General features: G+C 46.7%; 1 protein-coding gene and 1 pseudogene across 1 annotated transcript; one reads left to right on the forward strand and one right to left on the reverse strand.

Annotated features, from left to right (window-relative positions):
* Window positions 1-17,710: 17,710 nt before the first annotated feature.
* Window positions 17,711-86,633, forward strand: LOC142588614 (putative oxidoreductase SERP2049). The gene is made up of 7 exons (XM_075700449.1): window positions 17,711-17,758; window positions 18,029-18,080; window positions 18,844-18,983; window positions 49,163-49,255; window positions 54,430-54,568; window positions 84,547-84,716; window positions 86,535-86,633. The coding sequence occupies exons 1-7, from the start codon at window positions 17,711-17,713 to the stop codon at window positions 86,631-86,633; spliced, it is 741 nt and encodes a 246-aa protein (XP_075556564.1).
* Window positions 34,610-41,282, reverse strand: LOC142588114 (uncharacterized; annotated as a pseudogene).
* Window positions 86,634-144,179: the final 57,546 nt, after the last annotated feature.

A 144,179-nucleotide genomic window follows, 5' to 3' on the forward strand; every position in this document is an offset into this window, starting at 1 on the left:
ACCTAAGCACCCAGTCAGTCAGTCAAGAACTTCAGTGAGGTCCTGAGGAGTTTTAAGCCGTTAGAGATCCCATGCAGGGAGCTCCTCGGGCCGAAACCGTAGGCGACGCCCAAGTCGGGACGGGAACGTGGTGACGCTCCGCCAGTTCTTGGGCCCTCTGGACGGCCTTGAGCTGGAGTTTGAGGTCCGGGCTTTTGAGGGCTTCTTCCCATTCGGGCTCACTAGAGAGAGGGCCCTTTGGTAACGCGGTACATTGCCATAGCATGTGCGAGAGTGAGCAATAGAGTTCTTGGCAGTCTGGGCAATTTGCCGGGATCAGGCACTTTTTTCGCGGTTCATTAGTCTTAGACTACAATCTTATAAAAAATTACTGCTTCGGTCCCCATCATCGCAAGAGGACCAGGCGATGTTACCCGCAATTGCGTCGTCAAAGATGCACACATGCCAACCCAAATCTGTCCTCAGCAATCTGGTGATTTTTTTGTTCTAGGCATGTCTTTTTTGTCCACAGGCATACGAGATTATTAGCAAAGGTGCGACCGGGCAATTGCATGGCCTTCAAATGCTTCTGCACCTTCACAGTGCAAATGAACTCCCACAAAAATGGTCCGCACAGTGAATTGTGTACTCTCAGACCAATCTAGTTCATGTGCTTTTGGTGTTCGTTGATGGCTTTTCCCGAGCGATTAAGCGTTGCACAAAAGTAGCTGTGTTGCCTTGACTATAGAAGGTGGCACAGCTGGGTCGAACCATGTTACTTTGAGAGCCGGTGAATTGCAGCACCGAGCCCTTGCTGACAATAAAGTACAGGCCCAGGTGAGAGAGGTAAATAGCAGCTAAACTGTTCAATGGCTGTACGGGCTCTACACTCTCGGCGAAAGCACCATGCCGTCCTCAACAAGCAAGCCAGGCAGTGTTCGAGACTTCAGCTGACCGCCCACTTCGAATACGAATTGCAAGCCAAGTCAACTCTGGAGCACCCTGCCTTCCATTCATGGCGCATATATTTTGTAAAGGGAGAGAGGTCACCCTTGCTTCATGCCTCTGTGTACAGCACCCCGCTTTAGGATGAAACCATTGAGACAAGCAACAACCACATTGCCTGCTTAACTTGGACGAAGGGTGTTGGTTCATCTATTCGGCACGCCTAATTCGACCACTTGGTGCATGGTATGGCCGTGTGGGATGCTGTCGCAGGTTTTCGAAACGGTGTCATTCCATGCCAACTGTCCCAACTCCGGCTCTCGTCCTATAGTCATTTCTCTAAAAAATTACAAATACACGCCATGTAATAGTAATTAGTAGAGCAGTATCTTCCCATGTATTTCGGAGCGGGCACAAAGAAATTTTTGCGCGTGAGGTGCATTTGTATGCCACCAAACTGTATAAAACCAGGCGCAACTGATAACCTGACAAAAATACCGATTCATGAACTCTTTCATATTTTGTGTTCCTGCGTTGTGTGAACATTCATCGCTTTGATTAGAAAACGGTTTAAGAGAATATTTTTATGTTCCTTAACCTTTCAAACAGAGGTAAAAGAGTACAAATTTTAAAATACTCAGGAAAATGTTCACAAAAAGTGGTAACGGAAGAAAAGTGATGAAATTTTCATAGAAATTTCCATAAAACAAACCCCTAATAAAGTTTTACCTTCGTCCCTGTGCTGCGCGTAGGCGGTGAAATAAATGCCTGAATTCGCCACAAATTAAAAGTTGCCATAACTATAGACATCGTTAACACACTAAGGCGATCCATAAAAAATATATAGAAAAGCATATATCATTGAGAAGCATAGCTACTTTGGACAAAATAAAATTTAATTTAAGTAATATGCGTTTGACCCAGAAAAATAAAATGAGTTGTTGTTCTGCCAGCTCAATATCTTGGTTGACGTTTCGACTTCACCTCATAGCATAATGGTGGCAAGCAAAAACCAGGGTTTGCAGATGGTTATGTGTGCGACGAGGAACAGAAGCTGTCACCACCAAAAGTTTATAAGAATTTGAATACGGAAGGTTGGCGTACTTAAGGTAGATCGACATTGCGCGCTTCCGTGCTTCTGAATGTATACATATGCGTCCGGCTATGCGTGAAGTTGTAGAGTGAGCAGCAAAGCGCTTTCATGAGTGCAGACTTGAGACCACACTTGCACAACACGCGATCAGTCACCGCGAAATCAGCGAGAAAAGAGCAATACACATGTTGAATATTGTTGATCGGCAGCCTTATTGAACATTTTTACCAGTTCCGTGGCATGTCTCTAGTATTCTTCCTGCTACTTGATGCCAGATAGACAGTTGTCGGCATAGTTTTGGCATATCGCAGGTCCTTTGAGATGTGAAGCCCGAAGAAACCAATAAGTGCAGCGTTTTGTTATTGAGAGCATTGTGGTACTTAAACCATTGATATTGCCATATTTTACCTGTGCTTGTTATCGAGTTTATGACTAATAGAGAGTGCAGTGCGAAAAAATAATATCGAAAACCATAAGCAGCGGATACACCACCTTTTTTTCCGCGTAAAATTCAGCTGGTTTGTGTTTCCTGGCAACATGCTACGAGGTAGAGCCGAAGCGCGAACCAAAATATTGCTCTTAAAACTCGAATTCCGTTTCATTTTCCTTGGTAACAATGTAGATTGCTATAAAGAAGGTTTCCATGGCGAAAGCTTTTAAGCTTCTGAATTAAATTCTGTTTTTTTTATTTTGTCGTGGAGAAGCTTAGTGTTTTACCAACGTCTATAGTTAGGCCAAAATAGCGTCTTTGTCAAAATTATAGCTCTTGATGTAGATGCTGGAGTGACTAGCGCAAGAGTGGACACGGGACACAAAAAGGCAACAACGACAAGGCACTTGTCCTTGTCGCCTTTTTGTGTTCGGCGTCCACTCTTACGCTAGTCACTTCAGCATAGAATACCAACTAGCCCGGTCTCGCATCCTACTTACTTTCGAGCCTGTGCGCAGCACATTTACCAAAGTAAAATTTTAGAAGGGACAGTTCTATCAAAGTAATTCTAATGCGCCTGCCGTGACCGTTATTTGCGACAAATATCCCAAAGGCGCTATAATTTCAGGATTTGCACCTTGGTGATAAGGAATCACAACATAAAAGTATTTTGTGAAACTGTTTTATAACGAACGCATAAGTTTTAGACAATGCTAAAAAGGAATGTTTGAAGGAATGAGCAATACGGTAACTTCTGACAGACTTTTGTCACACCTGGTTTCCACCATATCGGGAAATTCAAATGGCCCTCATGAACACAAAGAAAAGGATAAATTTCACGCACAATATACTTTGGGAAATAGTGAGCAAATAATGCATATATATCTGTATTCTTTGTCATTTTTTGAAGAAAGATATTGTCGCGGATACGTACCCTGCTGGAGTATGCACGATGAGTGAAGATCGAGGCGGTTGCACTTTACGAAAACGTAAGCGGCGACGCTTGATGCCGAGACCAACGTCGTTACCTTCTTCCATCCCCTTGCTGTGCCACACCATGTGACATTACCCCCCCCCTTCAAAAACAAGGAAAACATACACAGGCTTGACGTGAGAGCTCCGAGATGGTCTAGGACGAACACATAGGCTATATTCACAATCACTGTGGTGGGCGATCTAGTCACAAGGTACTGAGGGACGAGCAAGAACAAAAACTAACCGAAGCGGCTGAAAACGTCAAATCTTAGGGGTTTCAACTTACGGTTTCAACTGCACAGCGTGCACAATCCCAGATAGCGGTTGTCGACGTCGGGGAGGCGGTCTTCCGTCAGGAAGGACTTCGTAATTCACGTCACTAATTCTTTGCAACACTCTGTGAGGTCCGAAGTATCGACTCAAAAGCTTCTCGGATATTTCTTTTTAGCGTACGGGAGTCCAGACCAAAACTTGATCACCAGGTTGGAACTCCACCTATCGATGGCTCAGATTCTAACGGTGCGCATCAATGCTCTGTTGATTCTCTATGTGCACTCGGGCAAGCTGACGCGCTTCTGCGCGTTGCGCGAAAAGTTCGGCCTCTTGGGTGAGGTCGAAATGATCGATGTTGCCACACGACAGCATCACTTCTAACACAGTCTGCACTACACGGCCGTAAAGAAGCTAAAACGGTGTCAAGCGTGTTGCTTCTTGCGTAGCAGTATTATAGGCAAACGTTACGTAAGGGAGTATCTCGTCCCACGTCTTGTGCTGTACGTCTACGTACATTGACAGCATGTCTGTCATCGTTTTGTTCAGTCGTTTGGTCAAGCTGTTTGTCTGCGGGTGATAAGCAGTTTTCCTTCAATGGGTCATGCAGCTGAGTCAAAGTACGCCTTCAATGAGCTGTGCTGTAAAGGCTTTGCGTCGGTCTGTGATGGCGCGCGATCGGGAGCCATGCCGTAGGACGATGCTCTGTATGAAAAACCGAGCAACCTCGGAAGCTGTACCTTGAGGCAGCGCCTTTGTCTCAGCATATCACGGTAAATATTCCATCGCGACGATTATCCACCTGTTCCCAGAATATGACAGTTGAACCGGGCCCGGAAGATCCATGCCGACCTGGTCGAAAGGTTTGCCAGGTGGGTCAATCGCATTCAGCAATCCCGCAGGCTTCACAGCTGCCTACTTTTGGCGCTGGCATTCATGGCAGGCTCGGAGGTAGCGTTTAACACACTCGGCAAGTTTCGGCCAGTAGAAGGATTTGCGCACTCTATCACACGTTCGCGTAAACCCCAAATGGCCAGACGGACGCACGTCATTCCAGGAGATCAAAACTTCGGCACGGAGGTCTGCTGGAACGACCAAATGGTAGGTCTTGTTGGTTGCAACGGAGTTCTTCTTATACAAGACGCCATGTCTTAAACAAAAAGACGGCAATCCTCGAGCGGTATGACGCGGTATTGATGGATTTGATCCCTCCAGATGTTCGAATATAGGGCGCAGTGTGTCGTCTGCGCGCTGCCGTGTGGACAAATCAGTAAAGCTTACGGTCCCAAGGAAAGCGCCGTCGTCCTCAATGTCGTGGTCGGTGGTGCCGATAGGGGCGCGCGAGAGAGCATTAGCGTCTTCGTGTATGTGGCCCAACTTGTACACGTTGGTCACGTCGTACTCCTGCAAACGTAGACTCCACCATGCCAGTCGTCCAGAAGGGTCCCGGAGATTTGCAAGTTAGCATAACGAGTGATGATTGCTTACAACATTGAATGGGCGGCCGTAGAGGTGGGGTCGAAATTTGGCCAGCACCCATAATACGGCAAGACACTCTTTCTCCGTGGTGGTGTAGTTGGTCTCTGCACGCGATAGCGTGCGACTTTCGTAGGCGATCACTTTTTCAACACCCTCCTGCCGTTGTACAAACACCGCACCAAGACCAACGTTACTGGCGTCTGTATGAACTTCCGTGTCCTCCTCCACGTCAAAGTGGACCAGAAGTGGTGCAGACACCAGACGCTGTCGAAGCTCGGTGAAAGCAGTCTCTTGCTCTGAGGACCAGACGAACGATACATCGTCCCTCGTGAGGTGAGCCAGCGGCACTGCCATCTTCGAAAAATTTTCGATGAAACGCCGGTAGTATGCGCGAAGGACCAGGAAGCTTCGGACACCTTTCTTGTCGGTCGGTGTCGGAAACGAGGCTACAGCGGCAGTTTTCGCGGAATCGGGGCGCACGCCTTCCGCGCTGACCACCTGTCCCAGAAACAACCGCTCCTTGTAGTCGAAATGACACTTCTGGGGCTTAAGGGTGAGGTTAGACAATCGGATTGCTTCGAGAACTTGCCGCAGTCGTTTCAGGTGGTCGTCAATTGTCGCCGAAAACAATCACGTAGTCGAGGTAGACCAGGCAGCTCTGTCACTTTAGACCTGCGAGAACGGTGCCCATCATTCGCTGGAAAGTTGCTGTTGCCGAACAGAAACCGAAAGGAAGTACTTTGAATTTGTAAAGGCCATCTGTAGTGACGAAAGCATTTTTTTCGCGATCTAGTTCATCTACCTCAATTTGCCAGTAACCGCTCTTTAGATCGAGAGACGGAAAAATACTTAGCTCGCCGCAACCTGTCTAAAGAGTTATCGATACGTGGTAGTAGGTACACGTCCTCCTTAGTAACATTGTTGAGACGTCGATAATCAACACAGAAACGAAGCGTTCCGTCTTTTTTCTTGACTCGAACGTCCAGAGAGCACCACGGTCTCTGCGAAGGCTGAATGACACCATAATCTAGCATCTCCTTGACTTGGGCTTGAATTGCCTTACGTCCTTTCGGCGAGACACGATAAGGTTGTTGTTTGATGGGGTGCGCTAGCGGATGTCGTTATTCGGTGCTTCGTGATTAGCGTTTGTACCAGCTTAGTAGCCCGAGCGAAGCATTCACGGAATTTGTTCAAGAGTTCCTGCATTGCGCTCTTTTGGTCGCCCGTAAGCTCGGAGTTTACATCAATGTCTCTGGGCACACCGTCGTCTGTGTCCATTTCAGAAGCAAATCACTCGACGATGTTCGTTGACGGCTAGGCGTAGGCGATGGCAGTGCCACAAAAAACGTGCCGATGCTCAAAGGTAAAGTTGGTAACGAGGACCGCTGTCTGGCTGTCCCAAAGTTCCACAAGGCTTCGCGCTACAGAAATACCTTGGGTCAGTAACATAGAAATGTCGCCTTCTACAATGGCTTTACCATCTTGTAGCTCGTCGGACTTGACCGCAATCACAACACTCGCACGCAGCAGTATCGTGATGCTGTCGCCCGAAACGCAAAGTGCGGATCTGTGTCCAATGGCGTCGGTATGTGTTGTTGCCCTTTGTTTCGAGAAAGTGATGCAGCGCTCGACGGAGGTCAATAATGGCGTCATATTCCTGGAGAAAGTCCATACAAAGAATTAGATCGCGGGAACACTCTCGTAGAACCAGTCAAGTGGCAAGAAAAGCGGCACCGCGGATTTCTACTATGGCCGTGCATAACCCAAGCGGTGTGACAACGTGGCAACCTGCCGAACGAACTGGTGCCCCCATTCCAGGGCAACTTAACTTCTTTAATAACGGTCGCCAGTTTGCCACTCAGAATAGAGTAATCGGCGCCATTATCTACAAGTGCACTCATTTTTCTGCCGTCGATCAACACAGGTATGTCCAGTGAAATCTTGTTCGCGGAAACTGGTTCTGGCGTCATCGTGTTTTCGTTGTTCTGCAGTCGGCACGATACGAGGTCTTGACCGCGTCGAGTTTCAGCGGCCCCGCCTCAGAAGGTCGCTGGCGTCAGTTTTCCCGGCGCGGACTTGGTGATCGCCCTTGTGTCGTCCTCGAGGTCGTATCACGAGCCGTGAAATATCGCCACGGTGAAGGTGAGGGTGACTGCCGCTGCGATGTGCCCGGCCGGCGCTGCTCTTCCAGGAATTCTGCGATGTCGGGTTGCCTTTGGTCGAACCTAGGTCGGGGCGAATCGATAGAATAACCCCGCATTCCGAGTCATTGGTAGGGTCACTCCCGATACACATGACCAGCTTCGCCGCAGTGGTCCCACCACTGCGGCGAAGCTGGTCGCACAGTGCATAGCACAGCGGTCGCATAGCACAGCGATCGTCGATCGGGTGCTCGCCAAACCTCTGATTTCCTCGCGGGTGTTCGGCGGTCGTCGAAGCACGGTAGCGAAGTTGTCGGAGCGGCTTGCGCCGATTGAAATGCAACTGGCTGTGCTACATATGTAGGTGCGAAAGCTTCGGCGGGGCTCAGTAACTTTTCTGCGTAAGTCTTGCACCAGGACTAGCTTGGCAGATGTAGTGCTTCAATGCTGTAAAGAGATGCTTGCAGTGCCTGCTGTGCTTCGTTGCCTACGATGCTGGCGAGGGAGATGGCTGGAGGTGGCGACGTACCGTGGTGCTTCTGCAGCTCGACGCGAACCACTGTGCGAATCAACGCGTAAAGCAAGGCGACGTCGCACCCCAAGCCTACCGGAGTATCCGGAGTGCAGGCGGCATTTACTTGTCAGTTGTACATGTTCGAACGTTGCTGAAGGGTCTTCTCCACCGCAGTGGCTTCGGCGAGGAACTCCGCAACTGACTTGGGCGTATTCCGAACAAGACCGCAAAAGGGCTGTTCCTTTACGCCTCTCATCAGATGACGCACCTTGTTTTCTTCCGACATGCTCGGATCGGCAGGCTGAAAGAGACGCGTCATGTCCTCCACGTGCATGGTGACGCTCTCGTTGGGGCCAGCTTCGATTTTTACCAGTGATCAGGGCTCGAGTAAGTCTCCACTAGCTTGCGCTGGAACTCAGGCCAGGATGACAGGGCACTTTGGCGGTTCATAAACCCCGTGCGGGCACCATCCTAGAGGTTGAAATAGACATTCCTGTGTTTGGCGTTGTTGTCCCACTCGTTAAACACAGCCACATGCTCTAACTCCGCCAGCCAGTCTTCCAGGTCTTCAAATGTGTCGCCAGGAAAAGCTGTGTGCACTTGGTGGATAAGCAGCGTTATGTAAGTCGGTGTCCCCCTTTCCATAGAAGTCGCAGTGGTCGCTGTCATCACTTTTTCCTAGACGTTTCCAAAATCTGGGCGAGACATCGGATTCGCCGGCTTGAGCGATGAACTGGAGTCCATTCCAATTGCGCGTCGAGGTTCTTGCTTCCCAGTGGGGTCTCCTGGAAAAGTTGATCGTACCAAGGAAGCTCTAGCAAATTGTAGCGTATACCCTGCTGGAGTATACACGCTGAAAGAAGATCCAGGTGGTTGCACTTTACGAAAACGTAAGCGGCAACGTGGGATGCCGAGTCGAACCTCGTTCTCCTCTTCTTCAATCCCCTTGCTGCACCATGTGACAATATATTGTCACAAGGTGTGGTAATATATTGCTTCACTGCTATGCTTGAGACAGTTGGCGTGGAATGACCTAAGGTCGAGAAAGCTGCCTTGAAGTTCCCCAAATATTCTTGCACCACCTCCACCACCTGGCTGTAAATAAGCACAATATCCTTCAGGCAGTGGTTGTGACGGAAGCTTTTTTTATTTCAGTCAGAATTCCGTTTTTCCCAGCCCTCGCCCTAATCCCGCGGAACGAGGTGATACAACACGCTGGTGATGGTGAGCGGCCTCTAGTCCTGTGGTAATCCCATGCTTGCAGGCCTCTCGCGACGAAAACAAAAGCGTACGCATTGCCAATCTGCACGCATTTGACCACCACATATTGCACCATTAAACAAGTGGACGAAATACTCTCGCCCTACTTTTCCATGATATTTCATCAGTGTTGCATGAATATTGCCCAATCCTGGACTTTGCGGGACCCTAAGCGCGCAAGAGTATGTTGAAACGCTAGCGGTGTTACGCACACCTCGGTGGTTCATACACAATCTTCTGCGCCCGGACATGGGCATGCGGGATGAGCTTATGGCCCCTGTAGGGAATCTGCAAAGGAATCTCTTTTACAGGGCTCGCACACATGTAAATGAATGATGAAAATGCGAGGTGATTCTGTTAGACTGCAAAGGTTCTCGAAGACTGCAAATTCTGAAGAATGCAAGGTTTATCCGCTCTCTTGGGTACTCCAAGCAGACGGTGCTGGGTTCCCGCGATGACCAGGCGCTCTAGCCATAGTATTTTCAAGCGAAAGTCAGGCACTAATCCATCATTACGCCTCAAGAAGCGGCGGATCACTAACGACTGAAGCTGTGGGGCAGTTATGACAGAGCACAAAATGCCCGAGGAGGTAAATGTCGCCACGTTTAAGCACGTTCGCCTGCTGGCGGCTATTCAATGTTGGACACATAAACTGGCTGAGACATTCTTGGTAGCAAAAGAAAACTGCATTAAAACGAACAAGCATGACGCTGCTCAGAGTCAATGATCATCCCTTTAGGGAATAATAGCGCCCTTAAATTTTACTCAATATACGTTCTGTACTGCAATCGATACCATGAGCTGCGGCTCATCGCATGTCAGTGAGGTCTCAAAATTTATATTCAATAATAAAGGACAGACCTTGATAGTATCAGTCATATAGAAAAGATGAACTAATTATTTTGTAAAAATGACAAGTTAACTGCGAATCTCCGTTATTATTTGTACATATATAGGTGAAATATTTAGCCAGATTGAGCACCCATAGAAGAAAAAAATACGGATTGATGTTGTTCTGTCTTTAAGTACGCATCAGCCGACTAGCCAGAACACATGTTTATTGCAGCTTGCAATACAACAGAAAACAACCACAATTCACTTACGTGCCCGTCTTATATAGCTATATAGAACTACTAATATATATAGAACTAGAACTACACGGACACACACACACAGGCACGTTCGCTCTATCTAAGATACACAATTCAAGACTTCAGTGACATCAGGGTGCCACTACAGATTCTAGCTAAGAGGTGATGACACAACAGAAGTGTGCGACCAAATTACATTAGCTACATTTACGCGTTACATGCTGCAACGCGTCACGATTCAATTTTCGCCCTCCGTGGTGCAATCGCTGCTACAATCACTTGCATGGCGGTACAACGGAGCCGACAGTCCACTGGCACGAAACGTTTGAGTATTGCAATTCATATAGTGAGCGATCACCGGGGAAGGACGGTGGCGTCGCAGGTGATGCACCTATAAACTCTCTTGATGATTTCAAAGTACCGCCACTCTTTGAACTCTTCCACCAGCGAGCGACCTCCTCGCCTCCTCCTCGCCCCTTGCGCGTCCTCCCCACGGCAGCCAGTTTTGCTACCGTTTTTTTGCACGACGATTGGTCTCACTGCCGTTGCCCCTGGAAAAGCGTGTATCTTGCATTGGGCTTGTGTTTTTCTTTTTCGTTCGCGCCTTCTTTCTCCTCAACTTGGCTGGCGCGGCGCTTTAGCTGGACGTAGCGAACGTTGTACGCTGTGTTTACTGTTCTATGTGCTAGCGCTATACCGTGCTGCTGCGCATATAACAGCAGTAAGAAGCCTGAACGTAGTTATGCCGTTTTTACGGTACCACAAGGAAACGTGACGGCTTGCGCAGGAAGCAGTGGCTGCATAACACTGCCCCGAAGAACTTTGTTCCAGCAAAGAACAGCGTAGTTTGCGAGATGAGACGTCTTGTTGCTCCCAGCAAAGCACCCCGTAATGCTGCATTTTTCATTCTTCCGGTCTGCTGGATTGAATTAAAGTGAATTAGGGAGAATTAAGGTGGACTAGGGCGTATTAACGAAGGTTAGAGTGTATTAAGGGGGATTAGGGTGGATTAAGGTGCATAATTAAGGATTAAGGTGTATAAAAAGGGATTAAGGTGATAAAGGAGTATTAAAGCGGATTAGGGTGGATTAAGGGGAATTAAGGTTGATGAAGGAGTATTAAGACAGATCAGTGTGGATTAAGGTGGATTAGGGCGTATTAGGGTTATGAGCAAAGATTAGGGTGGATCAGGGAGGATTAAGGTTGTAAAGCTTACTGTAAGAAACATTATTCATGCTAATCCTTCATCCACCCTAATCTTACTGTAAGAAACATTATTCATGCTAATCCTTCATCCACCTTAATCGGCCTTAATCATCCTTAACGTACCTTTATCCATCCTAGTTCAACATTATCAACCTTCATCGACCTTAATCCACCCTACTTCTTTAATGCCCCTTAATCCTCGTTAATCCGCACTCATCCTATTTTATTCACTTTATTGTGCCCTAATCCACAATAATCCTCCTGAATGCACCTAATCACCTTCATCGACCATTATCTTCCTTAATCTACCCTAATCCTTCTTCATTCACTTTAGCCCTCCCTAGTCCGCCATAACATCCCTAATGCACCTTAGTTCACCTTCATTCGCCCTAATCCACCTTCATCGACTTTAATCCACCTTAATTCTACTTCATACATCTTAATCCTCCTTAATACACCTTAATTCATCTTAATCCAGTCACTAATCAATCGTTACTTTGCTAATCAGTAATCATCTCTTATACGTGGCTGCATATGCTTTGGTTCGCTTCAATCCTTCCTTCCGTCACGTGATATTTTCTGTAGCTTACAACGCGACCTTGAAACCGCGATCTAAGGCTTTCGCTTAATAGGTCACATGAAATACAGCATCAGACGTACAAAGCAAAGCATCTTATCATGTGGCTGAAAAATTGGCTGGAGTATAGAACTCACTTCAACACTCCTCTTACATCAGCATACCCGTTTCATACGGCTTTAAGAAAATGCCGCCCTCCTCATAAACGTTGCCTTCAAGCATCATCGATGCTATTATCAGCATTTCCCAAAATTTTGAACACCACTGGGGCGCGCAACTGACCCAATATGGCACGCCTCCATAGGATGTTGTGGCCAGTCCGTGGGAATCTAGCAGAAAAAAGGCGTCGTGCACAGCCAGCGGGCGAGGAGAATCGAGGAAGAATGCGCCGCGAGGAGAAGAGTGTCGCTACTTTCAAATAAAGGGCTTTATGCACCTAGGAAGTGGGTTCGAAGCCCACAGCCGCACTTTGTTTCAGCGCTGGCCTCATGCGTAGTCGTGCTGACATCCCGCTTTCAGTCCTCACCGTTTTCACCGTACCCTCCTGCGCTTTCCACCTCCTGGTTGCGCTGCTATCTCTTTTGTGCTTTCCACTTCTCGTATTTCATCCTCCCACGGCGCTGCACGTTTGCTTTTATCTTTCGCTGAGCTCGTTCGCTCGATTACGCCGCCGATGACGCTCGCTGCATGAACAGGTGCTCAAGAGCTGCGCTCTAAAAGCACGCCCCTTTTTACGCCTACAGAGAGGAGACGATAGTTTAACAGCGAAAGCTTTACTGGCTGGGAATTTGCGATTTCGCCGTGGCGGTGCTCCGAGAAGGCACATGACGTCACACCGCGTTCCTCGTCGTCGCGCTCGCCTGCGCTTGCTTCGCCAGCTGCGTCGCATGCCTGACAACATGTCGGAAGATTGAAAACGAGAGCTCGCGTGCGCCGCAACCAAAGTTTAGGAGGAAGTGTGGACGACGACAATTCTGATGAGCAGGCGGAGGTCTAGAATCGACATCGGAACGATATGAAGAGGAAACGAATCACCCCGGAAAGAGACCAACAGCGCGCTGAACGACTGGCTAAACGCAGCAACATAGACAACCAGACTAACCTGGACTTTCGATCAAGATTAAGCATGCAAGCCTTAGCTTTCGCTACACATATCCTGTCATAGCCGAGCTAAGCTTCTACCAATTTTTACAATGCTTCACGCCGTCCCGTGAAAGCCGCTGCGGTTCGCCGGTAGCTGGTGTGGCCGCTCTACCGCACCAGCGTTCTGGCGCCGGTGCATGCCGCGCGCATTTTACTGCTAGTGTGTATGGGCCTTTCTGCGGCGGCAATCACTCCGAGACAGTGCCAGAGAGATAGCGCCAGAGCACTAGTGGTTACTGATGACTCCATCGATAAGGCATGTGGCGAGCACCTCAAAAGAAAGCGCAGAATTAGCGGAGGTATGCCTGCGGCGGCTGCTGAGGATCGCGCCTGCGCGTCCCCTGGGCGCTCCTTCTTGCAATCTACCGATTAGCCACGCTTCGTTGGTTTGCAACGTGCCGCCTAAGGCAAATTGTCCGTGACCGCCAATAAATCGCGAAATGAATACACGTATAGAGCTGCACTCAGATTTTGCATGAGGGAGTATCGTAATCAAGAATGAATTTCTTCCTTCGTGTGTTCCACAGGTCGGCGGTGTGCTTAGCCTCGCTTACTTAACGCGAGTCATGTCATAAAGGTGACGAGGTCGTTGGTACTGATCATAATCACATTGGTGTGCTCTCTTCTGCTGCGGCGTCACCGTGTTCCAAAGTCAAGGACAATTAGGTACTTGGTGTCATCTTCGCATCCTTTTATTCAGGGTCCGTGTTGTCCTAGAGAATTGGATATGGCACACTGTGTCTCAAAACATTGCGATGATGACCTGTCGGTTCCGATTCATCATTGTTAAAAAAAAAACATCAAACCATGACTATCGAAACAAGCGCCAACGGGAGAAACCAAGCAAAAGTAAAGAAGTTCGAGCGAGAGCTGACTCTAGGAGACAAGAGTACGAAAGAAACGGCCCCGCTGAGACCATATGCGAGTACGCATCGAGCCCTCGGGCGGGTGTACAAGGCCCCAGTTTGAGCGCGCGTCACGGAGGGGCGGCTCTCGTTGGTCTCCACCGTATGCGGCTCGCGTCTTTTACCTCCCGCTCCGCTTTCGTTCTTTCATCCTTTGCTTTTATGCTCATTCGCTTTGCTACGCCGAGGCCGACGATCGCCGCTGGAACAGTTGCCTAAGAGCTGCCCTCTATAATTATCATTCATAGGGGAAGAAAGCAGATGTGTGCAATGGGATGGAGCAATCGTGTGAGTGCATTGAGCTTTGCCGAGCTCTCACGATTGCAAAGGCGTCTCGACTCCGATGGGCCATTGGTGCTTCACGCATCTGTTTTTGTTTCTTTTCGCTGAGCACCAGTGATAGGCAGTGGCAAATTGGGCTCGTTATCTCACCCTGCCCCGGAATTTCTGTGGTAATTTGCGGCCAGCCCTACGACCCCGACCACCCGTTCAGCCTGATTGTCACTGGAGCGGGTTAAGTGCGTGACTGCTCCCCCCCTCCCTCCTCTAACAAATAATTTTGGCTATCCACTGGCGCCAGATATCAATATGTTTCGTATTATTGAATGTTAATTGCCCACCATTTTATGCGCACTAGCAAAGGCCAACAAGACCAGACCGCTGCCCTAATGAGATACGTTTCATATGGATAGCGTTTTCAGTTCAGTTTTCAGTGAACCAGACAGGCGAACAGCACGGAGCTCTCTGTATGGATTTGAGCTAAATGTGGCGAAAGGAGTTGATTTACAAGACTGACGACAATCTTGTGCCGATCGAACGACGTCGCACTGTTCAGGTAGCCCAGAATCATATTACGGTAACCGAATGTGCGAGTGTGTTCCTGTGATGAGCACACAGTTGGTGAACCAACTTTAATCCACGCAAAATTGTGTTAAGGAATCGGTAAAAGGTGGCTCGTTCAAAAGCTCTAACGACACAACGTTAAACTCGAACAAACTGTCCGGTGTCACAAACGCCATCTTCTCTCTGTGGGCGGTGTGTATAGCCTGGCCTTATATCGAGCGACGAAAAGAAGGAGGCAGAATGCAGGCCGTTCATTACGTCTTCGATTTGTGGGAGCGGGTACAAATGTTTTCTGTGACCTCGTTTAGCGCCTGTAATTAATGCAAAACCTCCAAGAGCCATTTTTTTCTTCGATAAGATAACTCTTGCATGACCTTTTTCTTTACCATTGCATGCACTTGCTAAGCAATAATCTTCCGTTTCGATGAAGCCACTCCATTAGGCTTCCTCTGGATAGGGTAAGCTGAGCATGTGTCAATGCTATAGCGCGTTCTCGAAGACAGAAGAATGGTACGGTTTCACCTTGTAAGAAGACAAACGCGGAAGCCTGTCGGGATAGCACTTGTAACGAGGCATCACGTTCACGTAAAAACAGACATTTGCTGTCCATGCTGCGAATTTTCGTTTCGAGAGGCCAGATGGCTTGTTTGGGCAATTGGCCTCATCACTCACGACCGTAACGGAACTGCGCATGTCGCCGTCGAGTACAGCGAGCTTCATGTTTTTAGTAAGTAGTACGGACGCGGTAGAAGAGTTTAGTGCCTAGGACGGCGTGGTTCCATTGGTCACGAATATAACGCTACTAGGCACCAATATGTCTTTCTTAGCATAAAAATCAGTGAGTGGTTGAACCATGGCATCAAATGAACTACCGGCATCAATACAAGCTATGGCAGGAACAGGCCCTAGCGACCACGTAGGCAATGCACCTCATCACCAACAACAAACTGCCTTGAATTCACAACAGTTGCGCTTGAAAAAACTGCGTTTAACCTCGAAGAATCGTTCACTGAAGTGACGGTTTTATGTATGTATCTACAAGACCTAACACCAGGAGGCATTTCAATTTCATAGCCTGAGTCCCGTCCCATCACCGAGATACTCGCTTCTGTGTGTGATCTTCCTTCGGGTATTTATCTTGTACTAAGTTATCATTAATACTGATCGGCCTTCCCGGCGAAACTGCAGCGTTCGTTGGTCTGTTTTACTGTGAGTAAAAGCTCTGTGAGTTACTGTGAGTAAAAGCTCTCATGCGCTGTTCGCACATGAGAGCTTTTGATTCTGATTTCGAGTGAATACGACTTCGCCTCATTTCAGTAACTGAGTGAATTTTGCATATTTATGACCTCTACATGAAATTGGCGATGTTTCTCTCCCTAATTAATGTTGTAAACTATTAGAAAAGGTCATTTTTTCTTGAGCCCTTGGTGCTTCCTGCTGGAAACAGAAGCACTACCGAGGCACACATCATTCACGTGCATTTCACACGCCCTTTATAAAAGGCTCTACCGAAGCGGCCACTGCATTCCGCAGGCTTTCTTCAGGTTCATCAAAGTGCACAGCACAATTTCAAGTAAGATGAAGATCGACACACAGATTCATTCCCTAGGCATAGACAATTCATACCATTAGAAATAGTTATTTGGCTACCTCCTTCTCTTTAAAATTATAATAAACGTTGGGCCGTGTATATATTTACATCTATTCTCTCTGTGCATGTTGTTCACAGTAGAAATTTATAAAAGAGACATTGAAGTGAAAAATATACGGATGAGGTAGCCCGCTGCGAGTACTTTATTGTGCTTGTCCTCCTGTTGTCACGATTTGCGGAAATAAATTGAAAATATGAATTAAAAGCCGTGCTTAAGTAAAAACATTTAAGCAACTGAAACAGTCCTCAAACAATGTGTGTAGCAGAACTCTGGTAGTGACATTTTAGGCAGCACGGGGCTTTGACACCGCCAAGGGGGGGGGGGGGGGAGGGCTCTACCCTATCCTGAAAAGTCCGGAGGGTGGTCGGGCCCCGGAGCACCCCCGTAGTCGGCGGCTATGATGTCCCGTATTCTTTAGGTGCAAGAGAAAGCAAGTGAGCATGAGCCGAGAACGATGGTGCTTGAGATGGCGGCGTCTTCTCGCATGTCCTTCGTGGGCGCCGACCTTTAGCACTGGCAAGTACGAAGCGAGGAGATGTGTGCGTGCTAAAAGGGCAGGGGGGATAGGAGATTGGCAGGATCACGCACCTCTTTGCTTTTGCTTCATCCGTGAGTCAGCGTGGCAGGTCTGAGCGCGGCCACCTGCGTCCTTTCATAGAAATAATCGGTGGTGAGTTCCAAGGCCAACCGCGACGACGTACTGATGGCTTCTTGCGCACTGTATTATCGCGCGCTATGTTCGCGTGGAAGTGACAGGCTGGACGAAGGGGAATTAGCTCACCTCCGCTGCCGATATTTTAAGTGTTAGTGAACTGAAGCGCCTAGAGTGCTACCGTGAAACGTACTCGCTATCACACATTAATAATCCATGTGATGCAGGGTGTTCACCAGGGACTAAATTTATTCGTTTTTCCTCACATTGCAGTACCACTTCTCTGTGCGTCAGATTCTATAAAAGCAGAGTCAATGAAACTGCCACATTTTAGAAAAGACATATAATCACTAAATTTAATTTGAACTCTCAATATACCTGTAGTGTATTACTGTAGCTTATTAAAATTGTGTACTTCTTATTCTTGCTTGTTATTAATGAAAACATTTCTTTTACTCCATTTTAGTTTTTAGGGTAAACTTGGTAAGCTCTGTAAAAAATGTGGCATGAAGGGCTTGTATGCGTTTAAACTTTTTTAAATATTGAAATCCGAGAATGATGATGTCCATGGACATCGCCTTTGAAACGGAAGTTCAACAGCCTGTAGGCCGGATAAGACATCATTCAGTGGTTGTATGATCTAGCGTTTGAGCAGTTGCCCCTATACAGAACCTGAAAATATTAAATCACCTTGATGTCGACATTTCTCATAAAACAAGCAACAAGGATGTAAGTTAGGGTTGCCGGCAGATGTGAGCTCTCCCTCACCAGCACCCTGCCCACCGGCTCACAACTGTTCAAATCTGATGTAGTTGTCGTTCATGCGAAAACTATCTAAATCGTTGCTTTTCCGTGCCTTTTCTGTCCTCTCAGGTACACTTTATCGGCAAGCTGAATATGAAGAGTAAAGTGGTGCTGATAACAGGTAAGAATGCTTTGTGTTCGACCTTGCAAAGCTAGCACTTTCATTTGTTACAGAAGGCAAATGCAAATTATTGCGTTTTATATATTAAAATGATCTTGAGAGACGCGACAATGCAGCAAGGGAAAAGAATTTTAGCTGTTGGTGTTGCATACTGCCACGACGAATCACGGTAGATGAGCTGTTCTGGATTTGATCGTCATCGACAGCAGGTAACAACGGGACATATGTAGGACAGGACCGTAATACAAGGAGTATTAAAGAGTCTAAATGGCAAAAAAGAACTTGGTTTAAAAGGTGGGAAGGACCAGCACTAACCGGTCTGAATAGGTTGCATAAAAACAAATTCTTGTGAGCCAAGCATGTTTTTTAGATATTTTTATAGAAAGTGTAAAATATTTGTAAATTAGGTATTTTGTTCATCTAACGTCCTACGCAGTGTTGTTTTCCGCCGAATTTGTCTCTCATACTGAACGTCCTTGTGCTGATCAAAAAGCTTTGTTCTGAAATACGATTTTCAAGTGACTCAGGTAAAAAACAACTGCATTGAAAAGCTGACCTATTTTACGAGCCATCGTACGCATACTTTTTTAGGTTGGAAAAGTAGAAGATATCCCTGTGCTGCGCACAGCAAGAAACTCAAAATAGACTCATTGTGAATCATTCATCTGCAGAGTTTAGTTCAATACGAGACAATTCTTTCACAATACGATTCTATTGCATAAAGAGTGTTATCTAACACTAGACACGAATTTTTCACATACAGGTGCATCATCGGGAATTGGCGAAGGAACGGCTCTTAGATTTGCGTCATTAGGTTGCTGGCTTTCCCTTACAGCGAGAAATATACTGGCTTTAAACGAGGTGGCTGAGAAATGCCGGGCAAAAGGTGTGCCCAAGGACAAGGTAAGAGTTTTCATCTATTAGATAATGTAGGACACGCGCAAGACGGTTAAGTCGATCAATAAATAAATGCAGCAGCACCATTCTCCCAATGGCTGGCTACGGTAATGCATTAGCATTGAATCACTACTGTCAAACAACTTAGTGCCATCGTCAAAACGAGTTAGGCATAGGGCGTGTACTGCAGCGGCAGTGCTCTTTTGCGCTTCCCTAAGAACACTGGGTGCCACCTAGCACTGCCACCACGAAGCCTGAGCTGACATCCGAAATGGACGACGCACCGGTGCGAGCGAACGATGAAAAAGGCGCCATGCACCAACGGAACTTCTACCTCGCGCTTCTTTCTGGACACACTGCGCTATATAGCTCCGCTGTCCTGAAGTGCGCGCGTTGCCTTTGAGGCCAGAAGTGTTGCGTACCTGTTCATCTAAACGCAGATAATTCTTCCCTCGCTTAGCGGACACTTAGTAGCGAATACTCGGTGGTCCAAGTTGGCGAGACGCTCACTGAAGAGCTGCACGTACACAGTGCATTCATGACGCTGCTCTGTAAAGCATTGGCTTCAAGGGCGTTCATTAAAAAGTGGTACCTACCCAGTGGATTTCTGGCACAGCCTGTTAATGCGTCGAATTGCTCTCCAAGAAGATCATTTGTGACATGGGTTCCATTATGCTCAGCATCCGAGAAATGTAAGGGAGCTTCTTCATCCTTCTCAGTGGCGCATACCCAATTAGCCAAGGAGGAGGAGGAATGAACGTTTATTGTAAGAAACAGCGAGAAAGTGTCCTTTCTTCGCCCTTTGGTGGGTGGCTCGTTTAGTCCAGAAAGCCGTTGGCTAATGCTGAAGCCCCGGCCCGGTCCACCAGACATCGCTGATCTTCCAGGCTCTGTGCCTTTAACATTGCCTCCCACGTTTCTTCGATCGCTTGTAGCGGTTCTGAGACATCATCTTCACTGCTTTTCTCGCGGTGCCGGCACACCAACCCCATGTGTGGGAGCGTGTCTGGTACGTCACAATACCGGCATAGGTATGAGAATTGAGTGGGGTGCATTCGGTGCATGATAATTCCATGTACATACGTATTTGTTTGTAGTCTGCGGAGGGCGGTGGCTTCTTCCTTGCTTAATTTCGGATGAGGTGGAGGATATTGTCTTCTTTCCAGTCGGTAATGTTGCAATATTATGGCATAGTTGATGGGAATGCCCTCCACCCTCGTCGCTTTCCGGAGACCCTGCGGCAGGAAATCCGGGCTGGTATGCTCTCGGGCGACAGCATGGGCTGCTTCGTTTCCTGCCAGGTGTTCGTGGCCTGGGGTCCATGCGACGTAGGTGTCGGGTAGTTCTTGGCGTCTTGTTATTCCTTTTAGCATGTTCACTGCTGCGGCAGAAATTCGGCCTTTTCGTAGGCTCCTACATGCCGTTTGCGAATCGCTCAAGATGATTGCTGTGTCTTTGCATGTGGCGATGCTGAGTAAGATGGCCACTTCCTCCGCCGTTTCTGGATTTCTGGCCGGTATGGTGGCAGCGATTAGCTCCTTCCCTTGGTTGTTGGTCACGGTAATTGCGTATGCTCTTCCACCTGGCTATTTTGCCGCATCTGTATATCTCCTGTTGGGGTTCTTTGAGTATTTCTTGCTCAGTGCTCTAACTCTTGCTTGCCTTCTGCCTTTGTGGTATGTTGCATGCATGTTGCGAGGTATTGGAGCGACTGAGATAGAGTCACGAAGAAGTGGCGGCAATCGGGCTTTCGCGTCTGAGTCTCCTAGGAAGTTTTCGCTGTATGCGAGCTTGCGGAGTACTGCTCTGCCTGTTTGAGTCAGCTTAAGGCGTTCCAGCTGGCTGGCTCTGTGCGCTTCGCTCATTTTTTCCCAGGTGTTATGGAGGCCAAGTTTGAGGAGTGTCGTGGTTGAGGTCGTACTGGGGAGCCCTAGTGCGCTCTTGATTGCTTTTCTGATGATGATGTTGAGTTTTTCAATTTCAGCTTTCTTGAGGACTAGATACGGGGTGCCACATGTGATCCGGCTTATAATAAGGAGTGCTTGGATTAATTGGACGGTTTTTTGCTCTTTAAGTCCTCTTCTTCGGGTGGTTATACGCCGAATGAAATGGGTTACTTGTGTTAGGGTCTTCTGAAGCTTCGGAAGTGTAGCTGCCCCAGAACCGTCTTTATGTATTGTGAGGCCAATGACGCGGAGTTGGCGTCAAAAACCTTCAATGAAGAGCGGCACACACCTACTGGTCGTGGCCCTAATTGACATCAAAAACGTTCATTGAAGACTAGAGCAGACGGAGTAACACTGACTACGGCTCGCAGTCGGCGCAAAAGCTTTTCGTTGAGCAGCTGTGCCTGCCCCTTCCCGCTTCTATAGTGGTCCGTGTCGGCGGGAAGGAGTTTATTCAAAAGAGGCACGCATGTGTGCATTGGTATATACTCAGTAGCCGAAGTTTATCTGATTGTTGGGGCCTTATAACTTATAATTATTCCAATATGCTTTTATTCCAAGCTACCGACGTAAAATTTCAGTAACCGCCGACGCAAGCATCGAGCGGTCACCCGTAGGGTTCTCTGAACAGACCAATCAAGCGCTCTCCTCGTTTATAGGCGGTTGCCAGGAGAGTTTGAGAGTTTGCTTTAAAAACGAACAACATTACCTACAGTGAGCGGATTGTCGTATCTAATTGGTTGACATGAGGCGAGGAGCACGCACATGAGGAGAGGGATTCGATGGGGCCAAGCCAAGGCACTGAATATCGATAACCGGATGAAGAAGGTGGTGCGGCGTCGGCGATTGGTCCGCTTTCCCTTACTTAGCTTGAGGTGGCTGTTCGAAAACCGCGGCGGCATGCAACAGAGGGTCAAGAATGCCGCTAAAATGGATCCTCAGCAAAGAATAGTTCCCAAAGCGAGGTCGTAAATGTGCCGAAAGTACTCGAAAACGTTACACGGCCACGCAAAATGTTTTATTGTACGCAAATAAACCCATGCTCTCCGGAATGTGCGAGTAGCCAATGCCTGAGCGATCGGTGGCAGGCATGTTTTATTCCTTTCGGAGCAGGGCAGCCTGCGGCTATACAGAAAAAGATTAAGTTTTGTTCGGCATATTAATGCATCTTTAATGCTTACACGTCACTTTGACACGCTGAGTTTTCGGGGTTTTGTGACGTCGCCTGACATGCAGGTGAAGTGGGTGGAGCCCGAACACTTTTGACCAATGGCTGAGGCGTAATGTCGAAAAGGCGTCGAATGAAAAATAACACTTTTTTCTTTCGTTTGGTCCAATGATGCATAATCAGTGTGTGCGTGTCATATCAGATGGGGAGCTATCGCGGTTTTAGTAACGTCACGTGACAGACAGGCGCAGTGGCGTGTTTCAAAGAAGTTGTTGAAGTTGTTGAATAGAACAGTTTGGAATAGCTTTTCGTTATAGTGCCCTTGGTTTTCAAGCCTGTTACCTCAGCGCAGCAGATAGGTATTCTAACCGTTCGTCCACGGAATATCCAATGACCCAGGTAGATTGGTAAACAGTTAGATACAAAGATAGATAGATAGATAGATCGATAGATAGATAGATAGATAGATAGATAGATAGATAGATAGATAGATAGATAGATAGATAGATAGATAGATAGATAGATAGATAGATAGATAGATAGATAGATAGATAGATAGATAGATAGATAGATAGATAGATAGATAGATAGCCCCAGGAATGTGCGTGATGTACCCAAAGAATGTTAAGGTAATAAAATTGGGCACAACCAATCTCACTATGACTGTCGTCGGCAACGCGTTCAGGATTAAATCAACATAGCGCCGTCTAAACTATTAATGTGTGAGGCATGTGCTTCAGCTGGAATCATTCTTCGCGCATCCTTAAGAGCACACTGCTCCATGTAGCGCCCTACTGCGAAACCTGCTCGTGCCCTCCGAAATGCTTGACGGGTCAGTGCGTGCAAGAAGAAATACAAGAGCGTGATGCGCAAACCGGGCCCGTTTGTCGCGCTACTTTCTGGACAAGCTGCGCCATCTTGTGGCATTGCCGACAAGCCCGTGCGTGAACATCAAGACGAGAAGTGTGGCGTGCCATTCACCGGCGAAGGCTGAGAATCGTTCCTTAGCTTGCTGCATACAAATTGGCACATGCTGAATAACGCAAGTTGGAGAGAGGGTCCTTCAAGAGCGGCAAAGGCGCTTATTGAAAAAGCCACAACAACCTAGTGCATTTGCGGTGTCGTCTGATAAAACTTCGGCTTGTTGTTCCTGAGGATCTCTTGTGAGGTGCATTTGATTCCGCTCTACATCGGAACAGCATCAGGTTTCTTTTTATGATTGCAGAACGGCACATTCGTAATGGCACATCCTTAGTTGTCCAAGTTGGCGCCAATTATGTTAACTGAAAGGCGACACACACGTACTGGTCCATACCCGCTCACCCAAGTTAGCATCACAGAGGCGAATGTAACGCTAGCAGACATCGAGTGGCACATAGTCAGTGGTTCAAGTTGGCATCAGAATTTGTTGGAACAGCGGCACCCGCACAGACCTGTCACTAGAGAAGCCTATACTGACGTGGAAGATCGAGTTTAATTGGAAGAGCCGCAAATATGCACATACTCAGTGACCCAATTTGGTAGGATTGTTAATTTCAAACCCTGTGACCCCGGCACATTAGCCCAATGCGCTCCTCATTTGGTCATGCACTACCCAGTGATCCGTGTAAGCGGGTATATTTTTGATAGAAACATTGTACATAGATAGGAGTGAGTGAGTGAGTGAAATAACTTTATTAGGTCCAGAAAAGACGTAGGGGAGACCCCGCGCCACTCGGCTAGTCCCACGTAGGGACCGCCAAGCCGAGCTTGACGGCCCGATCGCGGGCACTCTGGACGGCCAGGGTTTGGTCACTGAGTTCGGGGCTGCCCAAGAGCGCAGGAAAGTGCGTGAAGTGTCATATGAATGCTTACACATTAAAAATTTGGTGCCTTCAAATACATAACGACAGTCTTTGACAAGAGGGTGAGTTGCCATGTGAGCTCTAAGCTTTGCTTAGGGTTTACATATGTATTCAGTCAATAGACTGAATGCCACTTTGCATAGGTGACCTACTGAGGAGTGACATTTCAGCGCAGTTTAGGAAAAGCTCGACGTGCGGAATTGTTGGTTAAGGGCCCATCGTATAACGTATGGTACCTGAGAGTTAGCCAATCTAGTGCGAAGAGGAAAATTATGCATTATTTGCATTCATTTGAAGCTTTAAATACTGTAATATTGCGCTAAACGCTAAGATGCTGTGGGCAATGCCGAATATTAGGGCGAAGGATGATGCACGACAAGTTGTAAGCTGTCGTGAATTATGCGAAAAATATGGTGGCTAGGTGATGAGCTCTATTAACCTTCTCTAGTGCCCTCCATAAGAGTATATTACCACAATATTTACGTTGAAATCACTCTCAGTATCAATGTTACATTTAGTGGTCTGCTTTTTCATGTTGACCGATTATAATAAAACCAATTAGGGGTGACAATCGTCTAAGCAGTGAGTGGGAGTGTGTATATATTCTCAACTGTTGAAATAGCAAAACAGCTGTACAAGTTATATATTATAGCGGTATCTTAATCAATCATTGTACCTGGTAAACGCGCACAAAGCTTTAATAAAAGCAGTATTTTTCCACATAAATAAGACAAAGTTTATGTTATTTAGAGTCTTGTTAAAAAAACCACAAGTATTTTTTGCCTTACATCCGGTTAGACAATTCTCTTTTAAACTTAAGTCTGTGTAATTTTTTAACCGTGCATTTAGCTAACAATTAATGTTGTCGTGATCGTGAAAGTGTAAGTGAGGGGCTTGCTTTAAATACGTAGATCCGTCAAAATGAGGAGTTTCCATTGAGGTGCACACCGCATGTCAAAGTTTCCTGACGACGAGGCAAAACCAGCAGGACATAAAAATAATTTGTGGCTGTGCATCTGAAAGCTCGGGATCGCAGTGCGGTAAGCCATACCTAGTGGGAAAGCCAGCGGTTCATCTGTTAGTGGGCAGAGCAGCGACGAAAACAGCATGCGTTTTTCTGCAAAGCACGAACATGAACTTAGATAAAAAGTGCATGTGCGCTGTCACGTGGTGCGTTTTATTTCCTATCAAAGTGCGCTGGCCTGGGTGGTGAGCAAAACAACAGGTGAGCTGTAAAGTGGTGTTTTTCATCTTTCTCGAACGTTGTCCCTCCTCTAGGAAAGGTAAACATGCAATAGTATATACCTATTTCGAAGCGCAGCAATTTGATGTCTCTTACGATTCTTACTCCCTAGACATGACAAAATGAACATTAGAACAACAATTTAATTCATACCTAATTTTAGATGACTAATTGTATATAAGGAAACAAACATTACTTGCGCTTTCTTGATGATACCTTAAAATTCGCAGGCTTGGTCTGATTCGCGTATACTAGTAACTATATTTTCTTACAGTTGGTGGATGATAGATGGCTTGCCTTGAAAATACGTCTGCATAAATGTGAGTGAGAGGCCTGACGTTTGTTACTGAGAAGCAGATGCCATATGATGCCACAGTCTCCACAGTACATGGGTTACAAATAGTTACACTGGTTTGGACCACATAGGGCGACCCTATTTCGGCAGAGCCGATGGTGCTTAGCACCGAAGCCAGGTACAGAACTCCGAATCGGAGCGTTCCGGCCGCGTTTTATAGACGCAATGCTCCGCCCAAAATTGTTGCTGGCGAATTACCGCCCGGTTGCGTCCCAACTGGACAATCCGTTCACCAATCAGTGCGTTCAGCAGAACTTGCGTGCGTGATCGGCCAGTCGAACAACCATCAATCAAAGAACATCTTTTTTAGTACAGTTCACAGTGTAGAATCCTCACCCAAAATACACAATATATAACAAGAAAGGGATGAGGGTCACGCCAGCTGTACACGTCGCAAGTTCCGAGAAACGGCCTGAGAGCACAGCTGGCGTAACAAGCAATGACCAACAAAACACATTCGCAAAACCTAAAAGCCTGAAAAGGTCGGGACCATGTTTTCTGTGCTCGAACACGTGCGTGACGCGACCAGATTCCAAGAAACTGAAGGCCATGCGGCGCCTTAAACAAGCAATTGTTTGCAAGCCAAACTGGCACAGAGGAGCACGGGATAATTGTCCACCCGCCAAGGTCGGCCCCGTGTCCGGGTTGTAAGCCGAAGACGTTCCCTCGGCGCCTCGGAACCAAGACAAAACCGTCGAATCTTGTGCGGTTCAAAGAATCCATACGCCGGTCAGCCCGCGGTGCAAACCTACAAAAAGTAATGAGGCTGGCGCGCCTGCTTGATGCCACGCGATCCCCGTTGCCCGCGTCCAGACCCGAACCACGCATTCTCCAAGGGCACCCACCAGAGCACCGCGGAAGTCAGACGCGCACGCCCATCACGGCGTTTGACGCCCATTAGGGGAACCTCAACTATGAATAAGTTCACATCCGCCAGCCGGCCGCGCGCATGGAAAACGTCTGCGGGGATTCCGAGGAAGCGCAATGCGACGGGGGTCTGAAGCTCCCTTTTTACTGTGATGCGCGACCGCTACTGTGGCGCTGGTGGTCCTCTGCGCTCCTCGAACTATGCGGCAGCCATGGGTGCCGACAGCGTGGTTACTTTGCTTGCTTGCAAGGCCCCGCTCTGTGTCAACCGTTATCAGCCATTACTAAAGTGTGCCAAACAATCTCGTCGAAACGCATGCCCCTGCCGAGATGTCCCGCGCCATGTTTTTGGGTTTCCTTTGCAGCCGCCCGTAGAAGGGCTTACACCCCCCACCCAAGACGAGACAACTCGCTTACAGTGTTGTCGAAGCAGAAACCAAACAAAAACAGGCTGCGTGTAAACTTGTACACACGCCGCATCTGGACATGACAAATAAAAGTTACCAGCCAAGCTTAGGCAGCGTGTTTTAACGATGGTCTGAGTTCGCACACGTAGGAAATGCGTGAGCCGCGCTTTGCGCCTTGCTCATGGCAGTAAGCAACGAAGAACAATGTGCAGCGCTGGCTCGCTTATTGAAACAACATAACTAAATGCCAGCGCTTTATGATGAGCGCTGTATGTGGCACATTCCGTAGAACATGTGAACACATGAATACATTTCACCGTAAAATAGGTACAACCAATGCAAACACAAAACAAATACACAAACGAAACAAATGGTAAGGCTTCCCTGAAGCAACAGTGCTCGCTTCATGAAACACGTATGCAGTATCGTACAAATATAAGCCAGAAGGACCCTGTTAGCCTCTAGTTTGAGAGGAAAACATACAAACGTATATCATGCAGCTTACAAGACGACACTCCCCAACATAAACACACTAAAAGAACAAGGTACACACAGAAATACGGACGCATTAGTTCATTTTCCAAGGTCGTCTGTGCGGTTACCGCAGTCACATCACATCACACCACACTTGTTCCCTCGCCTCCAGTGTCCGTCACTGCGGGTTCCCTGTCTTTTACATCCTTTTCCCAGCAATGGTTTGTCAGACGCGAAAGTGCGTCGGCTTTAGTATGTGCGATTCCCTTTCTGTGTCGCACCACTACATCATAGCGCTGTAGAGCTAAAGCCCAGCTTGTCAGTTTTGCTCCCTGAGGCGTGGACTGAGTGAGGTACGGAACAGGGTTATGGTCGGATACTGCCAATATTTTCGTGCCAATAATCCACGTGTCAAACTTTTTGAGACCCCAAATGACACCAAATGCCTCGCGTTCAATCGTAGACCAGCTCATCTGAGTGGGCGTGAAGCGGGGACTGGCAAAAGCAATGGAGCACTCTGTGCCATTGTCGGTCATCTGAGCTAGACATGCCCCCACAGCAATTGCAGAGGCATCGGTGAACAGCCAAAATGGCTTGCCTGAGTCTGGAGTCACCAGCTCTACGGCACTCCACAGAGCACCTTTGAGACCTTCGAAAGCCTGGTTGGCCTCAGGAGACCACGGAATGCGATTGGGAATGTGCTTAGCAGTCATCTGCGTGAGCGGCTTCGCGATGGACGCGAAATTTGAAATGTATCCCCTGTAATGACCACAGAGGCCAAGGACTCTTCTCAATTCCTTTTTAGTACGCGGCACCTGCAGTCCCTTGGTGGCTGCGAGCTTAGTAGAGTCCGAACCATGCTTGCCGGATCCTACCACATGCCCAAGATAGCGGATAGATCCACGCGCCACTTTACATTTTCAAGGTTTGCTACAAATCCCACTGATGTCAGAGCTGAGAAAACAGCGTGAATGTGTCAGATATGTTCCTTTATCGACCTGCTGAAAACAGCTATGTCGTCCAAATATGCACTGGCGTAGTCCTCGTGCTGTGCTAACAGCTGATTCATGCTCCTCTGAAAGCTAGCTGCAGCGTTTCTGAGACCGAATGGCATCACCCTCCAAGCGAATTGACCCAAGTGTGACACGAACGCCGCAGGCCGCTGCGAGTCATCCGCTAAGGGCACCTGCCAATAACCACGACGGAGATGAATAAGGGTAATATGACTAGCCTGCCCGACGTTCATTATGAAATCCTGTGGGAATCCCATAGGAAATGCGTCTGGCTCGGTCATGGCGTTTAAGCTTCTATAATCAACACACAGTCTCACTGTGCCGTCTTGCTTGGGGATGCACAAAAACGGATGTGCACAGGCGCTTTCACACCTATAAATCAGGCCTAATTCTAGTAGTTCCGATATTTCTTTGGAGACTTCGCTCTTCAGGGCTACCGGAATGCGATAGGGGTGGCAACGCTTTGGCACGGCTCCTTCCATCAGTTTTATGCGGTGCTCGTTCACTCGCGCTATCCCAACTTCGGCAGTAAACAAGGCGGCATGTGTCTGAAACACCTCATTCATTAACGCTCGCTCCGGCGGTTCCAAATGTGATATACTGTCTGCGGGCAGGAGGGCCGTAGTGCCGAGAACCCTGCCCGGACGCGGCGTGTACTGCGCCTCTCCAAACTCGCCGTCGTCGTGGAATATAACGCCTATGCTAGATATGCGAGATGTGTACGGTCTCACGTGGTTCTCGTGAACGAGCATGCGCCTTCCTTCCGGGGTTTCGATGTAATAATAGTGCTGCCTGTACTTCTCCTTGACCGTGCAAGGTCCTAGCCACTTTGGGTACATTTTACCAAGGCGGTTACTATCGAACGCAAGCACCTGGTGGCCTACCGGAAATGCCTTTTCTTTCGTGCGGAGATTGTACTGAGTGGCATAAGCCCTCTGCTGGTTGGTCGTAGTCAAGTCGGCTGCCTCAGCTGCTATCTGTAACTGCTTTTCAGTTTCTACATGTGCCGCGACGGTCTATCTGCGACCAAAGCGGGCACCTCCTGCTACCCTGACAACGTTCGTTTTAATATGGCGAGCGGGCCGACTGGTTCTCTCCCATACATCATACGGAATGGCGACACGCCCGTAGTATCGTGCGGGACTTCTCTGTAGGCCCACAACAGGAAGGAGACAAATTTATCCCCACTCCCTCCTGTGATAGCGCAGCACGTCATGCCGCATGTGTACTGGGCGGGCTAACTGCCATGATCCATGTGACGTCACATAGCGATATATATATGTACGCCGGCACCGAATAAACCGATTCAATTCCCGGTTTGGCTGCGTGATGACGTTATAACAACTGGCGACGAGGTTCTTGCATACCCACGTAAGCGACGGCCTTGGTCCTGCACGGGTGGACAGGCACGAACGGAAGCAAGCGAGCGGAGTTTTCGTCCAGCTTCAAGGCGCTGCACGTGCTCCCGCAGTACGGCACCGCCCACCCAACACCCCTGCGGAGGAAGTACTCGGCCACAAGGAACGACAACGGGGCTTGGAGCTGGCAGCACGTCCAAACAAGGAAACGCCAAACTGATGAGTAACGGATATATGTACTGCTGTCTAAATGCCGCCACTGGGAAAGATGTCCGAGTTCGACCCGAAAACGCAAAACTTCGAGTCCTACTTAGAGCGTTTTGAACATTTCTTAACGGCTAATGATATCGCCGACGCAAAGCGCCTTCCCGTCTTTTTGACAGTCATAGGACCAGAGGCTAACGAAGTACTGAGAAGTCTTGTTGCGCCGGCAGCCCCGGGAGAAACGTCGTACGCAGAAGTTAAACGCCTCCTGAAGGAGCACTACAGCCCCAGGAGTTCCGTAATAGCAGAACGATGCAAGTTCAACCGGCGCGTACAACAGGAGGGCGAAAGCGTGGAGGGGTTCATCGTGGAACTTAAACATTTAGTCAGGAAGTGTGACTACGGTGACTTTTTGCAAGACGCCCTCCGAGATAGGCTGGTTGCTGGCATACGGAACGAAGAGACCCAGGGTGCCCTGTTTGCTGAACGAGAGCTGACATTTGATGGCGCTTGCAAAATCGCCCTGGATAGAAAACTAGCGGCGCGAGACACTGAACAACTGCGGTCAAGAGAACGAGAGGCACCCGTGCTAGTCGTGAAAAGCCGACCACACCAGTATCAGAGACCAGCTAATCCTAAGCATGTCGAAGCCCGCAAGAACGAAAAATGCGCAAGATGCGGCAGGGGACACTCGTCGGAAGAATGTTGGTACAAAAACTTTGTTTGTCGCAAGTGTTCGGCTGTAGGTCATTTGAAAAGCATGTGCCCAGTTGCTAGAGCGAAGCCAAAGAACATGCATGCGCTCGAGTGTTCTGACGAGGACTCGGAGCAGGAACTGTACCATGTCATTAACGCCAACCAATCATCTTATGAAGTGAGTGTGGAAATAGAAGGGCGTAAACTGAATATGCAAATTGACACGGGAGCGGCTGTCACAATTGTCCCGGAGCAAGTGTACCTGTCCGAATTTCCACACGTAAAATGTGAACCTTGCAAAATGTCGCTTCGCACGTATACTGGGGAGCAAATACAGCTAAAAGGGCAGTGTGACGTGGTCGTTAAGTACAACAATCAGTGCATGACTCTACCAGTGATTGTTGTAAAAAACAACGGGAGGAAGTCGCCTGTACTAATGGGGCGAAAGTGGTTAGAACGTTTGAAGCTTGACTGGCTAGAAATTGGCCAGATTGCAGTTGAAGACAGAGTCGCGGTGCTAAAACAGAAGTACCCTTCCGTGTTTTCTAAAAAGCTGGGGACAATACAAAACTTTGAAGCAAAGATTGTTATGAAACCGGGTACAGTTCCTGTATTTTGCCGCGCTAGACCAGTTCCGTTTGCGTTGCAGGAAACAGTTGAGCGGCAGCTGCGAGAACACGTGGAAACGGGCATGCTGCGTCCTGTAATGCAGAGTGACTGGGCTACCCCACTTGTCACAGTTGTGAAGGAAAACGGCAGTGTCCGGTTATGCGGGGATTACAAGACTACAGTAAACCCCTCTCTCAAAACAGATCATTACCCCCTACCCAGACCGGAGGACTTGTACACTGCCTTAGCAGGAGGAAAGGTGTTCAGTGTACTAGACCTTTCTTCGGCGTACCAGCAGCTGCCACTCACTCCGGAGTCACGACCATTTTTGACAGTAAACACTAGTCTTGGGTTGTTTGAATTTCAGCGCCTTCCTTACGGGGTGGCAAGTGCACCCGCTATCTTTCAGGCAATGATGGACGAGGTACTTCATGGCATCCCACATGTAGGCTGTTATATTGACGACGTTATCGTCACAGGGACAGATATCGGCGACTGCCAGGAGACACTAGAACGTGTCTTGCAACGCCTCAGTGAATACAACATCACGCTTAACCTGGATAAATGCAGTTTTTCCCGAAAATCGGTTACATATTTGGGTCACACTGTGACTGAGCAAGGCATTTATCCTACCGACGCCAAGAAGAGCGTAATCTTACAAGCCCCCGAGCCCACTACAGTTACAGAGCTTAAGGCGTACTTGGGTATGTGGAACTTTTACTCAAAGTTTCTCAAGAACGCTTCGACAGTAGCAGAGCCGCTTTATCGGCTACTTAGAAAAGAACAAAAATGGTCGTGGACAAAGGAGTGCGGCACCGCGTTTAAAGATACGAAGCACTTGCTAACAAGCAGCAAGGTGCTCTCATTCTATGACGTCAAGAAACCGCTCTCAATGCTTTGCGATGCATCGTCATATGGCTTAGGAGCCGTTATCTTTCACGAGACGGCTGAAGGTGAAGAAAAACCAATTGCTTTTGCTTCGCGTACACTGTCGGAAGCAGAAAAAAAATACGCGCAGTGCGAACGCGAGGCCCTGGCGTTGATCTTTGGCCTAAAGAAATTTCACCGGTACCTGTACGGCCGAGAATTCACTATATATACAGACCACCAGCCACTGCTTGGGATACTAGGGCACGATAAGCGTATCCCGACTATCGCTGCCGCGCGTATGCAACGCTGGGCTTTAACCCTCGCAGCTTACAGGTACCGGCTGAAATTTAGGAAAGGAAAAAAATGTTGAAGTGGCAGACGCCTTGTCTAGGCTGCCCCAACCAGGACCGGTGAACGACGAGTCATCAGATTGCATGTCAATCTTTCAGTGTCTCCCGCTGACAGCAGAGGAGATTGCAAGGGTCTCGAAGCAAAGCTTAACTCTATGCCGCGTGGCACAATATACGCTAAACGGGTGGCCTAGACAGCAGGCAGATGAATTGAAATCTTACTATGTTCGCCGCGATGAGCTGTCGCTAGAGCAGGGCTGCGTGACGTGGGGCGTAAGAGTCGTAATTCCGGAGCTGCTAAGGGACCGCGTGCTAAACATGCTGCACGAGGAGCACCCTGGCACCAGCCGCATGAAAATGCTAGCGAGGAGTTTCGTATGGTGGCCAGGAATCGATTTGGCCATTGAACAGTACGTTCAGCGGTGCAAAATTTGCCAAGCAGTTCAGCCAGCTTCTCGGCCGGTTCCTCTTCACCCTTGGCAATACCCCGCCCAGTGTTGGTCACGCGTACATGTAGATTTTGCACAGAAGTGTACGAACGTGTTTCTGGTATTGGTCGACTGATTCTCGAAATGGATCGAAGTATGGCCGATGTCTTCAACCTCTGCACAAAAAACATTGGAAAAACTTCGGGGTGCTATTGCCGCTTATGGCTTGCCCGAAGTATTGGTAAGTGACAACGGGCCACAGTTCACCTCAGAGGAGTTCGCAGAATTCATGAGCACCAACGGTGTAAAACACGTTTGTATTCCGCCTTATCACGCAGCGTCCAATGGTGCTGCAGAACGAACAGTACAAACCGTGAAAAAGGCGTTACTGAAACAAGTGCTCGAGCGTGAGGCCTCGGGTAAGCAGCAGACAGTACAGGAAAATATTGATAGCTTTCTGATGGCCTACCGGAACACACCGAGCAGTGTGACAAGCAAATCACCAGCTGAACTATTTTTGAGGCGCCAGCCACGCATAAAGCTTTCACTGCTCCAACCTGATTTTGCAAAATCCATGCGAGACAAACAGGAAAAACTAAAAGAGCAGCGCGATTTGCTTCGTGGGCAGGAGCGCAGCTTCGTGGTGGGGGACCGGGTGATAGTGAAAACTGTGCGTGGTGAACGCGTTTCGTGGGAAGAAGGTGTTGTGATCCAAATTGTCAGTGCTGTGACATATATGGTGAAAGTGCGCGATCAACTCCGGTTCACACACGCCGATCACCTGCGTCCTGGACATGCTGACCCCGGCGAGACGCCCCCGCACGCGGAGGTGCGTGTAAAACAAACGCCACCAGAAGGGCTACCGGCAGACGACCGCACTCCGACACCAAGACAACCGCAGGCAGACCAGGATGGTCCCAGTTCCCCTGGGACGCCGGCAGACCCCGATCGCAGAACAACACTAGAGCACGACGAATCAGTACCGCCACCCACACAGCAGCCTGTACCACAAGACTTGGCGGAGTCGCACGTGCCAGCGGCGCCAGCTGCACCCAACTCGAAGGAACAGCGACCACTACGTCGGGGTGCTCGTGTGCGCCGGCAACCGGGCTGGTTTAGATCTGAGGACTTTAAGTAATTTCCTCTTAATTAGTCAGGTGGTAATGTTAAATTGTTCATTACACTGTACCTAATCTTACTAAGTGTTATTCTAGTTAGCTAACCCATGTATTTATTTCAGCGGGAAGGAGTTGTGATAGCGCAGCACGTCATGCCGCATGTGTACTGGGCGCGCTAACTGCCACGATCCATGTGACGTCACATAGCGATTTATATATGTACGCCGGCACTGAATAAACTGATTCTATTCCCGGCTTGGCTGCGTGATGACGTTATAACACCTCCCCTGTTTGCTTATCACGTGAAACAGCATGTTTTTGAACGCTCTGTTCCACCGCTCTGTTGCTTTCCGGGTGGTCAGGTGTGGAAAAGCGAGGCGAACAGCCGAGGCGAGAGAGAAACTCATTGGTGACTGCGGCGGTAAAATTTGTTCCGCAATCGGAAAAAACTACCTCTGGTATGCCGGTTCTGCTGAAAACTCCTAACATCGCGTCGCAGGTTGCCTTAGCTGTTAACGATGTGAGGCACACGACCTCAGGCCAGCGCGAGCAAAGATCTATAATGCTCAAGGCGTAGCGATGGCCGCGAATGCTCGGGGGATCGATCGGCCCTATAACGTCTCGGTTTACCTTCTGTAAAGGGTACTGCGGCCTTACTAGAGGCGTGATGGGCACTCGGTCTTCATGTTTGTCTTTTGTCTGCTCTGATTTGACACCCGTGGCAACTGTTGCAGAATGCCTGAACGTCTTTTTCGACGCCTCGCCAAAAGAAAGAAAGCTTAATCCTCGCTCTCGTCTTGCGACAGCCAAGGTGGCCGCCCCAGCATGACTCGTGGGCGAGACTAAGTACCTCAGCGCGCCGCGTCGTAGGTAAAACTAGCTGTTTTACCGGCTGTCCCAATACTTGGTCACGGTGGTAAAGCAGTCCATCAATCACGGCAATGCCGCCCCTTCCTTCTTCCGCATTTTTCCAGTCCCTGCTGAGAGTCGCGTCACTCTTTCGTTCCTTACGTAACGTCACGGCATCACCCTTCACTGTATCGGAGTTACTATTGGATTCTTCTTGTGCCCCTTCCTCGTTCGGATGCAGCGCATCGGCCCTGCTCGTACCGGTAACCGGGTTTTCTGGATTAAAGCGTCTCCCATCTAGGCCTACGGCTGTAATCAGCTCTTCGCTGCTGCTCGGCGGGAGTTTGTTGGTGGGCGGCTCGCAAGCCTCGTCCCGCCTCTGCTGGAGCGCGCTCAAGTCCTCTGCTGAGAGCAGGCAATCCGCGCTCACGCTCAGCCTATCCGCGAGTGCGCACAATACTGGCGTCGCCTCCTCCAATTTGGAAAACACGGGTTGGCCCTGTGTTAGCGTCAGTGGTAGCGCTACGAGTTATCGCTTCAACTCGTTCACCAAATGCTACGCGGAGACTTACGCTGCCATACGACTGTGCTAATTCCTGTGGTACAGCACTTTCGCGAACTACAGCTATCTCTGCACCCGTATCGACTATTGCCTTCATTGTTCGGCCCCTACAATTGAGAGCTACACACAACAAGCGGTGGGTTCTCTAGCGCGACCCGAGCGGCGAGCTTTTCTGGCTGTTCCTGCTGGGCGGCCGTCGGCGCCAGCCTTTCGCGAATGCGCGGATAATTTGGTCTAATGTGCCCGGCCGACCCGCACTCAAAGCAAATTATTGGCCTCTGCTGTCCTACGAGTGGATACTGGGATTTTGGTTTTGTCCTCTGTCCTTGCTGCGAAACCAAACCACTGCTACTGCGGTTCTCAGTTGTAATTTCTGGGCCTTTACTGCTAGCGCCCCGGGGTTGCCCCTTAGGTATGTCTACGCGGCCGTGAGCGTCCTCAAAAGTTTGCAAAATTCTAGCAATTTCTGAGGCCTTGTACCACCCTGCACCCTCTCGCAGCCTGACGTACCTGAGAGCCTCTACCGACAACACTGTCTTCAGCTGGTCAGCCACCAAGAGTTCTAGGAGCTCCGCAAAATTTGACACGTCCCTAGACGCCACATAAAAATTTAGGTAACTGGCAAGACGAGTCGTGAAACTCTTCCACGTCTCGGTCTTCCGCTTCGGTACCTCAAAAAAACTTTTTTTTTTATATTCAAGGGGAGACAACTGCAGCTCATCAAGGACGACTTCGTTTAAAGCTTCATAGTCACGGTGTTGTGCGGGAGTCAGACGTGTTGACAGGTACTCAATGCACTCCGCTAGGAGCGGAAAAACTATCTGACACCCAACAGCTTCGCGGCACCTCGAAGGCCTCCAAGGTGTGCTCTACAGATTCGAACCAAATGGGGACCTCGGCGTGTGTGGGAAATTCGGGGAAAGCACCGACTAATACTTTTGAATATTTACGCCATTCCGTGTTTCTGTCGTTCTCAATTGCTCTGCCACTGCCGCCCCAGCTGCTCGACGGTGACGCTATACGTGCCCTGGTGAGCTCCAGTTCAAGGGCAAGACTTTGGCGATGTTCCTCAGCCATTTTTAGTCTAAACTCCATCACCCGCTCAGACAGAAAGAGCTCGTTTTCACTATCACTGCTACCCCTCTCCCTTTAACCATCCTCCTCCTCCGTGTCGTTCTGCATCATGATTAGCTCTGAAGGCCCGCAGTGACTGAACAGTAAGAGGAAAGGAAACTCACTTTTCAGACGAGGATCACTGGTGGACGGCGGTCCAGATTTTCCTGCGTCGCTCTCGCTCGGGCGGCTTCCTTGTTGGGGTTCAGTCGGCGCCTCGACGTCTTAGTCGCTGAGGTGCGTCGCCTAGCGATGTCTCGCTGCTGGGCTTCCTCCTCCAAGGCTTGAGCCAATTGCAGACACCGGAGGTGCTGCTAGCTCTTGGGAGGCCACTCTGGCAGATATACCGCTGTCTGGACAGCGTTTAGCTTGTCTTCCGAACCTATCCTGTCGACAGCGCCAGTAAGAGTTCTTTGCCACGATCGATCGATTGATTCGTTGAAATTTACCCCCAACTTCGGCGTCCGAGACGCACCGTCAGAGACGGTCTGCACAGGTGGCTCAATGGGTGACTTAGGCTCGAAGGACAAAGACGCTGCAATAACGAACGAACAAAAACTTGTATTTACAAATAAAATTACAAAGTTCAGTTACAAGATTGCATAGTTTTCACAGTACATCGGTTACAAATAGTTACACTGGTTTGGACCACATAGGGCGACCCTGTTTCGCCAGAGCCGATGGTGCTTAGCACCGAAGCCAGGTACAGAACTCCCAATCGGAGCGTCGCGGCCGCGTTTTCTAGACGCAACGCTCCGCCCAAAATTGTTGCTGCCGAATTACCGCCCGGTTGAGTCCCAACTGGACAATCCGTTCACCAATCAGTGCGTTCAGCAGAACTTGCGTGCGTGATTGGCCAGTCGAACAACCATCAATCAAAGAACATCTTTTTTTAGTACAGTTCACAGTGTAGAATCCTCACCCAAAATACACAATATATAACAAGAAAGGGATGAGGGTCACGCCAGCTGTACACGTCGCAAGTTCCGAGAAACGGCCCGCGAGCACAGCTGGCGTAACAAGCAATGACCAACAAAACACATTCGCAAAACCTAAAAGCCAGAAAAGGTCGGGACCATGTTTTCAGTGCTCGAACACGTGCGCGACACGACCAGATTCCAAGAAACTGAAGGCCATGCGGCGCCTTAAACAAGCAATTGTTTGCAAGCCAAACTGGCACAGAGGAGCACGGGATAATTGTCCACCCGCCAAGGTCGGCCCCGTGTCCGGGTTGTAAGCCGAAGACGTTCCCACGGCGCCTCGGAACCGAGACAAAACCGTCGAATCTTGTGCGGTTCAAAGAATCCATACGCCGGTCAGCCCGCGGTGCAAACCTACAAAAAGTAATGAGGCTGGCGCGCCTGCTTGATGCCACGCGATCCCCGTTGCCCGCGTCCAGACCCGAACCACGCATTCTCCAAGGGCACCCACCAGAGCACCGCGGAAGTCAGACGCGCACGCCCATCACGGCGTTTGACGCCCATTAGGGGAACCTCAACTGTGAATAAGTTCACATCCGCCAGCCGGCCGCGCGCATGGAAAACGCCTGCGGGGATTCCGAGGAAGCGCAATGCGACGGGGGTCTGAAGCTCCCTTTTTACTGTGATGCGCGACCGCTACTGTGGCGCTGGTGGTCCTCTGCGCTCCCCGAACTATGCCGCAGCCATGGGTGCCGACAGCGTGGTTACTTTGCTTGCTTGCAAGGCCCCGCTCTGTGTCAACCGTTATCAGCCATTACTCAAGTGTGCCAAACAATCTCGTCGAAACGCATGCCCCTGCCCAGATAGACCGCGCCGTGTTTTTGGGTTTGCTTTGCAGCCGCCCGTAGAGGGGCTTAGATTTACCATACTATAAAAATAGGGTTCGTGGCAATGCCGCGAGCCTACTTGTGTGCTATGATAAGCGACGGCTGGCTTAGGTCACGCTTTTCCTACCCCTCTCTTGGTTGGTACATTTTGCAGCGAAGCTGTTTCTGGCTAGGGTTCCGTGCATTTTTGTTCCGCGTCCCAAAATATGAGCCGGTCATGGACATAGCGAAGAAAAGGTCCAAGCACAATGCGACATGCCTCTGTGGACTCCAGTTGGTGGATTCTGGTATCTGTAACGCCCCCTTCAACTACCCTTTGCGCAGATGGGACCCAATGAGGTCCTAGGCACGAGGATAAGAGGCAGAGGTTTTTAATGGAATGTTAAAAAAATTATAGGAGTAAGAATAAACCTAACAAAAATATTTCATCTTGGCCCAAAATGTCAGCGCGCGTCGGCCACGCCCATGTTCGCACCATACTCTCCTTGTCTGCGTTTCAAGCGCTTGCGTATATATTTTCCTTTCCATCCGCTTTCCCGTAGCGGTGCCATTGAAACGCGACGCGGTCTTGTTTCCTCCGGCACAATTGTGCCTTTTGCTGGCAGTCAGTGCTCCGGCTTGTGTTCTCTCGTCCGTGTTTTCCAGCAGGGACAAAACATGAAGGTATCATACCGACTAGCTCAAGCCCAAACCTTACTAAAGTATCATGCAACGCGGCTGGTTCGGGTTGTGACTCGCTGTGTGCGTTTTCCATTCCCTTTCCTATTTGGTTTGCACTTGTTGCGCAATGCCTGTGTTTGTAATAGGAAAATGAATAAGACGCATGCGCAAGAAATAGGAGTGCTCGTTTAGTACGAAAAATGGAGAGGTTGCAAATGCACAACTCATCCAGCTCAGAATTTCTACTTCTTTTCTTGTGTACGGGTTTGCATATCTCCAAGACTTCTTGTTTATTCATAATTACACAACAACTCAACCACCAAAACATTATGTAGTATTGCAGCTTCAAGACAGTAGCGACTGTGCTATCCAGCAATTTCAAGACTTCAGAGGGCTGTGTATTGCTTTGGATATGCCTCATCAGTCAGAAATGTAATCTAGCGCATTGTGGAAAGCGGTAACACTGCTTTTGAGGCTTGTGTTATTTAAAAATCAATTTTCACAGAGGCTCCTTTGCAAACTGCGCTTGTAGTGAAGCAAATGAGCGTTTTGAAAGGCTGAAGTGTCAATGAATTTTTTATTTCGGCTGTTCGAACGATTGTGCGGCATTGACGAGTAATAATCATATATATATATATATATATATATATATATATAAATATATATATATATATATATGTTGACACGCATACTTGTTTATCTTTCTTTTGACGAGCTTTTAACCAGGTAACAAATACTGAACGTTATCACTCAACGCGAGACGCGCCTGAATGATCAGATATTTCTTGAATGTTATCGTTGGTGCTAATCGTTGTCTGTCGTAACCTAACCTTGAGTACATTGATTGCGTGATGCGAATTTTGTAGTATGTTCTGGAAGATATGGAGACACCAATGATGATTGTGGAACCTTCAACGGCTCATGTATAAAAGCCGATGCGCTTGACCCGCTGGGCCTGCGGCGATCAGATCCCGACGGTCGCCGACTATGTTCGCTAATCTCGTTGTGCTTTGACTGTAACTTGCTTTTTGCATGAACAGGTTCGTCCAACAAAAAGTTAGGGTATGTGCAGTGTTGCTGCTGTGTTCACCTCTGTCGCCACTGCGGGACTACTGTGGAGGTACTTTGGCATTCATATACCAGACGCCTCCGCAAAGCCGCGATTCACGCCCGAAAACATAAGAGAACATAAGCATCCCCCGGATCATCGAGTAAGCCGCAGACTACAAAACTTGCCCCAGGAGCACGGTCTTCTATTAGAGCAAAGTAGAACAATAATACCAAGTGAGCAGCAATAATGATAATATCAGCGTTGCCATCAATGGTAGTGCTTCAGAAACCCAGGCAGCCACCTACATTCCCAGCAGCTTCATCGGAAGAACCGGAGACCTGGCTCGAGACATCCGAGAGCATGTGAGCCTACTACAAGTGAAACTCTGAAGAGAACTTGCGTCATGTCTAGTTTTCGCTAGAGACTCCACCAGGGCAGGCTCGAAAATCTCGTTAATGACATGGCGCCTGTTATACAGCAAGTTCCTGAAGACATTGACAAGCGTCATCAGAAAAGAAAGGGCAGAAATGCTACTGCAAGCCCAGTGCAGACCCCTAACGAGAACGTCGCGGTGCTCACGGAAAATATGACTTGTCTTTTCCGTCACCCCGACGAGGAATTTCCTGAAAAGAAGAATAAAGTACGTCTTCTCATACGTGCCGTAAACAAGAGCTCTTCGCCGCACTGATGCTGAACCCTTCGAAAAGAATACCAGAATTTTTGTCAGAGGCAGCGACGATTACGAGAACCTTAGAATAATGCACCAGGCAAATCAATCGCCGCTCAATTCCACATTCTACACAAGTTCAAGACTGGCGGGGGACAATAAGACAAGTTTTGCACGAAGAACGGAAAAAATTGCTCCCTGCGACTCAGCCCGAGCTGAATTCAATCTCTGACATCATTCGCGAAGAGCTGCAGCAATCACTGCGAGTGCTTAAACCTCCGCATCCGCAATCCGAAGCAATAAGCTACGCCGCCCTCGCCCGCCGTCAAGCCCTCTTCTCCACGCCACGGCCTGGTAGCACCAAAGTTTTGTTCTCCCCCGCCGCGGCCAACAGCACGCCCATCCATCGCCCAGCACAGCATTCCAAGTAAGAGCGACGTTCGGCGCGCCCCTGACATCCGTCCCCTGTGCTATCACTACGTAGAAACGGGCCACGTCTACCGTCTGTGCCCATACTACGAACTGGTAAAACGAGGGTTCGCCGTCAGTGCTCAAGGTCCACAGGAATACCCACGCCCTCACAATATCGTTGAGTACCTCGCCGCCCCTCAGTGTAGCCCTCGACGAAACTACCCTTCACCTTCATCAGGTCTCTACCTATCACCGCAGTACCCACCATACACTTGATTAGCACGTGGTTAGTCCGCAAGCCCATATCCAGAAAACTAAACGCAGCAAATGATGGAGGTACTGTTGCTCTACGTTTAAATGCTAAAGATCCTGCGCCTCCAATGACGACGCTACGAGATCTAGCTCAGCGATGCAGCAACGACACACCGCCATGGCCATGAAACCTAAAAGCAAAAAATAAGCCGAAACAAAAGACCAGAGGGCGCAAAGTTCTTGCCACAGGGCAACACTGCACAGCCTTGATGCGATGCCAAGACCAAACTGCAACGCAAGACGACAAAACACCGAGATTGACGTGTTTCTCGACGGCCACGCAGTCACCACCTTAGTGAACACAGGAGCCGATTAATCCGTAATGAATGAACCCACTTACTCTCAGTTGAGGAAAGATGAGACTGCATGGGAAGGCCTTCAAATTCGCACAGCTCGAGGAAACCCAATAACAAGGACTGGAACCGACAGGGCAAGAATTAGCGTTCATTAACGAACCTCGCTTACCGCCTTCGCTATCCCGCAACAGCGCTCACGAGGCCTAATTCTCGGCATGGGCTTCGTGAACAACCACCCTCCAATCATCGACCTGATGTCGACATCAGCAACCCTGTCCGAAGATTACGTGCAACCGCCGGAGAGCTCACGTGGTTATCATGCCTTGAGTGGGCTCGAACATCAAGTTAGCATGCTGCCTCTGTCCATCATTGTCGTTTGTGTCGGTACGAAAATACCTGAAGAAGTAGAAGGCGTCATCGAAACTACGTCTACTGCTCGATCCTGAAATTCGGGTCGAAAGAGAGACCACTCGGCTCCACGGAGGAGCCGAGCGGAGTGGGCTTGACAGCACCGGAGAGACAAGAATGCTAAACCCTGTCTTGCTGTTTACACAGGTGTTGCTGCTGCTTCGTTCAGCTACGGGACAGGCCGATAACGATTTTACTCCGTCGGAACATGCTGCTTCGTGTTTGGACGTGCGCAAGCTTCATGAAATCTTCGGAACTATGGAACGGGCATTTGTCGCCGAAGGTGCATGGACAGCGAAGGCCCTAGGATCATCGACATCAACCCTGGGGGCGCATTCTTCGAGCCAGGAAGCGATCTGTGCCGTCAGTGGGCTTGGCAGCACCGGAGAGACTAGAATGTTAAACCCTGTCTTGCGTTCTGCACAGGTTGGTGCGAAACGTTACTCTGAGTCTATTCGAGATGACTGTCGTTGTCTTGTAGTGCTGCCGAGCCCACAGGCAACCAGTGTACTCGTTGCCGACTGTTGGGAGGTCATTGTATTGTTACTAGCATCTAGTGGAGACGTGGACACAAACCCTGGCCCTCGAACGCAGGAACTGCTTTTACAGCTGATAGGAGGGCAAAGCGAAATCAAAGCATAAATAAGGAAATGAAACACAAAATTGTTAGTGCCGTAATGGCTTTGAGTCAGATACCAGCACTGGTAAAAAGGGTAGAAGTGACTGAAACAGAACTGTTAACTCTGCGATCCACTGTGGCGAAACTGATAAAAAAGGTTGACAAAATAGAGAATCTCAGCAGAAGTAATAACATTGTGATCAGAGGCATTCCAAATGCGCAGAATGAAACGGATCAAACTTTGAAGCAGGAAGTTGTAGTGGGAATTCTGCAGAGGAAACTGAATCTATCAGTTACAAGTGTCGAACGTATACATCGAATTGGCAAACCTTCAAACGGACCAAGACACATCATTATGAGCCAGGGAAGCCTCACAGAAAACAAAGGACGCACTGCGCAATCGCAATAAGCTCAGGGGCACGAATATTTTCATCGAGGACTTCTCGCATAATGTAAGAAGGAAAAGACAATGCCTTTGGAAGAGCGCATTGGAAAACAGAAAAAGAAAAGAGAAGGTCGCACTTGTGTATGATAGAATGAAGATAAACATAATGATGTGCGCATGGGATGAAGCCTTAAACCAACGCTATCGGGTCACTGACAGCCTGTCTAATACACGTGCAAGAACCACCGCTTCCTTAAATGTCTGACACGCACATCCGGGCAAGCTTCGGCTTGCCCGTAGCCTTGTTAATGAGGCTGTAGACCTGGAGCATGTTTTGCTTGAGCATAACCAAGATACAGTATTTGTAACAGGAACGTGGCTACATGAGGTTGTCCGCGATTGTGAAATATGCCCTCCGGGAAATAACGTTATCAGAAATGACCGCAGTAGCAGGGGTGGGGGCGTTGCCATCTTTCTGGAATGCAGCCTTATATGTACGGTCCTTTACAAACCGTCCGACATTGCAGCAATATGTTGCAAAATTCTTGGACGCCCTGACTTGATTGTGGGATGCCTACATCACGCTCCGGGAAGTACTGCCACTAGTATTGATGCACTGTATAATAAACTGCATGATTTACACGTTCAGAACAAAAACATTATCATAGCGGGGGATTTCAATGTTCCAGACGTCGAATGGGACGAAATGGAAACGGGTACGCGAGAACGCGACGCAGGCTCAGCAATTATAGATATATGCTTTCCACATCGGCTTACACAAGTAGTACGTGACTAACTAGGGTCTGCGGTAATAGCAAATCTGTTCTTGACCTCTTTTTTAAGTCATAGCATTCTATCGAGATACTATAGAGTTGACATTCTGCCCGGGATCTCGGATCACTCGATTGTAGGATTGTCTTTAAATATAAGTTCCTTTTCAAGGGTCCGTAGGATTGTTTCATATTACAGACAATATAAGTTCCTTTTCAAGGGTCCGTAGGCTTGTTTCATATTACAGACAGTTTAATGAAGCTGATGATACTGCAATAATAGATAAACTAGCCTTCTCTTTTGAGAAGTTTGAAAAATTAAGTCAAGATGAATCTGCGCATATCGATGAGTTGTAGTTAAACATTAAGCGAACGGTTCACAAATGTATAGGCCGCTATGTATCTCTCAAATGTAAAACAAAACGAATGCACAGCTCATGGATTACGAGATAGATCATACAACTGAAAAGAAAAGTGGCAAGGCGTAGGGCACTCTATAAGCGTACACATAATTCCGCTCTTCGTGGTGATATGTCAAGCTTAAGTAAACAGGTAAAGTCAATGATGGAGGAATCCAGGGACAAGTACTAGGGTGTCGCTATGAATACTTTTCTACGTGAATCACCCCAAAAGTTTTGGAGGCACCTGGCTCCAACTTAGAAGGTAGTCCGTAAAATAAGCACAGAAGAGGGACTTATTGAGGATAAAGGTCATATAGCGGACGCCTTCAATAACTTTTTTGCTAGTGTGTTCACCAGTGATGATGGAAAGCAGTCAATTTTTGAGGTACGCCAACAGCTGCCAGTTGCAGAGGAACGGGGGGTAACGTAAGAAGGAATATTAAACTTGCTGCTGAAGCTAAATACAAAGAACTCGGCAGGCTCTGATGAGATATCAAATTTGTTTTTAAAGAGGTATGCTGAATGGACTGCAAAGTACCTCTTCATTATCTCCACGTAGTCACTACAGTCAGGCACACTTCCTGAAGAATGAAAAATGTGCTAAGTTTTACCCGTATTTATAGACGGTGACACCACGTCTACTGCCAATTATAGGCCCATTGCGCTAACATGCGGCTGTTGTAAAGTGCTAGAACAAATTGTTTCTAAGTACATTGGGCTGTTCTTGTCACAGAACAAAATTCTTAGTAACTATCAACATGGGTTTCGCGAGGGCTTGTCAACCGTAACACAACTACTAGAGGATGTTCACGATTCCAGCAAAGTTATCGATGGCAAGGGCCAAATAGATCTGATCTTTCTCGACTTCAAAAAGGCATTTGATAAGGGTAATCATAGAAAACTGTTAATTAAACTAAAGGCTATTTTAGGAGATACAGGTGTGGTCAAATGGGTGGAGGACTTTGTGACCGCCGACATTTCGTCTGTATTGATGAAAATAGGTCCGGGGTCTGTGATGTCTAATCAGGCGTGCCTGAAGGTTCAGTTCTTGAGCCTGTGTTGTTTCTGGTATATATTAACGACCTAATCGAAGAATCGGCCACAGTTACAGCGAAGTTATTAGCAGATGACTGTGTGATATATACAGAAGTGAAATCTATTAGTGACCATATACTTTTAAATAACATCTTAGGAAATGTGCACCAATGGTGGCACCCGTGGCAGAAGTCTCTTAACGCTGCAAAGACTGTATGTATGACCGTCAAACACAAACATGAACCTCTGTCATTCACATACACTCTACAATGTGAACCACTTCATCGCGTAACCGAGTACAAATTCCTCGGAATTTTAATTACATCTGACCTTTGGAAGACACCACACATTAAAAAGTAGTTGTGAAAGCCAACCAGAGATTAGGTTATAATCGAGTTGTCCTTAAAATAGCATCTCCAGCCACGAAACTGGCTGCTTTTAAAGTGCTCGTGCGCCCAATATTAGAATATGCATGCGAAGTGTGGGATCCGCATTTGAAAGATTCACTGTCAAAACTGGAGCAAGTTCAAAGACGTGCACTGCGGTTTATTTAATACCGATACCACCAGAAAGACGCCGTAACATCACTCTACACGAGGGCAAACTGCCCCTACTTAATGTCAGTAGGGAGGAAAAACTACTTTGCCTTTTCTATTTAATCATTAATGTACTGCTACTTGTTGATAAGTCTCGCCACATAAATGAATCGAAGACCCGCATAGTGCGAAATAAACATACCAGACACGTTAAGGAAAATCGATTTCACAAGCATTGCTACAAGTACTCATTCTTCCTTTCGACAGCACGTGACTGGAATTGTCTCCCTGCAAACATTGTAAACGCAGGGACCCGTGAGCAGTTTTCCGAACTATTGTCCGAATATTTTCAACAATAGGGCATATATTGCTGTATCACTGTATTCTATTGTTCCGTTCACTGCTTGCTGTAGGTTAATATATTCTTACCCCTCCTGTCTTGGTCCTGATTTGGACCGACAGTGCCTGTAAATAAAAAAAATAAATAGAAGGGGAAAGTGGCGCTTAGCAACTTCAGCGAGGAGTTCAAGCACGCAACAAGGGTACGACGAATGCATTCGTCGAGGAAATTGTAGAAAAATGTGTTTTCCGTCTAGGATTCTGCTGGATCTAGCTCGACGACCATAGTTTCAGAACGAGTCTTCGACGTAAATCCAAGCCTATCTTTGAGTAAGCAAAAGCAGCTTGAATGTTTTCTCCAACAATACAGACTAATTTTATACGTCGTCGAAGATTCACCAAAAACCAGTTGCCGAGCAGCGCATAACAATCGATGAATCGCTCCTGCACTCCGGTAGAGTCATTACCGAGTACCGACATAATAACGAGAAGGTATAAGACAACTTGACGAGATGCTGTGCGACGACGTCGTTCAACCCTCAAAAAGTCCGCGGGCGTTTCCTGTGGTCTCAGTGAAGAAGGATAAAGTGCTACGCTTCTGCGTCTACTATAGGTGCTTTAGGAAAATAACGAAGAAGGATGTAAACATTCTCCCTCGGAAAGACCGCTCATTAGACCGGCTCTGCAATGCACATCACTTTTCGCCAATACATTTCACGACTGGTTATTGGCAAATTGAAGTCGTCAAAAGTGATCGAGAGACGACCACGTTGTTCGAAGCTCGGGTTGGCGGAAGCAGGGAATATAGGTTTAGACAGCTTGAGAACGGACTGTCGACTGGCTTTATTCAAAGGTAAAAGCAGGTTTTCAGCGTGGCAGTGGTGGCGCACCGGTCGGGCAGCCAACGCCATTCCAAGATATTGCGGGAGCAATGACCCCCATGTCAAGGCAAGTCGTATAATGAGAGACAGTCGCTACCAGGACTGCCTTCCTGGAATGCCGAGGGCTTAGGTGTGAATGGTGGAAGGAATGAAGAGTTACTGTTCACGATAGGCTGGTTTCACGAAGGCGCACGACGCTGTCTCTTCTATGCCGCGCACGTCAGTCTTCAATGTTTCTCAGAACGTGGAACCACATAAAAGGAAGGAGGCTCTTTCATACGAAACAGTAAGTGGTGATTTGGTAGAGTCGCCCTATTCAAAGACGCGCCTGATTGCCTCCATTGCCGGGAATCTAAGAACAGGCTCACCGCGGATGATATGTGGGGGTGCAGGACGTAGGTTGTCGAACCTGGAAGGCAGCCTAAGTGTTGCATGGCTGCTGGCGCAGTGCCTTGCTAGGGGCAGGAAAGCTAGCCTGGAACGCGGATTGCTGACCCAGAGAACATCTAAGCGGCGCTGACTCCAACGTCATCTTTGATTGCTATTCGCAGACCCAGTGCTACTAGGGGTAGCCTTTCCACCAAGGGCTGTCTGTCGAGCGTGGCGGTCAATGACGCTTTCACTTGTCGGTGGAGACACTCTACTATGCGGTTGCTCTATGGTTGGCAAGCTGTGTTCTTTAAGGTGCATGCCAAGCGCTGTCGCAGGGCATAAGAAGGAGCTATGGAATTGTCGGCGTGGGTTAATAGTTATGCGCACAGGCCAACCCTACCGCGACACCCTCGTAGCAACAAATCCGTCTTCCACTGTTTCGGCCGTGATGTCCCCTAATGGCGTCGCCTAAGGCCACCTTGAGTACTCGTCGACGCACGTGAGGAGGTACCTGAAACCTTGGCAGGGCGGAAGAGGCCCAAGCTATTATAAATGCACATGGTCAAAATGGCTCCCTAGTGATTGAAACAGCGGCAGTGCTGAACTTGCGTGCCGGGTCACTTTCACGGCTTGACAGCCTTGGCAGCGTCTTGCCCAGCATCGAACATCTTTGTTGATCCCTGCCCAGTAGAAGAGGCTGAAGCTTAAGCCAGTATGGCAGAGCCACTGAAGTGAATCGAATATTCGCCGTCAAAATTGATGGTCCACAATCGGTTCAGGAGCTGCCGGTGATGTGTGGCACGTGACCAATGTTTTGCGTATGGAAGCAGCACCTCCGCAGCTGGAGAGACGAACAATGTTCCCGCAACTAGCACCGCTCGGGGTCGTTTTGCTGGAAGAAGGCTAGAGCTTGGAAACCCACAGGGCCAGCAGGCACAGCGCCGATCCGCAGCACTGAGTCAGCTGCCTGATTTTCAGTCCCAGACGTAGGCGGACGTTCGTAGAAAATTCGGAGATGAAGGAAAGTTGCCGAACTCCCGCGCTGAGGACGAGGAGCTATTGTTCTTGAAAACGAAGGTAAGCGGCTTGTGGTTGGTCAGCATGGAAAAGCGGCAGCCTTCAAGAAAAAAAGAACGAAAATGCTTGCGATACAATACATAGCCAACACCTACTTCCCGAACGTATTGTAGCGAGCTTCAGTAGGTGTCAGGCGCTTTGAGAAAAAAACCCAGCGGCCCCCAGTCTGTGCTATCGTTTACCCGCCGGGATTTCATACTTCCTATGGTGCTGTGTTGCTAAGCACGAGGTCGCGGGGTGAAATCCCGGTCATGGTGGCCTCATTTCCATGGGGGCGAAAAATGAAAACGCATGTATACATAGATTTAGGTGCGCGTTAAAGAGCGCCAGGTTGTCCAAATATCCGGAGTCCCCCACTAGGGCGTGCCTCGCAATCAGATCGTGGTTTTGGCACACAGAAACCCACAATAGATATTTGTGTCCTATAGTGCTGCTACAGCGCCGCGCCCACTGCCATGCGTGGTCTACGCGTCTGCAATATAGACGCTCGAAACCTTCTGTCATTGGAGAAACCGCAAATGTTTCGTTTTCATCAGCTGCTAACCTGCACGCTCCACGTAGAATCAATCTCATAGCTGGAGTTGTTCTACTGGCGTAGCGCAATCAGAGCACAAGCTTTATGCCATTAGTTTGAATAAGATATGTTTTAGTTTATATCTATGTGCTGTGCAAATGTACGTGCAGGTTTTGGTCATACAAGGAGACATTACTTCGGCTGACGACATCACCGCTATTGTGAAAGAAACTGCGGAGCACTTCGGGAAAATTGATATTTTGGTAAGTTTGACGCAATCGTTCATTATGCAAGCAGCTATCGTTGCGTGCATAGACGTACAGCTACCGTGTCATAATTTCGTTTGAGTATTTTGTCCGCATGTCAGTGCAGTTAATCACCAAAGCAATGCTTCACGTGCGTAATGTGAGTAACTGTGTTAACTCGAAGACAGTCGATTTTCAGGATTGTCTGAGCGTCAGGCTCGATTTGTGTAACTTGCTGTCCGCTTAAAGGCAATATTTGTGTTTCGAAAAATTCAAGTACAATTAGAACAACTAAAATTCAACATATTCATTCAGTTGGTTGTCCACACGAGGACTGAAAGTGAGAATGACGATCGACGATCGAAAGCTCACACTGTAAGCACACCTAATGTTCCTATGTACATCACTCTGCACCTCACACACAATGAAGTGGCCCCACTCACTCCTGATCGCGGTCGAGCCGTAATCTGCCTAACAAGCACAATCTACATCTGTCGACACCATATTATATCGACCAGGTGAAATCTGGAGTGACTGCTGTCCCATTGCCGGCTTACGTAGAGCATTACAGGCGGCAGTCAACTCCGTCGCCGCTTATTGGCCGCCGGGGTCAAATACATGCACCGAAAAAGTAGAAAATAATCTGGGACCGCGACCCGCACAGTAGCACACTTATTTCCGTTTGCGGATGAGCTCCCGGTGTGCAGTGCATAGCAGCACCAAACCCCAGTCCAAGACCACCTCAAGCACCTCAGTCGCCCAAATACTCTAGTGGCCGGCAGCTCTCCCTGGCTGCTAGTGTTTCCTCCGCACAGCTGTAGCAAGGTTATCCGTCGTCATTTGGCCGCTTCCTGCGATGCCGATGCGACTGCGATCACGTAGGCGACCGCAGTGCGCTGCTGGTCCACGCGGTGCCTTTGTCCCCACAGCGCACCAGCGGGCTCATACCTTACGTGATCGCGGCGTTCCTCACGTTAGGGCTTATCTGGATGGATGTACCCTCAATCCGCTAAAGAGCATCGCACAGCCCCTAATCCTGCGGCCGTTCATCCGCTGGGCGTGAAAGGCGAACCTCGTCTGCCCGTGCCACTGTATTCGATGAGCCTCTTTATCCTCATATCTTAGAGAAGCACTCTCACGCTGAACGCTTTCCTCAGGCATGAAAGTAGAATACCACACCTCATGAACCTTAATGGCATGTGTTGAGTCGAATTGATCTAGGCTCTCGACCTCGGACTCTAACATCACCTCGCTCTCATGCTGTCTCGTACGCGCCAACAAATACCTCGAGCTTGTACTCGGAAACCACATAAGTAGAAGCGTCCGAGTAGTGCCAAAGCACTTGGAATGCACCCCAGCTCTGTCCCGTTGGCATCTGCTCCTGCGCCGCAACGGAGGCGTGTTGCCTACATCATTGCATTCCAGTGGGATCCTGAAACTGGGAAGATTTCTGCCCTGAAATGCCTGAGGTCTACTCTCTAGTTAAGACGGCTCCTCCTTCATTATCTGATGCTACTGCAAAGCTCGCGCTTGCTTTATATGTGCTAATTTTGGCATAAATCGCAGCTGCTAGCGGCGCTCCTGAGTGATCTTGTGATCGTCCTGCATGTCTTGTTCGCCTGCCCCCCTACCGATATAGCTCATCCCTTCCAGCCACACTTATCTCCAAAACTTCCCCTCCCGCCCATTGACATTCTTTTGGCGCGAACACAAAAACAGGAGCGAGAGAAAGTGAAAACAAATAGCTCACTACATCCGCACACCTGTTTTCGTAGTCAGCACATTAGTCATCAGTCGTAAAGTTTGTTGCCACTATCCACTATCTTCCCAGTAAGGCCGTAATGTATGCGGCATACAGTCGCCACAGCTTCATGCGACAAAGTATCTCTAGACGGCATCACTCAGAGCTCGGAAAACTGCCGTTGGAGCCTCCTTCTTCACCCGAGGCGATGTATTGCTTGTGTTTATTTTGGCTGGCTTTGTCCTGCGAACCTATACTCCTGTCGACTGCACCAGTGAGGATCCAAGGTTATTCTTCCTCCCTCTCGAACATCGAACATCGAGATGCACCAACAGAAATGATATCGCAATCGTCGATAGTTCCGCAGGATGCTACAGATGTACTGAAGTAGACAGAGATGAACGTTTAACAAAATTTATATTTACAACGTTTTTACAAACAATATATATAGAAACACTAGCTGGAAGTAGAACACATAAGGCGACTCTATACTGGCAGAGCCAATGGTGCATAGCACCTTAAGCTGAGTTCAGAACGCCTGGTCGAGGCGATAGGGCAACGTTTTTCATTCCTCAGTGCCACAGAATGGCTTTGAGTATGGTCCGTCGGCACACAAATCACTGTCCTGTAGGATTATCGCCGTGTGAATAGTCTGCATTTGTCTTCCTATGCACACCTTTTCTTCTACCTTTGTTTAGGGTGTTTCGCCCCACCCCCTAAAAACAACACACAAAAACGTAACAAAGGAGAGGGTCACGAATGTACAGGAATTGCAGCCTGCGCAAAGCCACAGAACTCTACAAGTTAGCCACAGTGAGGCTTTCCGCCTTATGAGTCATATAATAATTTCGAATTATTAAGTTCCTATTCCTTTTTCTTCTGACTCAGCCGCAGCATGAAGTGGCAAGATATCGCTGTGCGCGCTTGCGTATGGTGCTTGCTAGATGCACGTTCGGCTTGAAAACAGCGTCCGGCGCTATGATAAGGTCATTGCCGAGTTAAGCATTGTGGCAGATGTTCGTGTGCCCAGAGCTCAGTATACAGTGGAAAGACATGGCGAACAAGTATCCTCTTTATCACTTGTATGAGAAGACTCGTATGTGTCCTTTACACACAGCTCCACCGCTTTACCAGTAGCGCGTATGTAAGTTTGAAATTGGAGTTATTTAAAGTAATGATTTGAAAATCAATACAGGAACAGCTTAGACGCTCTGCAAAATATGCTCAGGAAATACTAAAGCGCTTAGCACAGCGCTATTGCGGCGACCAATAAAACTTTTTTTGTAAATATCCTGACTCGCGTCTCAAGCTCCCTAAATGAGAAAATCGAAACTAATTTTACCGCTGTGTCGAAGTGTCGGCTCTTACCTGACAGACGACTAAGCCACGCGCAGTATCGCGGTGGTGTTCTCCCGGTACTCCGGCTGAACGCGACCGTGCCGCCTGGTGCAGCTGCCCCGCCCCGACAGCGGGGGTGGGGGAGAGGGGGTGCAGAAGACGCTCACCGCTTAGGGCCCGCGAAGTGCGACAGGCCCGTCGGCGGCGAGCTTCCCGGGCTCCGGCCGCACAAACTGCAGTGCTGTGTGGTTGCGGCGGTGGCTGCTCTCAGGAGCGACCGCACACACGGCCTCCAGCGCGGACCGTTAGCCACCGGAGTCGTTTCGTAGTCCCGGTGAGCTTCGGATGGTTGCCCGAGGCGTCTGTTAGCTGATTGTGCGTGGGCAGGCACAGCTGTTCAACAAGAACAGGCCCCAAGCCGTGTCGATCGCCACTGGAACACATCCCGTCAGGTCCTGCCCGGCCCAACCTCGTTTTGCCGACCCATCCAAATCCTAACCGCAGGGCGCGCTCTCCTCGTGTGCCACGCCTCAGCGCACCATAACCCACACTTACTGTTCTTTCACTATGTCCGTCGAGCAGACTCGTCTCCACTCGTCACAGCATTGAATAAATTAATTTTGGAACCACTGGTGTCGCAGCAACCGCGCGCGTAATCAATCGGCATTTTATTCGATAGGCGTACTACGAGTAACGCGTAGAAAGAGTAATTGCGCAGGACATTACGTTTTGAAACGGTTGAATGCGACGTTGGAGGAGAGAACAGTCTTCTCTTCTGAAATGGCGCCCTTAATAACAGAATGAAAATTAATAAATACACTTCTCTTATTTATCCAGGTATATAGTACAGTAAAATTATCCTGCTGGTTGAAGTGGACCGGCGATCGACCTCTGTGACTTACATAATCCTCTCTGGCACCTCTGTTTTAAACGCTTGGCTCACGTTACGGTGGATGTCTGCATCGCCGTGGAGTGGCACCCTCACATATTTTATTGCGATATCAATGAAATGAACACTCCAAGCGCGTTTTTGCTGTCGTCGGCGTCGAAATATTCCGTATAAAGTACAAGAGCGATAACACCGTCACCGCGCGCCATAAGCTCTGTTTGAGGGAAAGGGTGCGAGGGGAATTGACTAAAACCCTTTAAACTTTGTAAAGTAGGGCCACGATTTGAAGAATGCCGCCTCCCCCTCGCACGCTCTGGCCTAGGCCGACGCCGCGTCGCTATTGCCTTAATAGTATCACGTGGGTCCTCGCGCCGTGCATCAGCGCCATTTTTGCTCGAGAAGCCTCTACGGAGTGGCGAGCAGCGCATGTTGGCGCCGTTGCTACGCTCGAGCAGTGTAGGCTGCGCCATGGTCGAGGAGGGGGCGTGAAAGAGAGGAGAAACGAGGAGGGGTGAAGGTGGAGGAGGAGAGTGCCGCTACTTTACGAAGTTTAAGGGGTTTTTCAGCCTACGGCTCGCTACTCATCCCGCCCGCACGAGAGGGACGAATTTGATGAGGACGTGCGCCGTCTGCTCTCACGAGCGAAGCACCCGACGTTGCGACGCGCAGGATGGAAGAGGAGGGACGGCCGTTCCCCCCGTTACAACGGCGCATGTCGTGGCTGCGCACCGTCACGCTACGTCGGCGGCTCGTAGTGCATGCTGTTTATCCTCGGCGCTCGCTTTACGTTGAAGCGATAGACAGCACGAATGTAAGCTGGTTCGCTGCTGCTGCCGCCTTTCCTCACGCCTGAGTTTTGACAGCACAGTGTTCGCAGTGTCCGCAATGTCAGCGCATGGAGTCAGCGCGCTGACGCCATGCTAATTAATCTAATTACGAAGCGAATGTTTACAATTTGAGACGGCTGATAAAAGTAACATCCCTGCTTGGTATGGGTGTCTACACATTTGCTGTCGCCATCAATGGTTTGCCTTCCGGGCGAAACTCCAGTGTTTTTTTTTTTCCTACAGAAACGCGACTCTTCTAATAATAACGTAATTCGGCCTGGTCTAACAATATTTTAATGTATTTTAGTACGGCAAATTACAATAGGGGCTGAGGTAAAAATTTATTGAACAATATGAGCTGTCATGTATTAACTCCACCAACCGTATTCACGTATAGGTCAATAACGCCGGGATTTCCAAGGCTGCTCCTCTAGGAAAAATTCATCTGGATGACTTTGACGAGGTTTACAATACAAACCTACGCTCTGCCTTCAACATGACACAGCAGGCCCTTCCGTACCTCAAGAAAACGAAAGGTTGGTATGGCGATAAATCTCCATCAAGGGATTGGTAGGTGCCATTTCCCTAAATCTTATGCAGGAGAAGTATGAAGCTTCACAGCCTCTAACAGTGACTGCTCCGAAAAATAAACGACACGCAGATGAATTAGGGCGCTAACAGTGATTCCCGCACTACCTTTGCGAATGAACGAATGACAATGGATATATAACTTCCACCTAGTGAGGTATGGTTCTAAATTTCAGCTGCGCATAAATGTCTTGCTTGTGTATATGGCGCAGATATAAAAAAGCAAGGAACTTCTACAAATACAGATATCACAACCCCATGTAAAGCCTAGTATAGTGTTTACCAATTTAAAAAGAGAACATTGCCAGTAGCGCGTATGCAAATTTGAAATTGGAGTTATCTTAGTTACAAAGCAATATAGACATAGCTTATATGCACTCTAAAATATACTCAGGAAATACACAAGCGCTTAGTACAGCGCGATTGCGGCAACCAACATAACTTCCTCAAAAGTGCCCTTGACTCTCGTCTGAAGTTCACTAAATGAGAAGATCAAAACTAATTTTACCGTACACTAATCCGCAATTGAGAGCAATATGCAAAATTATAGCAATAAATTTTGATGCAATCTTCAACACTTATCTAATAATCTTCATCTTTTCTTTTGTGATATTTTACAATTTGCTATCGTGCGTTTATATCAGGGCAAAATAAGCTTGTTCGCTTCACTTGAATACGTAATTGGCAATAACATTTGAATGTCGGGTTATTTACCTCGTTAGTTTTCTGCTGATCTAACTGCTTTGAAGTTCCAAATTTAGAACACCTTAGTACGTATTGGGGTACGGTGTGCTTGAGCCATGTTTGTTTCCATTCACTACAGTCTAGTGGCATTTATGCAGCTTGTCCGTTGTTGCTCTGTTTGATATTCAACAAATACAACACATTCATCACTACTCCTGTTATGAAGGCTGCTAGCACAATTCCCTCTATATTTCCTCGTAGAAAACTCTTCTGCTCAACACCATTCAACGAACTTCATTACGATTGTTTCCTATATGACTAACGTGAAATATACTTCGTCCGCTGCACATGTCTCATTATTCTTTATCATCACAGCGCTATTTAGGATCCTAAAACCACCATACATTTTATATAAGAAGTCCCACAAGAAACATGTAGGATATTATATAAAAATCTGCACGTAACTCCTTATCATATGGAATCTTTAGAAATGAGAATTTTGTGGCATATTGTTTTTTTTCAATACAAGAAGTAGGTATCCGCTCACACAACGCTGACTTTTTCGTAAATTTTGCATCATACCTCACAGCAGGTGGCGCGTTCTTCTCGATGATGTTATCTGTGATAGTGTTAATAGCAAGTTTGGAGAAGATTTAGCTAACATTGTGTTTATTTTACAGAAAGAAATACAGAGAATCTCTTTCAAAAGAGGCTGACAAAAGCGCACGAATGCCTGACTAAGTGTCAGTCCCCTTCCCCGACCCGTTCCCAGTGCACAAAACACTCAAGCGCACAGGGAAAGCATGGTACACAAAGTGTATACATACACAAAAAATGAAAAGTACATGAAATACGTAGCAGAAATACTGAATGCGATTTGTGTAGAAAAGAATGAACAGTCATACCTGAAGCGACAGCAAATACATGTTAACCGTTTTTTAAAGTGCTTAGGGACGGTGATTCACTTATTATAGTCAGAAGCCAGGGTGATGATTCAGAAAAGCTGAAACTATAAATGCGTGCTTTTTCATGCCGTAATTGCTACAGATCTAGCCCTTGTAAATTAATTGCCTTGTGTTGTATTTATGTTCATTCGGGAGGTATGCTTTAAAAAGGCGCTTTCATTGAGTCTTGCCTCTTTAAATATTGCAATGGCTGTCTTTTTCGTAATAAGGTTTACTAATTTTAAAATACAATTCTTCTTGAAAAGCTGAGCGGAGTGGCTTCTATAGAGCGCATTCTCAATTACCGCAATCATGCGTTTCTGCAAGGTTAGTAAACTATGGATGTTGGTTTTCGTCGTGGTACACCAGAGAGATAAACAATATTGGAGGCGTGAATACACTAGGCTATAGTATAATTGTTTTTTGAATCTAGAAGGTAATATACGCTTTAATTTATTAATAACACCGATCGATCTTGAAATGCAGGTTTTAATGTTGCCGACATGACTGGACCAGTTTAAGTTTTCTTCAAACGTAACAGCAAGGAACCTCTGGGACGTAGAACGTACAACTTCATCGCGGAATTGTAATACAAAGCTATCATTAATACCCTTGTTACGAGGCCGAAAAATAACGTATTTTGTCTTTTTAGTGTTTGATCCCGCTTTTTTGCTCTAAGCCAGTCTGAAAGATTACTGAGTCAAATATTTGCTTCTTGCTCGAGAGCAAGCAAGTTTCCACCAGAAAAGAATATGTTAGTGTCATCAGCATACATGATTATGTCAGCTGTTTGTGATGCCTCTAACATGGGGCAAAGGTTCGTGTGCTCAATGGTTCGGTTAGTTCTCTTAGGCGGAGCCTCCGAGAACCCAATTGAGGACAAAGCCGTTGGTTTGAACCACAGAGTAAGACATATAGGAGGTGAAACTCCCGTCAGCGCGAGCGAGCGCGGGCGACCAGATAAAGTCACAATTGTTGCATGCGCCGACGCTACCGTGTGCAGTGGCGGCACCATGCGGCGCGTCGTAGAAGCCGCAGCGGAAAAAAAAAAAGCAGCGCCCGGCAGGCGGCTCGGCGGCTCCGGCAGCTCCGACCACTCCGTGGTAGAAGTCAGGCGCGCGCGGCCGAACGGGAGCAACACGCTCAACCGGTTGCCCTGGCAACCGAAACGGCGGTAATTTCTTCCCATGCCGCCAGGTGCCGCCAGCATGAAAATATATCCGCGGGCTTGTGACCTTTACTGGTCGCCGCAAACAGCGCAGTTTCCACTCCTAAATATTTCTTGCTCCGTGGTTTGAACACACACACAAAGACTTTTAATCAAAATAGGCATACAGCAAATAGAAGGAAATGGAAAGCATGTCTAAAACAAACACTCAAGAAGACATTGCGGCAAAGAACACACATAGGGCTTGCATGAGGTTAACGGGTGCGCGAGTCCGGGCTTGCCACGAGGGCGGGGACGCGTAAAAGTCTCGACGCGGCGACGCGGCGACAAGCTGGCGAAAGGAGGGGCGCCGGTCTCACCAGAGGTCGCGGTGTACGTTGACCGACCGGGCAACCGGAGCGCGCCAGCTCTGGCTAGGTGAGGTAAAGCGGGCGGCTTGGTGGCAGGAGTAGACGACGGCGGCGTTCTGGCCGGGCAGCTGGATGTAGAGCTCGGGCCCGTAGCCCGACTGCTCTTGCCCCGCCCACGGGCTCAGAAGCTCGAACGCCGGCCTCGGGCAGCAGGCGGCACGACAGACGGGGGTGGCGTTCTGGCCGGGCAGCTGGCTTAGAACTCGGGCCCGAAGCCCGACTGTTCTCGTCCTGCCCACTGGCGCAGAAGCTCACCGGCCTTGAGGAGCTGGCGGCACGCTCAGGTAGACGGGCGACGCACAGGAACAGGTTGGCAGGAGGCCACAGTCGGGTGAAGTCCTGGTGGGCTCGGGTCCGGAACCCGACGGCCCGTCTTCCACGCCCGCTCCGGTGTTTGACCTCCTCCTGCCGTCGCTTCCTGGGACTCTCCTGGCCTCTCCCCGGTGTCTCCCTGCGTGTCCTCTCCTTCTGCCAGCGCATCACGCTTTTTCTTCTTGTCTGGCCGTTTTGGCATTCTCGGATTCGCTGCCTGGCACCCCGTGGTCTTTTCTAAGTGGTTGCTTTTCTTTTTGTTGTCTTTCGTGCGCCGCGCGTTCTCGTGGCGGACGTTCTTCGGCGTCGTTGTTTTCCTTCTTCCAGCATGGAATCCGCCTCGGCGCGCGTGCACTCAGTGTCGTCTTCTCCTGGCCCTCCCGATCATCGCACCATGTCGCGCACCACACATCACAGTGTTAGAAGCACGTTTGTGATGTCATTAATGTATATTAAAAAAGAAGTGGCTCTAGGAATGACCCCTGCGGAACACCGTATTTGATTTCACCCATTGCTGATTTGGAAAGACAAATGTATGTGTAATGTAATCGGTTGGTTAAATAATTTTTAATATGTTAAAAGCAGTTTCCCTAATGCCGTACTCATTTATCTTTTGTAACAAGAGATCGTGTTTAATGGAATCGAATGCCTTTTTAAATTCAAGAAATATTCGTATTGTGTACAGCTTGTCTTCAAAGTTACTTATTATTTTTTCTTTGATCTTTAGCAACGTCATTTCAGTACATTGGTGTTTTAGAAAACCGTATTGCTTTTCTGTTATATTAATATTTTGAGCACAGAAATTTAAAATTCTTTCGTTAATGACCTGTTCTACTCTTTTGGAAAAGATTGGGAGAACTGAAATCCGTCTGTAGTTGTTCACTTCATTCCTGTCTCCCCCTTTAAAAACTACCGATACCCACGCACTCTTAAATTCATTGGGGAACGCGCCTGAGCACAAAATTAAAGTGCATATGTGTGACATTACAAATATGCAGTGCCACAGCTTTCATTGGTTCTGCCTTTACGCTATCCGCACCACATGCTGCGGAATTCTATAAATTTAGAAATAAACTACTTATTTCTGCCTCAACTGTTGGTACAAGAAATAGCAAACTGCTCATAGTACATGGAATATAAGACTTGTAATTTGGGCTATCAGCATCAAACGCATCATACGCGCCACATTGTAAGAAATGCTGATTAAGCTTATCGGCCAGTGCAGTCCCTGTGAAAGATACGCCTTTATCCATAACTTGAAAAATAGGATTACGGTCACTGTTCGGAAGCAGATCATTCAATGTTTCCCAAACTTTTTTCTTGATCTCTATGAATGTGAGTGAACTTATTGTCATAATACCTCTCCCTTGCTTTATATCACGGCCCAATTTATTCCTGACCTTTTTGGATATCATTAAGTACTCTGCTTGCCTTGTCTTTGTAAATGTAGCGAATAGTCTATCGCGCTCCTTTATGCGTTTTAGAAGCGCGGTGTCAACCCACTGTTTCCTGCATTTCTTGCTTCTTATAGGTTCTCTTAGAGGGAACGCTTTGTGCTGAACGTCTTTGATTGTGCGAAGAAAGTGAGTGAATGCCTTGACAGGATCCGTCAATTCGTATGTTTCGTACCATTCCGCTTTGCTGACTGACGCTTCAAAATCAGCAATCATGTTCTTGGTTATCAATCTGTACTATGAGCACGTGTCACTTCTGTGCTGTCGGCACACTTTCGTCTCACGTGTGAAAAACAGGAAAATAGGAATGTGATCACTTACATCAGAGATGAGGACACCCAACTCTAATAGAAATAATTGCGTTCTAAAACACAAGTCAAGTAGGTGTTCAGAATTGTTCGTCACCCTGGTTGGAACATTAATAACATTTTCGTAACCATATGGAAAGAAAACATCCAGATACGCTTGTTTGGATCAAAGCAGGTTAATATTAAAATCACCCGTTAAAATGAAGGGAGTACCAAGCTGTGTACAAAAATTCAACATACATTCAATGAAATTTAATAACATGAATACAACACTGGGTGGAGGCCTGTAAATAATCACGATTATAGTATTCGCACACTTGCTCATGAGGGATTCATAGTGCTCGTGCAATACAGAAAACTCAGAAATTACATCAAGGCATAGATAGTGTTTTACATAAATAGCTAAACCACCCCCTTTCCTATGTTTTCGGGAAAGTGAAGATTACTTATAGCCTGAGAAGTGTACAGCATCGTACTCGTCGTGGAACCTAGTCTCAGAGAACGCTAAAATATCAAATTCATGCTGTAATTCATGTAGAAGCATGCTGACAGATTGTTGTTTGCTTTTTAAACTTTTTGCATTCAAATGAAACAAAGACATCTGATTTCTATCACGGTACTCTCTGCTCTGTCTGAGGGAAAGCTTGTCGTAGTACTTGCTTTCCTGAAAAGGGATTGCCATCTTGACGAACGCGCATACAAAACCATACTTCCAGATTATCTTATTCTGTCAAGGTCACCCATTGTGATAACCCTCATGACCCGATCACGTCGACCACGACACACGAAGAATTTTCCATTCTTGTGCCAGGCGAACTTGTACTCTTATTCAGCTGCCCGCGTCTTCATATGCCAGAAGAGTTTTTGTTCTGCGCTGTGAGATTTTAATTCAGGTGAATTTTTGATTTTGATTTTCTCAGTTGCGTTTTCTGCCCGAGCCAAGCATATGTGGTCGCGCGAGAACCAAAGCGAACCAGGATAGGTGGGATTTTTCTGATTTTTCTGTACCGATTGTTTAATTTTCAACGTCATCTGATGAGCCCTGACTTGCAACGCAGTGCGGTGAACGGCTTCAATGTCCTGTTTCGAAAGCTGTGGAAGCTCGAGATCATCCGCTAAACAGTACAAATTTTCTAGCAAGTTTTCATTGACATGCGGCAGACCATGCACTTCCAAATTCAGGCGTCTGCCGTACTAATCGATGCCATTCAAGCCTTTCCTAAGTTTGTCGATTTCTTGCTCTTTTACCTTGATCTCAAGTTTTTCCATACGCTTTCGAAGGCCTGCAATGTCTGCATTTTGCTGCTTCATCTCAAGGATGACCTCATCATATTTTGAAGCCATTTTCGGAATTGCCTTTTCAACGCTTGTCACCGTTTCTTTTATTTCTTCCAGAGCGTCTATCTTGACTGATTTCATGCAGCACAGCAAGCTTGCGGTTTATTTCTGAAATTTTGTTTTTTAGGTTCAATTCTAGTCCTTCGTCGTCGTTTGCTGTGCTCGGACCACTTCTGGTCTGATACAGATCGTATAATGATACGATCTGTTTTACATTAGTTGATGACATCGAACACTTTCTGGTAAATTCATTTTTCATAAAGAATGCACTCCAATTCGCGAAGCTAAACGGTCCTAATGGTACGATAAATTAGACAAAAATGATCGTCTTGCAAGCTGCTTTCAGGGCAAGTCCTTAGCTCGTCCAATTATTCTTTCTGCAACCGTGGAAAAGACGGCGCCAACACAATACTTTTCTCCCGGTATGGATTGCGCATTAGGCAAGTGATGTTGTTGGAATTAAACTGTACTCACATCATGGACAAGGTGATTTCAAGTTGAAACGCTTCCTGTGTCTCTAAAAAAATTAGAAACACAAACCTCCTCCTTCTAACACCTCAGTTAGATGTAATGCGCTTGAACTAGGAGACCTACATTTATTTAGCTCCCACCTATTCATATTGTCACGCGGTCGTGACGTCAAAGAACACAGTAGCAAAACTGTGAAAGGCAAAAACTAGCTTTTATTGGGCGAACCTGTGCCCACAAAACAGGCTACACTTAAAGCACAACGAGAGCGGCGAACACAGTCGGCGATCGTCGTAAAATCTGATCAGCGAGTCAAGCGCGTCGGCTTTTATACAGCAGTCGTCGAATGTTCCAGACTAATAGTTCGGACCCGCGTACCTTCCACAAAGTTCTACACCTTTCGCGTCACACGATGAAATCAGATAACACAACGTTCGGCGACAACAGATAGCCGGGTAGAAGTATCTATAACTTTACAGAAACTTCGGATACATGCAGGCGCGTCCCGCGTTGTGCGATTACATTTGTTAGGTGGCGAAACGTGGTCGCCCGATAAAGATAAGTACACATGTCAATACCCCCCCTCTTAAGAAAGCATCTACCCGATGCTGCATACAAACGAAATAAGAAAAACACCCGTAGCAAAGAAAACAACAAAATCAGGAAGTTCGTCAGCGTCCGTAAAAGGGTTTCAGACTCACCACGTGGACCACTTCAGATCGCGCGCGGCGCCGCTGTGAATGCGAAATTCCGTCTGGCACGACCTCATAGTCCAGTGCGCCAATAGGTCGAATGACCTTGTAGGGTCCCAAATAGCGGCGCAATAGTTTCTCACTCAGTCCTCGTCGGCGTATCGGTGTCCAAACCCAAACTCGGTCGCCGGGCTGGTACTCGACGAAGCGTCGTAGGAGGTTGTAGTGTCGGCTGTCTGTCCTCTGTTGGTTCTTGATCCGCAGGCGGGCGAGCTGTCGGGCTTCTTCGGCGCGCTGGAGATAGCTAGCGACGTCAACATTCTCTTCGTCAGTGACGTGGGGCAGCATGGCGTCGAGCGTCGTCGTCGGGTTCCTGCCGTAAACCAGCTTAAACGGCGTGATCTGTGTTGTTTCTTGCACCGCCGTGTTGTAAGCGAAGGTTACATACGGCAGGACCGCGTCCCACGTCTTGTGCTCGACGTCGACATGCATTGCTAGCATGTCGGCGAGGGTCTTGTTCAGGCGCTCCGTGAGACCATTCGTCTGCGGATGGTAGGCAGTTGTCCTCCTGTGGCTTGTCTGGCTGTACTGCAGAATGGCCTGGGTGAGATCTGCTGTAAAAGCCGTTCCTCTGTCGGTGATGAGGACTTCTGCAGCACCATGTCGCAGCAGGATGTTCTCGACGAAAAATTTCGCCACTTCGGCTGCGCTGCCTTTTGGTAGAGCTTTAGTTTCAGCAAAGCGGGTGAGATTGTCCGTCGCCACGACGATCCACTTATTCCCGGATGTTGACATCGGAAACGGCCCCAACAAATCCATCCCAATCTGCTGGAATGGTCTGCGAGGAGGTTCGATCGGCTGTAGTAATCCTGCTGGCCTTGTCGGTGGTGTCTTGCGTCGTTGACAGTCTCGGCATGTCTTGACGTAATGGGCGACGTCGGCGGTCAGACGCGGCCAGTAATACATTTCCTGTATTCTCGACAGCGTCCGGGAGATACCGAGGTGCCCAGCGGTTGGATCGTCGTGTAGGGCGTGCAGTATTTCTGGACGCAGAGCTGACGGTACAACAAGAAGGTAGCTGGCGCGGACTGGTGAGAAGTTCTTCTTCACGAGCAGGTTGTTTTGTAGCGTGAACGAAGACAACCCGCGCTTAAATGCCCTAGGGACAACGTCGGTGTTCCCTTCCAAATACTCGACGAGGCCTTTTAGCTCCGGGTCCGCTCGTGGCTGTTTAGTGAAGTCTTCCGTGCTTATTATCCCAAGGATGGCGTCGTCGTCCTCGTCGTCTTGCGGCGGGGGATCGATGGGGGCGCGTGATAAGCAGTCGGCGTCGGAGTGTTTTCTTCCGGACTTTTATATTACCGTGACGTCATATTCTTGTAGTCTGAGGCTCCACCGCACCAGCCGTCCTGAAGGGTCCTTTAAGTTAGCTAGCCAACACAATGCATGGTGGTCGCTGACGACTTTGAATGGCCTGCCATAGAGGTAAGGGCGGAATTTAGCTGTAGCCCAAATGATGGCGAGGCATTCCTTTTCAGTCGTAGAATAATTGCTTTCCGCTTTTGACAGCGACCGGCTAGCATACGATATCACCCGTTCAAGTCCTTCTTTCCTCTGGACTAGGACGGCACCGAGGCCTAGGCTACCGGCGTCAGTGTGCATTTCGGTATCGGCGTCCTCGTCGAAGTGTGCAAGTACCGGCGGCGACTGCATCCGTCGTTTGAGTTCTTGAAATGCCTTGGCCTGCGGCGTTTCCCACTTGAACTCGACATCACATTTGCTTAGATGTGTTAGCGGCTCCGCGATGCGCGAAAAGTCCTTGACAAAGCGCCTATAGTAGGCACACATGCCAAGGAATCTGCGCACTGCCTTCTTGTCGATTGGCTGCGGGAATTTTGCGATGGCAGCTGTCTTCTGTGGGTCGGGGCGTACTCCTGATTTGCTGATGACGTGGCCTAGGAACAAACGCTCATCGTAAGCGAATCGACACTTTTCCGGCTTCAGAGTGAGCCCTGATGACTTGATGGCCTCTAGTACTGTCGCAAGCCGCCTCAGGTGATCGTCGAAATTTCCGGCGAAGACGACGACGTCATCCAAGTAAACGAGACAGGTCTGCCACTTCAATCCTGCTAAAACTGTGTCCATCACGCGCTGGAACGTTGCAGGCGCCGAGCACAGTCCGAATGGCATAACCTTGAACTCGTAGAGGCCGTCTGGGGTGACGAAGGCAGTCTTTTTGCGATCTCTTTCGTCGACTTCTATTTGCCAATAGCCAGACTTGAGGTCCATTGACGAGAAGTATTTAGCGTTGCAGAGCCGATCCAGTGCGTCGTCTATCCGTGGGAGGAGGTAGACGTCCTTCTTCGTGATCTTGTTCAGACGACGATAATCGACGCAGAAACGCAGGGTTCCGTCCTTTTTTTTCACCAAGACTACAGGAGATGCCCACGGGCTTTTGGACGGCTGGATGATGTCGTCGCGCAGCATTTCGTCGACTTGGTGCCTTATAGCTTCACGTTCTCGCGTCGAAACTCGGTATGGGCTCTGGCGGAGAGGTCGAGCGCCCTCTTCGGTTATTATGCGATGCTTTGCGACTGGGGTTCGTGGAATCCTTGATGACGTCGAAAAGCACTCTTTGCATTGTCGAAGTAGACTTCTGAGCTGTTGTTGCTTAATCGTGGGGAGACTTGGATTTATGTCGAAGTCTGGCTCGGGGACTACGGTCGTCGGGGTAGATGCGGCAGAATCAGAGAGGACAAACGCATTGCTGTTTTCCAGAATTTCCTCGATGTATGCGATCGTCGTGCCCTTGTTGATGTGCTTGAACTCCTGGCTGAAGTTTGTCAGCAACACTTTCGTGTGTCCTCCGTGCAGTCGAGCGATGCCTCTTGCGACGCAAATTTCACGATCTAGCAGTAGACGTTGGTCGCCTTCGATGACGCCTTCTACGTCAGCGGGTGTTTCGGTGCCGACCGAAATAAAAATGCTGGAGCGAGGCGGTATGCTCACGTGATGTTCGAGCACACTCAAGGCGTGGTGACTACGAGGGCTCTCCGGCGGTATCGCATGATCTTCCGACAGCGTTATTGACTTCGAGTTCAGGTCGATGACTGCGCCGTGTTGGTTGAGGAAGTCCATGCCGAGAATGACGTCTCGTGAACACTGTTGGAGGATAACGAAGGTGACAGGGTAAGTCCGGTCGTGGATGGTAATTCTTGCCGTGTACATTCCTGTCGGCGTAATCAGGTGTCCTCCAGCGGTGCGAATTTTGAGGGCCTTCCCATGCAGTCTTAACCTTCTTCAACTGGACGGCGATGTGTCCACTCATGACTGAGTAATCGGCGCCTGTGTCGACTAAGGCGGTGATTGCGTGGCCGTCTAGAAGCACGTCGAGGTCGGTGGTTCTTTGTCTTGCGTTGCAGTTGGGTCTTGGCGTCGGATCACGGCTGCGTCGCGTTGAACTGAAGCTGGTACGTCGCATCGTCAAGTCGTCTTTCGTCGGTGTAGTCTTGGCTTCCTGACTTCCTCGGGACGGCGGCGTGTCGTTATTATGTCGTCGAGATGGTTTCTTCGGCGTCTTCGTCGGCGGCGGAGGATCTTCGCCAGTTCGACGAACAGCAACCGCACCTCCATCGGTTGCTGTCTTTAGTTTTCCGTATATGGGCTCGCCGACCGTCCCCGGGCTGGGCGAGTGTATGGTCGGCGCTGCGGCGACAGGTAGCGGCCTGGTGATGGCGAACGCGACGGTCGTTGAGAGCTCCACTGAGTAGCGGCGAGGTAGTCGGCGATATCGCGGGGGCGTTCACCTTGCTGCGGGCGCGGAGCGTTCACGGCGAAACCTCGCAGTCCCATCTCCCGGTATGGACATCGTCGGTAGATGTGCCCCCTTCTCCGCAGTGGTAGCAAGGCGGGCGGTGGTCAGGAGCGCGCCAAATGTCCGTCTTCCTCGCGTAGGTGCGCTGGGCGACGGGTGGTCGTGCTGACACTGGCGGCGGCGGACGACGGAACTGCGGCGTGACAGGGCCCTGGCGCGGTCGCGGAGGGGGACCTCGACGGCGTGCGACGGCGGCGTAGGTCATCGCTTGCGGCTCAGGCTGGGGCGGTACAGGGGCTACTCCAAGTTGTTGTTGGAGCTCCTCACGCACGGCGTCGGCAATCGAAGCCACTTGAGGCTGTGATGGTGGGAACAGCTTTTGTAGCTCCTCCCGCACGACCGCTCGGATAGTCTCGCGCAGGTCGTCGGTGGCCAGTGATTGAACTCCGGCGTAGTTTGTCGAGTTTGTGCGGCGGTCCAATTGCCGGTTTCGCATCTCGAGTGTCTTCTCGATGCTGGTGGCCTCGCGAAGAAACTCGTCGACGGTCTTCGGTGGGCTTCGTACCATTCCGGCAAAAAGTTCCTCCTTCACACCACGCATCAGCAGGCGGACTTTCTTATCCTCGGGCATTTCAAGGTCGGCGTGGCGGAAGAGACGGCTCATTTCTTCCGTGTAGATCGCGGTCGTCTCATTAGGTAGCTGCACCCGGGTTTCTAATAGCGCTTGGGCTCGTTCTCGGCGTCCGACGCTTGCGAATGTCTGCAGGAAGCCGCTTCGGAAAAGTTCCCAGGTCGTTAAGGTGGCTTCTCGGTTCTCAAACCACGTCCTGGCCGCGTCTTCCAAAGCGAAGAAGACATATCGCAGTTTGTCGTCGCTGTTCCAGTTGTTAAAGGTAGCGACTCACTCGTACGTCTCAAGCCAGCTTTCCGGGTCCTCGAAAGTTGAACCGCGGAACGTCGGAGGCTCCCTGGGCTGCTGCAGCACGACGGGTGACGCTGGGGCTGCCATTGGGGTGGTCTTGGTGGCCATCTTCCTAGTCGTCTCAGGCAAAAGTCCGTGCTCCGGGGGCAGTTCTTGCAGCCTGCGGCTACCTCGCTGGTTCTTGGCGACGTTGGTGTCTTCCGAGTGCGGGCTTGGGTCACGGCTTTGTGGGGGCGTCCGGTACATGAACACAAAGCACCTACACCAGATGTCACGTGGTCGTGACGTCAAAGAACACAGTAGCAAAACTGTGAAAGGCAAAAACTAGCTTTTATTGGGCGAACCTGTGCCCACAAAACAGGCTACACTTAAAGCACAAAGAGAGCGGCGAACACAGTCGGCGATCGTCGCAAAATCTGATCAGCGAGTCAAGCGCGTCGGCTTTTATACAGCAGTCGTCGAATGTTCCAGACTAATCGTTCGGACCCGCGTACCTTCCACAAAGTTCTACACCTTTCGCGTCACACGATGAAATCAGATAACACAACGTTCGGCGACAACAGATAGCCGGGTAGAAGTATCTATAACTTTACAGAAACTTCGGATACATGCAGGCGCGTCCCGCGTTGTGCGATTACATTTGTTAGGTGGCGAAACGTGGTCGCCCGATAAAGATAAGTACACGTGTCAATATTGAATGTAGCTTGTACATTAACATGAGAAAGACGGTCATGTTCTACTATTGTTTTTTTAATCAACTCGTATTTAAGTCAGAGCGAGAAGCATACTGCGTGGCTCTATCGGTAGGCAGCTGTTCCAGCCCTACTTTGGTCTGCCGTTGCCATTAATCTCCTTTAGAAGTGGCTTCTACCTTCTTACGAGGCGTTCTGGCCGCGGATGTTCTCGACGCAGATATCACGCTATGTGGAGAGCACTGAGGGTCACGACGGCACTGAGGCGCCCGGCAAAACCTAGCGAGTGGATGGAACAATATATTCACTGCACATTTGCCACAACGTGGTACTTGAGTGCTGTAATCTCTTCCGTTCGCCTACTCTCTAGCGCGCTGCTCCTCCTAATTCCTTTACCTAGATTATCTTTTCTCTCCGTTCACCTGACTGCACTCTCCCCCAACATTTTTGTAATGATAACAAGCAAAGGCAAAGGCTCTGGAAATATATGTGTAGTCCTCATATTTATCTCCACTTAAGGACGGAGGCCTCTCCTTGCAATCTCCCATTACTCTTGTATCCAGTCAGGTGGCGCAATTCCATACCTGCATTTTTTCGATTTTCATAACACTACTCAAGTTGCAGCCCTTCTCGCCTACGCCTCCCATCCTGTTTCTAACAAGCCATCTGTCCAGCTCCCCATTTCTTTCTTTTAATATCAACTAGAATATGAGCTTCACCATTTGACCTCCTTTCTACGCTTTCTTCGTGTGTCTTAATGTTTCGCCTATAAATTCTTGATTATTCCACACTATGCGTGTAATGCTTCTTTCTAAAAAGCCCTGAAAGCTACGGCTGTGTACAGGAGAGAAAATATGCGCTCTTTCAATGTAGTTTGGTTCACCCACTGTCGAGAAGTGATGTCAACTCGATCGCAACTGTCTCTGATGTCAGCCTTCTAGTTACTGCGCTGTTGATTGAATGTTTTCGACATTGCATAATGCTGTCATTTCCTTCCCTCTTGGTTCGGTGCTCAGCTTGAGCTTCTTTTGGCGTGAATGCTTGCACTTGTTCAGCTTAAGTTCGTGATATCATACAGCAAAGTACGCAAACCCTGTGCTATTCAAGAGATTGTTTTTCCGTTTCTGTTCGTAGCCCCAGACATCGCGGACTTTCAGAACGAACTCATTGCAAGGAAACGGAAGACTAACAATGAATGTAGGGAATATGAATCGATCTACATGACGTCATATGACGTCGCATTTTTCTCCCAGGAGGTCGATGTAAAAATATCACGGTAATCAAAACAAATCAAAGCCGCCTAAGCTAACTGAACTTGCCGGCATCAAGTGTCCGCTAAATAAAGCTTGCCGTTGCCGGCAAGCACCGGCTGCTATTAAGTTATTTACAGTAGGAGGTATAGTTCTCTCTACAATGAAGGAATGGATTTACCTTGCAGCATTATTAAGATCTTGATTGCTATTTAAATATATTACTAACGATTTTCATGACACTAATTTAATGGATGTGTCACATTGCCTTCTCTACAGGAAGCATTGTAAACGTCTCAAGCATCACATCTCTGCGATGCGTAAGTACACCAGCGTCTTCTTTCACCTAGTGGACAATGAAAAGCACCTTTTATAAGGGGTGCCAAAATAATTTGAATAGGTCGGAGTTTTTTGCAAACATTTCTTGACCCCACTATGCGACCTTCCAAGCATAGTAACAGCAATGGCATCACGCCTTCACAAGCAGCTCATTAGCAGCACGCCAAACCTGGTCTGTTCTTCCCAATACGAGGAAGCGCGAAACCGAGGCTACAATTGAAATTTTTGAGAAAGCTGAACCACGACCCAGCTTTAGCAGCACTGTGGTAGCCAGAGCAGGGCTGGTCATGTCCAATAAATTATAATGGGGATGACAAGCGAATACTGGTTCCACTAACTAATTAAAGTATTGTTATATGTTACTCTTTTGTGCCCGCATTACTGACATGCTGCCAGACATTGCTGCACTAGCATTTATTTCCTCCCAGTGCACTTATTTCTGACCCAAAGGTTAGGTAATATTTACACCATCTATAAAAATGCATGTTTATAAGCTTATACTGTCAACACATATGTCTCCATGAGACATTTATTTACCGGAAACTGCATGTAAGATAAAAATTACGCAAGCACAACGAATTTGTTGTAGCATGCAGGATGCTATCATTTGCTGGAGCTTGTGAAATTATGTTTAAATGTTAATATTGTTCCAAGAGCGTTTAAATGCCACATTTGCTGTCACACGCAGTGATCATTCGAAGAAATAATGCATTCTCTTGCGAATTCAAAGAACCATCTAACGGTTATATAAAGGATGTCTATTGTGCAAAGCCTATTTTAAATGTACGATGTCTTATTGCAGCACGAACTACAATTTTTGCTTTGCTTCAAACAATTATTCTGGTTGCTCTCGGTTAATCGCCGACGTTTTAGGCCGACAAGCCTCGCGTTGCGCTTCGAGCATCCACCTGATTCTTGAACGCTACACTGCGCTTGAAGCACTGTGTGATCTTTTAAAATGAACAACCTCCTCCGATGTGCACCATTTCTTTCTAGCTGCTTTCTTTTCTTTGCAAAATCGCTTTAGAGCCATCGCTGTGAGCGAGCAATTACACAGACTCTTACAAAATTCGGGCTTATATGTACAAAATGAGGAGCGTCCCTAGATCGACCGTCGGCTAGACCTCTCCTTCTTCACGACGGAACACGTTGCTTTTTTTTTCTGTTCTCCCTTACCACTGCTGGACTATTGTAGGCACTCGAGAAACGTATTGATAGCCTGCTCTTTCTGAGAAGCCTCTCCAGAGGGCATTGCTCCCACATATCTGCAAGTGTACCGGCTCTCTCGTATGCCGAAATTTAGATGTTGTAGTCTTCTGACGTTAATTTGTTAGTGGCGTTGGTTGTCCTCTCCACACTGACAAATTTCAACGGCACACGAGTGCAAATTTGCGAAGAATTGAACAAAAATGGAGCTTGAAAAATAAAACAACGGTTACACAGATCCCACACTCTGTCAAAATAGATCTTATGCGAAGCGTTTTGCAGGTAGTCGGCTATCCATCATCGTTCGGTTTCGCGAATGTGCTGTCACTTTGACCAAGGGTATCACTTAAAGGGAAGCTGAAACGGTTTTCAATTTCCGTGAACTGCTGGGATTGGAAAGAACAGACCCAATAATTTACCGTTCCGAATTTTTTTTTCTTCGTTTTGTTAATATAAGGGCTAGAAATCACTTTCTAAATCACCCCGCGGACACGCCCCCACCGCTTCCCGGAGCGCCGGGTGAGGTGTTTGCCAGAGGAGAGAACCGGCGAGAGTGTCGTCATTCGCGGGGACCGAGCTGCCGGACAGGCGTGCTGGCATGTGCTGGCATGCCTCTTTCCGTCCTGTGCTTTACTGAACGACGCTACGAGAGATCTGCCGCCGCCGCCGCCGCCGCTCACGTTTGTTTTCTTTTGCGATTTTCCTAAACTGTTCTTTCCTTCCGTGCTGCGTCAGTGCCTACAGCCAAGGGTGCCCAACATGCCCTCGTTTTGTGCAGCATTCGGCTGTGCGAACACAGGCGGGCAAGACGATGTGGTGTTTTGCAGGTTCCCGAAGGACAAGAAGCTTGCAGCGCAGTGGGTCCGTGCAATGAGGAGAGATAAGTTCGTGCCGACGAAATCAACTGTGCTGTGCTCGGACCATTTCCGTGATAGCCGGATAGCCTTACGACAAATGCGGAAACGCGTTGTTGCTAGCGTTGCTATACTCAGTTTCATACATCAGGTGCAACGCTGTGGAGGCTTGAGATACTTCTTGCAGTGGCTGCGATCACACTTAGAAGAAGTTCGGTGTTTCTTGACCCGATTTTTGAGGAAATTCTTCATATATAAGCTCAGTTCTGAATGAAAAAAAAAAGACTTTACCCATAGAAACAATCAGTGTACTCATACGGCTGCTAACACGTTCATTTAAATCAATTTTCTTTTCGGCATTTTTTAATTGCAGGCCGTCGCGGCAGCTTCACGTGCATGCTCGCGCGAGCAAACGCCGCTGGCACGCTGCGAAAATTAGACGGAAACGCGCAGTAATAGATTTTGGTGACCGCACTTCGTGTGTAGCTTCCACAGCGTTGCACCTGAGGTATGAAATGGAGTATAGGCTTGCCTAGTGACGTTCGACGTACGGTTGCAGTTATCGTGTTTACCACAAGGCGATGCTAAAACTGCCTAATATCTTTATGTCAACACTAGCATGGAGCACGCATACCGATTCTTGATCGAGCCACAATCGCAAAGTCGTCGAAGCATAGTATGAATATTGCACATATAATACCTCTGGCCATCTCTGGATGTGTATGATAAGCAACTTCCATGACTATACCTCGCACCACTGCATGTGCGCGCTTTGAAACGCGGCACTTATGTTCGCGATCGTGTATCAACACTAAAGAAACCACGGGACTTTAGACAAGCAGCGCCAAGGTGCTTGACATCACGGAATTGCACCCGTGTTTACAATCTAATGAGAAGTTAGTGCTTCGGCATTCTTCCAGCAGCAATTTCCCAGCGGCACTTTAGCGCATTTTTTCTCCTGTCATTGTAACATGCAGCTACATGAAAAAAAAACCTACGTACCAGCGAAGATTTCCAACGCGCGAGAAGGTGCACACATCGCTCTCGCTGTTGGCACACTCAACATCGCCATTGCCGCCATGGTTTTCCGTATCGGCTGTCGGTTCAAACATGTACGGCGAAAATACAAGCTGTCCGAGACAGCGAGAACATACCATAATGGTTACAACTCAGCTATGAAGCCAGAACAGAGCAGCTTGCTACGCTCTGAAACGGCGGCGCCGACCGGTGACTGCCGGGAATGATGTCACAGCGGCCCCGACCAATCACGGGCAACAGCGGCGTTCGCGCGATGCCCTGAGGCGCTGGTGCGCGTTTTCTTGAAAAAACAGCCGTTTGCGTTTGTTTCCGCCCTTTTTGAACCAGATATTTGTGTTCAGGGGACTCAAAACTGTAGAATGCCGCAGAGAACTCATTTTTTCGACAAGTTTTTCAGCTTCCCTTTAAGGCAAGCCGTTTTGTGTGAATCGCAAGCCTATGTGTGCCGACAGCAGGCAAGGGGCGATGTCAGTCATGACGATTGTATGATGACGAGAGCATTATTTCTACTTCGATCCACACACGCGAACTTGTAATATGTAAATTGTTGTTCGGTTCAACATAGGCAGTTGACGGCCGTAACTTGCGGCTTAGTGCTGTACAATCAAACTTTCTATGCTTGTCACACTTGTTATAGGTTAAAAGGACGATTGAACTTGTACTTCGGCAAAGAAATGGTGAAATATGATCAACCAGGAATATTATGACTGCTATGCACCTTGTTGAACAGCCTCTGCATAGCTTCAGCTGCTAGGAGAGAAGCACTGGGAAGAGTGGGCCGATGCTAGAGGTTGTTCAGTCAAGCACATCGCCGCAAAATTTCAGCTGTTGCTCGAGTACGATGCGAGAAACTGGCAAGGACTCAAGCGCCAAAGCTTTCCGAGAAATAGTTGGTTTTGATAGAACTATGCGTCCAATTATGCCCGAATGCTCAGAACATTAGGTTGATGCCAGGGAAGCTACACGTTTCATCTCGCCGTCAGCCATGCATCTTATTTTATAAAAGAGGCCCTAAATAATGTGGCACCGGAAGCACCTCAATGCGTAAAAGTGCCTGTAATAGGGCCAAAAATGCACTGAAATAATGTTGTACATGAAGGATTGTACATGAAGAGCGTTCGGGAGTGTAAATCAGTCCACTACAGAATAGTGGGTCGTGAATAACACCACGAGCTTCACGTAGTTTGGTGTTGCCGTTATATTTGCAGTCATATTTCCCAGACTACTCCTTGTTTTGTGAAAATAAGGTATTGTGAAACAATGAAGCCATGGGAACGTCGGTACACCAACAATGCTGATCCTTATTGAAAAAGAACCATGAAAGAAGTCAAATGACAACCATCATTATGAGCCTATTCTATGTACACTGGAGGCTGACGGCCTCTCCCGGCGATCTCCAATTGCCCCTGTCCGGCGCCAACTGATTCCAATATGCACCTGCGAATTTCCAAATTTCATCAGCCCAGCTAGTTTTCTGCCTCCCTCAAGTGAGATGTGCTTCCCTTCGCACGCACTCTTTAACAGTAATGTTCTACCTGTTGTCAATTCTAGGCAATACATGGCTTCCCAGCAGCCATTTTTTTCTCCTAATGTTAATTAGAGTATCGGCAACTCCATTTCCTCTCTCACACACACCGCCCTCTGCCTGTTTCTTAACGTTATGCATAACTTTCTTCGTTCCATTGGTGTTTGCGCGGCCCTTAACTTGTTCTCAGGCTCCTCTGTCAGTCTCCAAGTTTCTGTACAATATGTTAGCACAGGTAGAATGCATTGATTGTAAATCTTGCTTTTCACTGATAGTGGTAAGCTTCCATTCCTGAACTGACAATGTCTGCTATATGCATTCCAAACCATTCTTATTCTTCTGTAAATTTCTTTCCCTTGATTAGGGTCCTCTGTGAGTAATTGACCTTGGTAACCATACTCCTTCACATACTCTAGAGGCTAATTGGCAATCCTCCAACTCTTGTTCCGTTGCCAAGCTATTCAGCACTACATTTGTCTTCTGTATATGAATTTTCAACCCCACCCTTACATTTTCCGTGCAAAGGTCCTCACTCACTTGCTTCAATTTGTCCCCAGTGTTGCTTGAGAAGATAATGTCATATGCAAACTGAAGGTTGCTGAGATATTCACTGTTGATGCTCAATCCTAAAATTTCGAATTTAATAGGTTTGAATTCTTCTTCCAAGCATACAGTGAATAACATGGGACATATTGCGTCTCCATGTCTAACCTATTTTTATACGTATATTTCTGCATTTCTTGTGGAGAACCAAGGAATCTGTTGAAGGTTTGTAGTAGTTTTCCAATACATTCACGTGTTCCTCCTTTACTTCTTGATTATGCAATGGCTCTATGACTGCTGGTATCTCTACAGAATCAAACGCTTTTTCATAATGTATGGAAGCTATATAGAGAAGTTGATTGTACTCTGCAAATTTCGCAACTATCTAATTAATGATATGAATGTGATGCAGTGTAGAGTGATGCAGTCCTTCCTGAAGCTAGTCTGTTCTTTTGGTTCACAGAGGTCACTTGTTGTTATTATTCTATTGGAAGTAATCTTGCCGAGCATTTTGTACAATACTTAAGCTAATAGGCCTACGATTTTTGAATTCTTTAACATCTTACTTTTCGTGGATTAGTATAATGTTGCCATATTTTAAATTGACTGGAACCCTTGAGGAGTGATATTACCTCCACCTTTGATTAAATCAACTGTTATTTCAGCTTCTCCTGCCATTTTCCCCCGCTTCATGTCTTGTAAGGCCCATCTAAACTAATCGCTAGTAATAGAAAGATCCCCTGCACTCTGCTCATTGCTATTTAGAATGTAGGTAGCGTAGCTTCTCTGGACAGGCCAGTCTAGAAATATACATACATGTTGGCTTGTCCTTTGCCAAGATTTCTGGTCACTGATTTCATGCAGTGTCCATTTCGTGAATGCTTCGGCAGCCTTTCTCGCCTTATAATTTCGAATATCCCTTACTTTCAGCTTGTCGATAAGCGTTGACAGTTCCTCGTATTTTATCCGATCTCTTGAGTTGGACACTTTCATTCTTTTTCGTTTCTTTATTAGGTCCTTTGTTGCTTGGGAGCGCTTACTACCTGCCTTGGTGCCTTGCCTCCCACTTCCATAGGTGCTTCTGAATCCAGCCTACTTACATTTTCATATATTTTTCCTATTTCCTCTTTATCTCTCTGTTCTAAAGCTACACATTTGTTTGAAACCCCCAGTTTGAATTAGTGTGCTTCTGGGCCTAATGCGCCTAGGTTGGCCTGTTCCTTCTTGACTAATTTTATACTTTCTCTCTTCATATAGAGGTAAATCCTAGACCTTACAAACTTATTATCAATGCACTTTACTCTGCCAAACACTTCTAAATCCTGCACTGATTTGAAAATTATAGCAGCACTAACCCATGCATCCACAAAGCAGCAAGGACGAGTCACAAGCGTGTTAGCGCAGTTACGAGTTGCAGTGAAATAGGAAATTCACTGCAATAAAATAGGATCCGGTGGCGCAGGAAAGGGGAAATTGAAGACCACTGGAACAGCACTTGTGTCTCGTCGTGGTTCCTTTGTGGATGTATGTGTTAGCACTATTATGAATGAAAAGAATTTATTGATAGGAAAGAAACAGAGCACTGTTATAATTTTCAAATCAATAAGCACCAACTCGCCCAGAAAGAAGTTTTAATGAAGTATGCTGCACTTTACTGGCATTGCCAAAAAGTGTGAAGCCTTTTCCATTTGTTTGCTTCCGCAGCATGGCTTTTCCAGGTTCCTTTCCTGCTGCAACGCTTCATGAAGAATATATTCATTATTCGGAGTTTCTTCCTTTCCGTTATTTCTACCAACATTTTCCCTCTAGTGTTCCTATAATCGATGCCGTAGTCTTGAATTGCTTGTCCACCAGCCTTCTATTTAGAAGGGAAAAAATGTGCTGTTGAAGCTTAGTAACGCGAAGTGGTAAGTGGTAGTCGGTAATGTGTATTGATTGGGTGCTAGGAGAAGCGAAGCACAGTTCATGACGGCGCAGTTACGAGTTGTAATTCAATGAGGAAATTCACCGGAATAAAGTAGGATCTGCAGGCGCAGGAAAGGCGAAATTGGAAATCACTGGAGCAGGCCTCAGTCCCGTAGTGTATATAAATAGGGTAATAGTGGTACAAGTGGTAAAGCTGCACCTAGTGGAAGTCCCGACACGGTCTTGTATAACGCCGATGCACTGAACAACAAAGCAGTACCTGTAAGCGCGCCTCAGTTCATTGCAAAAAAAAAAAGTTATTGTTGTAATGAACGTGTACATGTCTTGTTTAGCTCAGTATTAATGGATTACCGCTCGAAATTCAGATCTTCAGTTTCTTTGATTTAGCCATTTAGTGCGACAACTGTGTCAGGGCCCCTGCTAAGCCAATCCGCACAATGGGTATGTGGAACTGGGGAAGAAAGTACACGTGTACACATGTCCTTGAGTACCATTAAACTGCTGAAGCTGGTGAAATTAGCGAAGCTAGATTAATTTGTGAGATGATAAATACAATTGACGTTCCATTTCACTACTGGTTTACGTTGGGTACAAGGACTGAGCATTGACCATTTTATTGCCACAGTAGAAAGGAAAGCGCACGCATCTGCGACGAACCCGCATATCTACTACCGCCCACCTTTGGTTCCATAATCAATTATTTCATTTCATTTCTGTTTATTACCATAAAGACTGCTTGCGGGGTATAACATAAGGGGTGGGTGTATGAAAATAATACATGAGGTTTGCCCACCATGCTATTTTATAGAAAGAGCCCTTGTTACTTCTTCCACGAAGGCAGATGAGGTGGTGATGGCGGCGACGTGGTGAGGGAGGCCGTTCCAGTCTTTAGCTGTGCGATGAAAAATTTATAACGAGCAGGTGACAGTGCGGCGTACTCGGGCGAGCAACATGTTGTGGGTGGCGTTCACGCGCCGATATGCATGAAGGTGGTAAAATGATAGGTGCGTGGCGAAGCGAACCAGTGTAGAATTTATGGAATAATGATAAGCTCGCGATACGGCTGCGGTGGGATTGTGTGTCCAAACCACGCTCAACTTTTAATGGTGATGCGCTGATATCATATGTGTATGACGAGCGAGTGTACCTTACGGTGCAGTTCTATACGGATTCTAATTCGTTTCTGAGGTAAATCTGGCGAGGCTGCCATATGCGTGATGCGTGTTCAATTTTTGGTGTAAGCAGTGTTTTATATGCTAGGAATTTTACCTGTTGAGGACCACTGCGGAGGTTGCGTTTTAGAAATCCCAAGGTTTTGTTAGCAGATGATATGATGTTAGTTACATGCGAGCACAAGTTTAAATCATGCGTGTTCGTAATACCTAGGCACTTAGTTGAGTTCACAGTGTCGATTGGGATGCCTACAATTCTCTAGAGAAAGTAATGCCGATTACGCATGCGGGAAATTGATATAGATTTACAGTTATTAGTGTTTAGGACCATTACCCAGTTATCACGCCAGCGTGTATTGTTATTCCGATCATTTTGGAGATAAATGCAGTCATTACTGTAGGTGGTACTTCGATAGACAACGCAATCATCAGCAAACATGCGAATCTGAAAGGAAGCATGCCATGAAAGATCGTTAATGTATATTAGAAACCGGAGAGGACTTAAAACTGAACCTTTGGGGACGCCTGATGCTACGGGAAGAGATTCTGAGGCAGTTCTGTTAACACTGACGGACTGAGATCACTTATTAAGAAATTCTTTTATCCGTGTTAGGACATTGTAGTGGAAGTTCAATTGAGGAAGTTTTAATGATACGCGTTGATGAGCGACTTTATCAAACGCCTTTGCAAAGTCAAGAAAAATGATATCGGTCACATTGTTATTTTCGAAATTTGCTTGTAGGGGATGAAGAAAGGTAGCTAATTTATTGGCACGTGGCAGACCTTTACGGAAGCCATGCTGCGACGGAGGGAAAATTTATTACACTCTAAGAAATCCATTACGCGTGAGTATATGACGTGTTCCGGTATTTTGCAAGAGACACTAGTTATGGATATGGGACTATAATTTAAGGGTGAAATATGGTTACGTGATTTGTGGACTGGAGCGGCCTTGCTCTTTTCACAGTCATTTGGGAGCGTGTGTGATGATAGTAATTGCAATACAGCAGGGTTAGACACATGGCAAAGATGCACTTCGTGTTTTTTAGAACATTTCAGGTGATATTGTCAACACTGGCTGATGATAATTTATGATTATCAATGATTGCGGATATTCCATCTGGTGAAAAAATAACATCCGGCATTGGAGACATGGCCGCAACAGGAAAAGCAGGAAGAGGCACGTGTGGCTTGGTAGTGAAAACAGATGAAAATGCATTATTAAATAGTCTGGCACAGTTAAGATCAGGTAAAACTTCACTGTCTTCCAAAATTCTGACACGAGGGGATGACTGGGGATTGATACCTGCCAATTTTTATTTTTTTTGCATTACTGCTGAGCATGCAGTGTAGGTCTGAATGAAAAAAAAATAAGTGCTTCGGTTGCCGGATAGCTATGAAGTAGGCGCGTTCAGATAGTATTTTTCGCAGGAGCTAGGGTTTCGCCTTAGTTTAGGGGAGCGAAATCGACGTGTCCTTTTGTTTTCCAGTTTTCTTTAGTGTGTTCATGAGCCATGGTCTGTCCCGATTAGAGCGAAGTAATATAGTTGGTATAAACTACGCGAGGAGGTTGGCCTTCTTTTTTGCTAGGGCAACTAGTTTTCTTTTATCGAGCTATTTTCAAAACCTAATTCAAATGATTGATAGAAAAGGACTAGTCCGTTGTCTGTCGTGGTCTGATTACGTTTTTTGTACTTGCGGGTTGTTGTCTGATCCGAATGACATACTAAATGTAAAAAAGAGAAAAGAACACGCACTTCTTTGTGATCACTTATTTCATGTAGGTAGCTAATGGAGGACATGCTTACAGGATGAGTGGTTAGTATGAGGTTTAGGATGTTAGCAGTGCCACGAGTTGCACGCGTTGCCTCTGTTGTCTTATTGGAGAGGTTAAAATTAGAGCAAATGTCTAAGAATTCTCTAGCTCCTGTCATGCTGGTAACTGTGCTGGAATGTTTTGAGCAATAGACATGTGGGAACTGAAATCCCCAAAAAGCAAGATGCAAGGATTCGGAAATCTTTTGTTAAATGCTTCAAGGTGTTATTCAGATCGCAGGCGAACTCATGATTACTGTTGGGGGAACGATAACAGACAGCAAGATGTAGTAGCTGCGGATTAGCACATACGATAAGCCATATAATTTCTAGGTCAGTGGCAACGTGGAGTGCGGAGCACATTATATGTTCTTTTTTTACTTAGGTAAGAACGCGGACGCATCAAATACCCTGCATATCTTTGCGAAAAAGAAAATCGGAATTCGGTAGTTCATTCAGACCTCCACTCTCAGGTACATAAATTTTAAGCCATGTTTCAGTTAGTAAAAGTAGAAAACGGCCAGACGATGATACTAGGTCTGGTACTTGTTATTTTTTAAAAGAAAGCTTCTTATAATAATAAAAATAACAGAGATTGAAAAAGATTCTCGGTGGGCAGGTAGAGTACGTCGAGACGAACGCTGGTGACAATGCCGTTGCTAAAGTTGTTGGGCGGATTGGGATGGCTCATAGAAAATGTAGCGCTTTGAATCTATGAATAATGTTTTGAAGCGGAGAGGAAACGGAACTGATTGGTTTCTTGCAAAAGCGACTAGATATTTTCACGCATTCTGTACCATCTTAGAAAAAATCTTCCCCGATGCTGTACGTAGTGTTTTTAAGCTTGCGGCCATTCGACAAGGTGGCTTCTTTTGTTTTAAAGAAGGAAAGTTGGACAATGATGGGCCGGTTACGACCACGAATGTATCGACCTAGACGATGCGCTCACTCGATTTCTCTTTGCTCTAGGGAAATATTTATACGGTCAGAACACAGCCGAATGACCATTTCTTCTGACTGAGCAAATGATTGAGAGGTGTCAGTATCCGCAATGCCATAAATGATCACGTTATTGCGCCGAGAGCGTTATAGGCATTATCAAGGCCAGTTTCAAGGTTACAAACTCGATGGACCGTCTAAGCGGTGTAGGTTTGCAAGGTTCCGAGTTGCTGCTTAAAGGGCTCTATTTACTGGCAGTTTGTTTCAGCGCTTGTTAGACGTTTACTGAGTTCGATCAGGGCGTTATTACTTGCAATGAGATTATGTTTAATGTACCGTACTTGCGAGAGAAGTTTTGGAGCGCAAAGAATATAGTGTCTTTAGCTCCTCTAAGACTGCTGCTGTATAGGGTCCACGATTCAGTTCAATATAGCCTGATTACAGCAGCAGGAAACGCACAACAGCAAAGCACTCGCACGTCATATAAAACGAACACGGCGGGCTCAGCAGCTGTACCAAAAGCTAATTCCTCGCTCTTTTAGCAAATAAGCTTCGTGGCGGACCAACCTGCATGGCGAGCAGCATTGGGTTAGTCTGCCTTCTAGAGGCACAACCACTGAGACCACGAAACGAGTTGCAGAGATGCGGTTGATTTGTACCTGCCGTGAAGGCGGCTATCAATGACGATGGTGCTTGATTGGCTTGACCGAGGACCAGGAACAGCGGCGACAATACCGCTTGCTTATTTGTGGTGTTGGTAGTAGTTGCGCGAAGATGTGTCGTGATCGCCACGGGGTCATCGTTTGCGTGGGGCCATGATGCGCACGTATCTGGCATGCACGAAGGAGCGGTAACGGCCGGAGCATGGAGAAGGATTAGGATGATTGCCTCGGTAAACACCTGCATGGCGAAGACCAGCAGGTTAGCGGACAGTCAGGAGGCACAGCCACTAAGTCAACCTTTCACAACCCACATAAGTTTACTCCGACGTGCCGCACATGGTCGCACCCACACGCAGTATTAGTTTCCTGTAATTTAATGAGGATGAAAGAATATTCCTTGAGCAGAATAAGGGCTCGAGTAGCCGGCCCAGTTGCTTCCACCTGTTAGTGGGATTTATTTCCCAACTGCACCACAGTGGAAAATCTGTATCAGGTGTGGTGTAGTTTGCTATATAGCGGGTAATTCCACCGCTGCCTCCCTCAGAAGTGCAGCCATGTTATGTGACCACCATGGTGAATTCATAAGAGAAATCAAGATAACAATTATTACAGACTATTCTGGGACCTCCATCACAATGTAGGCCTACATTCGAAATAATAATTTGCTTTTAAACCGGCCGCCTTAAAAAAGAAGGCAATGAATCCTTAAATTTAGATTTATATCTGTCGTATTTCTTTATTTTACACCTTTCTTCACCGCTCTTCTGGCAGCAAGCATTATGCATGGCCTTCGTCCTCGTCGCAATGGGGTGTAGGCGTCTCGCTCGGTGCATGTCCAGCAGTTGGCGTTTGTATTTCTGCATAGCTTATGATCGTACAGTTATAAAGAATGCGCGAGAATAAAGTGTCAACCTGATGTTCTGCCGCCGAAGTTTCTCACACTATATATAGCGCAAAAAAATAAGGCAGCAAACAGGAAAAAGAGAAACAATGTACTCTTCTTGTGCCTCCTTCAACATGAATGCTCTCCGGTGGGCATTCCAATTTTGTAGATGCAAGCACTCGCAGCCCAACTTTTTCTTGAAGTGTTTTTAAAAAGTACCTGCAGTGAAAGTCAGTAACTATTGAGAACTGTGCTTCCAGTGGTTCTAAGCGTTTATCTCCCTTTATCTCCAGTCCAGCCGACCGCGCATGCTTAGCGGCTATGGTATTGGGCTGCTATGCACGAGGTCGCAGAATCAAAACCTAGCTGCCGCGGCCGCAATTCGATGTGGGCAAAATGCTAAAATGCACGAGTCCCGTGATTTGGGGGCACGTTAAAGACCCCCGAAGTTTAAATTGATTAAACTGCGGCGTGTTTCGTAATGAAATCGCGGGTCCTTCCATTAAAATCATAGAATTCAATTAAATTCTATTTAGTTTCAACAGCCAAAAATATCCTTTGTTTATTAAGTGCTTCCTCGTCTACCCTATACGTCGCCAGTATACCTAGGTGGCAATAAAGCTGATTGACGTCTCTTACAGAATTGTCTACCCGGAAACGCAAACGCACGCGATGTTGGCCTAGACTTTGATAGCTGTTCCGCACGAGGACGAACAATGTCGGCGCGACTCCGATACCACATATTCAAGTCCAAGTAAAATGACAACCACTCTACCGGAAGACAAGCACTCTACCGATTTCGTGGAAATTTGTTGCATTTGCAAAAAAAAAAAGAGAAATTTGCAACAAGTCCAGGGCGCGGCTTTCTTAAGTATCGTGAAGTGTCCGCTAAATTGGACTCTAATTTGGCTTCAAAAATGAACGCATTCACTTACCAATTCCTAACTTTACCACAAAAAAAAAGAAATACAGAATTTTTGTAAACAACGTCGGTTAGACCACACTGAGTGAAGAATTTGACGTATGAATGTGCTGTCTACGTGAAATTACCACAATATCCACAAAAACTTCGGGAAAATACTACTCAAAAATTAAAGTTCTAAGTCCCAACGGCGCATATTACACCACTTTTGCTGGAATTAGAGACATTCATGGGTACCCCTTAAAAATTTCAATGTTACTTTAATCATGTGTGATGTGTATTATACTTAAAACATCGGTATTGAAATTTTAAAAACAAACATTAATAAAATAATTTTAGAACCTCCTTTCTACAGGGCCTTTAATGAGACTTATTTTAAATGTAACAAACGCCATTATAACAGGTGCACTTACCGAGAAAAATGACTTCGTCGTTGTCATGTATTTAGCTTCAAGTTCCCTAGCTAACGCTTGCTGCTCAAATTCGAGCATTCGATGATCACTGCTACAATTTCTACACATACAATGCCTTGACGCTGATGAGTGAGTGGGTCGCTTTTCGCTTATCTGTTGCACCAGAGCATATGGAACTGGATGTTTGATGGTCACCATAGCATCAAACAAAGTTTCCCTTTAGCAGACAATTGCTGTAGTAGCTTGAAGTCCCTGATACACTTAAGATCGCCATACGCAGCTGGTAAGTCGTGTAGTGTCACATAGCCAAATTCACAGAGCAGTGCAAATGCCTTTGTTCTTAACCTCTACAGTTCGCCTGCGGATAGGAACAGTCTTTATCGCACTATTCTATTCTGCAATCAGGGTAGCCAGAAACTTGCCCCTTTTAATTCCCGCGGACTTCAGCGCCCCGTAGCGATATGCGATATGGCTTTAACAGCAAGAAAGCCACGAAGCTACTCGGATGTGCAGCCGATTCTAAGCTAATGCTTCTTAGGGATCCTAGGTTTCCCTTCACAAGGGGTAATTTGGTCAGTCGACACACAAGACCTCGCATTCTTCCGAAATATTGAGGGCAGGTGGGATAACCTCCAGGATAACTTGGGTAGTGACCACTACGTTCTCAATATGGCGGTGCAAGGTCAAATATAAATTCCGGAATATTTCAGGTTAAATGGCCCCCTCAAGCGAATCCTTCAAAGATCTAATTTCCTATCCTAAACAGGCCGTCAAAAACGCGAGCAAAGAAATTACCGCACAACTCCAAGTCCCCGAAATGAACTCGTGGTTAGCGTATCTTCGGCAGGATAAGCAAGCTCTCACGTAAAGGTGAAAAACGCAGAAATTAAATAGCCGACTACGAGCAAAACTAACGTCTGTAAACAAGAAAATAGAAAGGCATTACTGACCACTCTTCCTGCGACGAAACCGACGCTCTCATGAGAACAGCTAGCATGTGGAATCTGCCTAAAAGCCTCCTCAACGACAAACAGTCCAGGAGTGCGTTAAATCTCGCCATCGATAGGCTCACGCATAAGCAGGTCAGCTCGGGTCTCACAAACGAAGTAATTGTCAACGACCTGGCACGAATCTACCCACCCTTCAAGGAGGCAGATTTGGAAGGCGGAAACGCGAGATCGGCATACACGGGGCTAGACAGGCCAGAATTAGACGAACCTTTTACAATTTCAGAAACCAGACACGTGCTCTTCAACCTAAATGGAAGATCGACCTCCGGGTCCGGCGGTGTCTCCGACAATCTCCTCCGGAACCTGGACGACAAGGCCATCGAGATCCTAACTGCAGAGATAAACGAGGTGTGGAGCTCGGGGCAGGTCCCATCGGAATGGCACACCACCAAGGTAGTGCTAAACCCCAAACCTGGAAAACCACCACACATAAGTAACCTGCGTCCCACCTCCCTAACATCATGCATCTCAAAGTGGCCAAACATGCGGTACAAAATAAAATCGTCAAACACATTGAAAACCAGAAAGTATTTAGGCATAATCTAATAACTTTTCGAAAGGAACTCTTCAAGCCGAATGCAACGCTCCTCCTGAAAAGATCCATATTCGAGAACTCGACGCGGGACGTCCACGGAATCATTGGACTCGACCTCGCTGCAGCCTTTGATAAGGTAGCTCACGAGCATATCTTGAACGAAATTTCCTCTCTCTACCTAGGGCAGAAATCTTTATTTAACTTTCTCATTCCTATAGGAAAGAAAAGCTCACCTTCGATTGGGAAAAATCTCGGGTGGTCCTTACGAACTTGGCAACTGCGGAAACCGTCAGCACACGGTCCGATCACCGCTACTTTTCAATATCGGCCCGTATAAACTCTCCGATAGGCTGGCCGAACTGCCAAAAATAGGCGATGTAATCTATGCAGAAGACATCATAATCTGGTCCCTGGGCAGACCTTTGGTCGATCTAGAGTGATCCGGCCAGGCAGCCATAGACGTAATGGAGGAATTTCTTACGTGCATAGGTCTAAAGCTTTCAAGGGCCAAATCCGAACTCCTGCTCTACAGACAGTCTAAGCGGAGCGTTAAAAACATCTAGCCTCTTGAAACGCCGCCAGTCGGAATTAAGAAACCACAAAGGCGCCCAATTCCGATGGGGAGCTCCATCGAAACTTTAGGACTCTTGATCGACGCCAAAGGCTGCAATGTAGAAGCTCTAAACAAGCTAGGCGCGCAGGTGAACAATATACTGAGACTCATCACTAGAATCACAAGCAAAAGGAAGAGGACTCGAGGAGTACAACCTACTCAGGCTCTTCCAAGTTTTTTCATCAGTCATATTACATACAGTGCACCGTTCCTCAAGTGGAGCAAAGTCGAAAAGAACGAACTCGACACGCTCATAATGTCCGGCGTCAAAAAAATGCAGTCCGCATGCCCGGTAAATGTACTCGAACTCGGAACTCACAACTCCACAGACGAATTATTCGAACCACAGTTTACTGCACAGATTTCCAGGCTTTCGTTAACTTAGCCCCGCATTAGGACTCTTGATGAAGCCGGTATACTCCCTATACAGGCAATGCTCGACAGATACCCCCTGTCTAAATTAGCCCGGAAGGGCATAAAGATATAGTCCGTACTGAGGAACATCCACCCGATATTTAACGAAGCTAGCAGAAGAGCAAGGGCTACCACCATTCTTCAACGAATCGATTCCTACGGGGCAGATACATTCTTCGTCAACGCCGCCGAATACGGCCGCCAAGACAGGTTTGCCATATCGGCCGTTGACGTGCGCCAAGCACTGACCAGCGCCGCGCCAATCCACACGAAAAACACTCAAACGAGGCGGAGGAAACCGCATTAGCCTTGGCTATTCAAGCTGCAATAGATCCTACGACAATTTTCTCCGACTCGCGCATGACGCCAAGGGTTTCTAGTCCACTGCAGTTTCTAAACACGTAGCCGGCATTGTCAAGATATCCTTTCGTAGTACTACGGGCGAAGAAACTGGCAGTAATCGCATAGCGTGATTCCCGGCCCGCGCAAACGATACAACCAAACAAGCGGGTTGCAACCGTAACAAACGGGCCAACTTCCTGGTGCGTGAACTCACGAACTGCGACTGAGCTAACGGTCCGGCTCTCCCACAGGATTGTTCCTTCTAAGATCCTCTTACCACTTATCATGAGTTTACGTCGCATTAAAGACACCGAAGGAGGAAGTTGCCTGCCCCAAGGCCGAAGATGAACAGGGCTCATGCTGCTACTTTCAGGCTCTCACAGACGAGATCGCATCTCACTCCTAGAGGGCTAAGTTGAATAGACTCGAACTTCCCGCAGTCGTGCTCCAAATGCGGTCACGCGTGCTGCTCTTTCGACCACATGCTCTGACTGCCCGTACGGGCTCCGAACTTCAATACAAGTCCAACTTGGACGCTTTGCTGAAGAGCTTGGAATTCACGCACCAACTACAGACCGGACAGGGGGCCCGCGACGTCGCAGAGGGTCACCATCTCCTGGGTTCGTCATGGGCGGGGCCACCAAATAGATTGGTAACCTTCAGGTCCCCCAGTCATGTTCCTCAGGTCACATCAGTAAAGTTCTTGTCATTTGTGAATAGATCGATTATATTTCTCCATATGAAAACTGCTGGCTATCCCTTAATTGAGAATATACGTTAGCATGAAATGGCTACGGACAAAACAGATTGGTTCACTATGATCGAATCCCGGCCACGGCGGACGCATTTCGAGGGGGGCGAAATGCGAAAACACCCGTGTACTGAGATTTAGGTGCGCGTTAAAGAACCCCACGTGGTCGAAATTTCCCGAATCCTCCACTACAACATGCCTCATAATCATAAAGCGGTTTTGGCACGTAAGACCCTATAATTAATTATTCAGTGTAATGCTATACCCAATTTTAACATGGGTGTATTGCATGTTCACAAGGGCACACCCCACCACACCACACAGCCGGTGCCTAATTAGAAGAAGAAAATCAGCTGAAGGCTGCGCGACGGGCAGCCATATGCACTAGGGAGACCAAGTGCATTACCCAGCTATAAGAATAATGAATTCAATTTGCGGTTTGGGGTGCCAAAACCATGATTTGATTATGGGGCACGTGGTGGTGGACTCCGGTTTACTTTTGACCACCAGGGTACCTGTAACGTGGCCCCAATCCTCCAGACACGGGCGCTTTTGAATTTCTTCTCCATTAAGATGCGTGCCGTCGCAGCCGGCATTTGATCGCGCGACCTCGTGCTTAACAGCGCAATACCATAAGCGCTTAGCCACCGTAGCGGGTAGAAGGGCCTGAAGCTGCGTGGCTCCATCTCTCAAGGAGATGCTAAACCCCCGCAGCGGGAGAATGATGTGCATGGTGTCTTGTATATGCCTTTTCAACGTCGCTATTCAATATGACAAATAAAGCTTCAGCGTACTAGAAGTTACAGTTTTAGTGATATTGTAAACTAACATTATGAAGAAGTCTGAAGCATTGTATTTTTAACGTACGGGAGCCGAAAGTAGCGTGTGTAATGCGTTCCTGTACAACGTCTGGGGGACCAAAGACAGCGTTTTCGTTATGTTTTGGCTTCTTGACCAGGTGATCACGCTTCGTTGTAAAAACTTGCCAGGGCGTTCTCGCTTGACTGTCCAGATAACGGCTCTGGCTTTTGGCTGAAGGTCATCTGAAGATCGCCGATTACGGAGCTAAAAACATTTGATGCTTAATAACGTATGGAAGTCTCAGCTGCTCGGAGTTTGGTGTAATATTTGCATTTATTTCAACGGCTGATTTTTCTATTTTATAATTGTACGCAACCCTGTGGAGCTTCTTTTCACCAAAAAATTCTTTGACATATTTAAACATACGTTGCACTTATTTTTTTCCTCCGTACAGGCGAGAAACACTGCAGCGTATGCTATTAGCAAAGCTGGGTTGGATCAGCTTACCCGTTCATCTGCATTGGGTGAGTAGCATGTTAAGTTCTGTTTGGTTTTTACCTGCTAATTTTTCCTAAATCAAAAGTAACCTTCAACCGTGCCCACCATCTCAGTTAGTGGCGGACAGTGAATTATACATAATATTTGAAGACAACTTTCTCAAACTCCTGCGACACGAATTTACAACTCTAGGAAGATACCACACATGTGGTAACCCCTTTCATGGGGGATAGCACTGCATTTCGAAAGAAAGTCAACTGCACGTTGCATGGGAACAAGTATAAGTGTAGAATATATGATCTTAAGGCATTATCACAAATTTCGCCACCTCCTGATGTTTTAAGAAACAGGGTACCAAGCTGAAGGTGTCACACAGTTTAGTTTGAGCATACTGAATCTTTTCGCACCTTTAAGGCTTATAATCAGACTATATATTAAAAAACAACATGTCAGGGTCTAATCTGTGCAATTATTCATCTACGAATCAATCTCCCACTGCCATGACTCACACAGTTGGGCACATCATCCATCTTACATATGCTCTAGCATCAAGGCCATCTTCTTTCAAGTTCTAAAATGTGTTAGTGCCATGACAAGCGTCATGGTACGTTTCATCACGTAAATGCTAGTACATATAAATTTTAACGATGGAGAGAAACGAACATTTAAAATCTACGGAATGAAGTGTTGATGGCATGAAAGACAAATACGTTGTGAAACATGTCCCATCACTTGGTAAAATGATGACGCAGAGCATACTCAGACACTGGATCGCATAGTTTAAGAACTTGCCGATATTCTGCGGAATAGGCAGTTGCTCTAGTGATTGACAGCGTCCGAAGCAATAGCAAGTGCAATAGCTATTGAATTTCGCATTGTGACTCAGTGGTTTTTTGTTACCTACCGCAAATGAAGTCGAACAAATTATGCAGAGTGGCTTAGTTCAATGAAAAAAAAAAACGAATGCCAAAGATCATGTATCGTGCTACAATACATGCGCAAGAAGTAATCTATAATATTTATTATTATTATTATTATTATTATTATTATTATTATTATTATTATTATTATTATTCCTGTGGTTTACATTGTACATACAGTGCCTGGAATGAATATATTAAATGGTGATGGAACCGCCGAACGAAGGCCGCGTTACCCATTGTGTGCTAAGACACCGAAAACAAAAAAGAAATTTAGGGAACAAAAAAAGCGCCTTCAACAAAATTTATCGCTATTTGTTTTGGATGTTAGCAGATCATGAGTATCTACTCTACCTTGAGGTCCTTAAACGTAAAACGTCATCGAAACTTATGGAAATGTGAAAAAATAATATAAAACCCGAATACTGTAGATTTAGTGAGAAGAGAGAGAGAGAGATGCGAATGAAAGAAAGGCAGGGAGGTTAACCAGAGTTAAAGCCTCCGGTTTGCTACACTGCACTAGGGGAAGGGAAAGGGAAACTAAGATGCAAGTAAGAGCGCGCACAATAAGAAAGGCGCGAGAAAAAAAGAGGACAGGATTTTACGTGTCAGTGGCCTATCAGTATTTCTGATAGGCCACTGCCCCGCAGGAAGGCCAAAGTGCCTTGACCGACTTTCGGTGCAGCTGCAGTTGATGTCGGCGTGCCAAGACTGTCTGTTCTGAAAGTGGCCTGTCGTCAAGGCATGACAACATGCCCACTAGCCACAGCCGGGGCAAAGTACGTGTTCTATAGTGTCGCTGCCGCCGCAGTGATTGCAAGCCACGCCGTCGTCCATACCGACCCGGAAAGCAAAAGATCTTGCGAAATCAACACCAAGCCGCAGTCGCAAAGTACTGTTGTCTCGAGTTGAAAGAGTCCAGATAGGGGTCGTAGTCGAGGGGACGGGTCCAGTCGGTGCAGTCAGGTGTCCTTAAAGCTTGGTGTGTTCCATAAAGATCTTATGGCTTCATTTGCAAGCACACCAATTTTCATTGCTGCGTGTGTTCTTGAGAATGGTATGAAGTCTTTCAAGCCTTTCTCATGTACAGATCGTGCTCCTGAATCGGCATGTTCACTGCCCGTTATGCTACAGTGGCTTGGAATACGCTGTAACGTGACGTCGTGTACTTGCTCGAAGAGGTGGTAAACATCTCCAGCAAGAAACGTGATCCTAAAAGAGTTAAAACATCAGAATTAACGAGAAGCCCAATTTTCATTAGAAATATATTTACTTAATAAAACACATCTTCCGCTCAAACGTCCCATCACATAGACTCCAACACCCACAAAGTGAAATACAATTACCACACCAATGAACTAAGGAAGAAACGAACGTGCGATACAACGAGCGAACGAATGAGGATGAATGAGAACTAAAGACCTAGCGAGCGAGTGGAGGAATGATCGAACGAGCAAATATGAAAATCCAGAAGCTAGTGGGTGAGACTTAAATACCAGGTAAAAGTGGACAGCGATCGCCAAAGAAAATATGGTCTTAAAATGTGCTAGTACTTCTACCTTGTCTTACTGCAGTAACTGGTCTCGCCCTTCTGTCAATAATGTTTCAAGCGGCCAAAAGCGAAGCCAAATTTTTCAACCTGTCGCGCTAGCAACTGAGCCAATTTATGCATTTATATACGACGAAAACGCCGTGATGACAACGAGCATCAATTGGCGCGCCTCCGCTCGACGTTGGCGCCTCCACTGCGTTGTGGCGATGCAGTGAGCGATTTCACGTGGTCGCTCACCCAGCTGCGGACGCGGCCCATTGAAGGCAAACCTTCGTATCCCATATCGTGTTATGGCACCTGTGGCACACGTACCTAGTTCCTCTGCAGTGGTAGCAGAGCGGACAGTAATTCCGAAGCACGTCAAACGTCCGTTTTCCTTGGGGCGTTGCGCCGGCTCGCCGGTGGGTGGGCTGTAGAATGGGGTGGCAGAGGCTGGCAATGGAATTGCGGCATCACCGCGCCTAGACAGGGGCGTGTAGGGGGATCCTAACTATGAGCAAATAACGCAAACATTTGGGCTATTTGATGTTGATGCATTTGTTGTGACATAATTGCTAGCGCGAACAAGGCTACATAAAATTGATGGGATAAGACAGAGCGATGCCCCGGTGGCGTAGGCCATCACTTCAGGCTCGGGCTCTGGTGACTCCAGGTGCACTTCATGAACTCCCACTGACTGCTGGACTTCATATCGGACAACAGGTGCGAACGAGGCCACTTACGCATGCGACCTTGGCAACATCCTCGGATGGTCTAGTGCAAGTTGTCGGTGCCAATCGTTTGGACTTAGCACTTCGGCGCAAGCGCTTGATGGTGATATTGCCTACTGCGCACCTCTAGCGTCGCCTCGATGGCAGTGGCTTCCGTTGTGAATTCCGTAAATGAATTCGGCAGGTGGTGGACTAATCCGGTCAAAAGTTCCTGGTTTACTCGCCTCATCAGGAAACAAACTTTCTTCTCGTCAGTTATATTGGGGTCGGTATGGCAAAACAGGTGTATCATCTTTTCCGTGTAAATGGCAACGCTCTTGTCCGCAAGCTGTGCTCGGTCTTCTGGCAGAGTTTCTGACGTTTCCTTGCGTACTGCCCTCGTAAAAGTTTTGGAGAAGCCGTTGCGAGACAGGTCCCATATAGTTAGGGCCGACTCTCGTTTCTCAAACATGTCCTCGCGTATCTTCTAAGCATAAATACAGAAGGTGCGACTGCTCCTCACAGTTGCATTGTTGAACATCGCGACGCACTTGAATGTCTTCAGCCAGCTTTCGAGGTCATCATCCGATCATCCTCGAAATATGGGTGGCTCCCTGGGTTGCTGGATAACCATCTGCAACACTAGTGCCGTTATTTCGGTTGTTCGTTTGGCCTTGACCTTCCTTAAAGACGTCCCTTCTGCACCTGTAATTTTACCGCAAGTGGCTAATTCGGTGGTTTGGGGCGACATTGACGAGGTCCCCACGGTGTGGACTTGCAGGGGCTTCCGTTAAGCAAAGAAGTGCTTCCACTAGTTGTCGCGTTCTAGTGACTGTCAATAAACTGTAGAAAATAATGCGAATCGAAAGCAAACTCCTTCTTCGGAGAACTTGGGCTTAGAAAAATAAATACGATCAAACAAAATAATAGCGGCGCGACAAATCAGCTATGATCGAAATCTGATGAGTGGGTCAAGCATCATTGAAGGTTCGCGCGTAATCGCTGGTGCCAGCCTATCTTCCAGCAAGTACTACACAATTCCCGTCCTGCATATAATGCAGAGTGATCAACTAGTAGGTAACAAGTGATCAACTAGTACAGTTGTCAATAGTATGGTGTAGGAGAGCTGAAGGGGTATACCAGGAAGTGCTAGGTAAAATACAGAATTTCTAAACTCGAGTGTGTTTACAGTAGCTGATTTTCGCCACACCATTGCATACAAAAATTGAGCTCGTCAATCTTTTTTGTTTCTTTCAATCAGTTGTAGGGCGTGAGGGATGGGCCCAATAGTTCCCTTATTATCATTAGTATTTTATGCACAAATGTTTACAAATTTTGCTGCAGCTTGCGATTACGTTGGCACAAACCGCGATATCTTTCTGTCAGCGTGTTAACTTGTGCGCAGCTTCGGCATAAAGCTCTCGACGCGCATTTTCGTATGATCATCGCGCATTGTAATATTTTAAGTTAGGGTCAGACATCAGATTAGACAGAGATGCATCAGTACTGAGGTTAGTTTTTGCACTTAATTGGTTTGCAATTCATATAAGTCACGTAATCTGAAGTAGCTGTGTTCGCTCTAAATTATCAAAATAAAAAAACACTAGCCAATTTGTATGAATTCACGGCAATAGTTATTTGCTTTGAGATGGTAAACACATTACGAGGTACACATTAAGTACGTTCAAGTAATGTGAACAGAGTAAATTTATTATTTGAAAATATCATTGCTGTTCTATAAAGTGTCTTGATTCAAGGGGTGTTGGTACTAGTTAAGTTAGAAGTGCAGTATTACTTCAAGAGGTATTATTTTTACTTTTAATGTTAGCTGAAATAATATGAGCAACAACAAATTCAAATATACCGTGTGTCGAAGATAACACAAGTCAGGCATTTCATGGAAATAAGAAAAATCTCAAAAAAAAAGGTACAGGAGACATTTCTAAGACCTAAGCTGCTCAGTCGTCAGACCTCTGACGACTGAACAGTGCAGGTCCAAAAATGTCATCCTACATCATGTTTGCATTAAACATTTTTTTTGTTGAATAGCTTCGCTAAGATTTGCTGAGACTCCCTATCTGAATGTGAGCCTCTTTCACGCCTCCCGCAAATATGGTTGCATTCTGCTGAGGTCCAAAGCTTGATTCCGTTGTGAATGCAAGGTTCAAACAGACGTTTGAAGGAGCCAACCCTCCCGATACAGCTTTCTGTTGCTCAATACATGCTACATGAAATGTTTTTCCGAGCGTACAAGGTGCCCGCAAATACCCGCCAAATGTCTCGAGCAGCCAGTCGCGCAGTTTTCTTGCGTCTATTCGTGGGCTTCTTTCACGCTCGGAAAAACACTTCTATGCAGCAGATATTGAGACATCGGAAAGCCGCATAGAGAATTTTTCCTGTTGCTATACAATTTTCTCACTGACACGTTTCATCTAACTATAACATTTGTTAGGTTGAATAGATATGCAAGACTAACTATCTAATTAGGTGGAGTGCAAAAATATCCTGAGTATATCTAAGTGACGCCAATAAACATTACCTTGGTTGTGTGCAGCGTAGCATTTGCATATTTCTAAAGTTTGGCCCAAGTTAAGTGATGCACCACGTATATATACGCGGTGGGTTGTTTTAAGGTTAACAATGGGCCCTATAACGTGAAACTATTCCAATATGTTTTTTATTCCAATCTCCTGACGTCAAATTTGCGTAACCACCGACGCAAGCACTGGACGGTCACCCGCAGGGTTGTCTGAACAGACCAATCAAACGCTCTCCTCGTTCATAGGAGATCACTTTTGTTTGCTTGAAAAACGAATAACATTGCCTACACTGAGCGGCTCGTCTTATCTAATTGGCTGACAAGAGGCGAGGAGCATGCTCAAGTGGAAAGGTATTTGATGGGGCCGATCCACTGCACTCAAAGTCGATAATCAGGTGAAGAAGGTGGCGCCGGCGTCTGGGATTGGTCCGCTTTCCCTTAGCTTGCGGCGGCTGGTCGAAAATCGCGGCGGCATGCAACGGAAGCCTAAGAATGACGCTAAAACAGACCTCAGCAATGAATAGTTCGAAGAATGAGGACGTAAACGTGCCGAAAGTGCACGAAAACATTACACGGCCACGCAAGAAGTTTTATTATACGCAAATAAACCCATGCTTTCCGGCAGGTGCGAGTAGCCGGCGCCTGAGCGATCGGCGGCAGCCATCTTTTATTCCTTTCCGAACGGGCAGCCTGCTGCTATTCAGAAGAAAATTCAGTTTTGTTCGGCATATTAATGCATCTTTAACGCGTACACGTCACTTTGACGTGGTGAGTTCTTGCGGTTTTGTGAAGTCGCGTGAAAGGCAGGCGAAGTGGGTGCCACCTGAAAACTTTGTACCAATAGCCGAAGGCTATCGGCGAAAAGGCGTTGAAACAGAAAGAACTATCTTTCTTTTTTCGGTCAAATCATGCATAATCAGCGTGTACACGTCATATCAGATGGGGAGGTATTGCGGTTTTCTTGACGTCGCGTGACAGATAGGTGAAGTGGGGTAGGTCGAAAAAAATTTTTTGACCAATCGCGGAGGGCTGATTGCAGAACTGGAACAGTTTTACGTTATAGCGCCTAATATTTAAAAATAATCGCCCAGCATGAAGGAAGAATCCACTTATCAGCTTAGAATTTTCGAACAGCTCCACAAAACTTACATTGTAAATCCGTACGCATGATTGAAGAATTAACAAAACTTACCTATTTCACTTTCAGACTGATTTCCACGCACACATTGCAACGCACGAATTAAAGCCAGTGATTTCACAGGGCGCATACACTTAGGAGAAATCTTGAGACTAGCACCAGTACTGAGACAAGCGCAGTCGAACTTGCCGTAAGATAACATTGCTGTTTCACTTGTTGAACAAAACGCCTTTTTACACACTATAGCTAAAAACTTACAGGAACACCCATGCATATCGTCGAAAACTTTGAAATACATATCTCGAAACTGATGTCATCACTACAATCTGTTCGAACTTGATATCACTTTATAAGTCTGCGCCTACACCTCTTCCATTTCGATATGTGGCTTAAAGAATTTAGACTAAAGATTAATTAGCTAAATGTTTTATTTAGCGCCTGCGTCGGAGAGTATTGTATCTTAGGATTTAGAATTGTGCTAAATCTCAGGAGTGATGCTAAATAATTCTGTTAAGCATAACATAAAACAACACGAACGAATATATTTAGGGAAACTGAACCACTCACGAGACGCACCCGTGTTCTCTCTCCCTCTCTCTCCCTCTCAATATATTGTCGCGTAGCAATGATTGTTAATAATACAACTGTACAACTGTTAATGACGAAGCTAACTTTTTATTGTGTGAAGTTGTGCTCACAAAACAAATTACACTCAAAGCACAGCATCACGGTAAACACGGTCGGCGATCTTTGAAATCTGACCTCTTGGACTAGCGCGTCGGCTTCTATACATGAGTTATCGAAGATTCCAGGGTAATTGGTGGTTCTCCCGTGTCTTCGAGAATGCTCTGCATAGTTCCCGTCAAACATGTAATCCGATTTCACAAGCTTCGTCAACTAGAGACAGCACATAGAACTAACGATAGCATTACTGCCAGTCGGCCTAGTTGAAAAAGATTCATATTTCGAAAACTTTTTCGATCGATAACATTCGAGAAACTTCCGATACATACGGGCGCGCCCATAACTGAGCGATAACATTTTTTATCACGATTTCTTTATTGCGATAGCCATTATATCGACACTTCAGGCGCTTTTCATTTGTCAGTGTGGCTGTCGCCGTCGCCGTGATGTTCCTTATACAGCCCAAGGGCCATAGGCGCCGACTACGAGGAGGCCCGGGACCCGAGCCTCCTTTGCGGACTTTCCCACGGGGGGGGGGGAGGGGAGGGGCCGGGCCCCCCTCCAGGTGATGCCAAATCCTACGTCCCCCTCCCTCCAACCAACCTTATGCGTCATTGCCGGAGTTTCGTTAACCACATCGTTTGAGTTTTCGTTTGACTTGTTTCGACCTTCTCACTTAAAATTTTATTGTGGCTAGAAGCTAGATGGCGCGGCCGTCCACAGTGCAGTCACGTGGTATTTTTCCTATTTCGTAAAATTTGTTTGCTAGTCGGAAAAATAAATGCACGCAATTAGAAGATCGCTGAAAACACAGCAGTTAGATGTCATTTGGAGGTGCCTGAAAGTGCCTACAAGTGCCTCATTTACACTCTGATAATTATAACAGTACCTCTAGAATTAGAACATTATTTTTAATTGTCGAATTACCTTCCAGAAACGAAAGAATTGCTGGCGGCCACTCCACTGTACTGGAAACAATATGCACTAGGTTTTCTTCGAGTAACGCAACTGCTCTAAATTTATCTCTTGGTGCATGATGGTTGGGGCATCTTGTATAATTCACTCAGTAACCGAAATGAAGCCAAATCTGATTCACTCAAAATCAGAATCAATAGCAGTCATGCGCGGGAGCGTTTATACTCGGACTCAAAGAAAAAGAAAAACGAAGACCGAGCGGCTAACGCTTTGCCGCAAAGGCGAAACTGTATTAGTGATAGCGAAGTATGCGACAATTACACGAAGGAAGATTGCACCACGAAGAAACACGAGAATCTGGGTGTTGGAAGAGGATTCAGGCTGTGAAATTGAACTCTGTCCTATTATGGAGGCATAAATTCTCATATGAGGCCGTGACAATTCTTCGAGGTCATACGACGTTTCCTAATGGGCAAGAAATTATATATATATATATATATATATATATATATATATATATATATATATATATATATATATATATATATATATATATATATATATATATATATATATATATATATATATATATATAAACGAGAAGACAGGGGGTTAACCGAGGGGGGGCGATTTTTCTTAGTCATATCATAAGAAGACAACGAACACTGACGCCAAGGAGAGCCTAGGGACAATTACTTGGGCTTAATAAATGAAACAGCGAAACGATAAATTAATGGAAATGAAAGTGGATGTAAAAACAACCTGTCACAGATAGGGAACGGTGCCATAACCTTCGCATTTTGCGTGCTATGCTGCACGAATTGAGTAACCGCGGCGGCGTTTCCCCATCCACTTACTTGGGTATTTATGTTTCCTAGTAGAACCCTGGGTGTTTTAGCCAGCACCCCCACTCGCAGATATTGGCGGCAGATGTGGAACATCCTTTGTACCAATGGCGTCAGGAGAGCGTGATCTTTTTGGGTGCAGGCAACCGGTCAATAAACACACACGTGCTACCTGAAGGCATTCGTGCTGCCGGATTCGAGACCCTCGATATGTAATAAACAAGGAGAAAGGGGATTAATCGAAGGCCCGATATTTATTAGTCAAATCATTACAATCCAACAAACACTGAAACCTAGGGCAACATAAAGGAAATAACTGGTGCTTAATAACTGAAACAAAGAACCGATAAATTTCTAAAGAGATTGACTGGGCGAGTCCAACAAACACGCGGTAGCTCGAAAAGATACGCAGGGAGAACAAGATTGTGGGGTTCAAGCGCTGATCTCGAGCCTTCTGCTCGTGATGATGATCGCTAAGCCTGGAAGGTCAGTTTCTTCATTTCTTCATTACAATTACCCCCATCGCAAAAGGTGGAGCCAACCTGGCGATGTGACAGGTGGGTACAAGAGGGTTGAAGTATGGCTAGAGGCGGTCTAAATGAACAACATCATGTCCTCATTGACGATGGTCGCCATGCGGCGTAAGAGTTTCAATGACGTAGTTAGGGGAGAGTACGCTCAATGACGTGGTAGGGACCTTTAAATTGAGAGTAGTTTGAATGACGAACCAGGAACGCAGGGTGGTACATGCCGCCACACAAGTGCTCCAGAAGTGAATGTTGCGACAGGAGACTCGTTGGTCGTTGGTTTTTGGTCGGCCGTAATAAAGCGCTTGGCTAGTTGTCGGCGATCTTCAGAGTAACGGGCGGATTCCGACACGGACGGGCACTCGGAGGCATTTGGTGCGTATGGCAGCAACGTGTCTTTAGTGTGTGTTGGCTGGCGACCGTACAATAGGAAGACGGGGGAAAACCAGGTTGTGACTGGCGTAGCGGTATTATAGGCGTATGTCGCAAATGGAAGAACCAGGTCTCACTTTTTTTGATGAGGTGCACCATGTGTCCCAAGTATATCAGCAAGTGTCCGATTAAACCGCTAAGTCAGACCGTTCTTCTGAGGGTGGTAGGCAGTACACGTCCGATGTACAATATTGCACTGGTAGAGAAGGGCTTCAACTACATCGGAGAGAAATTCGCGGCCACGGTCACTGAGGAGGACCGTGTCGAAGAACAAAACGCTTGGGTGACGTCCTGTGCTGTAGCCGTGGAAAGAATAGGACGATGGCCTATCGGCTTCCCGCCGTGGTCAAGGGCAAATGTCCACAAAGATCAGTTCCAACGCGGTCGAATGGGTGGTCTGGGGACGGAAGGGTTTGTAATGAACCTGCAGCAGGAAGCGGTGGTTCTTTTCATCGCTGACACTCGTGGCAGCCGCGAACGAACTTGCGGAGAAAGCGAAACGTTCCGCGCCAGTAGTACCTATTCCGTAAGCGTTCATAGATCCTGAAGACACCGCTGTGAGCGCATTGCGGATCGGAGTGAAAGGACGCGCACATTGTAGAGCGCAGCGTTCGAGGGATAAGTAGTACCCACTTCCTATTATCTGGCGAGTACTTGCGCCGGTACAGGAAGCTATCACGAAGGCTGAAATGCGAAGCTTGGCCTGGCAGTGTTCGAGTGGTCGAAAGAGTGGGGCCTCGGATAAAACGACAAGAAGCGAAGTGTTCCCTGTGCAGAGGAGGTGGCGGTGATGTCTTGAGCTCACAATGGGTGGTCCATAGTGGATATGAACGCAGTTTAGCTGGATAGTGGTGTCCGCGACAGTGCATCAGCATCGCATGCTTGTGTCCGGAACGATATATAACGCGGATGTCAAACTCTTGAAGTCGAAGGGCCCAGTGGGCAAAGCGACCTGACGAATCCTTCAGCGAAGACAACCAACAAAATTTATGATGGTCCGTAACTGCATCAAACGTGCGGTCATATAAATATCGGCGGAACATGACAAGCACCCAGACTATTGCCAAGCATTCTTTCTCACTGGCACTATAGTTTGACTCAGCCTCGGCGAGCGTTCCGCTTGCATATGCGACAACATACTCTGCGAACCCCGGCTTTGGTTGTGCGAGAACAGCGTCGACGCCGACACGGCTGTTGTCGGTATGAACCTGAGTTGCGGCTGTAGGATCGTAGTAGGGCAGTATAGGAGGTGACGTCAGGAAACGGCGAAGGATGGAGAAGGCTTGGCTACACTCAGAAGACTATGACGAGAGATTGGAGGCAGTGCTTAAAAGTCGAGTCAAAGGCGCAATCATAGAGGCCAACTTGCACACAAACCGACGAATGTAGGAGCATAACACTACGAAGCGTCGTAACTGCATTGAAGTCATCGGTTTGGAGAAGCCGGTCACGGTTTAGCCGGGCCCGGAAGTACACCGTCCTTTCATACGACGTGACCGAGAACTGTAAGTTTTCGCGCAGCAAATTGGCACTCTTTGAGATTCAGTTGGTGCTGAGTGGTCTTCAGACACGTCAGGGCGTGGTTGGTGCGTTCGAGATGGGTTGCGAAATCTGTCACAAAGACAACAATGTCGTCGAGGTAACAGAGACATATGTGCCACTTAAAGCCCCGCAGAACCGCGTTCATCATGCGGTCGAAGGTGGCGGGCGCACTGCAGAGGCCGAAGGGCATAACATTGAATTCATATAGACCCTCACGCGTGACGAAAGCTCTCTTTAAACGGTCGGCCTCTGCTAAAGGCATCTGCCAATACCCGGAACGCAAATCTAACGAGGACAAAAACTCGTCACCTTATAAGCAATCAAGTGCATCGTCAATTCTGGGTAAAGGGTACACGTCGTTTCGAATGGCCTTGTATAGGCGCCGGTAACCCACGCAGAAGCGAATCGATTCATCCTTGATTTAACGAGAACCACAGCGCATGCCCACGGACTTTGTGAAGGGCGATTAATGTCGCGTTTAAGCATATCGTAAACATGCTTGGTAGAAACTTGACGTTCCACTGTGGAGGCACGGTAAGGGCGCTGTCGCACTGGCGAGTTGGAGCCGGTGTCGATGTAGTGAACAATGGTAGAAGTTCGGCCTAGGGCACGTTGGGCAACATCGAAAGAGTCGCGGAACTGGTAGAGCAGATGGAGAAGAGCAGAGCGTTCAAATGGCGACAATTCGTCAGTGATCAACGAATCAAATGGGTCGGCAGCTGGTACATCAGAAGGACTGAGAGCACTGACAACGTCGAGGCCGCGCCGAGCTAAATCTTGCTGCACGGAAAAAACTTGGTCAATATCAATGGGTCGCACGCATCCAAGGGATTCACCTTTAAGCAGTTGGATGGGATACGAAACAGGATCTGTGAGGCAGAAAGCGCTAGTTGCATCCAAAATAGAGAGGGTCGAATAAGGCAGAAATGGCTTCCGACTTAGAAGGAGGCGTCGTGGTTCAGAGAATGCAGCTTCATCCCATATGTTGGTGCAGAACACGGGGAGCAAAACAGCTGCTGTCGGCGGAATTCCTGTGCCTTGTGTTACGACTTGTTATTGTGCGGCTTAATGAGCGCGGCTGGAGGACTGCTCACACAACGGGAATAGCTCCGGTTCAGATGGGGCACAATCAATAATGGCATGATTACGCGATAGAAAGTCCCAGCCAAGTATGATGAGGTGTGAGTAGGATAAAAGTACAATACATTCATCAATGTAGCGCCCTTTAGCGAGAACAAGTCGAGCAGTGCAACCAGCTATAGACTGAATAGGGCCTACATTCGCTCTACGTAAGGGCGTCATCTCAAGAGGTCTGGTCACTTTTCGAAGCTTGCGGCAAAGCTTGGCATCTATAACTAAAACGGAAGTTCCGGCATCGAGAGGAGCATATGCATGGATGCCTTCTACAAAACCTTCAACAGTATTCGTAGGCAAAGTTGGAGGACTTGAGCATTTGGACAGCGCAGTTGTTGCCGCATAACCTGTGGGTGCTAGTCTGCCTCATTTTCAGGGGCTGGTCGACGACGCATAGGCTACAAGGAGCGGCGACGGGGTGAAGGTAAGCGACCAGAGGTGGGTTGCGGATAGTCACGTGAAGACGTGCTTGTTTGGGAATCCGGACTTTCATAACGAGAGCGTCGACGATTAATGTACTTCGGTGAATCGGTGCCGGAGTATCCTGGTGCGCGACGACGACAGTGTCGAGCGTTGTAACAAGGGCCGCCGCACGCAAAGCAGATCGGCAGGTAGTCGCGCGTTCGCAAGGTATTTGCAGTGATGGGAGAAGCTCATGTCACAGACGGCTGAGTCGGGGCTGCAGTAAACGACACCCCATGGAACGGTGAGGGCTGTTCTAGCTGCTGCCGCTTTACTGCCCCAGCGTAAATAAGAGGCGCGGTGACAGCGTGCAGCGGAATGGGCACAGGCATGGCCTCAGAAATCTGTTGTTGAGTGACATGTCGAAGCACAGCAGCCAGCGGGATTAGTTGCTGCAGCTTCTGCTGCAGTGGAAGCTCCTGACGCTGGGCAAACGGCAGGAGTGACAACTGACGGGCCACCCCCTCCCGTACAAAGTCTTTCATTTGTGTGAGAAGACGTGACGGGTCAGGCATGATGTCCAGTGCAGCGAGTGGTTGGTTGTACGTCTGAGAGGAGCGTCGGGTGAGAGACCACTGCCTTCTCAAGTCGTCATAGCTTTGGCACAGGGTTACCACTTCAGACACAGTGCCAGGAGATTTCGCAAGAGGCATTTGTAAGATATCGTCATCGACACCCTTCGTAGTATGCGGTATTTTGGCACTTTTGCTCATTGAGGCATCAACACGCCTGCAGAGATAGATTATGTCCTCAGCATAGGTGGTAAAAATTCATTTGGTGCCTGTGCCAGTGGGTGCATCCGTTGTTCCGCGCGTAACTTCCGCAAGGCAGCGCGACCAAAAACGGCAGATATTGCTTCCTTGAAAGCAGACCATTTCTCAAATTCAGATTCCTGGTTCGTATACCACAGCTTCGCCACGCCAGCCATGTAAAAGTTCGCAGTACTCAACATAACAGCGTCATCCCACTTGTTGGGTCCACAAATTTTTTCGTAGGACCACAGCCAGTGCTCGACGTCCTGGTCTTCCGTACCCAAAAATACGGATGGGTCTCATTGGCGAACCGGGCCGCGACAAAGGGCGGCCGGCATAGGTGGCCGCGGTTGGGCAGCCTCAGCTTTCATGGCCGAGTGCAACGTGCGGCATAGGAGTTTCAGGGTGACGGTGATGTACGTACCCGCACCACCACCAAATGTAAAGAGGTTTATTGGACGAGTCCAACAAACAGACGGTAGCTTGGAACAGTACGCTGGACGAACAAGATGGTGGTGTTCGAGCACCGATCTCGAGCCTTCTGCTCATGATGATGATCGCTGAGTCCGGGGTGCCATTCTGTTCATTCTTTCAATATAAATTATTCGAATTGAAAGTGGATGAAAAAATAACTTGCCGCAGGTGGGGTACGATCCCATAACATTCGCATTTCGCGTGCGATGCTCTACCAATCAAGCTACCACGGCGCCGTTTCCCCGTTCACTTTCTTGGGTATTGATGTTGCATCGTTCCCCACTTGCGCACTTGCGGAAGCTGTTCTTTAGCCGCTTTCATTTCCATGAATTGATTGTGCCATTATTGAATTTATTAGGCAGAAGTAATTTCGACTATGTTGTCCTTGGTTTCAGTGTTTGTTGGCTTCTTATGATATCTATATATATGTATATATATCCAACAAAAAAGACGATGAACCTTGCGGAAGCAACACGTCGGGTGGCTGCCACTTCATATTTCGCGACCTGACGTAAGGCTAACTGACGATCGTGCCTCAATCTCGCGCGCGGAAGGGACGATACGAAGGAGCTAGAGCCAGAAGCAGGGGGGCTTCGACTCTGCCAAGTGCACACTTTGCACTGGCGCGCGCAGTTGTTTGCGCCGTACGTTGAAAGGAATCTGCAGGCGGCTCACACCCTTCTGCACGCTGTCTTCTCGCCGCCCTTGCGTTGAAGCCATAGACTAAGATGACTTCACTTGCTGATGCTGCCATGCTTGCCAACACCTGTTGGTTTTGTTGAGTACGCAGGGTGACCAGATCTTTTGGAGTCGCGGATTGAGTGGATTTGGCACGAAGCCAACGAAACGACACACAACTGTCAAGCTGCCATTTTGTTTAATGAACTCGGAGCAAAAAAAAGGGAAAACGAGAGGGAGAAAATATACATGATTGTCTTTGAAAACGTGAAACGGCGACGGCGCACTAATGGACACATGGCGCCATCTCGTGACAGGCCATTACACTACTGACACTCCCCCTTAATGGATTGTCATTGCTCCCACACTTTTGATGCCCAAGCATTCACAGTGTTTGAGAGTCATTCTGCCATTTAAGGCCTTGGTGAAGAGGTCGGCACAGTTGTTCGACGATTCGATGTACTGGAGTTGCAATTTTCCCTCTTCGACCTTTTCTCTCAGGAAATAATACTTCAGGTCAATGTGTTTGCTTCTGTCTGAAGTAACTTGGCTTTTCGCAAGCGCAATTGCACCCTGGTTGTCAGCCATTAAAATCTGTGGTTCGTGCATGAATTCTTGCGCATTAAGTTCCTTCATGAAATTTTGGAGCCATATTACTTCCTTTGCAGCGTGACACATTGCTACATATTCCGCTTCGACTGTTGACAATGCAGTGCTTTGCTGCTTCTTGCTACTCCAGGAAATCGCAGCACCAGCTAGCGTGAAGACATACCCACAGAATGACTTCCTGTCAGCTTTGTCACTAGCCCAGTCTGCGTCACAAAAGGCTTGTATGCACTTCCTAGTTCTCTGGTACACTAGTGCATTATCCTTTGTGTGTTTCACATAGCGAAGAATGTGCTTTATGCCATTCCAATGTTCTTCTGTGGGATGTTCATTAAACTGGCTCTTGTAAGTAGTCGCAAAAGCCAAGTCCGGCCTTGTGCCTCCGACAAGATAAAGCAACGCACCAATTGCTTGTCTGTACTTGCGGGGCAGGTCCTCACTAGGTGGGTTATCGTTGTCTCCTTTTTGGTACTTGCTTCCAGGATCCAAAGGAGATGACGCTGCCTTTGCATCTGACATGCCAAACGTCTCCAGTATGTCGTTCGCATAGGCCGTCTGGTCCAATGTTAATTTCCCATCCCTCTCTTTCTTCAGTCGTATGGAAAGAATGTGGCTAGCTTCACCCAAGTCTCTTGCATCAAATCTTTGACCCAAGCGGCTCTTGAAGTCAGCAATCTGTTTCTCATCTTCTGCGATGATCAGCAAGTCATCAACGTAGACTCCTACGATGAGGTTCTTCTTCTTGCTGACATAAACACAGGGTTCTGCTCTTGATCTTGTCATCCCTTCCGACTTGAGCATTTTGTCCAAAGCAAGGTTCCACTCCCTTCCAGACTGTCTTAGCCCGTTAATGCTCTTCTTCAGAAGGCACACTTCATCCTTCTTACAGTCATTCAAAGGCTGCGGTTGTTCCATGTAGACGGTCTCCTTCAGAATACCATTTAGGTATGCAGCCGTTATGTCCATCTGGTGGATCTTGCAATATCTCTCAACTGCTATGGCCAGCAGTGTCCTGACGGACTTCAGCTTCACTACAGGAGAGAAGGTTTCCTTGTAATCGGTACCTTTCACTTGTGAGTACCCGCATGCAACCAACCGAGCCTTGTATCGCTCTAGGTCACCATTTTCGTCATATTTCTTGCGGAAACACCCACTTGCATTTTATTACTTGTCTGTGTTTTGGTCGTGGCACTAGCTCCCATGTATTGGAAGCTTCAAGGCTCTCCAGTTCACTCTGTATAGCTGCTCTCCATTTCTCCTTGTCTGGTGCAGATAAGGCTTCGTGTAGAGTTTCTGGATCTCTTTGGCTGTTTTGTCTGGCTATGCAGCAGCCGTAACATTCACCTTGACGTGGTTTCTTGTTTGCCAGTCTTTCCGACCGTCTTAGTGCTTGTGTACCACAATCTGTTACGCTGGACGGTGGCTGTGTAGCTCCTTTGTCCTGTGTAGTTGCCTCGTCTTCATCAGCTGATGAGCCAACTTCTTCAGCATAGTTGTAATCCGTATGATTGCGATCTGAACTACCAATATCATGTGGCTCACTCAAGCTATCTTCAACTTGTAATTGGATTGTGCAATAAGTATCGCTATGCGCTTCAGTCTTGCTATTCGCAACTTCGGTAATCTTGCATGGGAAGGAATCTTCTTCAAAGGTAACGTCCCGACTTACAAAGAAGCGATCTTCTTTCTGGTTCCACAGCTTGTACCCCTTCACTCCTTCTGGGTAGCCGACCAGTATGCACTCCTCTGCTTTCGGGTCCAACTTGCTCCCCTTGCACCGTCTGTTTCGCACACTCCATGCTATGCACCCAAACACTCTTAGGTCGTCCAGTTTCACTTCTCCCCCTGTCCACCGAGCTTCTGGTGACTCTACTCCAACCACCTTTGATGGGCACTTGTTTCTGATGTGACTTGCAGTGACAACAGCATCAGCCCAGAGCCTTTTGGTGACACCTGATTCGATGAGAAGGCACCTCGTCATGTCAAGCAATGTTTGGTTCATTCTCTCTGCGACTCCCTTCTGCTCAGGCGTGCCAGGAACGGTCAGCTGGTGCCTTATGCCATGCTTGGCCGAGTACTCGTGGAACTCTTTGCTTGTGTACTCTCCTCCATTGTCACTACGCAAGGCCTTCACCTTTGTGTTGTGCAGATTTTCCGCCATGCGTCTGTACTCGTCAAAATTCTGAAGCACTTCGCGTTTTGGCCTTCATGGGGTACACCACAGTATATCTCGAGTAGTCGTCTGTGAAGGTAACAAAGTAATTTGAGCCCCCTCTGGTTGTTGGTGTGATCTTTCCAACCACATCTGAATGCACCAGCTCCAGCGGAAACTTAGCCCGTGTTGCCTCAACCTTCGGGAAACTGCTTCGCCTTAGCTTTCCCAGACAACATGTGTCACATTTGTCTTTCACAGAGCCTTCACTAGCTCCACAGAGGCGTCTAACAGCATCCTGGTGAAGGTGGCCTAGTCGTCTGTGCCACAAAGCTGTGTCATTTGTCTTTGCCATCTTTGTCGACCTGATTTCTTCTTTGACAGAGTACAGTCTTCCTTCTCGAGTTGCAGTAAGGATCAGCTCACCGGTGTCCTTCGTAACTTCGGCTTTGCCCTCGGCGAACGTCACGTGCAAACCACGCTCTTCAATTCTTCCGACTGATAGTAGGTTGCCGTTCAAGTCGGGCACATAAAGAACATCTTCTAGCGTGATGAATGACCCACCGCACTCTTCAGATAGTTGAATTTGAACTCTTCCTTTCCCCATGACACTCATGGATTCTTTGTTTGCAGTTTCTACACCTGACTCACATGGCTTGAAGTCAATGACCTTTGCCTTGTGCGATGTCATGTGATCTGTAGCACCGCTATCAAGATGTCACACATGAGGAAGCGCTGTCATCACATTTTTGGCACATAAAGCCGTCTGTGCTGCAATCCTTGCCTGTAATGAGTTTCTCTTCTGTTCATCCCCTTCGTATTGGAACTGGTCACAATCTCTGGCTATATGACCGATCTTGCCACAAGCAAAGCACCGCACCTTCTTCTTTTGCATACTTGAGGTGCATTGGCGAAACTTTTCGTCCTTCTTGACAGTGAGTTGATGATGCACCTTCTCATTGGGTTGCTTGCTCTCAGTCCTTAATCGAGTTTTAGTGATCAGGGATCTTGTCTGACTCTCTTCGCCGCTTAACCGATCTTCATCACGACGCAGCTTTCTCTTTTCTTCAATCAGCAGCCTCGTCTTCACTGCTTTGGTCGTGAGGGTTTGTTCGTCTTGTTCCAAATTCAGAATGAGCGGTTCATATGTGTCAGGAAGCCCCATTAGCATCACTAATGCAACCTCTCTATCTGTAAATGCATAGCCTGCATCTGACAACTTCCTATGCAGCACCATCAGTCTTCCAAGGTAATCTTGCATTGACTCGTCTCTCTTCATTTTTACGTTGAAAAAAATCGCGCATCAGCTGGAGTATATGCAAGAGTCCAAACCTTGAGTGCATTTCCTGCAGCGTATTCCAGGCTTCTTTTGCAGTTCTGCAAGTCCCGATGTCGTCCAGGTAGTTGTCCTCGACGATAAGGAACAGAAAGGTCAGGGCCTTGTTGTCAGTCTGCTTTTCTCGCTCGTTCATTTCCCTATTCGAGGATCCAGGGTCGATCGCTTCCCAGCATTCTTTCTGTACAAGAGCTGCTCTTGCCCTTATTGACCATGTGTGATAGTTATCTGATGACAACTTCGGCAGTCTAAATTCGTCTAATGCCGACATATTCGCTGATCCTCGAATGCAAGGGGGACAACGCACTTCCTTTTCGGGGCTGTTTCTCACTTAGCGCACGCGAACGCGACTTGTCGGTCACTTATTGCCGAGAAAAAAATGCCACTGAAAATATTTTGTCAGTCACGTCTTGACAGTTTTGCCGTACTCACGCCGGACGTATCTTAGCGTCTTCCGTACACATCTAACATGGAGCATGCAGCAACGCCGGTGTCGCGTGACGGACCGTCTTTCTTACAAAAAAAAATACGCACTTCTCACTATTCTTCACGGGCACACACCGCTTGCCAGTCACTTCTTCCCGACAGTTTCACGATACTCACGCCAGTCTAAACTTCTGAAGACATCGGTACGACGCAGTGAAGGCGGTGTAGCTTGACGTTTTCTGCTTCGACGTGGTCGCACTTTTTCATCACTCCACCAAGGCAATCCACGTCATTTCTTCCAAAAAGTGGTCGATGCGTCGTCCTGGGCCCATAACCTTTTGGTTTTGTTGAGTACGCAGGGTGACCAGATCTTTTGGAGTCGCGGATTGAGTGGATTTGGCACGAAGCCAACGAAACGACACACAACTGTCAAGCTGCCATTTTGTTTAATGAACTCGGAGCAAAAAAAAAGGGAAAACAAGAGGGAGAAAATATACATTAGTGTCTTTGAAAACGTGAAACGGCGACGGTGCACCAATGGACACATGCGCCATGTCGTGACAGGTCATTACACTACTGACAACACCATCGTTTTGAGAGCGAGTATCGGCGGTTATCGAGTGTGGTGTGCTTTGCACGCTGACACCATGCTCGTTAATTCAGTTTGTAAGCGAACATTTCCAAGTTTATATGGCCGATAAAGCTATAATCCTTACTTCGTGTAGCTGTCCAAAAATTCGCTGGCGCAATCGATGCTTGGCCTTTCGGGTGAAACTAACTTTTCTCATTCACTTACTTTTATAATAATTCATCATATATATATATATATATATATATATATAGCGAGAGAGAGAGAGACAGAAAGCAGTGCAGCGGCTGCGAATGGCAACTTTACTGAAGCGCCCCCAACGAACGCCGCTCAGGTCTTCTTCTACCCACAAACAGTTCTAACATGGGTACCCGAGCTGTTCGTGATGAGTATGGCATGACTGTGGCTTCGGCTGCCATTCCACCCTACAGGCTTTATGCAGGAGGGTGCTGAAAAGTATTAGGGTCCGTACCGCATCGAGTGTACATCGTCCGTGAACTATAGGCGCGAACCACTGACGTCATCGCAGGAGAGACGGTTCACATCAGCCGCATCAAGTCGTACCACGACTCTCTCATTGTGTCAACACCTTAGGACGCTAATGTGGCTCACCTTCGCCGCCGGAACAATTTAATAATATTTGTATGTATGTATGTATGTATGTATGTATGTATGTATGTATGTATGTATGTATGTATGTATGTATGTATGTATGTATGTATGTATGTATGTATGTATGTATGTATGTATGTATGTATGTATGTATGTATGTATACATGCATGCATGCTTGCAGCACTGTAGGCACGACCATCGTTTCAGCGCGATACTTGAGCTCGTGTTGTCGATGCAAAGATCTAGAACTGTTAACACAGAGTCTGCATCTTTGGAAAAGGTTTATTCAGGCTCACTTCGCATGTATCAAGCTGATAAGTAGTAATCAATGTCAAAGCCAAGAAAATGTCATGAATTAAATAAGGCCACAGGCCACAGAAAGGCTGCATAAATAATTGTACTGCCAATGGAAAGGTTGTCAAGACACATTGGATTTGCCATGGTATCTGGCTGCGCATCAATATTGGGCATGAACTCGAGAGCAAGTAATGGCACAACAATGCATTGGTACTGCCAAGGCTGGACCGCGGTTGGCCAATTCATGGTTGGCATCATTGGCGTAATGCTGTATCGTTGTAGCAATTTCGCGATATTCCTACGTGGCAGCAATATTTATGAGGAAGTTCACCAACATTAGACAATGTCAGTTCCAACGCTTATGTCCTGGCTAGGTGATCATCGACTACCGTTATTCAATCGTACCTGCCTGTTTGAGATAGGCCAATCGTCCAGGCAACACAGCGGCATAGAGTTGCAACGTGGCGTTAGCTACCAGACGGAAACTGCTAGAGAGTGTAGGCTAATCCTGGAGCTTAACACACCTTCTGAAAGGACGACCTGTCCCGAAAGAACGAACGGGAAATAACTGCGCGTTGCGCACGCGACAATTGTCCGAAAGCGCTATTCGGCTTTGGTTTGAGAGTATGCGGGTGATCTTGGACTTGATCCTAGAGAGGTCCGATTGCACTGTCGGCCATGCACTTGTTTTTATACAGAAGTATTCCTTGCTTAATTCCTATCATTTTTGCTATGGTTAGGCACGCATTGATGTGTCTCCTTGCGCTTCGGACCTTTGTATTAAAAAGAAATGCACGACTGACGCTGATATCACACCTCTGCCTTTGAGAATAGCAGCCGAATGCCCTAGCCACGACTCTAAGGCTACGATCGGATCACTACCCTTCGGCTGAAGCCGACTAGCTGTTTTAGAAGTATAGCGAGTGCGTTTCGCCCCAGTTGTTTTTGTTCTGTCCTGGTGATAGTTCTCTGTTGGACATTTCCGATATTGGCGCACAACATTCTCCAGTAGTTTCGTCGGAAAACGTAATACTACGTAGAAACTTTGAGATGCTTTACCTCTTAATGACCCGCCCAGATCGAACAGCTAATATGGTTTCATCAACAGACTATGAACACTATGGTCGTTTTACTATACTGCACATGAATTAGCCATATTTAGGCACAATTGGTAAATACGCAGTCCCATGGTGACGTTCCAATCCATCTCCTTTCCTGCTGATATTCTCGTCCAGTACCTATATATAGCTGAACAGCTCGTTTGTTGTAGAAATGATGCCGTCAGTGTAAGACACATAGATGGTCGTCTTACACAAACACGTTCATCCATCTCAGACCGCTTTGCGCAATTCTAAACGCTGATAAGCAGCCACCTACAGCAAAACGCTTCGCATAGGATTCCTTCCGGCAGTGCCGCGGATCTGCTACATTATAATACAGAGGTCACGAAGTGGGATGAGACGGGAGATAACTAACGACCTGCTTCAAAGTGCATGGAATCAGACAAAGAATTCATCACACCTAATTAAACGGGTAAGTTGTGGCTCCAGAAGAAGGTCTACACGTAACAAATTTCACGTAACTCTCTTGAATGTCCTGGTAATTTTTATGTTTAGTCAGTCATTGGTATTCTGCTAAATGAAGGTAACTGAGGGAAAATGGAGTGCAGTGTATTCCACCACCTAAAGTCCCTGCTAAGCCGTGCAGCAGCTAATGTTCAATGTTTCATTCACTGAGCTGTATATAGACTATAATTAGGCATCCGTTCTTCAGGAGTCTCGCTTTTCTGTGTGCTTACAATTCGTCGCTCTTAGCACTTCCTGACGCACAGCGTGTAGCTTCGTATCATCGAAAGGACGGCGTCTTCATGCCACCTCATAATTCTGCTCTGTAGTGGCTGCAGGGTATCTTTGCCCAAAACACCTCTGAATAGTAAGCAAACGTGTCGACCACCTCAAGAGAGCCTCGGCCGCATGGTATGCTTTCGCTGCATTAGCCAACATTGTAAGAGACCTTCGAGTAAGCCACACAGTCAGTACATAACTGCTGCGGCATCAGCATTATTCTTAGCAGATGTAACACAGTGGTGATAGCACCTTCCGCCACCAGTGTGACAAGGGCGACTGAGGCGAAGCACAGCAGTGAACCCCGTGAAGGCTCGAAGAAGGTCACGTCGCTCGCCCTAACAAATAGACTTGGCCATTATGCTAGTCAGCAGCACTAAATTAACGCCTGAAGCATGTGCTCCTTCGATTCCACCGCTTAGGCTTGGCTGGTGGGGCTGAAGGCGACATCTTTCATTTGTGAAGTGCAGCGGCCCTTCCTTTTAGGGCGCCTGCAATAAAACAAACACATGCAGACAGTCAATTCAGCGGAGCAATTTTCGCTTTCTGTAAACTCCGAAGAACATATACAATATAGAGCTAAGGAAATTTCTAAAGCAATGCCAAGATTCACATCATTCTGTACAGGCTTATTTATGAGACAAAAAAGAAAAGAAACGTGAGGATGCTAATATTGCTTTATTCGGGGCATCAAGTACAAACACATAAAGCCAGAGCACAAAAGCAATGGAGCTTCAACGTGTTGTGCGAGAACCTTGTAGTTCTTACAATGCTGACTTGCTGCAAATGAATTGCGTGAGTTTTTTGTTTATTGGTGCATATATCAAAAATCTTACAATTTTATATTGTACATATTCTGCAGCACAGCCGATCGTGTTTTATGATTTACTTAAACTATCGGTCGAGTGCTATCATTATATCTGTAATGAATACAAATAATAAAATTAAAAATTCCAAGAAAAATGTCTGTATGACTTTCCTGCGAAATTTTGTATGAATGACCAATTGTTTCATGAATTCGGCCAGGAACAACAGCAGCCGTTTATATCGCAGCTGTATGAGAACTGGCTTACTCAGATACTGTTCACAGGGTAATGAGGAGCTAGAGTTATCGAGGAACTATGACCTTATCGATCAATGAATTAGTGAAGTCACGCCATAGCATTATGTTAGTTGCGGACTGGGTTAATGTATTATTGCGCAAGGGGTTTATGCGTATCATAAATAACCTAACTCTGAAAGTGGCAAATGGCCTTCCCGCCCCTTCAATGTAAAATTTTTATAGCGCAGTTTAGCGCCAATATACACTGAGGGCCTTTGCGTGGTCAATGTTTCCTAACTACGGAAATTCGATACAAATATCTGCGTTGAAAGAAAAGCCAGAATGTAACTGTCTCATTCTTGTTTCTTCGTTTCAGAGTTTGCCCAATTTGGAATTCGGGTTAACGCCGTGAAGTAAGTAAACTGCAGCAGCATGTGTTGTGTTAAATTACGTAACAATAACCATATCATGAGAAGATCAACAAAGACACCAAGGAAAACATAGGGAAAATTACATGTCCTTACTAAGGGAATTAAATAAATTAAAAATAGTAGCAATGAAAGTGGATAAATACACAACCTGCCGCAGGTGGGGAACGATCCTATGTCTTCGCATTTCGCGTGTGATTAACGCTCGTCCTTCCGTCTGAAGGCGCGGTTCTTTTCCTCTTTAAACTTGTTGGACTAGCTGGCCGAAAGTTTCACCTTGTTGTACGCGCGTGATGGTCTCCACTTTTTCATCCACTTTCACTGCCAATAATTTATCATTTATTTAATTCCATAAGTACAAGTATTTCCCTCATGTTTTCCTTGGTGTCCTTGTTGGCTTCTCAGGATATGCTTAAAAAAAATCGGGGTCCTCCGTTAACCCCCTTTCTCCTCGTTATAACGATAACTAGGAAATGGGCAGCAGGTCAACAATTCGGTATTGCGCCATGTGTTCCAAGGGTACCACATCCATGAGATGCTGCAAAATTTACTTAATACATGCGCAGCAGCTGCATCTCATTTCTGCCGTCTTGTTGGAAAGAATGACATGGACACATTTTTTTACGTCACCTTTGTCATAGCTTTCGGCGTACGTGTGTCTTGCAGTGAAGTTTTGAGAAGCCATCCCTGCATGCCGGTGGCATATACGCGTAAAACACGAGTACTCAGGTTTGGTGGAAACTTGCGCTGCTGTTTTATTGACTGCCTTTTAGCACTTAGCATATCATTTAATTACCTAGTTGTAAAACAAGGTGGTAAACAGAATGGGAAAAAAAAACATAAACATTGAGAAGCCATTGCACTCTCTGAAGGTGGATTACGAGCGAAGATGTAGCATATCACACGTGGTTAGGCAAGGGTACATGTATTTATTTTCATCATTTAGTAATGGTAGCGAGGGTAGATTTGTGGTGACCTTGATATAGACTAACTGGGTCGGCTACAATGTCGGCCAGAATCTTGGCCGAAGTTAACGGCCATTATTGAGTAGTCGATTCATTTGGATTGGTGTCGCACTTCAAAGCAAACTTTCCCGGCAGAAATTGAGTCAACTATTTCTTGTCAGATAATAACATATCCACATTGAAGTCTCCAATGATGATCAGAGGGCCAGTGTCATCACGACTAACCCAGGCAAAGTGCGTCTTCGTGAACTTCTCAATATTGCACTTGGATGTGCCTGCAGGTATACAAAGAAAAGCTATCACAATTTCATGTTCATTTGATGAGGCAGAGTCATTTCCATCGTCAGTGCATTTACCTCGTCCAAGTCAAGCGTGTGTGGCTGTACATACAATTGGTCCTTTTTGAGTATATGGGAATGCCTCCTGCTTGTGTGACCACGTACTGTTCACAAACAATTCCAGTATACTCATCGACTTCAAAGAATGCATCTTGACTGATTTAGGTTATTATTATTATTATTATTATTATTATTATTATTATTATTATTATTATTATTATTATTATTATTATTATTATTATGAGGCGTGGAGTGCTTGAAGCCTGCATCCCCTCCACCGCGGGTAGGCCCGATATATTACAATCTACTGGATTGACCCTCACTCACATTTTTATAGTTGATGCAGCAACAAGAAAAAGAAGCAAATGTGGGTTGACCGCGGGTCTAACTGCGTTGCCCTACCGACGGGATCGGTCCACATTTTTGCGCAAGGACAAGAAACACTTGGGTAGAGGTATACAGCTTGGCTTCAAAGCCATATTTGCAGTTCTTGGAGAAGTACAAGCATAGGTCGCACCGCGGCACAAGGGCACGTGCATGGGCTGGCATTACGCAGGTGTCATTACCTATTGCAGTTTTGCCTTCTGCAGCTCACTTTCAAGGCAAACTAATCGGATGTCCTTTTTTGGTCAAGCCATTGTAGTGCAACTAAAACAGACACAAGGAGCTGAAGACGGTGCACCATGGGCTCTTCTTTGGGAACTTCGGCTCTCTGGTTTGGGGAACCTGTCTTCATACTTCATTAGTAGGGTTTCGTGATGCCCAGCATTGCCACTACGAAGACTCCTCTTTATATTACTGCCCAATCAAATTCAGACAAGTGCGGCAGGTCCATGACGCCGTCACGGCTGGTGTCACGCGAGAACTAACACTTTTGATCAACCTGCCATCAGAAGTAGATCTGGTAGAGTGCTATGCCCGTATTCACGGGAAGCCAGCACGCATGCTCAAGCAGTTGAATGCAGGACAAGCATCATCATCTCCAGAGGCTCCCCGAACCCACTGGGCCACAGTGAAAGGCATCGTCATCACTGCCTAAATATCGCGGGCGTGGAAGGCAATCCTTCTCAAACACACTGACGTTAGCATCAACGGGAATTCGGAACAGCCATGCTTGGAAAAGGTGAAGCACTTAGCTTACGAGCTTGATTGGAAGTTCCGAACGGACTATTTCAAGCACCGTCGCGTCCACGAAGCAGGTTTAGGCAGCAGCTTGAACGGCCCCATAACTGTGTGGTCAAAACAATCAGATAGGTTGGCCTTGTATATTTTTATTTCACGACCCTCTGGGACATCGTGTCGCGCTGACATCCTTCCAAAACTTAGAGAACGTTCAAACAGTGCATCTACTTGATCACATTGTACGCTTAAAATAGAGCGCTTTGAAATGCCTCCAAATTTACTGAATGAATACACCCTGGGTTTGAACCACAGTACACACTATGCCTACATTATGCCAGGTAGAAGCCTATCAGGCCTATCAGGCGTACTCAGCGCCCAGAAGCTCGTAAACTACCGAGAAGAGAGCGCTGGTCCCAGGGAGAGCAGCTAAAATTAAAAATGGAAATGTAAGAGTAGGACGGGCTGGAATAGTGGCTCCCCCGCATTGGATAATCATTAGGTAAAGATATGAGCCCTGAGCAAGCAGAAGACGTTTATTGTGCATGGCAGACTCTTTCAGCCTAAACCATAGCAGGATGTGCTGTACCTGTCAGCCCTGTCTGCTCTGTGCAGAATAACCAAAATCAATGTGATGCAACATCCAACAAGGTGAATTCTTGTTTACGTTGCAGAATGCGTAAACACATCTTCATCTAACGCGACTATTTTACAATAATACGTGGAAAGTAGGAAGAGTTTCCCCTGACTACTCTCTGCGACCCTTCTAAACCAGTAGAAATTCCACCTCGGAACACCGAATCTTCACAAATTTAAACCTGCGTCTTTGCAAAAGGAGACGGCTCCATATAGGTATCAGTTCGTGCTCAGTGAGCTAGCGTACTGCATTTGCACATATATCGCGAGAGTTCTCCAATGTTTGTTCTACGGTTGATTGAGCTCCCTCTCTCACACGACATTCGCAAGCTCCTATCTTCCAAAGCGATTGCTCACTAAACATTCTAGACACATTTATCTGGTTCCATTGATGAAGCGGAAGCATTAGCCATTCTAAAAACATAGACCGCAACAAGCCCGTTACTCAACACCGCTTTGTTGTGGCTGCTGTCAAAATGTACAATGTACTTCGCGAAAAAAAGTACGAGACTGCTTTCAGCCATGCACTTGGCGACTATGTGCTGAGAATTCAGTTTAACAGGTTATCTGTCTATCCACAATTGCTCCGTACATTTTACTAGGTCAGCAGTACTTCTCTTTTTAACGAACATGCGTAAAGGGTGCAAAGCAGCACCTATCTTCAGTCACTGTTTAATACGTGCCCTATAATGGCCGTGTTTCACCACGATCTTTATGATTCCGGACGCATGTTAAGTATGACACCACCTTGTACACGTTCACAAAAGCTTCCCAAGGATCTTAGGCGGCAAAATTGTTCGCCAGACGACTACAATGCCTGCGATAAAATTTGCTTACCTTATCACTGGGTAGAATGTCCTCACAAACTTGACTACGCTGATTTTTATACTCCCCAAAGAGTGGCGTACTCATTAAGAAAACGGCATTGTCTAACTCTGGTCAACTCAGTTGGACAGCCAGTTCAGTGCGACGTTATCAGAACTTTACTATGAAACGGTACCACAACTTGCTTCCAAGAACTATTTGTTCATTTGGGGCTGTTTATTCGGCAAACTTATTTTATTGGTCGCGTATAAGATGGGAATATTTATTCGTGGCGTACATCTTTATGCCTGAAATATTACCTGCCTAGATTCCTTTAGTTGGGTTCTAGGTGCTGTGGCTCAAATATTTTGGCTGCTCGCTTACCAAGTACGCTTACGTAGTTTATAATTATCGGTGTTTGCTATGGCGTTGCGCTGCAAAAACCCAAAGGCGCGGGGTCGAATCACAGATGTGGCGGCCACTTTTCTATGGTAGTATAACCGCTTATGTACGGTGTATTGGGTGCACGGTAAGAGCCACAAGTGGTCCAAATTAAACCGGAGTCCTTGACTACTGCGTGCCGCATAATAGAGTCATGGTTATTTGACGTACAACACAATAATTTATGGTTTATTTCAATATGGTCTCCTTGATACAGAATACTGAGGCAACTGTGATGGCTACTTGCAGGGAAAACGAAGACTAGAAAACGGCGTTGTCTGCATTCGAACTATGTGTGTTCTCTGCTTTTGCCTTGCATTTAGCTTGACTGTGCGTAGGTCTTCTTGCTCTTCGTGAGTAAGAGCGCTCGCTCTTTTTTTGTTTCTTCCACTGATTTGAAACAGCGCTTCTGTATTTAGACACTGTCATTCACACGAACCCAATGTCAAATTTCAAGGCATGCCGATCGTCATCATGCCCTGTGTTTCCCCACTTGTTTTAGTTGATTACTTGTTGAACACGTGGCAAGGGGGCACATCGTTACGCAAACATTTTTAGTGTTTTTCACAAACTGCTTTCTACGCCATGACTGCACATGATGCTTTTATTTTTTACGATATCTGAATGAGGTCTTCTTGTGCGAGAAACCTTCGTATACTGAGTTTGTGCAGAGACATCTCTCGTATGTCCAATGCTACGTTTACCCTCATTCGTTGGGAAACACAGCCAAAGGTCGTTGCAACCACTGCCATTTCATTGCTTGGGTTATTCTGCTGTATCTTGTTAGTCATAAAAATTTCAAGTGCGCAACGCCAATTACGATATTCATGTCTGTGAATGCGGCCTGTCTTGGAAAAACGCAGGTAGTCTGCAATGTTGTCACCACCATCTTTACAGCCTTCCCAAAGAAACATATTCAGCTGGTACTTCGAGAACATTTTTGCAAACAAATTACCTGGTACTGTCGGCTACTACGTATTCATAGGTGTCACATCTGCTGCGCACACGTACTTAGACCAGCTGAAAAATATTATCAAACGATGCATTCTTTCCAGCGATCCAAAGATTGAATTTGGCAGAAGTTTTTTCCGACTTAAGCATCTTGAAGCATCGCGTATAATGGTGTGCTAGGTGTTATTGCCTCTACGCCACTGTTATATGTGAATTGCTTGTCCCCAGTATCACATGCACAAAACGTCTGAGCAAGAAGTTCACTGTACTCGCGAGAAGTTCGGCTTTCATGCAAAGCACTTTCATCCCTTTCGAGAAAGAACTTTAATTTTAAGCTTCCAACTGAGTTCATAGAAGGCAGTAACTTTTCTTATCTTGTATATTACGAAGTGAACAGCCTACGGATGTGTTTGGACCGATCACCTCTAATTGTAAAAAGAAGCAGGGATGACGATATCTGACGAAATCTGATGACGAAAGGAATTCAGGATAACATTACCTCTCACGGTGCCAAGAGGCCGAGCTGGCGTTTCAGTGCTCCAGACCTCTCGTGTTTGTTCAGGCATCAGATGAAGGCGTGCAGCGGTGGCGTAGAGGTAGAACACCCGCCTCGCGTGCAAGAGGTCCGTGGTTCGAATCCCGGTGCCGCGCAATTTTCCACCGGATTAAAAAAAAATCCGCGTGTTGATAAAATGCCATAAACAGGCCTGGAGTGTGGCCTGATCCCGGTGACCAGAACCGGTAACGCACTCCCTCACCAGAGCAGGATTGGCCACCCTGGTGCAGTACTTGGCCACAACCTCCTATATGAACACAACAATCAAACCCCGGCCCTCAGTCCCCAGCAGCTGCGAAGCAACTGACCACGGCGGCGGTCAGACCTGCGACGCTGCAGAGGGTGCTAAGAATCCCTGGCTCCGGACAGGCCGCCATTGGAATATGAACCTGGCAACGTTTAACGCTAGAACGTTATCTAGTGAGGCTAGTCTAGCAGTGTTTTTGGAAGAATTAGAGGGCAGTAAATGGGATATAATAGGGCTCAGTGAAGTTAGGAGGCCAAAAGAAGCATATACAGTGCTCAGAAGCGGGCACGTCCTTAGCGGAGAGACGAGAACTAGGAGTCGGATTCCTGATTAATAAAAATATAGCTGGTAACATACAGGAATTCTATAGCATTAACGAGAGGGTGGCATGTCTTGTTGTGAAACTTAATAAGAGGTACAAAAAGAAAGCGTTTGATTCAGTCGAAACCTCAGCAGTCATGGAGGCATTGCGGAATCAGGGTGTAGACGAGCCGTACGTAAAAATACTGAAAGATATCTATAGCGACTCCACAGCCACTGTAGTCCTCCATAAAGAAAGCAACAAAATCCCTATAAAGAAAGGCGTCAGGCAGGGACATACGATCTCTCCAATGCTATTCGCAGCATGTTTACAGGAGGTATTCAGAGACCTGGATTGGGAAGAATTGGGGATAAGAGTAAATGGAGAATACCTTAGTAACTTGCGCTTCGCTGATGATATTGCCTTCCTTAGTAACTCAGGGGACCAACTGCAATGCATGCTCACTGACCTGGAGAGGCAGAGCAGAAGGGTGGGACTAAAAATTAATCTGCAGAAAACTACAGTAATGTTTAACAGTCTGGGAAGGGAACAGCAGTTTACGATAGGTAGCGAGGCACTGGAAGTGGTAAGGGAATACATCTACTTAGGACAGGTAGTGACTGCTGATCCGGATCATGGGAGTGAAATAATCAGAAGAATAAGAATGGGCTGGGGTGCGTTTGGCTGGCATTCTGAGATCATGAACAGCAGGTTTCCATTATCCCTCAAGAGAAAAGTTTATAACAGCTGTGTCTTACCAGTACTCACGTACGGGGCAGAAACCTGGAGGCTTACGAAAAGGGTTCTACTTAAATTGAGGACGACGCAACGAGCTATGGAAAGAAGAATGATAGGTGTAACATTAAGGGATAAGAAAAGAGCAGATTGGGTGAGGGAACAAATGCGGGTTAATGACATCTTAGTTGAAATCAAGAAAAAGAAATGGGCATGGGCAGGACATGTAATGAGGAGGGAAGATAACCGATGGTCATTAAGGGTTACGGACTGGATTCCGAGGGAAGGGAAGCGTAGTAGGGGCGACAGAAAGTTAGGTGGGGAGATGAGATTAGGTAGTTTGGAGGGTCAACAAGGCCACAATTAGTACATGACCGGGGCAGTTGGAGAAGTATGGGAGAGGCCTTTGCCCTGCAGTGGGCGTAACCAGGCTGATGATGATGATGATAATGAAGATGACAGAAATTGCAGGCTTTCTATGAGCAGCAATGCATGGCAGCGTGGAAAGTACTTAAGTACTTTTTCGCAGCAAGGTACTTGTCGAAAGTCTTTAGTACCAATGGCGTCGTCAATAATTTCCTAACTCGAGGCCTTCAATCGATGTTGCCGTCGCTGCATATAGTATTACATCATCATCATCATCATCATCATCATCATCATCATCATCATCAGCCTGGTTACGCCCACTGCAGGGCAAAGTCCTCTCCCATACTTCTCGAACTACCCCGGTTATGTGCTATTTGTGCTCATGTTGTGTCTGCAAACGTCTTAATCTCATCCGGCCACCTAACCTTCTGCCGCCCCGCGCTACGCTTCCCTTCCCTTGGAATTCAGTCCGTAACCTTAATGACCATCAGTTATCTTCCCTCCTCATTACATGTCCGGCCCATGTCCCCATTTCTTTTTCTTGATTTCAACTAAGATGTCATTAGCTCGAGTTTGTTCCCCCGCCCAATCTGCTCTTTTCCTATCCTTTAACGTTACACACATCATTCTTCTTTCCATAGCTCGTTACGTCGTCCTCAATTTAAGTAGAACCCTTTTCGTAAGTCTGGAAGTTTCTGCTCCGTACGTGAGCATTGGTAAGACACAGCTGTTATACACTTTTCTCTTGACGGATAATGGTAACGTGCTGTTCATGATCTGAGAATGACTGCCAAACGCACCCCAGCCTATTCATATTCTTCTGATTATTTTGGTCTCATGATCCGGATCCGCTGTCACTACCTGTTCTAAGTAGATGTATTCCATTACTACTTCCAGTGCCTCTCTAACTATCGTAAACTACTGTTCTCTTCCCAGACTGTTAAGCATTACATTAGTTTTCTGCAGATAAATTTTTATACCCACCCTTCTGCTTTTCCTCTCCAGGTCAGTGAGCATGCATTGCAATTAGTCCCCGGAGTTAGTAAGCAAGACAATATCATCAGCAAATCGCAAGTTACTAAGGTATTCTCCATTAAGTCTCATTGCCAATTCTTCCCAATCCATGTCTCTGAATACCTCCTGTAAACACACTGTAAATAGCATTGGAGAGATCGTATCTTCCTGCCTGACGCCTTTTTTTATTGTGATTTTGTTGCTTTCTTTGTGGAGGGCTACGGTGGCTTTGGAGCCGCTATAGATATATTTCAGTATATTTACATACTGCTCGTCTACACCCTGATTCCGTAATGCCTCAATGACTGCTGAGGTTTCGACTAAATCGAACGCTTTCTCGTAATCGATGAAAGCTATATATAAGGCTGGGTTTATTCCGCACGTTTGTATATCACCTGATTTATAGTGTGAATATGGTCCATTGGTGAGTAGCCTTTACGGAATCCTGCCTGGTCCTTTGGTTGACATATGTCTAAGGTGTTCTTGATTGCATTTGCGATTACCTGGGTAAATACTTTGTAGACCATGGACAGTAAGCTGGTCGGTCTATAGTTTTGCAAGTCTTTGGCGTCCCCTTTCTCATAGATTAGGATTATGTTCGTGTTCTTCCAAGATTACGGTACGGTCGAAGCCATAAGGCATTGCGTATGCAAGGTGGCCAGATTTTCTAGAACAATCTGCCCCCCATCCTTCAACAAATCTGCTGTTACCTGATCCTCCCCAGCTGTCTTCCCGCTTTGCATAGCTCCCAAGGCTTTCTTTACTACTTCCGGCATTACTTGTGGGATTTCAAATTCCTCTAGACTATTCTGTTCCATTATCGTTGTGGGTGTCACTGATACTGTATAAATCTCTATAGAACTCCTCAGCCACTTGAACTATCTGATCCATATTAGTAATGATATTGCCGGTCTTTTAACGTATACAACTGATTCTTGCCTATTCTTACTATCATCTTCGCTGCTTTTAGGCTTCCTCCGTTCCTGAGAGCATGTTCAATTCTATCCCTACTATACTTGCTTATGTCGGCTGTCTGACACGTGTAGATTAATTTGGAAAGTCATGCCAGTTGTATTCTAGTTGTAAAGTTAGAGGCTTTCATACATTGGCGTTTCTTGATCAGATCTTTCGTCTCCTGCGATAGCTTGCTGGCATCGTGCGTAACGGAGTTACCACCGAATTCTATTGCATACTCTTTAATGATGCCCATAAGATTGTCGTTTATATCTTGGACACTAAGGTCCTCTCCCTGAGTTAAAGCTGAATACCTGTTCTGTAGCTTGATCCGAAATTCCTCTATTACATATTATAACATACAGTATTACATCCCATGGTAATCCAATCCTTCGACCTTTTCTCAAAACTGTATCGTGGATTGATGCCTTGAAGCGCTACTAGAATTGAGACCACTGACAAATTTTACCACTGAATTTTTTTTCTTTGTGTATATGAGACTCCTGGATCGCGCCCCGCATACACTTCATCTTGATATCACCTAGTTTTCCGTTAACTCCATCTCTTCACCGTCAGGATTCTAAATTCGATTTGTGCAAAAAATTTCACCTACTGATGCAATGAATGCCGAATAGTCGTAAATGTCTTCTCGTCGTACCAATGTCGAAGAAAGCCATGTTAGGATAAGCTTGCCGTGGTCACCTGCTATCACGGAAGGTTGGCTTTTTCTTTTGAGGGGCGGTTATAGGTAAGAAGACCAGCCCTGTCAGTGGCTTCACGAACGCGTAGCTCACAAAGAAGGAACTCAGTCTAGGTCTCTATGTAAGTTCTTGGCTTCAGCCTGTTCCCCTCTCCCCTCCCCGCCCAGCTTTATGTGAGCCTTGAACCTTTCCGTGAAGCATGTGGTTTCCCAAATGTTTACAGTTACCATGGCTTGTTCTTCATTATGAAGGAACTGTGCCATCGCTTTCCACCGCAACGTTTGCCTAATAGAAGGAGCAGCTTTGAATATAGTGGTGTAGGGGCTATGGCGGCACTTAATTTGTCAGGCAATTATAGCTTGCATATCGTTTTGGTATCCTGACAGGTAGTCTTTCCGGGTATTCGACGATGCCATCCGCTGATCTTTTGACGAGTGCGTTTGAAGGTTCCCGACGTATACTGATGGCAGGTTACGTTTCCGAAGATTATTGGACAAAACGCCCAGATAGTTACCTAGATATACGAGGTATATTCCCAATATTTACGTGTTGTGGATATAACATAAGAAAACTCTCGAAGAGGGACTCTGTCACTTTCATCTTATACTTCCTGGCTCTCTTCTGCAGGTCACAGTGACCTACATGTTTGAGTGCTACATTTCTTTCTTTACTGTTTCTCTTCACTCTAGCTCTTAAAGGAAGATTTATTAAACGCCTTTCTACTGTAGCGTAAGAGCACAGTGCAAGAGCAGTTGTGCTGACACTAGCGGCTAGCATAAAATATAAATCCATTATTCTAATGCGGAATAAAATAATACGGTGGCAAGTGGCTCGTCTTCCATATATGCAAATAGTGGCCCTAATGCCACAGCTTCTTCTTCATTATAATCACCACAACTTTTTATTCCTTTGATCAATTTCGATTTTTACACTCTCCACAGTATTCATTCAACAAAACCCAGCGACTATGGACTTGGTTTAAGGGAAAAAGTACTTTTCTTCAATTGATACCACATGCATGATAACAGATTCAATCCCATTCCATTCGACGTACTTAGCTTCGAAGGAGGCAGGCACTGCAAGAGTTTCTCCTGCATGTTTATTTCAGTGCGATAATTCCCACAAGATATCATTTGTGATAATAATGTATAAGACACGGTAACGAGCCATATAGCGCTCACGAAAAGTACCTAACGCGTGATAACTCTATTCAACTGAGCGCTTCCGTATTTGGCCTCTCTGCAGACAGTGCATGGATTCGGGCTCAATGGCCATGAATGGCGTTTGCAAAATAGAGATCTCGTGACTATTTCGTACGTGTAGCACTATAGGTTCATAACAGACTTTTGCACGTTTCACAAGAGTTTTGCACGCTCCCGGTTGGACCCGTGCAAAGCTTCAAAACAAAAAAAAAAACGCTCGCACGTGATTTCCTTTGTGTAATGTCCTTAGTGGCCTTAGCTACTGTACTACCTGTTGAATTTGCCAGCGTGCATCAGTTGCAGCAGTAACAAGTTGGGGAAACAAATACTCAGCCGCCGGATTTGCCTCTCTGCACGCGTGCATTGTCGAGGCTGCTACTTGGAAAAGTCTAGGGCGTTCTACTTTATTTTCCGCAAATTCGGAATGTCAAAGACACATTGTTTGTTGCAGCAGCTCTCGTCAATAAAGTAACACTTTACACGTATTTGCTTGCTGGAAAAGTAATCGAATTACACTGACTGTAGTCAAGGAAGATAAACGTTAATTATAAAATTTGCAGGAATGTTTGTGAATACAAGTAGTTGTACACATGTAGTTTGCTACTTACAAGTGTAGTTTATTATGAGGTTTTGAGGACTCCAGGAACGTCCTCAAGGAATAATGCATTGGATATAACTTTGATGAAATATTGCAACATTGCCTAAATACAGCATTCTCAGCAGTCCATATTCGATTGCTAACATTTCCTTCTGTAGGCACATTCGAGAATTCATGCAATGGGTATGTGATTACGATATGACGATATTTTGTTTTTTGCTCGTGATGGACTAGCGCAACATCATGCTTACTCCTGTTACGCGGAATAACAGTCTGAGAGTTTGGGGATTGTCTAGTTCCCACATCGTCAATAGCCGGATAAAGTATTAGGCATCTGAATATTGAATTTTTATGCGAAATATATTTTGAGAATAGTTGCAAGAGCTGCGCACAATGTGTCCCAGCTTTCATTCACCAGGATTTTAATATATTACAAATGCCACGTAGCTGGAAAAACCAAGGTAACTCTTGCCGTCGCTTAAAGACGGTCTAAATAATTTTTGCACTCTTCCCAATTACAAAATTAGTCTTAGTTATTGAATAAACTTCTCAAATATTATAATTTCATAGTAAGTGTCAATGAGGAATCTGTAAAGCAACAGGAAAAAGTCCCGACAAGGCTTCCGGCGGATCAGTGCGGGCCACATAGGTGTCTTTCAGGGCGCCAAACAAGCCCGCAAATACACGCAAAACTGGAGCGTGATAGGCCACTCGAGGCACTTTGCGTGCATTCACGGGCTTATTTCAAGTTTGGGAAAACTCTTTCATGTAGCAGGTATTCACCAACTAAAAAATGAATTGGAAGTTTTTTCATGTAGCGCTACAGTTTTCTCATTGACATTTTCATATACCTATAATATTTGACAAGGTGAATATTTAGTGAAGAATAATTATATAATTAGGCGGATTACAAAAATTAACTGAGCATCACCAAACAATGGCAAACGACATTACTTTGGTTCTGTCCAGCTACGTGGCATTTGTATCCATTGACATCTTATTGCGAGAGTTAGAACGCCCTGCATATATATATATATATATATATATATATATATATATACGAGAAGAAAGGGGGTTAACCGAGGGGCCCGCTTTTTATTAATCATATCAAAAGAAGTCAACAAACACTGACACCAAGGACAACATAGCGGAAATAACTTGCGCTTAATAAATGAAATAAAGAAACGATAAATTAATGGAAATTGAAGTCGATGAAAAACTTATGATATGATATGACTAATAAAAATCGGGCCCCTCGGTTAACCCCCTTTCTTCTCGTTTATTACATAACGAGGGTCTCGAATCCGGCAACATTGATGCCTTCAGGTAGCATGTGTGGGTTTATTGAGCAGTTGCCTTCACCCAAAAATATCACGTTCTCGTTACGCCTGCGGCAAGAAGGACAGTCCACGTCCGCCGCCAAGGTTTGTGAGTGGTGGCGCTGGCTAACACTCCCAGGGTTCTGCTAGGGCACATAAATACCAAAGAAATTGGATGGGGAAACGGCACCGCTGTAGCTCAATTGGTAGAGTGCAGCACGCGAAATGAGAAAGTTGTGGGTTCTGTTCCCACCTGCGGCAAGTTGTTTTTTCATCCACTTTAATTTCCAATAATTTATCGCTTCTTTAGTTCATTTATTAAGCGCAAGTAATTTCCCGTATGTTGTCCTTGGTGTGAGTGTTTGTTTTCTTCTTATGATATGACTATATATATATATATATATAATGTCCGTAAGAACATGAAGCTGATTATTTTGCTTTTGGAGATTGTTCTACTGTCTTATTTTTCATTTTATCTAGCCCTACTGTAATCGACACCCAGATGGCATTCCAACATTTGAAGAACCTCGAAGACAAAGAAAAGGTATATATTTTAATTGCTACGTGTTCATACGTATGTATTTATCAGACAACCATCAAATAGTTGGCTGCGCTCGTTTTCTTTTTTCACTGTCTTTACTAATACATTTTTTGTATCACCGAACTTGTACATGCATTTTTAGATTTTTTTTCTGTCTCGGATGGTGTAAATGACCAATTTGGCCTCCACATAAGACCTCTGCGACTGTAGCTGATTCTTGCAAACGTGATGGCACGTTGTAAGAAATTAGCTAAAACATTTGCAGGGTATCCGAGCTAATCGTAGGAGACATGTTTAAGAGGATCACTGCAGTCTACACGCGAAAAACTTATATAGTAATGTTCGCAATCAAATTGTACATCTCACTATTGCTTTTTCTTTTGGGGGGGCGTTATTTCAGAACTCTTTTCAATTCCATACCTCTTATATTTTATTTCAAAGTGAAATTGTTTCACTTATATTAGAAATTGAACTGCTTGATCAAAAAATCTTCAAATAAGTACTTCTGCGATACTGCTACTAATTCGATACTAAATACTACGATACTAATTCCTTCAATTGATTGTTTAACGTATGAAGAGGATCACGTGTTTTTTCGGTTCAGGCACCTATACCTCGGTGCACCTCACCACGTGTAGCGTCTGTCTAGCAAAATTGTTTAGCAAAATAACAGCGTTTAATGTTTGGCGGATAAGCCATAATATGAATGGATAGTCGCGGACAAAACGGTTAGAAGTTTTTAGATCATAAAGGTTGAGTAATTTGCAACTGTACGCACGGTAGTAACACTTGTTTCTGACAGCCATTGTGAAAGCACACCAAATAGTGATCTCGAAACAAACATGGCTCATTCAAAAATTGTACATAATGGCAATGTGCTCTTTCATACTTTTGTCGCAAATCGAAAATCCCTTTGGGATACCTGTGCGAAGTTAGAAATGGTGGTCGCTGGTCAATTTAGTGCCGATGCAGGCGTTCCCAGGGAGCCATATAACCGGATGTTCGATGGGATACAGGAGACTTTTACAAGAAATTTAAGAGGGCATGTTTAGGAAAATGATGAACCTCGCAGGGTACTGGTAAAATTATTTGGACTCAACAGACTGATTTAAAAAAAGCGTGTGCAAATACATGTAGGAACTTGCGTACATAAAGGAATAGTGTTGGCATCAACACGCATGCTCTGTTATTTACTGGGTTTCTGTGGCTTAGATACGCTTTGGTAACATACGTTACTTGCCGCGCTGAACGTACACAGCGCTTATGTAGGCGGGTAATTAAACTTGCAAATTATGTAGGCACCTTGGTCCTAACTGCGTATCAAATTGTTGTCATGACTAAATTGTTGTAGGCGAAAGAATGTTGAAATAAGATTTTACGTCTTCTAAAATAAGAATTGGACGTTAGTGTATAGCGCCCCCCATTTCTAAGGTCGTTCGGCAATTCTAGCATCCGTAGGTCTGAAGAGATGCGCTGGCGTGAAAACGGTAAATGGTATGCGAACGGATTGCCTTGGCCGAAGAAGTTTGAGACGAAGCTCCGTCAGGTTGTGCCCTGTCCTCTTAAATTTCCGTTAGATTCTTGTTCTCTTCCGTTTAACTAATACTATTCGGTTGACATACACAGTAACTTCCCGTAACATGCATATGCTTAGCCTGCGTAGGTTCTGCTGCACTGTATTCAGAACCTCTCTACGAACGGATACATGGCTATGTGAAGTAGGCAGCGTGAAAAGCCAATTATACAAAAAGAGTGGTGTTTTGGAGAGAAAGCGGTCTTAGTAGGAAGGAAGTGATATCTTTGGGAGAAAACGGTCGTAGTACCTCTTACAAAGACCACAAAATAAAGGGTGTGAAAGCCAAAACTGTATTTAAAGGTAACTCTGAAGTAAAAATAAAAGAGTACGCTTGCCGGCCCCTAAGGCTTACTTGATAGAAATCTATAATTATTATTGCGATCATCAATCTAAGCTTACCTCACCCACTTCGAAGTTTGCATCCTGCTTCTAGTCTCTTTAGGCCAGTGGTCGTTCTAACAATAAGGAAGTCGTCAATAACATTGGAAACGGTCATTGATCAATTCAGCTTTCCAAAAACAACACCCATTGCCGTATTCACTTTGCCATGGCCATTGGCTGAGCACCGAAGGAAATATCCTTATCCTTAGGACGCACCGGGGCGCCAGCGGTACAAGCTAGGAGGCCACAAAACACGAGGCGCACGTGCACGCCTCTAGATGGCGGAGCGTGTGCAGACAAGAGTGCCAGTGAGGAGCACAGATGCAATACACGGTTCATTTATTACGCGTTTCGGCTGAGGCACTTTCAGTTGTCTCGGTTGACCTGTAAACTGGATCAGGCGATAAAAAACATTTATTTCGCTGCAAAATACCTGTGCCCTCATCACATGTAGGCATGCATTACATGAACCTTCAATATCTCACCACTCCTCTGTGCATCAGCGTCATCGTTACATAAAAACCAAATGAGTTTTCACCACTTCTCCATATTATTAATGCCCCTCCACCGAAATATATGCGCACCACCGCTTCAGTGCAGGTTTATTTACCGGCATCAAAATCTACCATTTTTATACCGCCACAATGTCCTACCCTATTAAGCGTGAAGTTGTTTCTACCATTTTGAGCCCTACACCAACCATTTCTAGGTCCGGTAAGCTCAGGACATTTTCCTGACATTCCACGATTGCTTTAGACCCTAATAGACAACACTTTCGATGCAAGGACCTTCACAGCAGCACTACATTAGTCCGGTAACAGCGACCAACGCAATTCTTACAAAAGCTTTTTCCTGAGAGACATTGGAATCATCTCTGCTTTAGTGTTATTCCGAAAGGCACAAGAGACGGATTTTCCTCATCGGCCTTGATATTCGGTTTCATTGAAATTTCGAAGGTGATGATACCTTATTGCATCGCGCTAGCTGCATGCTTTAGGTGTGAGGAGAAGCTTGTGAGGGTGAGCGGAGAAAAAAGTGGATTGATGTTTGCCTGCTGATTGATATCACACGATAAAACGAGCGCAAAGGGAGGCTCGATACTAGAACTGGCGACGGAATGGGGTTAGGACCCTATGCACCTATTTCTAGCGAAATATACTTGAGCCAGTTTGAGAGGGAAGTTGAACGCTCACTTTTCGGCATTGCTAATCGCATCTTCAGGTACGCTGGTGATTTCTTGATTTTCACACAGAACAATGATCCTTCTCGGGCAGTAGTGAACGTTTGAAAGGCTACAAAAGAATATAGCTAGGACCATACTTTTACCAGCAAATACCAATGAATTTTAAGTTCTTGATTTACAACTCGTCCTCATTAAAGAACACATATGATAGTGCTACCGACCATGTACTGTGAAACCTGTTCTGAGTTTCACAACTAGGAGCTCCAACAGAGGCAAGACGGGCTTAGCCAAATCCAGTATTACGTACGCTTTACAGAAATTATGTGTGCAGTCCATGAGCGAGAGTTTCAAACTACCGTTAGAAATATTGATTATTTCCGGTTGCCCCACGCAGGTAATCCCACCTGTACACAATAACATCCATGGAAATAAAGGGCACAAAGCAGCAAAAGCAAAAAGACAGGGTGAAGGAAGAAATAGAATTCATTCCTGATGTTCCCAAGTTGGCACATAATTTGAAAAATATTGGAGGTAGGTACAGCGTTTACGTGCAACGCACAGCAAGAAATAATCTGGCGCTTATGTGCCCGCGCTTTAACAAGGTAACAACGTGCTTTAACAAACACGTCACACATGTTCCCCTTCACCGCAACCACGTCGCCTTTCGTCCCCTGTGTATTTTGGCCGCACCATTCCGGAAAACTAAGAAATGCAGCCCTCGGAGATGGTGCTGCATTGCCTACTACTGCAGCCAATACTCTGTCTGTGCCCACAAGGAGAAGTGTAATTGAGGGTAAAATAGATGGCGTACCTGTCCAAGCACGCGTCGACACTGAAGCCCACGTATCTGTGATGCATGCTTGCTTACGTAGACGTTTAAAGAAGGTCCTCAACCCAGCAGCTGCCCCAGTGGTTCCTGTGGCCGAGGACGGCCTGCTGGTTGTTCTTGGAATCTGTACTGCCCACGTAAATCTAGCCGGCCGTCCTACTTCTGTTCTCTTTGAAGGCGTCGGCAACTGCAGTTACGACGTTATTCTTAGATTCGACTTTTTTATCCGCTCATTCTGCTCAGGTTCCTAACGGTAAATATGTGCTTCGCCCCATCATCGACGTGCTTTTGAAACCCGAACGTTGCTGTTCCGCATACGGTGGTTACGTTTGCTAATAACCACGTCCTTCTACCACTACGGAATTTCAGCCTGTGACGTTAAGTTAGTCTGGCCGGCGTGTTTTGGGCCAGCGTTCCTAGTAGTTGCGAATTTTACATTGTGAGTCTGAATGTCGGGAGTGGTCTATTAGCACCAATTCCAGCTCGTCAACTCTGGTTCCTTGGCGGATGATTTTAAGAAAATGATTGCACCTGTCCTCAACTCTGCACGTGCCTTGGACATACGCCTCCTGCTCGAATCTTATGGCGAGATCTTTCATTTCGGCGACAGGCCTTTAGGCTCACACATCTGTTGTTCACCACCTTATAAACATTGGAAAAACAAATCATGTACGTAATAATAATATTTGGGGTTTTACGTGCCAAAACCACTTTCTGATTATGAGGCACGCCGTAGTGGAGGACTCCGGAAATTTTGACCACCTGGGGTTCTTTAACGTGCACCTAAATCTAAGCACACAGGTGTTTTCGCATTTCGCCCCCATCGAAATGCGGCCGCCGTGGCCGGGATTCGATCCCGCGACCTCGTGCTCAGCAGCCCAACACCATAGCCACTGAGCAACCACGGCGGGTGAATCATGTACGTCAGCGGCCCAATCGTGTATCCCCTGCTGAACGTCAAATCATCCAATCAGAAGTGGACTAAATGATCCGCAAAAGAGTCATCCAACCATCCGCGAGGCATTGGGCTTCGCCTGTCGTCTTTGCGACAGGCGAAGCCCAATTTAAGCCCAATTTAAGCGTCGAGAATCGCCACTGAAACAACACCCCGCGAAAACAAGTCTACCCGCGGCCGCGCATCCGTGACGCCTTGGACTGCTCGCACGGAGCTACATACTTCACGTCCATCTATTTTCGAACCGGTTACTGGCAGGTTTCAGTTGACGAAATGGACCGCGTGAAGACGGCCTTCATCATGCCGGATGGTTTATATCAGTTCAAAATCATGCCCTTTGGCCTATGCAATGCTCCTGCAACATTTGAACGTATGATGGAATCGCTTCCGCGAGGCTATAAATAGACCACCATTCTTTTGTACCTTGACGACGTTAGTGTTTTTTTCGCCCACGTTCGGCATCTACGTTATCGCTGCCATTCTTGCGGTCTTCCAAAAAAAGCCGGCCTTCAACTGAACTCCTGGAAATGTCAATTCGGGCGCCACCATGTTACCCTGTTGGGACACCGCGTTGACGCATCTGGTGTTCAACCAGATCGGGAAAAAGTTCGCTCCGTATACAGTTTCCCTGTGGCGCGTTCTGCTTCTGGCGAGCGCTGCTTTGTCTCCCTGTGTTCTTACTTTCGCTGTTTCGTCAAAACCTTCGACGACGTTGCTCTGCCTTTGACAGCTCTTCTAGAGAAGCACATGCCATTCTCATGGGGCCCGGAGTAGGCTCACGAATTTGCTGCTCTCACAGGGTTTCTTACACCCCCTGCCATGCTTCCCCACTTTGATCCATCTGCACCGACCAAAGTCCACACTGACGCAAGAGGTCATGGCAATGGCGGTGTTCTCGCCCAACAACAGAATGGTACAGAGTGCGTGATATCTTACGCCAGCCGCCGGCTGTCACCTGCCGAGAGAAATTCTTCCATCACCGAGCGGGAGTGCTTGACTTTAGTTTGGGCGGTCACCAAGCTTCGGAGATATATGTACGGCTGCACGTTTTCTGTCGTTACAGACCACCACGCGCACTGCTTGGTGTCTTCCCCCCGGGCCCGGCAGGACGGCTTGGTCGCTGGGCTTTGCAGCTCCTGGAATTTTCATTTATGGTCAATAACAAGGCTGGATGCCTCCACAAGGATGCTAACCGCATCGCTCGTCACCCTGTGGATCCTCCTGATCCTATTGCACGTGATCCGGTGACCTGCGTGATTGCTTTTACTGACATGACCAACATGTGTGCTTAACAACAACGGGACGAACCCTTACAGTCCGTCATCCCCGGAGTGCAATCTGGCAGCGCCGACGGCACGTGCCCTATGTTAGTGCTGCATCACGGCATCCTCTACCACCGCAATATCAACCCTGCCTTCTCTGAGTGTCTCCTATGTTCTTCCTCGTCATCTGCGGTCCGTCGCTCTCGTCAACTTCACGATGCACCGAAGACGGGATACCTTGCAGTTTGGCGTACATACGACCGTGTACGACGCCGGTTCTTCTGGGCGGGTCTCTACCGCTCTGTGCGCCCTTATGTCCCAATTTGCGAATTGTGTCAGTGCCGGAAGAAACCTCCCCTGCCACCTGTCGGCCGACTCCATACAATTGAAGGTCCCTTTGAACCATTCCTTCGCGTAGGCCTTGGCCTGCTTGGCCCTTTTCCGACGAAGGCTAGAGGGAATAAGCGGATCGCCGTCGCTACTGATTACGCAACGCGCTACGCGATAGGAAAGGCGTTGCCGACTAGTTGCGCAAATGACGTCGCCGATTTTCTCCTTCAGGACGTCATACCTCTACACCTCTGCATCTCTACAGTTGTTTAGAGACCGCGGCCGCTCGTTCTTTTCTCGAGTTGTCGACGGCCTCCTCCGCTCTTACGCCACTGATCACAAGCTGTCCACCGCCTATCACCCACAAACGAACGGTCTTACGGAACATCTCAACCGAAAGATCACAGAGATGCTGTCGATGTACACCTCCAACGACCACGCTGGCTTACGTGACGTTCGCGTATAACTCGTCCCGACGTGACAACGCATAATATTCGGCCTCTTATCTGTTGTATGGTCGCGAACCCACAGTGCTGTTTGACACCATCCTCCCTTCTGTGCCACGTGTTGCAACTGAGTACACTCCTGAAGTCATAGATCGCGCTCACATGGCACGTTATGTCACCCGATCTCGCTTATTAGCCTTGCAGCATATCGCGATGTTACGTTCTCGCCAAATGGTAGGGTGTTTCTTTGGTCACCATGTCGTCGGCTTGGCGTCTCCTAGAAGCTTCTCTCTCTCTATACAGGGTCTTATAAAGTGCTACCACTCGGTGTCCTGTTACGGAAGGATGAAAGAAGAGAGAGAAAGAAGAATAACGCGAGACTGGATGCTGCCTGTTGTTAGCGGTCCGCTATCTTAATTACTCTCACTAATCTTGTACATATATTGTGTATACAGTCTTTCTGTACTCCCAACATCCCCGTTACAATATTATACTTCTGTGACTCATTATTTATCCGTCATTCAGTAGTGACAACTATGAGCAGACATTTTATACACTATTACCAGGGCACTATACTCGCATCGGTTATTTAGCATAAGATCCCTCGATATCGTTCTCACCGAGGCTGCAGCTGCTTACATTTCAATGCGTAAAACCAAACACCCATCTCCGGTGTTGTAGCAATGCTCCTGGGAACTATAGGGTGGTTATGCGGCTAACTGTCCACCCTTCGGTGATACCACGTTACTTTATGTTCACACTGCAATATGTATTTCCTGAGGTCCAACATGTTTGTCAAACATTATTTAAAACAGCATTCTTTGAGCAACCATCACCTTACAAAAACTGTCTTTCATTCCAGAAAATTCGCATAAGCAATCAAATATATTTATGAAGAGCAACAAACAACAATAAAAAACGTTCCCTTAGGCGTATTATAGATGTAGCTTGCATTGAAGGTGTGTTGTGTTAGCAACATGCCAATAGGAAGAGCAAGTACTGGTCAACCCAGAAGAAAGGGCGTCACATTTTTGTTTACTTCAAATAAATATTGCTTTTGTGCAAGCACTTGTTACAGCGCAATTCCCAGAGCTATGGAAGCACCAAGGATAAGCCCGTCTCCAGATAAAAGGTTGTGTGCTAATTCCGAGTGACGTATTGCTCGAAGTCATATTGTGTGAAATAGTCTTCCTCCATGTGCTGTACTTAAGAAATTACCAGCTCTATGAAGGTGATGTCATTATTGCTACATAGTTATTCGTCTCTATTGCTCCCCTATTGCAACGCCTAGTAAGAGGCAATTCAATAGAAGTAAACCTAACATGACCGATCCTCCGGTTGCCAACCATGCAGGCACTATCGATGATGGGTACTTGGCAGGCTCTCGGACGCGTAGGCACCGTAGAGGAAGTGGCCAACGCCATCGTCTTCCTGGCTTCGGACGACGCATCTTTCATCACTGGCCACTTGCTGCCGGTCGATGGCGGTTCTCTCCTCCTTGGAAGCGTGAAACCGCCGTGTTTCCAGGAGGCAAAGGCTGTGTCCATGCTTCCTGCAGACAGTGTTGAAACACCAGGGGAAGACAGCGATACGAGTAGGCATCAGTGATATGAGATGGCCAGAAAATTATGATGACAAAATATTCTTTCTCTATATATGCCAAATATTAAAAAAGAGTGTAAGAGTATATGTGACGAACCTAGCTTCGTAGATTTCCTTTTAGCGCATGAATTGAACAACAACAATATGCACAACATTACAGATCCACATATTTCTTGCACACACGCTCAACTAACATGACTGCGATGCAGACACTGAAGGCGTCAGTACAGAACAGGCGGCATTTATATTTCGGCATTTAGATCTTTTAAGGACGAAAGCGAACACAGGGTGCGGTGGTCTGTTAGAATATGGCGGAAGTGGAAAACCATGTGTCAGAGATATGGACAACACCCGGTGCTCATCTGGACACTGCGATTGTCCGCGCAGCATAAAGGGAACATTTAGGCTTGAAATAGAAGGGCAAAATTAAAGAAATATGCGTGGCTCTGCTATCGCAAACACCAGAGACTAGTGGAGCTGCGGAGAAGCCAGTAATGTAGTGCCAAGCCGCACACTTAGTCATGCCTGGCTCTGCTATCGCAAGCAGCAGAGATCAGTAAAGCTCGGTGCTTTAAAAATGCATGCTGTTTTCCTCTGTAAGGGTTTCGGTATGGACAGCGCCATATTTGAGGCGCCCGCTACATAAGAAGCAATTTGTTCAGACGCCATATGCGTCGGTGTTGTGTGCCAGAAGCTGCACCGACGCGACGCGGTGACAACCGCCCTGTAAGCCACAACATGCGACTTCGACACACTGGCTCGTGGAGGAAGCGTTAAACTGTCTCAAGAAACGTCAAGTACGTCGTCACGCCGTTGATCGTCCTGCACGTCGATGCAATGTCCCAGTCAAAAAATCCGGCAGAGCGATCTTGTTGGACCCACAGAGTTCTTGACGGTCCTTCAGGATTTCTTGTTGGCACCCTTGTAACACCTATAAGATTCGTGAATATCCCTCAGGGCAGCCTGTGGGCACGCTTCCCACACCTGTAAGATTCTTGAAGGTCCCTGAAGAGGCTCTGTCGGCACGCTTCCCCTACGAATAAGATTATTGAAGGTCCCTCAAACCGGCTGTAGGCGAGCCTCCGACAGCAATATGCTTGTTGGATTTCCCTCAAGGCTTTCAGTGGGCGCACTTCCCATACCAATAAGATACTTGAACCTCCCTCAAGTTTATAGGTGGCACTCCAACAGAAATACAATTTTTGAACCTGTCGCTTCAGGACCCCTTCCAACCGCAATACGATTGCGGAATCATATATGTGCCTTGGATGTGCTGAGAACTTTGGGGCTTCTTAACTACGTTTCGCGAACAAACTACTAGGCAGACCACTTAATGTTGCAATAATAGGCCGACAACGACGCGGCTGACGAACACGAGTCCTCGCAGTCTGCGGGCTTTAGCGAACTTCCATGTAATGCTGACGAAACTATCGATCGACTGCGGTATCAGATAGCAACCGTTTATAGACAGTGCAATTTCCACAACAACTCCGCGTATATCTATACTATCTCTTGTTCCGAAAGAATGTGACCATTCCTAGAGAGTTGGAATGGAGAAACTTCGATGAGGCTTTTTACGTTCAACGAAGGATAAATGTGTAGCGCAGTCAACGAATTCGTACGCGCACGACACCGGCGGATTTCAACTGACAACTTATTTTATAATTGAGTTTGTATTGGTAGTGATTCGAAATAGACCGCATTTTTCTTCACGCATTGCAAGCGGGAAGCGGCGACACGGCGCGGTGCGCATGCCGCTACTTCAGCGAGAGATTCCGGTACGTCGCACTCGATCGCCGTGCCGATTTGCTGAATGAAGTGTGGCTGTATAGACGGCTGCATTTGTGCGCAATGTTATGCTGACACACCTAGCTTTTCAGATACAGGGGTTGCTTTTTATTATACGCCACAAACAGTCAGCAAGCCACGGCCATTTGACAGAGCAGCCTCGCTCGGACAAACTGAGTGCGCTCGTGAAAACCACTTCGATCTGAATGCTAAATTTTGACTCGATAGAGCACGTACTTCTACGACGCTGAGCTACTAGACATGACATTGTTTTGACGTCTGTCTCACGTTATCGCGCAAGAAACTGAAGTGAAGAAGCTTGTTTTATTCGCGCATTTGCCTGCACTTTCCGACTGCGTAACCCTGCTGATGTGCAGTTTCGTGGAGGATCTCAGCGGGCGCCAAATGCGCGAGGTAGGTGTGCCGTTCCCTGGGCGCACTGCTCGAAAGACTACCGCGATAATCGTACCATTGCGGTATTGATTTTTCAGATAAATGGTTATCAAAATTTACGTTGTTAACGTATATTTTGCGGTACCTATACGTCGGCACTGCAGCCAGCGGAGCATGAAGACACTTAAGTACGCCTAACAACTTGACAGTGGCGTAGCCAGGGTTTCTGCCCCCCGGGGCCCGTTGGTCCTCTGTCAGTGCCACGGCGGAAGAAGTTCGATCGAATCTGCAGCCTCAATGTAGGATCCAGCCAGTGGAGACGGCAGTTGGAGATAATCGGGGTGTTCCACAAAGTTTCAGTCTTGGTTTGTGCAAGTAAATGATTCCTCGCAGTGTCTGTCCATGATAAATTAATAGGAAGTGTCATGGTTTCGTTATGAACTGACCGGATGGCATCATCAGTAAGGTGATTTCCGGCGATGCACATTGCCCCGGAAGCCATTGGAAGACGATGTCATGTCCGTTTATGATGGCTTGATAGAGAACCTCTCTGGTCTAAAACACCAGTTTTCATGAGTCTTGCTTCGTAAGGCTGACTGCAGGATGTGACCCACTTCCAAAGTGTCACTTGTGCGGTGTAATTAACAGCGGCATCTTCCAAAGTGTCACTTGTGCGGTGTAATTAACAGCGGCATGTAGAGCGGCAATTTCTGTTGCCGTGAAGGGCTTATGTGGGACACTTTCAACGTATTTGTCACTTGTAAGGCCGGAATAATAGCAGCGCCTGTGGAGCTGGTAGATGATACAGATCAGTCGGTGCAACTCTGCATTCTTTGTTTATATGCCTGATTCAGTAACGAAGCTGTAAACTGACGTAGAGCCACTGTTGATTGACGGGTCTTCTTCGTAATTCCCGGAATCGTGAGGCGTACTTGTGGCTGTCGTAAGCACCAGAGGGGTAACAGTGGTCTTGCTGCTGAGTAAAGCCCGATGGAAGGCAGCCTTGATGCGGTCCAACTAGTTTGGAAAATGTGGCTTGAAGTCTTTGTACTGGCAAAGCAGCAATACAGTGACGTGTAATGTGTCCTTTAAGGTTGTCAGTCATTGTATATGTTGGAACCAAGTAGTCTCTAGTGAGCATGAGTCTTGCACGAGGCGTGGCACATTGTGGTAGTCGAAGACATGTCCGTAGAGCCTAGCATTGGAAACTTTTGAGGGTACGAACGTTTGTTTTACATGTGTTCGCCAAAACCAAGCAGTCTGTACAGTAAATAGCCCAGAAACAGTGCTCTGTAAAGCGTCAGTATGGAGCATGCTGACGTGCCCCATGTTTTCCGCATAGGAACCTCATTATATACACAATCAAAATTAGTCTCACCTTCAGTAGATGCAATGGGGGCTCCATGAAAGATCCCGGTCAAGAATCCCACCTAAGAAGCGGTGATACTTGCGGTATTTGATGCCCTCGCATTGAGAGAAACAGGGTACGGCGCCATGGAATTGGGCGTAAAGGCGATTAACGCCCATTTTTCGAGGGACGCACTAAGGCCTTGCTTGCGGAGACACGAACAAGTTCGGGTGTCTTCCCGCTGAATTCTTGTGCGCACTTGAAGACGAGTAACCGCAGAAGGCCAAAGACAAATATCATCAGCGTATGTTGGTGAATTGTCATGGGTAATATTTCAGGAGAGCCAGCCATAGTTAAATTAAAGAGAATAGGGCTCAATACCCCGCCCTGTGGGACGACATCGTGACACAATCAAAATGACAGAGATGGGTAGTTAGAACTAGGAGATAGTGTTCTTATTCACTACCGCGAAACTGATACAAAGCTAACACAAACGATACAAAATTGATAAATGCGACACTGTAAACATATTGACGATACACAAACCATGGTGGGACATGAGCGCATTGCACAAGCGCCCCGCACATGAACCATTCCACCACCATTTACGCCAAGTCAAGCCGGCATATATGACAGACATATGTGACGCCCCACCCCCCCCTCCACCTGGCACCTGGCACCGAAGGCCCACGGCCCCCCGCCACTGCTGTTACTGCACCATTGAAACTTGTTATTTTATTCAATGCACGCGCTTTGTCAGTGCACTTAGTCATTATATATTGCCTAGTATGTTGAAACAAAGGTGATGTTTTACGAACAGCATACTCTTTGCATGGCACCAACACAGTTGAGCCATATAGTATGCAGTTTAAAACCAAAAAAGTAATGTTAAATATATGTCGACACATACTATCAGGTTGTGTACACATAATTGATATGCATCTATTATACAATGAACATATACATATACAACCCACTGTTCCTTCAGCCTAAGTATTACATGCTTGTTTTCTTTACACATTGTTGAAATGCGTGTCAAAAGAACCATATACTTTCTGTGGAACAGCAGATTTGGCTTAGATAGGTTCAGTAATGAATGCTGCAAAGTCTTCATATATCAAACTCCCACACAATCTCGAGATAGCCAATTCAGCATTTCCAAGAGGCTGCACTAACCCTGTCCGAAATAACAATTGTCAAGCACCATTTCTATAAATCCATGAAGCAAGTAAATACTCTAAATCCATGCCAAAGTACACAGATAAATGAGTTTTACGATTTTGAGATTTTAAATCGCTACTCATATATGTGTCATCAACTCCAATTTCACATGGTCACACAGCAGCCACCTATTGTATGAGAAGGTGTACACCATTTAGCCTCATAATCGGCCTTTACTTACTAAACCGTTATATTGATGTTATTGAGTGTTCATACAATCTTTTTCTTGCCTCATGTCTTCGTGCTATTTTTATTGTGATGAGTAGCTACCATGCAAGCCATTCGTCTACTGCAGCAACAAGGCTTTTTCAGACCGTCTCCATAACACCCATCTTGAACCCGCATACTCAAAAAATATTTTTTTTTAGTTTACAGATATTCATATCTCATGCACCTTGAGTAAATGAACTGCGCAATCAAATGTGTGCATGGAGGCAGATTGTCAGCACATTGGCGCACGTGTGGGCCTCTATTTGGGATAGGAATGCACTATTCAGAGCAAACAGGGGGATCTCCTAATTCGAGGATTCAAAATATCAAAACTGAAATCACGTTCCCGAGATATCCCTGTCAGCACAGTGTCAAATGCTTTATTAGAAGAATTATCATTTCTTAGGTCAGCGTGATAGTTTGCTTAGGGGACCTCTATAGTATATTTGACCAAATAAATTTATACCAGTGTTGCGTCTCATCACTTCTGCCTGTTCACCTCAGTGTTTCTCTTGCTGTACAGTGACTTAAGCCTTATCACTAGGCATGCCAATACATACCCCGTGGTAGAAACACTACCCAGCAGTGTTACTAACAAGTTAAGGTCTTTGTAGTATACAGCTGCTTTGAATTATGCACTACCAAAAAATGCAACATTAAAGCAGAACATTCTTTTCAGCTTTGTTTTCCTAGGAGCTAGTAACGAACATCCTAGCAACATGCCATGGAACCATGGACCATGCCTAAACTTTCACAACTGTCTATATAGAGTCTTAGAGGTCTTACTGAGAAATATAGAAAATCAAAAATATAATAATTTATACCTTAGTGCTGAAATTGTTTACGTTGCTCTATAGAGTGCTGCTCTACTAGCTAGGTCAGCAAACTCTTCAGGCTGCTCAGTGATTTCAATCGCTATACAATGCCTGTAAACCGAACCAAATGTTAAAAACTATGCCAGCAGTCTTCTACAGTTCTTTATGGAAAATCAGTTTTACTTAAGTTTTCAGCTTTATCCACCCAGCACGAGACATAATGCAGATACCATGCAATGTGGGGAATCGACGTAAGTGAAGCTTTCTGTGCAGTTTGCTTTGATCGACGATAATTAGCAGTGATATTGAAGGCTAGTTGATGTTAAACATTACCTTGCGTGCATCACTGCTGTTTGTCTGCATAGTACACAAAACACACTAGGAGGAGTCGTTTGCTTGAGATGGTGTTTTACGCTGTACTTCATGACATCTGATAGAGAGAGTTGAACACATTTATTGCCTCTCATGGCACATCGCATCGTGGCACAACAATAACATTTTAATGAGCAAATAGGGCTGTGCATGTCAAAATTGTAATCGGAATAGGAGGCATGCCGTAGTGTCGCACTCCGGATTGATTTTACACTGGTTTTCTTTAACGTGCCCCTAAATCTCAGTGCATGAGCATATTTTATTCCACCCCCGTCGAAATGTAGCTACCGCGATCAGGATCAAACTCGTTACCTCAAGCACATCCACAGCAGCAAAACTACTGCAGAGGGCACTGGAGTGTTGATTTGACGCGTGACCACTTCCGTAGTGTCGCTTTGACCCTAAATGTGTGCTTTAATGTGGCCGTGCATTAGCACTCCCCGAGTAAGTTGTCCGCTTGAGAAATTTGCATGGTGTTTATTTTTCAGAAATAGTATGAAACGTACCGTAGCGTACCTTGAACTTCAATTTATTCTATTAGCCTGCAACCACTGTCATGTCAACAGCAGCGTTTCCTAGCGTTCTCACGTCACCTTTTCCCTAAGCCCCATTCCCTTGTAGGAGAACCACGTGTGAAGAGTGGCAAGGCTCATTTCGTCACTGCGTTGGTTGTTTCTTCTCTGCCATGCTTCTTCCATGTATATATACGCTCGGAACCCTGTCCCCCAAGAGGTGTGCCAGACAACAGCAGCTACAGAACCAGCAGCAGTGGGAAAGTCAAAGCAGGAGGCAAAAAAAGCTTCGCTTTAAAAAGATAAAAAGCCGAAGCAACTTTCAGCTAATTCTCGGACCGACACCTTCATTTTTGACAGCAGGTTTTCCTTTCTGACCATCTTTTCTAATCTCGGAGCTAACCGCTGCAGCATCACACATCGCACTGCTACAAGGAAATGTCAGAGAGTATGGCTAGCTCCCTTAGCTACTGCTGCTATTTGCTTCATAAACAAATACAGGGAGCCCTAAAATACCACTTGACATCCACCACACACTTTCTTAAGCATACAGAAAATTTGAAGCCTCTCCTGTTCTTCCCTTCTTCCATTATCCCAACACAGTACATATATATGCATTTGTTTAGGAAACATCGCATTTAACAAGCTTTTTCGTCATAATGCCGCTGCCAAGCTGTAGCCAGCAGAAGTGTCTATAAGAGCAAGTCAGTCGAAACTGCTGAAAAACCAAGCATTTCACATTTCCCATTGTAATCGTTTATTCTCACACGAAGGTATCTCTTTCAATATGCACCAGAGCTTATGCAAAAAAAGAACAATGATGGAGGCATTCTTACAATCAGCGGCAACTAAACATGATATATATATATATATATATATATATATATATATATATATATATATATATATATATATATATATATATATATATATTTATATACGTACATACAACTCAGGCATCGAAAACTGCCAGCATGACCCAGCGTGTAGAAATCATACAGGTATACACTAAGCACAATTACAGTGACGTCTATTGCAGAGCATCTTCATTCGAGACTAATCCTGAGCATGACAAGTGAAAGCCAAAGTTACACATCGACAACCTCCACAGCTCACTTATTACCGCAGCAATGCTGAGGAACATAATTATGCACTAATTTATTAGAATATATATTAAACAATAACTGCAACATCACAATTTCCAAGACTATTGTTTTCAAGTGCTTGAGTAAAAAGTGGCAAATCAGTTCAGCAGAAATGCAAGAGGGGGAGAACATTCAATAAAATCAAGAAGTCATGCAACCAAGAGTAGCACAAAGCTTCATGCTACTGTCAGGTGGGTGACTTACCTCTGATTATCCAAAAGGCATGAAGTCCCACTAGGTCATGTTATAGTATGGCGACTGATTTGTTTGGTAATCTATGCTTGCAGAAAAAATTATAGCCCTTGTATGTAGAGTAGAGAACTATACTAGACACTGATTTGAGAACAGGAAATTTTCTTCTACATCAATCCTTGCACTTCGTGCCAAGGTTTAACTAACAATATCAGGACTCAAGTGGATAATTCACTCTCAAAACTAGGAATTCTGAAATTCTGTGCTTTTGCGTGCCAGAACCATGATTCGATTATGAGGCACACCATAGCGGGGGACTCCGCATTAATTTTGACCAGCAGGACACCTTTAAAGTGCCCCCAATGCCAGGGCACAGGCTCTTTTACATTTCGCCCCCATCGAAATGCATCTGCCGTGGCCGGGATACAAAACATTGTTCTCATCTTTGATCCACATTTAATATACATGGTCCTCCTATACAATCTTTCTATAAATGTCGCTGAAAAGACTTCCTAAGTAGCACTTTCTTTACTGCTTCTGGCACACTGCACACATCACACAGCCAAGTGGTAGGCCCGGTTCGGTTTCTATTGAAGCCATAGATCCGCTACCCTGCAAAGCAACACTGGTTTTTGGTAGTCGTTGCGAGAGAGACACGGGCAGGTCCTAGTCACAAGGTCGCCTGCACTGCCATGTGTTTTTATGTTTTGCTCTGTGTTTCTACTAGTCCTCCAATAAAATTTTACATGCCCACCTACTGCGCCAAGCAACAATGCAAGCAGTGCAATGCCGTCATCACACAACACAAAAACGGAGGCAAGCGGCCTGTGTGACCGTCAGGTCAGCGTGATGAAAGAGAACCAGCTGGGATCGAGATAAAACTACAGCCGGGCATACGACCTCTGTTGGTAGTACAGCAAATTCATAATTCGAAGTGA

Source organism: Dermacentor variabilis, chromosome 7, assembly GCF_050947875.1.
Source record: "Dermacentor variabilis isolate Ectoservices chromosome 7, ASM5094787v1, whole genome shotgun sequence".
Lineage (NCBI taxonomy): Eukaryota > Metazoa > Arthropoda > Arachnida > Ixodida > Ixodidae > Dermacentor > Dermacentor variabilis.

What these genes read in the sequence shown, in the direction of transcription:
- LOC142588614 (XM_075700449.1), top strand. Translation starts at nt 17,711, where the DNA reads ATGATGATGTCCATGGACATCGCCTTTGAAACGGAAGTTCAACAGCCT. An exon ending in GTACCTCAAGAAAACGAAAG is followed by an intron (nt 54,569 to 84,546) that starts GTTGGTATGGCG and finishes TTACAATTTCAG; the next exon opens with AAACCAGACACGTGCTCTTC. An exon ending in CGGAATGGCACACCACCAAG is followed by an intron (nt 84,717 to 86,534) that starts GTAGTGCTAAAC and finishes GTCGCATTAAAG; the next exon opens with ACACCGAAGGAGGAAGTTGC.